This window comes from Mirounga angustirostris, unplaced genomic scaffold (genome assembly GCF_029215605.1).
Source record: "Mirounga angustirostris isolate CCGP_5_RB_7025 unplaced genomic scaffold, mMirAng1.0.hap1 SCAF_14, whole genome shotgun sequence".
Taxonomy (NCBI): domain Eukaryota; kingdom Metazoa; phylum Chordata; class Mammalia; order Carnivora; family Phocidae; genus Mirounga; species Mirounga angustirostris.
In genome coordinates, this window is record NW_026991722.1 from 22,977,718 (window position 1) to 23,121,136 (window position 143,419).

Consider the following 143,419-nt stretch of genomic DNA (forward strand, 5'->3'; position numbering starts at 1 on the left):
CAGTGGGCACCATGAATAGGTGTTAAGTGCTTAGGTCACAGGAGCACCCAGGGACTCCCCATCTCCCCCAAACAGGTTGAACAACGCTGCCAAGTGATGGTGAAAAGCTCTGCCCACCTTCCCCCAGGACAACCACTAGCTTCCAAGCAGCGGGATTTAATTCAACGGCTCCCACAATGGCTTTGGAAAGTGATTCCTCTAAGAATGGACCATTGTTGGCAGCACATGAGGTGGCCTTGACTTTGCATGCCAGCTCCCATTACGATGTGGAAAAAAAAACATGTATTCAGAACGGCAGAGGGGTCAGTAACATGAAACTGAATGGCCTATGCCAAGAATAATAGCGAGGTCAGAGCTAGCACAGTGAGCTTCCTGCTGGCCAGCGGGGGGGTTGGGGGGGAGCATCTAAAAAAGGTCTCTTCAACACAGTTCAGAGGCAGCAGCCCTGCTAAGGATAGTCCTATCCTTACTTCCTTGGTATTCCCACAGCAGAAGAGAAAGAGCCCTCCAGGAAAGCAAGATGGCACAGCGGTCAAGCAGATGTGCTCCGCAGCCAGATGGCCAGAGTTCAATCCCTGCTCTTGGTGTCTAAACTTGATGGTGAGACTTCACATCTGTCTCAATAGTTAGAAATCCCAAATCCACCCTTTAGTGTAAGGTTGGCTGCCATCTTAAAAGCCTTGTGAACTTTGGCAGAGTATCTGATCTGTCTATAAGTTGGTCATGATGTTGTGAGTTCTATGTGAGATCATGTGCACAGCATACTTAGTAACATGATGTGGTAAGCCCTTAATAGGCGATAGACATCTTTTATCTCTATTATGGTTCTTATCACCTCATCTTCTAATTTTATGACATGTTTCTACTTTGCCCACTAAGTGTTCTTTTTAAATAAAATGTGAGTTCCTCCAGTTTCATTTTATTAATGGCTACATCTCCCAGTACCTAGTACAGTAGAAGGCACTGAACTGGCAAGAAACAGATAATCTGGTGAATTAATGAGTGGTCAAAGTAACTGGGAATGATTAGCCTGAAAAAGAGAAAGCAGGCTGAAAAGAAGGATCTATTTCACAAAGCAAAAAGGAAGGGCTCTTATTTGGAAGATGAGAGCTAGCTAATTCTGGGATGTCCAGAAAGAAAACCAAGATTGGAGATGGAAAGTTACAAGGAAATTAAAGTGGGATCCATATAAGGAAGAATTTTCTTAGAATTGAACAGGTGGGTAGAGGAAGAGGCAGCTGCCCTAGGAGGAGGAATGGGGCTCTGCTTTGAATACCACTCATTAGGGCTGGGAGTCCTGCTTCCTGAGGTTGGGTGGGTGAAATAGATGCCATCCAAAGCTGAGATTTAATGAGTCTATAATAGAGGAGTAACAGCAAGGGGACATCTGTGTTCACTGTTGAGGAGTGTAAAGAAAAAGAACATGTGCTCTACCTTTTCCCTCCTAAATTCCAAACTGATTCCAAAATAACATGCACACACAGAGAGAGAGAGAAGAGAAGAGAAGAGCTCTTTGAGGTTTCCTCTCTATTTCACTGCAAAGATTTAAAAAAAAAAAAAAAGATGTTCCCATGTGGGAAATGAGCAATAAAGTCAGAGATGGGCCAGCATGGGGGAGAAAAGCATGGATGTGCCAAAGCCTTAGAAAGAAATACTCTCCACGGAGACGAGGCCTTAGGAAAGCATCGCCCTCTATAGATCTGCCAAGGCCGGCCTCCCCTGTCTGCCAAGGCAGTGCGACTCCCACCAGCTGGGGCTGCCCCACAAGCCAGAGAAAGCCAGCCACAAAGGAAGGACATTTGCCCAGACAGATAAGGGATAGCCCGAGGAATTCTGGCCGCCCTCATCTGGACACTAGCCTTGCTGGCTCCAGGGTCCGTGCTCGGTGTGGCCAGCTTGCAGGGCTGCGCTCCCAGCCCAGGAGGCACCAACAGGGACTTCAGAGGCCAACCTCCCACGGGAGTTTCCACTGGCTGTTTGCACGGCCCTGTTTTCACATGCCAGCTCTGAACTCTCCGACCTCAGAGCAGGCAGCTTTCTAGGCTGCCCATGGGTGCTAATTATAGCCAGGCCCCTGTCCCAGCACTTCCTTTCTCACGGGCCAAGAGCGGAGCCGGGCTGTGTTGTCACACCTGTGCTGGTTATAGCGGTTTCCTATGACTCGCCGTGCCCTTGGCTGTTAGTTAAAGGGCAAAGCCACAGGTGTGGCTGGGCTGCCTCTGACACAAGTTCTCCCCTCTTCCTCCCTGCCTCCTCTTTCTTCCTTTCTGCTATCGTTCCCGGCCCCCACACTCTTTGACCTCCTCCTCCTTTCCACTCTGCCCTTCTCTAGAAGTTTCTATCTCCCTTCCCTTTGCCTCAGGCCTAGAGGCATCAGAACTCCTGTGATAGTTCGACATTTTGACCTCCGCCTGCAGGATCACATTTTTGTTTCAAGAAAATGCTTATGCACCTGGTCAGTGCACCTCCATACCGTGTGTGTGGTGGTCTGCCCGAAATTCTATGGTCCAGAGATTTCACTTCCCTCAGTCATGTTTACTCTCATGTCCAGCATCTCTCAAAATGGATGTCACTCATGTTCTCCATCCTTCCAGAAGAGCCTCTCAAAATATGACAGGACACCTGTGGGCTGGAGCCCTCACTCTCACCTTCTCAGGCGCTTTGCTGCAGCCTCCTCTCCCTCATGGGTCATCAACCCCTCCCTCTTCTTGATTCCTCCTATCAACCCACAAACATGCTCTAGGGTTCCCCCTTCAAGGAAGCAAAGTGTCCTGTACCTCACATCCGCCTCGACCCATCAGCCCATGACACTGCCACACAGTGTCTCCATTCCCTCTCCTCCCGTTAGCCCAGCCACCTATTACCTTGGTATTTTCACCCCTCCCCTTGGTTGCAACTGCCTTTGCCAAATCACAGATGACCTCCAAGATGCCAGTTTCAGTGTCCCTTCTCTGTCTTCATCTCGCTCAGTGCTCTCAACAGCTGTTGATATGGACGGACATTCCTCTTCCCAGAAACTTGTCCCTTAAATTCTACGAGCCCACATGCTGGGCCACTTCTGTACTCAAGCTCTAAACGAAGGAGCCTCTCACAGCTCATTCCCAAGGCTTCTCTCTGTCCCTTTTAAAAGGATCTCATCTTGCACGGAGCACTGGGTGTTATAAGCAAACAATGAATCATGGAACACTACATCAAAAACTAATGATGTACTGTATGGTGACTAACATAACATAACAAAAAATAAACTAATTAATTAATTAATTAAAGGATCTCATCTGTTCCCGTGGCTTTAAGTACCTTCTATGCCACCTTTTCAATAGATACAGCTCCAATCTCTCTACTGCACCCCACGTCAATATCCAATAGGCACCTGCAAAGTATCCTAGCTAAATCGAGATTGTCAGAATTCCTTTCCAAATCTCTTCGGAAGTGTCTACTGTCTCAGGAAACAGCAGCTCCACTCAGCCAGTTACTTGAGGCATAAACCTAACCCCCCCTTTTCTTCACTCCCCCGCCCAATATCTAACCCATCATCAAGTCTTTTTTGCTCAGCCTCCAAAATACAGTCCAGATCTCCTCACCACCCCCACGGCCTCCCCTCTAGACTAAGACATCTTCCTCTCCATAAAGACAAGTACAATACACATTCTCTGGCAATACACATTCTCTGTGCTTCCTTGTTGCATCTTGCCCACCTTTAAATCATTCTTCACACACAAAAAGGAGGAATCCTTGTAACACATTTGTCTGAGGGTGTTCCTCCTGTTTTACAGCCTTCTGGTGGCTTCCCCATTGTTCCTAGAACAGAACCCAACACATAGTAAGAGCTCAGTCAATAGTTGTGGAATGAATGAATAAATGAATACTCAGCCAGGTTCACATGACCAAAGGAGGAAGAATGGATGACTTTAAGTTGCCAAAGAGAGCTGCTTTTGTTGTTCAGGTTTGATGATTATTTGTTGGATAAATAACACCGACCATTTATTAAATGTATCCAGTACTAAGCTGCAGAGTTGGGTTTATCCTTCTCCCTTATTTATAGGACAACACAGCCAGTGAGAGCCAGAGTTGGGATTGAAGCAGAGAACTGCCAGATTCCATCTCACATTCTCTCCATTCAGTTCAGTCACTCATTCCACAAGTGTTTATGGAGAACCAATTATACCAGGCACTCCGCAAGGCACTGGGGAATGAGAGAGATGGGGTTCTTATCTTCAGGCAGGTTATATTCTGAGGACCATCCTCTCCCCAATAGGAAATTAATAAATGAATGAACAAAAGAACTAAGTCAACATTTTTAAATGGCCTACTATGTGTCAAGTGCCATGGAAGGCATCAGATATGACAGTTATACTAGGGAGTCCCTAGCCTAAGAGGCTCTACTAACCAACCGCTTAACAAGCTCCCCTTGACCTGCCCATTTCTGACTAACCATATGATCTGCTCCACCACATCGTCCATCACACCTTCAAATTATTCCTAATGCCAATATTGTTCAATCATTACGTTGTTCACATACAGTGTCTAGACATCGAAATAGATGTCATCTCTGCCCAAGTTGGCATTAGGTACCTTGGCTCATAAACAGAGCTTGTCTTAAACCCTAAAGTGGTCGGAGCAACCAGAATGTGCTTATATTTCCAGGTGAGGCTTCAAGGGATGACATTTGATCTGGTCCTTCAAGAATGGATTGGATTCAGGGGCGCCTGGGTGGCTCAGTTGGTTAAGCAACTGCTTTCGGCTCGGGTCATGATCCTGGAGTCCCGGGATCGAGTCCCGCATCGGACTCCCCGCTCAGCGGGGAGTCTGCTTCTCCCTCTGATCCTCCCGTCTCATGCTCTCTGTCTCCCATTCTCTCTCTCTGATAAATAAATAAAAAATCTTTAAAAAAAAAAAAAAAGAATGGATTGGATTCAAACACAGGGGTGCGGTAACATTATTCCAGGTGACAGGAAGTGTGAACCATGACCTTTTTTGACAAATGAGGAGGAAAAATGGGGGAAAGGTTATAAGGAGTATATAAGATGTTAGACCAAAAGCACTTTCTGAACTATAAATCTCTGTATCAATCTGATGGATTACTGTCATTGCCTAAACTACACTCTAAAAATCACCCCTCTGCATTAAGGTTTTATTTCTTCAATGACCCACATCCCCCTACCCCCAAATCAATTATATCAGGAAGAAGAGTGTTTAAACTGCTGGTTCCCAACTTCATGTTCCCTGAAGGAGTTACCTGTTTTGTTTTGGGTTTTTTTTTTAATTGAAGAAAAATGCATGTAACATAAAATTGACTGCATGTAACATAAAATTCAGTAGCACTTAGTACATTCACAATGTTCTGCAACTACAACCTTTATCTAGTTCCAAAATATTTGTATCACTTCAAAATAAAACTCCATGCACATTAAGCAGATACTCTCCATTTACCACTCCTCCAGTCCTTGATATCCACCAATCTAGTTGCTGTCTCCACAGATTTACCTACACTGGACATTTCATATAAACGGAATCATACAATATGTGACCTTCTGGATCTGGTTTCTTTCCCTTAGCATATTGTTTTCAAGGTTCATCCATGTTGTAGCATCTATCAGTACTTCACTCCTTTTTATGGCTGAATAACATTTCATTGTATGGCTATACCAAATTTGTTTAACCATGCATCATTCATTGATAAACATTTGGGTTGTTCTACCTTTTAACCATTGTTAATGGTGCCATATAAACATTTATGTACAAGTATCTGTTTGAACCCCTGTTTTCACCTCTTTGGGGTATATTCCTAAGAGTCGGATTGCTGAGCCATAAGGTAACGTTATGTTTAATTTTGGGGGGACCTGAAGGCATCCCTATCCTCTAGTAAGGGGAATATGGGGCACAGGATCAGGTTGCTGTGATGAATGAGGGAAAGCCATAAACCACAGAGCTCTAGAAAGAATGGAAGATGGTGCTGCCCTGAGTGGATTCCCAATGTGTAGAGAAAAGGAGGGAAGTATCCTAAAGGTCCCTCAGGAGAAAGAACCAAAGCAAAGTGTGCATGCAAAGCATATGGGAGAGGTTCAATAAGAACACAGATGTATGGAAGCCTGATGGGTAGGAAAGAGGGAGCAAGATACACCCTAGCTTTCCAAAGAACTTTCCTAGAGCTGTGGTGAGCTTTCAAGTTGGGGACTCTAATCCTCTTAGCTCAGAGCTATTTAAGTTCCTCAGACCCAACAGCTTGGCACCAAATTGTTTCATGTATTTGCAACCTCATACTGTTAACTCTCATATAGCCATTAAATTGGTCATGTAGGTTTGTCTTCCCAACTCCTTCCTGATTTCTTAAAGAGCTGGGACCCTAACTACTTATTTATTTGTTTGTTTTTAAAGATGGAATGCTTCACAAATTTGTGTGTCATCCTTGTGCAGGGGCCATGCTAATCTTCTATCATTCCAATTTTAGTGTATGTGCTGCCAAAACGAGCAGTATTTATTTATTTACTTACTTATTCATTACCTTTCATACTGTTTAATACAGTGCCTCAGCAAATAGGTCCTGAATAAATGCAAGTTGCTTGCTCGCCTGACTTTTAAAATCCTATAATGAGTATCTGTTTAATACAGAAACTACAAACTACTCTAAACTCAGTTTTCTGCCTCTTACCTGTGCAATTTGCTCTTGATATTCCTGCTAAAAGCTGCAAGATCGCTCCTGGTAAGCCTTTGTCAAGCACCTTCATTCTAAACGTGGGCATTCTCTTGTCACTCCTTATCCCCAGGTAGTCAGAGAGAGGATGGAGATGACAGCTGAGATAGTTGGGCCAGCTTCAGTTATCTATTTGACATACATGGGATTTGTGCCTGGAAACCACAACTTCTGCCTTCATCTTCCACTTATGGGGGGTAGGGATGCTGAAAGACACAGATTTAAGTTTGAAGTCTTGTCACATGTCCAAGTAATCATATGCTACCAGCTTTTTATCATCCCATGTAAAGGGCTATATTTATCAACTATTATTGATGTAGTAGACTGATTAAACAGGCCTGCACACTCCAAGGTTAAAAGTTTAAGACAAATGAGACTTAGAGCAGTCATTTCCCCAGAAAGTGGCAGAAGCTGAAAATATGAAAAAAAAAAAAAATCAGGGAGAGTTTAAGCCTACATCAGTGACCCATCTACCATGTTATTATGAGTCCCATTTAGTAGTTATATATGAGGACACTCCTAATCTTTGAATCTAACAACCTGGGGGCCAACCACTTTTTCCCATAATTCTTCACTCTGCATACCCACAGGACAGAAATCTGAACTGAGGTAAAACATAGAAGGTAGTCTTGGATTTGTCCAGGATAGAATTTCATCCATCTCAAACTCACGCCCATGTACCTTTAGAGAGTACTGGAGCTTGGCCATCTGTGCCCCCACAAGAGTGACAATTTTGGGGGAGTAGAATGAAAGACTGTCCTTGTTACAGCTCATGCGTGTGCGCACACCCACGCGTGTGTGTGTGCGTGTGTGCGTGTGTGCGTGCATGTGCGCGTCTGTGCGTGGTGGGGGCAGAGTAGGCCGGGAAGCGCATCTCATTTACTGCTGCTAGGAGTGAACGCTGAAAAACCTCTAATGAAGGGAATTTGACAAAATTTACCAAATCCACACACCCTTTGATCCAGTGATTCCATTTTAGGCACTCATCCTATGTGCATGCTCTCACATGCTTGAAATGATGTATGTACTACAAAGTTTTTCACTGCAATGATGTTTGTGAAAGCAAAAAAAAAAAAAAAAAAAAAAAGGAAATACCCTCAATGTCCTTCAGTCATAGACTGAAGGTTTAGACGCCATCCCCACGAGCACTGCTGGCCATAGTCCAAACTCCTCAGTCCAGCGCCAGAGCCTCTGACACAGTCTCCCAGCCCAACCTCCCAGCCTCGCACCCGACTCTCTCTGCAGGAATCCCACCCTCCATGCAAACCTTGAGCTCCTGGCAGACAGAGACCCTGCCTGAGGCAGTTCCACGAGTACCTGCATGACACAGAGCCCACCACATGGATTGGTCAGTAATTACCTGTGGGTGAATAGATGCCTGAATGATCAGTCCTTTAAATGCCTTAAAATGCTCCAAGTCCTTTCTCTATGTTACTCCCACCCTCTGGAGTACCCTCCCTTCCTCCAGTGAAACCCCACTCATCCCTTAAGTCCTAGTTTAGTGACCCTTCCCTAAGCCAATACACTTCTGTCTCATTCCTATTCCCAGAGCTCTTTATCCAGTTTCCATCACTGGGCTGCTCCTTTATACTCTCATCAGTGCATATATCTGCAACCCCTATCAAAATACAAAATCCTTGAAAGCAAAGAGTACTTCATATTTATATCTCCAAAGCCTGTCATGTTTTTGACATGTGTTAGGTACTCAGTAGATATTTGTTGTTAGGAAATAAACTGTGAGGAAAAGAGGGAAGTTGGAGAATTTCCACTCATCACCTCCTATTAGCTCAGAAATATAAATTAGCATTTCAACTAAATTAATTGCTACCTTCTGACTCCAGAGACCCTGGTCTTTGGGACTAAGATAAAGCAAAACGATTTTAATGGAGAGGACGATGCATGGAGTCACTTCATCATTTCCAAAATCCACTTATTTTTTTGAAATGGACCAGAAATTCAGAGCGTTTTTCTTATCAGCTGAGCTTCCCACAGTTCTTTATTGAAACATGACTTTTGAGCTCCATAGCTACTGAATCCCCCATAAGGAAACTTACCAAGTAAAGAAATCCATACCAAAATAAAAAATCAGCCACATGTAGGGAAAGCCTAAAGTTGGGGCAGCTGCCCCAGGTTGATGTAACCACAGTGACTAAACAATGAACTATTCTGCCCTCTCTTCATCGGTGAGGAAAGTCCTCAAAGAGGCAAACGCTGATGACCAGAAGCCCCACGCTGTGCGGAAACCCAGACACTGGAGCAATTTTCAGCAGCAATCAAGATCCTAGCCAGAGGAGCACCGCATACCTGCTCAGCTGAGGGGCAGACCTGCCTGACCAGCTCGCGGCAGCAATTTAATTGATTTATTTATGAAGAGCCCATATGAATGTACTTCCTAAATCACTGCTCCTACTCCAAGGCTGCAGATTTAATGTTATCGCTGCCCACTCAGCCGGAGAGACAGGGAGACTTCCCCATAACTCACAAAGCTCCCAGTCCCCAGAGATTCATCACACTTTGATTTACAGCACCCTACTCCAGGAGGGAACAAAGGTGCTATGCCAGTGGGCTCATGGCTTATTCACTCATTCTCTTGTTCGTTCGTGCCGCATAGGGTTTATTGAGCATCCACCATTGCCAAGTGCCATGCCCCCATCATAGGACAAACAAAAATGACAAAGGTACAATTCCTGACTTCAAGCAGCTCTTGCAGTCCAGTCAGGAGGGTAAAACATGTATATAATTAACCCAAATAGGTGCTAGCACTATAGACTACAAATGCTTTGCATGGTGTAAAAGGTGGCTAAGGGAGATTGGAGGATGAAGAATTCTCTTCTGGTTGGGTCCCTCTATAAGTGTTGTGAAAGAGACGGCCCTTGGACAAAGCTATACAGAAAACCTGTAGAGCATCCTAGAAGTTTCTGGGGTCAAGAAAGTCACTCAAGTAAGCCTAAGGATATAATGAAAAGGCTACCTGATTGGGATGGGAGGGATCTGGGATCTTGTCCTGTAGTTGCCACTTGGGAATATGTGATCTCAAGCAATGACCTTGGGGCATCACTTTCCTCATCCAGAAAAAGGAGGGCGAGCCAGGTCATCTCTAGAGCCCATCGAGGGCTACACTCTGCATGATCTCTCAAGGCTCCCAGATTCGGAGGTGAGGAGTCAGGAAGAAAGAAAGGCAAGTGGTTAGCTAACTCTTAACTGTGTGCTTCTGTGCAGGGACAGATGTCTCAACTCTACCACTGCAGAAGTAGGAAGGAAGGAGATTTGAGAGAGAGTTGAATTTTGCCTTTTCCACTTGTCCTCAACTGACATGGCTTTGTGAGGACAGTAAAGGAGGCAGGCTGGGTGAACTGCATCCATACTCCAAGAGTCCTAGGAGAGAGGCACTGTCGAGAAAGCACAGCCCGCAAAGGAGATGGCAGAACAGGGCAAAAGGATGATAAGGGGCTAAGTCCCAGAGTAGAGAGAGCACTGAAAGGACTTCCTCTGAGGAAAAAGTCCTCTAGTAATGACCCTCATGCCTATTTAAGAGCAGGATGCCCAAAATGCAAGAAACTGGCAGCCACCTCTCTCCCTCTCTCTCTATGCCTCCCTCTCTCCCCCCCATCCCTTCCCTTCTCTGTCCCCCTCCCTCCCTCCTCCCCCTCCCTCTCCCTCCTCCCCCTCCCTCTCCCTCCTCTCTCTCCCTCTTCCCCCTTCCTCTCCCTCCCTCTTCCTTCCCTCCCTCTTTCTGTCTCCCCCTCCCTCTCTCTCCCCCCTCCCTCCATCTCCCTCCCCCAACAGCAGGATATTATTTCCAAATCTCCATGTAATTCACAGGCAACTTTATGACAATGTGCCAAGGGTCTTGCATCACAAACACTCCACCTGCTCACCTGCCTAAGTTACCTTCCAGACCACGCATCTGTGAGAACCAGGCAATGGGCCATTATTGCCAATCCCATTCCTAGACACCCTGGGAAGGAGGCAGCAACAAGTCCTAATGTGGAGGAGTTCAGCTAGTAACACCAGTCACAGACAGAGTTCACCATTCTGAGAAAGCTCCAGGCCATGGGCAGCAGTGTGCCTAACCACAGGGTCTGAGCTTTATTGGAGGTAGGCAAACATTAATTTGATGAGGAAGATAATTTGTCTGCCAATTTTAGAAGAAACAGCTCAAAGGAAAGTACCTGATTAGGGGAGACAAGGAAAAGGAGGAGAAGAAAGGGGCCAGCAAGCAAATTTGTTTTTCTTGATACCAAATGGTAACACTGTTTACCTAAAGTAGGTCTCTTTTTCTTTTTAAACATATTTATCCATATTCAGGAGTATTTATTGCTTACTTAGCTTCAGATTTAGGTCACAATCCCATTGCTCAGGCCCCATGGGGGGCACCTTTGACCAGCCATTGGATCCAGCCTTCAGTCTCTGAGAGGCTGTCTGTACGGTAGACACTCTTCACTTTTAAAAAAGCCCTTAAATCTCAGCTGACATGTCATTTTACATTCTGTTTCTCTCCCCTCAACATTACATCATACTATTTTTCCGTTATGGTCTTAGTAATCACCTTCTTAATAATGACCAGAAGCATTCATCAAGTAGATGTGCTGTATTTACCACACTGTTCCCTTTGATTAAACATTTAGATGGCTTGCTATTTTTTATTAAATATAACATAACACTGCACTGTGGAGTATCGGACCTAAATAAGGAATAAAAACTACTTGTACCCAGCAGGAGAGAAAATCTCCCAGTGCCTCCCACCCAACCATGTACTCCTCTCTTGGAGTAGAACTAACACCTGCTGAGTGACACAAGAACCCTCCAAAACTTCCATTATCGAGTTTACTAAGCAACAATTATATGAATGGAGATCCCTCTTTTCATTTTCTTATCTGCCAACTTTTCTTTAAAGCACTTTTACAACCAAAAGTCTTCTAAGGGAATGGGATGTGGCTGTGTTTCTTAACGTTTTCATCTCAACTGTAACATAACAACCAATATTCAGAATGCCAACTATTGCTCATTGTATGTATATATTTTTCTTTTTAAAGACAGCCATGAAAAGGTGAGAAAACTTATTAAAACTTAAAATTGGCAATATTGTGATCCTGAACTCTCCCAAGTGGCAAAACAAATGAAACTGCGGGCTGTAGACGGTGAGGGGAGGCAACTAAAGAAGAGCCAAGCAACATAGCAAGATCTCGATAAAAAGGAGCTCGCAGAAAGCAAAGGATTCAAAGATGGCATCACGGTGGTCAAAGAAAGCTCCAGTTTCCTTCTTAACAGATGAACCTGGGAAACAGATTTAACTGCACACAGGCAGATAAATGAGAAAGCTTTTGCAAGGAACTACAGGCAGCCTCCAAAGGCTTGGAGCTTCTCATGCTGAACCTCTCACAGAAGAAAACCCAAACTCCTGAGCAGGGCAAGCATGAAGAGAGTACCACTACTCCGCTTCACCCTGCTTTTAGTCCAGCTCACACCACTCCAGGCTCTCTCCCAGCCCTGCCCCCGACACCTCTGCTTACCTGGTTTCCTCCACCACAAAGGCTCTGCCCCCTCTGCCCTAGCATCTGGCCAGAATCCCGCATCCCCCCTCCCCTTACACCCTGCAAGCCCAATTCTAAAATCGCCCTCAGCTGAACCGTTCCCAAGCCCTCTCAGCTGGAAGCAATCTCTCTGGGCGTTGTACAACGCCGTTGCCCTTTCCCGCCAGCCCCCCACGTTGGCCTCTCTCACCACATTGTGTCTTGTCAGCTCTGTCCTGTTCGGAGCACGAGACCCAGGGCCTGCCTGTGGTAGTCCCTCCGTCGGTGCTGGCTTAATTTTCCTAAATCAAACCCAGGACCCAACAAAATGACTATCTTATTAACTGTGGCCAACATTGCAACACAGAGGCTGAAGAACTTTCATTGGCTAAGAGAAAGGAGAGGTATGGTCAAGGAGGATGGGAGACGAGATGTGGGAGCATGACCTCAGGGCATAGGGACTCAGAGAAAATTACTGTGGAGGAGTCACCACTCCATCAAGGAAAAGGAGATTGGAAGTTAGACAAGCCACTGTTCTCCTTCCCCTGGCGTTCCCTCCGCCTCCTGAGCCAGAGAATGGAAAACTGCCTCCAGCATGTGTGGTAATATGCTCAAATTCTCTGATAAGGAGAATGTGGACCTTTCCCAGATCACAGAGTAAATTCATAGGGGAGAGTATGTAAAGAGTATGTAAAGCCAAATCATGTCAACTGTGTCTCAAGGTGTTCTTAACAGGATGACGTAGATCAGGGGAAAAGATGTGGCTGAAATCATCTCAGAGCCCAGGTATGCAGCCTGATGCCCCCAGCGATGCTCACAAGTGTGTGGCTGGAGGTGTCAGAGGCAAGCAAGCAGTGCCGGGGGTGGGGGGATCCACATAGCCCACCAACACCTGGGCCCTGCACTCTTTAAAGGTACCAAACGGGCCCCATGCTTCCCCCTGACCCCAAACCACTGACCCCATGTTCTCCTCTCTTCTCGAGTATGTTTTGAGAAACACCTGACCTGTGCTCACATTGCTTCCCACAGCTTCCCTGACACACATCCCATTGCACTCATACAAACCTTTTTTCCCTGCTCAAACTTCCCCTCCAACCTCTCCCCAGATCTCAGTAAGACGATGGCCTGACCATCCTACATTCCTAAGATCAAGGCCATCTCGCAGAACTCCCTGAAGTCTCTTCTCCCAAACCCCCCAGTACATGGCTGAGATTCCTGACTCCGTTCTCAGAGGAAGGAACCTCAGGGCAGCTCAGGGTATGCCTTCCTCATCTTTCCCTTCCCCTCATCTCACACCCCAGATCTGATTTCTCCTTTTTTTTCTCCCTCTGTATGCTTTTTGTTTGTTTAATTGTATGATTCATTTATACAGAGAATTTTCACTTGGATTGATCTATTTACAGTCTTTTCCAATCTTCATTTCCACCAACCACAGACAGTTCATGTTAGCGTTCACCATGTACTTGAATTTATCACAAATTACAAATCAGACAGAGCAAGGGGCTTTTGGCCCACTCTACCAGCCTCTTTAAAGACTATGATCTCACTGTTATTTTAACAGAAAAGAACAAACTGTAATTTCACTCTTCCTGCATGTCACCCATGTAGTATTTTGCAGGATTCACCAGCATCTTCTCCATTTTATGAATAAATCCATCGAAGTTGATCTAATAGTATCAAATAGTATCAGTGAAATAGTGCATTTCATTGTTTCTTTTCAAGCTTATTATGTGCCAGTAAATCAATTTCATTTCCCTTCAAGCCTCCTACAACCTATGGTACCACCCAAATTTGGCTTTTACTATCTTCTTTTACATTCTGGCCCAACCAGACTTTTTTGCTTTAAAACAAAACTACTCTTTTTCCCTCATTTTAAAGTTAATACTAATTTGCCTTCCCTCTTGTCCTTCAGACAATGCTAAAGCTTCCCATGAATTTTTCAAGACCATTTCTTTCAATAATCTAGATACAATCATTTCACATATGTTCACCACCCCAAAATGTCACATGTTAAAAACTGCAGTTTTCATTACTGGCTCAAAAACAGTACAGCTCAATTTCACTTGGTAAAACTGAAGTGATTTAATACACACACAGACATTTCTAATCCTGTAAGAAACACTTTAAAGACATGCCAATTTGAAAAGGCAACAAAATTTTAAAAAAAATAAAGCAGATACTAAAATTGACTTTACAATAAAAAATAATAATTGGCAGTTTTAAATGAGTGAAAAATGAGGAATGTACAATGAAAAACAAAGCTAAAGCATTCCAGTTGATAAAATGGAAAACCTATTAAGTTTTATAGTCTATTTTCCAAGGAAGTTATGTTTCAGTGTGATTTTTGAAATACTACAAAGATATATTCTGAGTATAATTTAGGTGCCCATGTTAAAATTTCAAATTTTGCATGCTACATTTATTAAAGAAACACTGGTAATAACCTAGTGTTTGTAAAATTCTAAGTTTTGGCAAATATTGTAAATATCACAATCAGTTGGTATTGTAAAGTCATGATGAAACTGGAATTAGGAGAAAACCCATTTTATATATTTCATTTGATTAAAAATATCAGACTTGCATGTTCTAAGTGAACTGAAAAAGTTATATCTTAAGAAAAAACAGTAATTTAACACAGTCTGTACACATTTAGCTGCCATTTATAAAACAAACAAATGAAAAACACATAGAAAATGTTAAAGCTGGGGGCGCCTGGGTGGCTGACGGTTGAGCTAACCACTCTTGGTTTCAGCTCAGGTCGTGATCTCAGGGTAGTGGGATCGAGCCCCGCATGGGGCTCTGCACTGAGTGGGAGTCTGCTTGAGAGTCTCCCTCTCCCAATGCACACTCGTGTTCTCTCTCTCTTAAAATAAATAAATAAAATTTTTTAAAAAAAGAAGAAGAAAGAAAATGTTAAAGCTCGTATAAACTAACCCAAAAGTACTCCCGTGCTCACATTACAGAGACCCAGGGACTTCTACTCTGTAGCTGAGCCGCTACTCTTTCTTTACCATTTTTTAAAAACCCTCCCGGGGCACCTGGGTGGCTCAGTTGGTTAAGCGACTGCCTTCGGCTCAGGTCATGATCCTGGAGTATCTGGATCGAGTCCTGCATCGGGCTCCCTGCTCGGCGGGGAGTCTGCTTCTCCCTCTGACCCTCCCCCCTCTCATATGCTCTCTCTCTCTCATTCTCTCTCTCATGAATAAATAAAATCTTAAAAAAAAAAACAAAACCCTCCCTCCCACTCCTCTATCCCCCTTTCCTTCACTGCTCCTCATCTTGAAAGAGCCTGCATTCAGACTCCTCTCATTCTTCAGTGCTCTGATATTTTATTCTACCCCACCTCCTCCAATGAATATAAACTACATTCTCAAATGTTATGAATTGCTTAATATTAATTGGCAAAATCCAGTGATTGTAAAAACACTCGACTCCAAAATCTCAGGACAGTGCTGATCACTTGCTCCTCAGAATTCTCTCCTACCTGGGCAGTTAAAGGACCCCTGGCCATTGTCTTGTATTCTGACCCCTCCTCCTCCTTTAAAAATATTCCTGGGGCACCTGGGTGGCCGAGTGGGTTGAGCGTCCAACTCTTGGTTTCAGATCACACAAGTGGTGATCTCAGAGTCATGGGATCAAGCCCCTAGTCAGGCTCTGCACTCAGCAGGGAGTCTGCTTGAGAGTCTCTCTCTCTCTCTCCCTCTTCCTCTTCCCCTCCCCCCACTCTCTCTCTTTCTCTCTCTCTCTAAATAAATAAACAAATCTTAAAAAAAATATTCTTGAATCAACTGCCTTCATCCCTTTCCCTTTCAACACTCTCTTCTCTGTACCCCACAGTTGCATTGTTTCCATCGTCACCCTGATAAAGACATTGCCCAAGATGATGCCTGACTCTCCACTTGAGTTACAGCCCCACAGGTCAGTCTCTTCCTAGGAACTGCTATGGCAACATTTTGTCTCAATTTTCTCAAAACTGAACATAGCATTTTCATCCCAAATTCACTTCTGTTCATGGATTTCACATTTCTTTTTATTTTTTTTCTTGGTGAAACTTTATTTTTATTTTTTTTATTATGCTATGTTAATCACCATACATTACATCATTAGTTTTTGATGTAGTGTTCCATGATTCATTGTTTGTGTATAACACCCAGTGCTCCATTCAGTACATGCCCTCTTTAATACCCATCACCAGGCTAATCCATCCCCAAACCCCCTCCCCTCTAGAACCCTCAGTTTGTTTCTCAGAGTCCATAGTCTCTCATGGTTCATCTCCCCCTCCAATTACCCCCTTCATTTTTCCCTTCCTACTATCTTCTTCTTTTTTTTAACTTATAATGTATTATTTGTTTCAGAGGTACAGGTCTGTGATTCAACAGTCTTACACAATTCACAGCGCTCACCATAGCACACACCCTCCCCAATGTCTATCACCCAGCCACCCCATCCCTCCCACCACCCCACCACTCCAGCAACCCTCAATTTGTTTCCTGAGATTAAGAATTCCTCATTTCAGTGAGATGGTATGATACATGTCTTTCTCTGATTGACTTATTTCACTCAGCATAATACCCTCCAGTTCCATCCATGTTGTTGCAAATGGCAAGATTTCATTCCTTTTGATGGCTGCATAGTATTCCATTGTATATATATACCAAATCTTCTTTATCCATTCATCTGTCAATGGACATCTTGGCTCTTTCCATAGTTTGGCTATTGTGGACATTGCTGCTATAAACATCAGGGTGCACGTACCCCTTTGGATCCCTACATTTGTATCTTTGGGGTAAATACCCAGTAGTGCAGTTGCCGGGTCATATGGTAGCTCTATTTTCAACTTTTTGAGGAACCTACATACTGTTTTCCAGAGTGGCTGCACCAGCTTGCATTCCCACCAACAGTGTAGGAGGGTTCCCCTTTCTCCACATCCCCGCCAACATCTGTAGCTTCCTGACTTGTTAATTTTAGCCATTCTGACTGGTGTGAGGTGGTATCTCATTGAGGTTTTGATTTGGATTTCCCTGATGCCAAGGGATGTTGAGCACTTCTTCATGTGTCTGTTGGCCATCTGGATGTCTTCTTTGGAAAAATGTCTGTTCATGTCTTCTGCCCATTTCTTGATTGGATCATTTGTTCTCTGGGTGTTGAGCTTAAGAAGTTCTTTATAGATTTTGGATACTAGCCCTTTATCTGATATGTCATTTGCAAATATCTTCTCCCATTCTTTCGGTTGTCTTTTGGTTTTGTTGATTGTTTCCTTTGCTGTGCAAAAGCTTTTTATCTTGATGAAGTCCCAGTAGTTCATTTTTGCCCTTGCTTCCCTTGCCTTTGGCAACGTTTCTAGGAAGAAGTTGCTGCGGCTGAGGTCGAAGAGGTTGCTGCCTGTGTTCTCCTTTAGGATTATTTTGATGGACTCCTGTTTCACATTTAGGTCTTTCAACCATTTTGAGTCTATTTTTGTGTGTGGTGTAAGGAAATGGTCCAGTTTCATTCTTCTGCATGTGGCAGTCCAATTTTCCCAGCACCATTTGTTGCACAGACTGTCTTTTTTCCACTGAACATTCTTTCCTGCTTTGACAAAGATTAGTTGACCATAGAGTTGGTGGTCCATTTCTGGACTCTCTATTCTGTTCCATTGATCTATGTGTCTGTTTTTGTGTCAGTACCATACTGTCTTGATGACTACAGCTTTGTAATAGAGCTAGAAGTCTGGAATTGTGATGCCTCTAGCTTTGCTTTTCTTTTTCAACATTCCTCTGGCTATTTGGGGTCTTTTCTGGTTTTGGTGAGAATTTTTGCATCCATGTTCATCAAGGATATTGGTCTGTAATTCTCCTTTTTGATGGGGTCTTTGTCTGGTTTGGGGATCAAGGTAATGCTGGCCTCATAAAATGAGTTTTACTTCCATTTCTATTTTTTGGAACAGTTTCAGAAGAATAGGTATTAATTCTTCTTGAAATGTTTGGTAGAATTCCCCTGGGAAGCCATCTGGTCCTGGGCTTTTGTTTTTTGGGAGATTTTTGATGACTGCTTCAATTTCCTTAGTGGTTATAGGTCTGTTCACGTTTTCTATTTCTTCCTGGTTCAGTTTTGGTAGTTGATACATCTCTAGGAATGCATCCATTTCTTCCAGATTATCTAGTTTGCTGGCATATAGTTGCTCATAATATGTTCTTATAATTGTTTGTATTTCTTTGGTGTTAATTGTGATCTCTCTTCTTTCATTCATGATTTTATTTATTTGGGTCCTTTCTCTTTTCTTTTTGGTAAGTCTGGCCAGGGGTTTATCAGTCTTGTTAATGCTTTCAAAGAACCAGCTCCTAGTTTCATTGATCTGTTCTACTGTTCTTTTGGTTTCTATTTCATTGATTTCTGCTCTGATCTTTATTGTTTCTCTTCTCCTGCTGGGTTTAGGCTTTATTTGCTGTTCTTTCTGCAGCTCGTTTAGGTGTAGGGTTAGGTTGTGTATTTGAGACCTTTCTTGTTTCTTGAGAAAGTCTTGTATTGCTATATACTTTCCTCTGAGGACTGCCTTTGCTGCATCCCAAAGATTTTGAACAGTTGTGTTTTCATTTTCATTGGTTTCCATGAATTTTTTTAATTCTTCTTTAAGTTCTTGGTTGACACATTCATTCTTTAGTAGGATGGTCTTTAGCCTCCATGTATTTGAGTTCTTTCCAACTTTCCTCTTGTGATTGAGTTCTAGTTTCAAAGCATTGTGGTCTGAAAATATGCAGGGAATGATCCCAATCTTTTGGTACCGGTTAAGACGTGATTTGTGACCTAGGATGTGATCTATTCTGGAGAATGTTCCATGGGCACTAGAGAAGAATGTGTGTTCTCTTGCTTTGGGATGGAATGTTCTGAATGTATCTGTGAAGTCACTTGGTCCAGTGTGTCATTTAAAGTCTTTATTTCTTTGTTGATCTTTTGCTTAGATGATCTGTCCATTTCAGTGAGGCGGCTGTTAAAGTCCCCCACTATTATTGTATTGTTGTCGATGTGCTTCTTTGCTTTTGTTATTAACTGCCTTATATAATTGGCTGCTCCCATGTTAGGGGCATAGGTATTTACAATTGTTAGATCTTCTGGTTGGATAGACCCTTTAAGTAGGATATAGTGTCCTTCCTCATCTCTTATTATAGTCTTTGGTTTAAAATCTAATTTGTCTGATATAAGGATTGCCACCCCAGCTTTCTTTTGGTGCCCATTAGCATGGTAAATGGTTTTCCATCCCCTCACTTTCAATCTGGAGGTGTCTTTGGGTCTAAAACGAGTCTCTTGCCAACAGCATATCAATGGGTCTTGTTTTTTTAGCCAATCTGATAGCCTGTGTCTTTTGATTGGGGCATTTAGCCCATTTACATTCAGGGTAACTATTGAAAGATAGGAATTTATTGCCATTGTAGTGCCTGTAAGGTGACTGTTACTGTATATTGTCTCTGTTCCTTTCTGGTCTATGTTACTTTTAGGCTCTCTCTTTGCTTAGAGGACCCCTTTCAGTATTTCTTGAAAGGCTGGTATCGTGTTTGCAGATTCCTTTAGTTTTTGTTTGTCCTGGAAACTTTTTATCTCTCCTTCTATTATCAATGACAGCCTAGCTGGATATAGTATTCTTGGCTGCATATTTTTCTTATTTAGTGCTCTGAATATATCATGCCAGTCCTTTCCATCCTGCCAGGTCTCTGTGGATAGATCTGTTGCCAATCTAATATTTCTACCATTATCGGGTACAGATCTCTTATCCTGAGCTGCTTTCAGGATTTTCTCTTTGTCTCTGAGACACCTAAGTTTTACTATTAGATGTCAGGGTGTTGACCTATTTTTATTGATTTTGAGAGGGGGTTCTGTGCCTCCTGGATTTTGATGCCTGTTTTCTTCCCCAAATTAGGGAAGTTCTCTGCTAAAATTTGCTCCAATATACCTTCTGCCCCTCTCTCTCTTTCTTCTTCTTCTGGGATCCCAATTATTCTATTATTGTTTTGTCTTATGGTATCACTTATCTCTCGAATTCTGCCCTTGTGATCCAGTAGTTGTTTATCTCTCTTTTTCTCAGCTTCTTTATTTTCCATCATTTGGTCTTCTTTCTTTTTTTTTTAATTTTTTTTAAGATTTTATTTACTTATTTGTCAGAGAGAGAGAGCACAAGCAGAGGGAGAAGCAGGCTTCCCGCTGAGCAGGGAGCCCGATGCGGGACTCGATCCCGGGACTCCAGGATCATGATCTGAGCCGAAGGCAGTCACTTAACCAACTGAGCCACCCAGGCGCCCCCATCATTTGGTTTTCTATATCACTAATTCTCTCTTCTCCCTCATTTATCCTAGCAGTTAGAGCCTCCATTTTTTATTGCACCTCATTAATAGCCTTTTTGATTTCAACTTGGTTAGATTTTAGTTCTTTTATTTCTCCAGAAAGGGTTTCTCTAATATCTTCCATGCTTTTTTCAAGCCCAGCTAGTATCTTTAAAATCGTCATTCTCAACTCTACTTCTGACATCTTACTAATGTCCGTATTGATTAGGTCCCTGGCTGTCAGTACTGCCTCTTGTTCTTTTTTTTTTTTTTGAGGTGAGTTTTTCCATCTTGTCATTTTGTCCAGGGGACAATAGATGAATGAGAGAACAAAATGCTAACAGGGTAACAATGACCCCAGAAAAATATACACTAAACAAATCAGAAGAGACCTGAAACTGGGGGAAAAGAAAGGGAAAGAAAAAAAAAAGACTATGATCAAATATGATCAGGCTGGTGCATAGATCAGTGCCACACACTAGATTTTGGGTGTATTTTGGTCTGTTAGTAGAAAGTACCTTCTGAAATTTTTTTTTTTAAAGATTTTATTTATTTATTTGACAGAGAGAGACACAGCGAGAGAGGGAACACAAGCAGGGGGAATGGGAGAGGGAGAAGCAGGCTTCCCGTGGAGCAGGGAGCCCGATGCGGGGCTTGATCCCAGGACTCTGGGATCATGACCTGAGCTGAAGGCAGACACTTAACGACTGAGCCACCCAGGCACCCCTGCCTTCTGAAATTTTAAAGAAAGAAAAACTTATATATGTACAAAAACAAGGGTAGATAGGATAAAGGGATGGAATATGATTATAAAGATGAAAATTATAAAAGATTTTATAAAAGGAATTGATAAGATAAGAAGTTGGTTGAAAAAAGAAAGAAGAGGAATTAAAAAAAAAAGGGAGAGAATGTGATCAGGCAGAAGACTAGAACAAAGCCATACACTAGAGATTTAGGGTATATCTTGGTCTGTTAGAAGAAACTGTATCCCAAAATGTTAAAGAAAGAACAACTTATATCTATATACCAAAAATAAGGTTAACTACTATGAAGGAATAGAATATGACTCTAAAAATGAAAAATAAAAAAGATTTTTTAAAAAAGGGATTGATAAGATGTTGGTTGAAAAAGGGAAAAAGAAAAATTCAAAAAAAAAAGAAAATTAAAAAAATTAACTTTGAAAGACTAAAGAATTGGGGGGGAAAAAGCCATGAATTCTATGTGCTGTATTCCCCTAGTGCTGGCGTTCTGGTGTTCTCCTTGATCGGTAAACTTGGTCTTGACTGGTTGTTCTTGCTGATCTTCTGTGGGAGGGGCCTGTTGCCATGGTTCTTAAATGTCTTTGCCGGAGGCAGAATTACCCCACCCTTGCCGGGGGCGGGCTAAGTCATCTGCTCGGGTTTCCTCTCGGGAGCTTTTGTTCCCTGCAAGCTCTCCGTACAGCTTTGGAGGAAGGGAAGGAAAGTGGCGGCCTCCTAATCTCCACTCTGGAGGAGCCGAGAACTCGGGGCCCCTCTCCTCAGTGAGCCCCCTGAGAAAAGCAGTCAGTCACTCCCGTCTCCCCAGTCTCTGGCTGCATTCCGTGCTCACCCGGCCTGTGACCAAGCATTTCTATCTCTGGCACATGACCCTGTGTGGAGTCTCCAAACCCAGCAGAGTCCTGTGGTGTGCTCCTGCGCCGCCCCTCCCGTGGGAGGAAGGGGAGTCTCCCTGGATCTTCCGCTTATTGGGTCCCTGCGTCCAGAAAGTGGTCACTTTTCTGTTCAGAGAGTTGCTGCTATTCTTTTCTTCGATCTCCTATTGAGTTCGTAGGTGTTCAGAATGGTTTGATCCCTATCTAGCTGAATTCCTGGGACCAGACGAAATTTAGGTCTCCTACTCCTCCGCCATCTTGCTCCTCCTCAGATTTCACGTTTCTGTTGGTGGTTTCCTTCCATCCTCCCAGACTCCAAGGCTGAAATTACAAGATCTTCCTTTCCCCTCTCCTCCTTATAGCTTTTTAATTATCATTGACTTTTCCTTTACAGTATCACTCAAAACAACCTCCAAATTTTCTTTTTCTGCTGTCACTGTCTTAGTCCACACCTTCTTTAACACTGGCTTGTACTGTTACAGTAGCCTTATCAGCTATTCCCCTGCCTCTGGGACCTTCTTTCTTTAAACCAAACCCTGTAGGACACACAGAGGTGTCTTCTTCAATCATAGCTCTGGGACTCTGAAAACTTCATTAAGTCCTGATTAATTGCTTAAATGAATTCCAAACTCCTGACCATGCATTCCAGGCTTTCAGAATCTGGTGCCTCTCCATCTTTTAAAAGAACACCTTCCCTTCTTGTATACTTTAGGACTCAGCCAAAGAAAACACATACTGTATTCTTTGTTCAATGGCCCTTTCTCCCTTCCCCCCAGCTCCCACTCATTCTTCAAATTCCTACTCCTTTCCCTCCATGAAGCCCCCCTGTTCTGGTTCTCCTTTATCTGGGTGTCTGTTTTGATTCTTATTCCTTTTTAACTCATATACTAGACTCTAAGTTCCCTCAAGAAAGAGTCTTGATTAATAAGTCCATGGACTCACTTACTCAGCAAAACTTTAAGGAACACTTACCATGTGGAAGAGCTGAGTTAGGGAACAAAGTTTGGGTAGACAGAAAACTCTGTGCCAGGCAGAAAAGTGTTGATGTGATGGTTCAGGGAGCAGGGAACCAACAAGACAATCTATAAAACACAAGGGGTATTTTACAAAGATCCATGAACAACAATGGTCAAATGCAACAGTAAAGAAGACAAACAGGGAGAGCAGGTATAGTCCCAAGGACTGTTTTGTCAATCTAGGTGCAAGTTGATGAATAAAAGACTGTGAGCTACAATGAAATACCACTTCACACCCATTAGGAAGGCAATTATAAAAAATAAAAAAAAAAAAAAAACAAACACAAAATCCTGAAAATAACAAGTATTTGTGGGCATATAGAGAAATTCACCCTTCCCCCTCACCATGCAATAGCGATGACAGTTACAATTGGTGGTTAACATGAAATGGTGCAGCTGCTGTAGAAAAATAGTTTGGCAGTTCTTCAAAAAGTTAAGCATAGAATTACCATATGATCCAGCAATTCCACTCCTAGGTACATACCACAAGAATGGAAAACAGGGATTCAGACAGATACTTGTATGTCAATGTTTACAGCAGTGTTATTCACAATAGCCAAATGGTGAATACAGTCTAAATGTCAATCAACAGATGAATAGATCTTTTTAATGTAGTAGGTGCATATAATGGAATGTAATTAATCCATTAAAAGAAATAAAATTCTGACACATGCTACAACATGGAGGAAGCTCAAAAGCATATTGCTAAAGTCAAATAAGCCAGACACAAAAAGACAAATATTGTATGATTCCACTTACTTGGGGTACTTAGAATAGGCAAATTCATAGGGACAGAGCTAGAATAGATGTTACCAGAGACTGGAGGGAGGAGGGATGGAGTGTCACTGTGTAATATGTACAGAGTTTCAGTTTGGGATCATGAACAAGTTCTGGAAACGCATAGTGGTGATAGTTGCATAACAATTTTACACCTCACAATGATTAAGATGGTAAGTTTCATGTATATTTTTAGCACAATAAAAAAAATTGTGGCCCTTGTCTGGTTCCTGGGAAATAATCTCTTTCAAGCAGGATATTCCAAACTCATAGAGGTTATTTCCCAGAAGCCAGACAGGGCAAACTTTACCTTAAAATGTACAAGGTTTGGACAACCCGGACCTGCTGAGTTAATCCTTCACTGTACAGGGGGTGAGGGTAGAAGCAGCAAGCAAGTTAGGTATTGTCTAGATCTATTGCAAAAATCCAGGTGAGAGAGAGTAGTGGTTTGGGTCAGGGTGGTCAGGGTGGGAGGGGAGCACATCTTGGGTATATTTCGCTGGTGTAGAGCCAACAGGGTTTATTACAAGACTGGATATGGGCTGTGAGAGAAACAGAAGAGTCGGGGTGAGTTAGAGACATAGGAAGGCTGAGGAGCAGCAAGTTTGGAGCCCCAAAGGGAGGAAAGCGAAGTGTGGTTTGGACGTGTTAAATTAGTCTGATCTCAAATCCCACTGGAGATGGACATTCAGCAGTTGGATTTACAAGTGGGGAGAGGTTGGAGTTGGAGATAAATGTATTGGGAGTCACTCTCCATGGGTTGAATGAAGGGGCCAAGGAATGGGCCCTGGATCATGCCAATATTGAGAAAGAGTGACTAACAGAGATTTAAGGGAGCACCCAGTGAGGGAGCAGGGAAACCAAGATTGAAGGCTCATCTGGAAGTCAACAATGAGATGTTCAAGAAGCAAATGGTCAACTGTGTCAAATGCCTATTGATAGGTCAAAGAGGAAACCTTTGAATTTACCATTAAATTTGGCAATTTAGATGTCACTGGTGACCTTCACAAGAGCAGTTTTAAAGAATAGTAGAGATAAAAATGTGTTTGAAGTTAAAGAAAAAAATAGGAGCAAGGGTTGGGACAGTGACAATTGATGGCTGTTGTCCTTGCCAATTTCCCCTCCCTGCCGTGCCTTGGCACCACTCACTACCCTGTGGTCCTTGCCTGGACTTCTGAAAGCTACAGCCGCTAACTCACACTCTCAGACACTCTGGCCTCTGCAGCAAGGTAGTTCTAAGGAAGCCGCATTTTCCTTTACTACTCTGCCCCTAACTTCCCACATGTAAACTACACTGTATGTGTGTAACAGCCTTCACGGAGCATGGGACTTAACCAGGGAATGATTAAACCTGGAGGTCAAATGTAAGTGTTCCCAGACTCCAATGGGAAAAAGAACTAAAAACTCTTTATAGAGGATCCTCTCAAGCACGCACCCCAATTTCTAATCTTTCTTCCCTGTCTTGAGATTTCCCCTCCTCTCTATTCTTCCAGGAGCAGTCACAGGTTAATCTTATCCTGAGATTCATCCCCCACCCCACCACCAGTAAAACAATTCTTGAGACACAATAATTCTCCTATGATACAATTTCTAGGTTTTTGTTATTCAGTCAAGAATAACACCACGGAGGGCAATGTGGAATCACATTGCTCTAGATTTAAAGCTTCTTATCTGAGCCATTCCAGGTCTCAAAGCAATGGTTCTCAAGGGTTAGAGTACCTAAGACATTCTGGGGCTTTGTGTAAATGTGTATTCCTGAGCCCCACCCTCAGAAATTCTCATTCAGTGATTTTAGGTGAGGCCTAAGAGCTTGTTTTGGGGGGTCTTGTTTTTGTTGTTGTTTTATTTTGGTTTTTGTGCACTCAAGCTTATGATGGTGGTCCTGTGACTTCCCCATTAGGGGTCTGCAGTCTTCAAAAGTTCACTGTGTCATCACTGGTGCTGAGTGCCTTCATTCTGGGTGATGCCCCATTCAAGTTGGTTGGGCCTGCAGGACGCCATGCAAGAGGTAAAGGGGTGAGGACAGGGACGGGTGATCTGCAAAGGCCCCTCTTCCCTCCCCATCCGGAAATTATGTGTTCATCAACACAGAATGGAAACATAACTTGAATCAAATTATCGATTAAGCTTGATCAAGCTACTAGGTCTGGTTTCTTGGCCGAGTCAAACTAAATTCATTTCCCTGTCTCCAGAGCTGACTTTTTTATAGGCCAGTCACCCAGCAAGTCCTATTGACCAAAAGCTGAGTAAAATAAAATACCTGCCCTCCTGGACACAAACATCTGTTAGATGATATGCAAACTTGTTTATTTGCCCCATGTGACACTTGGCCTCTGACTGCTATTGGGATAGAGGTCAAATGACATAATCATGACCTCTCCTTGAAGAGCATTAACCTACAAGTGATCCCTCCTTATTTCACTTCCTATAACCTCACCTTTCTCTTCCCAGGAAAAATTTCCTCCTTGTACCTTTTTCATGGCTCACTGTGACACTGGTGACCACTGAAAGCTAGGGCCAAAATGACTTTCCTGAAAGATGGGGGAAGCCCTTCCATTCTCAGTCATAGGACAAGCTTAACTTCAACCAGAGCAGCTTTTGGCCTCCTTTTAATGTCAGGCTGAAGAAGTATCTTCTGAGGAAAGATTTCTAACTTTTTAATAATTTAGCAACAGAATGCTTTTTCTCTGTCAAATCTCATACAACTCCCCTCCCCAACACACACACACACACAGACACACATACAAAAATCAAATAAAAGTAATTTCTATGGTTGAAGCAGAGTTTAGAGCTCAGAGCCCAGCCAGCTCTGCCTCCATGATCACTTGGCAGTGCTCCAAGTAAGATGGCTTGAAAAGTGCCTATCCACTGGGATAAGTGTGGCTCAGTGAACTTTCAGAGGTTTGCACTCTGGATCTTCCCAGCCTTAGGTCTTGCCTAACCACCACGAATCCACCTGGAGCCCCATGTTCTACCTGAATGAGACAACTTGCACATCTGTGAAGCCCTGTACCTTCTCTCCAACTGCAAACACATGAGATAGGATTCTCCCCCAATGTAGACCCCATCATCCACCACAGGGCCTGCAGCTCACCACAGCTACTCAGACCCACTGCCACATCCAGGACCTCTTTCCTGCTGGGACCAGTACCACCTGCCTCTTGCACCTGCCCCAGGAATCCCACTCTCCAGCTCGTCTGAAACCTGGTTCAGATCCCACCCCTTCTTCCTGACCCATCATATTCTCTTCTCCATCCTCCCTCCCTAGACCTGTATTTTTCTTTCTTTTATCTTTGTCCTTCAGAGCTTTGCCCAAGTAGCTGTTTCATCAGTTAGTAAAAAGAACTGATATTAAAGTTTGTCTGCAAACAGGAAAATAGGTCACTGGAGGTTGGAGGGTGAGGGGGCGTTAAAAAAGTCCAGGAATCTCCACCAAACACGCAGAATTGTTATAAATGCCAAGTCTTCCTTTCTGCAATACACACCCACACAGAAAAAAGAGTAGTAAAAGGGGTCATGGCTTTTTTCTTAGAGTTTGCCTTTTATGTGCACCTGAATAAATAAGAATATTTATAGTCTCATAAAATTTAAGGTGGCAAGACCCAAACCTTTTCTTTAAACAGCAAATAGATAGATGTAATGTTACAAAGTAATAATACATTAATTCTGCATTTCAAGGTTTTTTAAAAAGTACTCAGTGCATGCACAAAATGCTAAAATGTACATTTAAAGTAGAAAAATACTCTGCATGCCTAAGATTTCTTCCTGTCTTCTATTTTCAATTACTTATTCATGATAACTAAGCAAGTCCAAATGAGAAAGAACCTCCATTCATTCAAACCAGTGAAATGTGGAGGGAAAAAAATCTGATTGTGTTTTATATAGGCATGTGCCTATGTAATACATTTTTTAATGATCAAAAAATACCAACAAAATTTGGTGATATATCATTAATGTGAATTGAGAACTTGAATCTGCTCATGGAAGACATCTTGAACTAATACAAAAATACCCAGGATGCTAAAACTTAATATCAATTAATGTAGATCATGATTATCCATTAAAATGATATTTCTGGAGACAGGTGACCCACAACCCTGAACCCTCCCAAGATACCTTAGGTGCAGTGATCATTCCCATATCTAAATACTTGCTGTCAGAATATGTTGAAATGTATAAAAATGTGCCTTAGAGACCACATAGGAAGGCCAGGGATGCAGGTGGACCTCAGAGATAAATAGAGTCAGAAATGTGAATGCTGCCAGGTGTCCCAGATGGTTTATCTTTTTGTGTAGGCTCCATTCTCTCCTACAGCCTTCTTCCACATAGCAGCAGACATGACCACCTAAACACCATCTCCAGAGACCACAGAATCCCAAGTCTCCATTCTCAGTTCTAAAATTCCAGGGAAGGATCAGCAGGGTCAGCTGTCCATCCCCAGACTGACCCCTGGGAGAAAGGGTCTAAATAAGAACCCGTTCTGTTGCTCCCCTAACACCAGGATTGGAAGGAGCATTTCCAGCAAAAGGCAGTGCTGTTCTGGGCATACAAAACCACAGATGTCAAAATAGTCCCTAAGTGTTTATGGTCTATCTGGTGAGGCATTATATAGAAACATACACAGAGCAACAAAATATAGTTGCTATCCAAAGACCATACATGATCGCTTATCAAAAAGATGTCATAGAAATCATGAAAACATTATGACAAGAGAAAGAAACCATTCACAAATGAGTAGATATTGTATGATTCCATTTATGCAAAATGTCCAGAATAGGGAAATGATCCTGGAGTCCCGGGATCGAGTCCCGCATCGGGCTCCCTGCTCGGCAGGGGCCTGCTTCTCCCTCTGATCCTCACCCCTCTCATGTGCTCTCTCTCTCTCATTCTCTCTGTCTCAAATAAATAAATAAAATCTTTAAAAAAAAAAGAGAGAAAAAGAAAAGATCAGATATCACAGAAAGGAAAAAGTTCAACATTAAAATCTTTGTTTTAAAAATTGTGAAACTTCGGGCACCTGGGTGGCTCAGTTGTTTAAGTGTCTGCCTTTGGCAGGAAGTCTGCTTCTCCCTCTGCCCCTCACCCCACTCTTCTCCCACTCTTTCTCTCAAATAAATAAATAAAATCTTTAAAAAAAAATTGTGAAACTTCAAGCAAAGTGGTAATATGCTAATAATGTTAACAAAGAAAATAATTTGAAAACTATGCTGTTAGAAAGAAGGTAACCAAAAGAAGAGTTGAACAATGAGTAAATATTAGGTAGGGTGGTAAGTTTGAATTTTGAAATAAATTTTAAATCTGCTCTTTCATTTTTACATTATTTCTCAAAGTATAATTAGCACATAGAATAGGCTTTCTAACCTTCAATTTCCTACCCACATGCTATTAATTTTCTGGCACACGCTCTGATTACATTTTAGAATGAGTGAAAATGAGAGTTTAATTTAGAGGGAAAAAAAAGAAGAGAAAGGAACTAAGGTAAAAAGTCATATACTCTACAAGAACTTAAATATAGAAAGCATTAGAAACTTCACAAAAACATTTAACACCTAATTCTATGTGTGAAAAAAAATTCCAGAACCCCAGCCATTCCTTGAGGAACACTAGCAGACCCGGAGGTCGTTCACTCTTCCCTGCCTGGTGGAAAGTGAGGCTCTCCCACATGGTGACATTCCTTGGTTTTTATATTTGTTGGTACGGAAAGAAAGTTTTCAGCCATTTTTCCCCCATGATCCTCCCCTCAGCCCAATGACAAAGGCAGAGCAGGTGTTGCTTTTTCCACCGTGTAGATGAATTAATGGAGGTCCAGAGCAAGGGACAGCAGCCACAGAGCAAAGCATATCCAGGAAGCACCCTGCTGTGTCAGACATTAACCCCTCCGTTGATGGATGGTACAAAGAGATGAAAATATCAGAGAAGGGTCTGGCGTGAAGGGGTTGTTGGGGCAATAGCTATTTACCTATTGTATGTCATGATTTTAACAACCAGTACAACCAACATTCTGGATGGTTCCCACTGAGTACTCACTACGTTCCCATGGAATATAGATTAAAAATACCTGATGTCAGCAGTAAATGTTGTGACCCGTGAGGCTATGTACAGCTGAATAATATCAGGATCTAGCTTTCCATGGGCCTATTAAAGAAGTTAGAAATGTTTGCTACAAATTAGCATTTATTATATGGAAAAGGGAAGAGGCCTTAAAAAGTGGCCTTCCTCATCTACCTGAGAGCTTCAAATCAGCCAAGACAAAGACAGTGGAGATTCTCAACAGAGTTCATCATGCTTGTATAGCAAAAGACTAATCAATCTTGAAAACCATACGACTTAGTTACTCCCATGTAGAATAGCAGAGAAGAGCTCAGCTTCTGGAGTCATACTGTCTGGCCTCAAACCATGGCTGGATCTCTTACCAGCCATGCCTCCGTTTCCCTGTCTATACAGAAGGGATCACAGCGTCTATCTCATAGGGTATTTCTGAGAATGAAATGAGCAAATGTACATTAAATGTCTGAGACCCAGTAAGAGTTCAACAAATGTTAGCTATTATTATTAATTGTAAGGACAAATCCACCAGAATTGAGGAATTTTTGGACAGAAAGGGAATTATAATAATAACCCAAATGGCCTAGAGATAAAAATTCTAATTGCTACTCTGTCTAGGATGAAGCTATTTTCGTCTCTAATAGTAATCTCTTTTTCTTCTATATCTCTTGAGGGCCAAGGAGATATTGGTGAATATCTAGTAAACTGGATAATTAGGCATTTTCTCTAACTCATAAAATGAGGTGATGTCCAAATGTTTACCCTCAGGTTCACTGATGTAATGGATACATTCTACATGTTACTAAATAGAGAATAGAATCTATGGAAAAGTTTGGAGGAAGTAGCATTTCTGATCTTAGAAGTTGTAGGGGAGGAACTACGTGATGGATGAGGTAGAATGCTATTATCTCTTGTAAGTTCAGGATGCTTCTTTATGAGGCAAAATTGTTCCAAATAAAAAAATTAAAGAGGCTTTTTATGACTTTTGAAGATAATATGCCCAAGTGGATTATGTTTTAAAACCTATAATGGATTACATGCCTAAAACTAAACTCTAAAACAAAATAGACATTCTAAATTCTAAATGAAAGCATACCTGGTGTTTTACTAGGAGAGGATTCTTGGAGTGCATTTGGCCTTGGCCTTGGGCACAGCCTGGCAAGCCTCAGCTCATGTAGCCAGATGAAAACCACACCCAAAACCTTCTCAAATATTCTTCCTCCTTCATTCCCACTAAAGGAGTCCAATGGAACCAAGAAGAGAAGGATGCAAAAAAAACCCCTGACACTAAAAGACATTTCCATCCCTGATCTATTTTGCAGGGACTTGTTTTGGTCACGAAAGTGTTGTTCCTGCTCAGTCCTGCCCTGGTGACTGGGAAGAGTATCTTTCCAACCTCAGGATAATCAAGGTATTTCCTCCCTGATTGAGGGATATGTAGAGAAGCTGCCCCTGAAGGAATCAAAGTTAACTCTGGAGGCACTATAAGGGCCTTTCTCTCTGTCTCTCTCTAGATATAGATATAGATATAGATATAGATATAGATATAGATATAGATATAGATATAGATATAGATATAGATATAGATAGATATAGATTAGATATAGGTATAGATATAGATATAGATATAGATATAGATATAGATGTAGATATAGATAGATAGATATAGATAGACATATGTATATCACATGTATCATTTAAGGTAATTCTAGCTGCGGTAACAAACAAACCCCAAAATGAGTAATGACTCCAACACAATAAAAGTTTATTTCTCTCAGATGAAGTCCAAATAGGAGATACTGAACAGACACAGCCTCCTTCATCCTATGCTTCTGACTGTCTTTACTACTTGACTTTCAAATTGTCCTGCCTTGTCTGCATCAAACCAAAGAATAAGAAATAACATAGGGAAGTAGACATTCTTATGGGTCAAGTCATTTCTGCTCACATTCCATTGGCAAGAACTTGGTCATTCAGCCAGATCTCACTACATGAGATGCAAGGAAATATGGTCTAGCTGTAGGCACCAGGAAGAAAAGGAAAGTTTGGTGAATAACTCGGTAGTTTCTGTGTATAGATTATAGCACCGTCCCTTCTCATTCATCCCTCCTTGTATACATGGCCTTTTCCATAAAACTTTGCAGGGTCCTCTCAGTGTGTGGTGCCATACTTCCCTTCCTCTTACCTATGGATGTGGTCATAAGACTTGCTTTGGACAGTTGGTTGAGGCAGAAGTGACTGTGTATTCTTTCTGAAACTTGACTTCAAGAGACCTTACAAGTGTGCACTTGCTTGCTTTACCTCTAAGCAGAACACACCTAGGTGAGCATGCTAGTCCCAGGAAAAGGACAAGAGACATGTAAAGAGGAGCCAAGTCATTCTAATCCAATCCAGCCCATGTTAACCACCCCCCTTAGCCCACCCTCAGGTCCATGAGACTAATTATTGTTATCCACTGAGTTTTGAAACTGTTTGTTATGCAGAGGATTTTGGCAATAGCTAACTGGTACATTCTGCAGCATCACCTCTCAACAACTTGATTTTTTAAACTCTGAAATAAAAATATACAACACCGTTTCACTATAGATATCACAATAAACAATATAGATGTTACTAAAAATAGCACTCCTCCCTTCAAGTCCTATTTAAAAAGCATATATTATAGATCAAAATTAAATTAAAACTATTTCCATTTAATTTTAGATTAATTTCAAACCAAATTGGAACACAAATGTCTGCTTTTAAATACCTAAGTGCCTATACTGACAGTTTATGATTTGGTAGGAGGAAACTAATACATTGTGGCAACTTAATCATATTGAATAATATGGTTACACTTAAAATCATTTTTTTTAAAGATTTTATTTTTATTTATTTGACAGAGAGAGGCACAGCGAGAGAGGGAACACAAGCAGGGGGAGTGGGAGAGGGAGAAGCAGGCTTCCCGCAGAGCGGGGAGCCTGATGCGGGGCTCGAAACCAGGACCCTGGGATCATGACCTGAGCCGAAGGCAGACGCTAAACGACTGAGCCACCCAGGCGCCCCACCCATCATTTTTAATATATAATCTTAATATACTTGATAAAGGAAAATTCTATAAGGTTTCATAAGAAGATAAGAACATTGTTCTGAAAGCTCCAAAAATGTACTTTAACTTGGTTCCTATGGATCAAGTTGAAGAGTAGTTTATTCATTCAACAGACAGTGCTTCAATAGAGTTGCTGTGCCTCTTACTTCAAATTCTCTAGAGAGATCAAGAAGACACACTGTGGTTGGTTAATGTCCAGTATGGATAACAAGTGTCCACCTTGGTTGCAATCAGGTATGGGGCTGGGGGAGAGGAGGAGGGAAGAGGGAGACAAAAGGAAGAAAAGATGGAGGTGACACAATTCAAGCATGGTTATGGGACCAAAGGAATGGACGCATTACAGAGGACATATGAAAAGTATTGACACCTCCAAACATGCCTGCTTCAGGAGGCACCACCTACTATGACTGCTGTAGGACTCCGGGCAGAGGCCACAGTATATACAAGAGGCTGAAGCAAAGAGGACATGCCTCTGTTATCTGCCTTTCATCAGTTTCTTTATTATTAGTTCTTTATGTCACCATCTGCTATTCTCTGATACTCAAGACTGAATTTTTCCTCCTCAGAGCTTTCTGATCTCCCTGGATTTATCTCATCCTATTATTTGGCAAACTATATGATAAATGCCTGCCTACAAATCCTTATCCCCCACAAGAGTAAAAATCCCATAGGGACTAGAGACCATATCTACTTTATCCATTGTACTCACAGGATTAGAACACCCGACATGCAGTAGGCATTCAGTAAGCATTGTCAAAGTAATGACAGTTACCTGTTGAGCACTTGTGCTTGAGGAATCATGAATATCTACATAATATCTACATTTTGTATTCACAAATACTTGCAATATGTACATGTTACATTTGCAAACATCTCATTCACTTTCAGTTTTTTTCAGAGAGATGTTATTTTAATTTAGTTCCTGAAAATCTCTGGAGATTCTGAGCCAAAATATTAAAAGATAACTAGATAAGTAAATTTTTAAATGTACATAAGTTCTTGTCAGCCTTGAATTGATTCAAATGACTTTCAGAATATTTCCACTGATACAATGATCATAATTGCCATTTCATTTCCGTACATTATTTATCTGTGCAATTACAAAATAAATAAAACACCCTATAAGAAATTAAGTTGTAATGTGTTGCCCCTGGAGATTTCATGAATTATAATAGTTACATTTCCTTCTGAAGTAACTAAAAGTTTATATCCCTGAGGGATTAATAGTTTACAAGGAAAGTAACATAATCTTTGGGGGAATCTATCTTTTCTTCTGATTATAAAAGTAAAACCCATTTATAGACACTTTGGGGAAAAAACAATTATAAAGAAGTACAGATAAGATTGGATTAAAATACTGAACTAAGAACATCACTCTAATTCAAAATCCCTTGAAATGGAAGAAATATACTACTTTAAAAGAATTAACACATGTAGAGCTAGAAAACCAAAAGGCATAACATCAAGAGGTTATAGAAGAATTCCCACAAAGTAATAAGCATAAAGATCAGATTGGCAAAGAAGTACACATCTAAAAAATGCAGGTCAGGAGAAAGCTACTGCAGAAATTAAAGCAATACCAGAGGCCAAACCAGCTCAGTGTCCACAGATTCCAAGAGAAAAAGAGACATGGGGAGGGGGATTAATTTTAAGACAATGGGGCTGAGCAGTGGGCCAGTCTGTCTAGGAAGGGCTCCTAGCAGCAAGGTCGGAGGTAGAGGGAGAGAAACAGATCTGCAATATCCCTGCATGACCACAAGGAACGCAGCAGGAACAGCATACGCCAGTATTGGTTCTTTTGCTAAATTCACACAAACAGCCCTGTGAACTGGGTCTTCTGACTCTGTCTTGCAGCGAGTGACACTCGTGCCTCCAGGACCTCAGCTATTCCTCTCCCCAGAAGACAGCTTCCCTACACAAGCTGCCTAGACACAGACCACTGCCAGTCAAGTATGAAAGATATTTTTTTCAAAATGTTTTCAACACTTTTCCTTATCAGTCAGAACTCAGTCAGGAAGCAAAAATCATACCACAGTATTTGAACAGTGCCAGTGTATTAGAGATGGGGTGTCAGAAGGCTGGTTCTCCAAGTGTAAACTGCACACTGGCCTCAGCTGGGAGGAAGTGTTGCTGCTGGGGTGAAGAAGCCTGAAGTGCCTCCCATCAGAAGAGGAAGCAAACAGCCAGGAGCAAGTCCTGTCTCTCTCCCCCAGCCTTCCCACCTCCCTCTGACAACCCCTAATGGCGAAGATGATCAGAACCACTGCAAAAGCAGAAAAGTGGTTCGAGGAGTTCTAGCTCCAGCATCACAAAGCCAAACACCAAAGAGTAGATTTGGAGCCAAGAGATTATAGTTTAATCACTGGCAAACCACCACATAGTGTAGGGGAGGAAAAACATTTCCCTTCCCTACCCTGGGACCTTCGAATTCAACCGCTGGAGGACAGATTAACAGGAGAAAAGGCATACAGATTTTTTTCAAGATTTATTTATTTATTTGAGGGGGAGAGGGGTGGAGGGAGAGGGAGAGAGAAACTCAAGCAGACTCCTGCTGAGCCAGGAGCCCGATGCGGGACTTGATCCCACGAAACCGAGATCAGACCTGAGCCGAAACCAAGAGTCGACACTCAACCAAGAGTCGAGGCTCAGCCGACTGCACCACCCAGGTGCCCCCATACAGATTTTATGTGATGCTTTTATCCGTACAGGCACATAGCGTTTCACAGAAAGTAAGTGTAGACTAAAGTGGCAGTTAAACTCAGGAGGAGAGGGAAGGGAGCTTATGTGCCCTTTGAACAGAGGGTGAGAAACTGGAGAAGTGACCAAAGGAGAAGGGTCTTGGACTTCTACAGGCGGTAAATTGTGGGAAAGTAAATATATAGCAGAAACTAATGGAAGACGAGGTTATTTGGGTTAGGTCTGTTTGTGCAGCTCCATCTCAGGTGCCGACTTTCTGTCTCCATTGATAAGGGTTTTTCTCCATCTGGAGCAGGATAGGAGAGAGGGAACACCTTCACAAAGGGAAATTTATGTCCTGCTTTTAGGCAGATGGGGAGGGCAAAGGGCCTTTTCTGAATTTGCTGCTTCTTAATTGCCTTCAGCTAGAAATAATCCTGATGCCAAAAGTGGCATACTTTGGGGTGATATATTCTGATCCCCTTCCACAGCAAGAAAGAAAGGCACCAAATTCACTTTTGATTTTCATCATCTTTTTAAGGAATATCTACATCCATACTATATTGAAGTTCTACTAAAATTTATCAATCCTCAGATTTTATAAAACCAAAAATATGATTACATTATAATAATACTTAATTTTTTCATATCTATCTTCATTTGTGACTCTGCCTTATCTATAATGCTCAGTAAATAGTCTCTGTAGTAGTTTCAAAATTATTTGACACATAAATCTTGTCCCTCAGTCATTGAAATATTTTTGTTTCCTTATTTTAACTTCCTTGTATTTATTGTAATATCATTATACTGCGTATTTCTCATATCATTTTGATTTAGAAAAAACTTTTCTCTAAAAGTTTTTAAACTATTTTTAGGTCTTTTTAATATGAGTAAGTAACTTGATCTTTTGGGGTTTCTTGTAACCTTTTGGAAACATCAGTTCTAAATACTAAAAATTGATGGGAGTACAAATTTAATATTCATTTCTTTTTCTACCAAAGTCCATAATTCATTCTATTTGAGAATTTTCTGCTGCTCTATCTTTTCTAATGGATCTTGCTTCATATCTAAATTAAATCTAATTGCTTTCACAACATTTCCCAATCATGTTATCTGAGAGTGGTTGCAAGATCAAATCTGATATGACTTTCTTCAAGATATGCCATTTTTACACCATTTTACACAGAGATAATCCAGAGATTATCATGCTTAACCTCTGAATTGTTCCTCCTGAATGTGATTGTAATTGGCATGGTCGAAGCCACGTCTCCTAGTAACAAATTCTAACTATACACAATTAAAATTTAGTTAGGCACAAAGAAGGGCTCTGGATATTTCAGACAAAAGTCTGGTTTTTGCAGACTTTTTCTTCACCAAACATGTCAGTGCCATTACCCTAGACTGCCTTCCCCTGTCTTTTAAATTAATGCCAAATGTCTAAAGATTTTTCAATTCTTCAGTTAATTTTTAAAAATGTACTCTTTGCAACAGGTATAAAAATCAATGAAATACTCATTTCAACCTCCTTGTTTTGAGAAGTCTCTGGTTCAACAACATATACAATAAATTTTAGTTGTTCAACACAATTTTTGTCCCTGCCACAATCTGACTGAACTGAACGATATGTTCTTTTTTTAATTTTTATATGGTATTTTGTCCTACTTAATTACCTATTAAATCAATAATGATATATTAAATTCTCCATTCTAAATAGTGAAAATTTGTTTCACGATTTCTTTTCCATCTTACCTGTTTAGCCATTCCAGCATTAAATTACTTCTATTGAACTTAGAAAATCTTTTTTCAGTAAATATTGTACCACAAAATCCCTGTTATGCTTTGTTTTCAAGAACATCATGCTGATATTCTCTATCTCTGTCAATGTTCCGCATTTGCTTGTCTTTGTAGAATACTATCAATTGTTTGCTTTTTATTCAGCCTTTTTGTTCCAGTCTAGTAACTGCCTGTGAGCCTTTTTGTGTGTAAGTGACATTTCATGATTGTAATTAAATCTTCATTCAGGGAAGAATATGAAGTTGTAGGGATTTCTTCTGATCTGTTCAAGTTATGACTTTAATTAGAATAATTTTCTAACTCATTTTCTTTTACTTTTTTGACCAATAATTAAATTCTCATTAAGAATTTGTGGTGCCTGTATGCAAATCTTATGTGGGTCACGTTCAATGGAAATCTGTTCTCTTTTATGTTTTCGATGTATAAAAACTTAAGCACTCTATTCCTTTGAAAACTTCCTCTTTTTTTCAGCTCTTTTCTTTTTCTGAGTTACAGTTTTACATTGTCAATTTCAACTTCTGTACAATGTCAGCTTGTACTCATTCTCAATGATCTGGGAACTTCTGCCTCTCAAATTCCTCCTGTACCATGAAATAGTGTTTGTCTCTGACACACAGCCCAATCCTTCATGGTTGCCTTTTCTTCTCTAGTGTACTTCCTTAAATATTTTTTTGCAATTTTATTGTGGTAAATTGTACGTAACATCAAATTTACCATCTTCAACATTTAAAGGGCCACAATTCAGTGGTGTTAAGTACGTACATAGGGCTGTGCAGCCATCAACACTATCCATTTCTAGAACTTTCTCATCATCACAACCTGAAACCCTGTACTCATCAAACAAGTGCCCATTCCTCTTTCCCCTTTCAGCCCCTGGCAACCACCCTGCTATCCATGTCTCAATAAATCTGATTATTCTAGATGCCTAATACAAGGGGAATCATACAATAGTTGTCCTTTTGTGACTGGCTTGCTTCACTTAACACCAATGCTTTCAAGGTTCATCCATGTCATAGCCTGTGTCAGAATCTCCTTCTTTTTTAAGGTTGAATAATATTATGTCATACCACATTTTGTTTATCCAGTCATCTCCTGATGGACTTTGGGGTTGTTTCCACCTTTTACTGCATCCCTGTTTTCAATATGGGGGGTATATGCCTAGGAGTGGAATTTCTGGCTTATATGGTAATTCTATGTTTAACTTTTTTAAGAACTCCTGGTTGCTTTTTATACCTACATTTCCCCTACTGCTTTTTATAGTGGGTTGTTTGTAAAAAGGTGAAGTTCTTTACTTCACACAGAATGTTTTTCTGAGTACTATGTGTGGGGCAGAGCTATGTTTTATGTGAATGGATATTCAGTTGTCCCATACCCATTTACTGTACAGTTTGTTTTTCCCCCATTGCTTTGAGACTCTGGCTTTATCAAACACTAAATTTTCATATAAGCATGGGTCTCTTAGGGCACCTGGGTGGTTCAGTCGGTTAAGCGTCTGCCTTCAGCTCAGGTCATGATCCCAGCATCCTGGAATGGAGTCCTGCGTCAGGCTCCCTGCTCAGCGGAGAGTTTGCTTCTCCCTTTCCCTCTACCCCTGCCCCCCTGCTCATGCTCTCTCTCTCTCTCTCTCAAATAAATAGGTAACATCTTTAAAAAAAACCAAAATGGGTCTCTTTTTAAATTCCTACTCTTTCCACTGAGCCAATGTTCACAACTACACAGGAGCCCACATTGTTCTTTTTTCAAATTATTTTTAGTTTCCTCAGACATTTTTTCTCTCAATGAACTTTAGACTCAGGTTCCTAAAGTTTAATTAAAATTTTCTAGGGAATTTAATTGGAATTTTATTATTATTAAATGAATAGAAGAAACTACATTTTTATAATATTAAACTCTTCCGTACAGCAACTTAGTATTTCCCTCCATTTATTCAGGTCATCCTTTCCATCCTTCATTAAAGATTTTCTACATTCTTTTTATTTCAAATTGTGTCGCTATTGTAAACGCAACATAAGAATTTCTATCTTTAAAATCCTTTAGGAGAAGATCTATTTAGAAATAACAATATGAGGCTTTAATAATTTCCTGTATTTTTAGATATTTAAGGGTTTTTTGACTTTTTGTTATTCTAATCTAAGAAAAAATATTATTATATATAATTCTTTGACTACTTTTCAGATTTTTTCTTAGAATCTTCAGAACAGACTCTGTATATTTGTGGATCAGAGAGAAGAAACACTTTTAAGGTTCTTGAGGGCATATTCTTGATACACCACTGTATCTTGATACACTTCCTGTTGCACTAAAAATAAAATTTAAACTCTCCACTCTTGTCTACATAGTCCTCCCTGACTGGGGTTTGCCTCCCTCTCCAACATAATCTCCTGCCACTTTCTTCCTGGTCTCCCACAGGCCAACTCTAATGGTCTTCTTTCTGTTTCTAGAACACGCCAACATTTGCCAAAACTAACACAATAAAAGTTTATCTCATATTCACACAAACCCTCTACCTTCCAGCTGCAGCATCTAGAACAGATGGTCTCTAAGATGGCTGCAGGAAGGCACCCTGGTTCTTGATTACCGTGGCCCAGTGATCAATGTCATATCTGCTCATAGTGCACTGACCAAAACCAGTCATAGGACCCAGCCTAACTGCAAAAGAGCTCGAAAATGTCAAGGAGGATTTGGTGAGCACTGTCTCTGTCGCAATGGCCACAATTTGCCTTTATTTCTCTGGACATTGAATATCCTTTCATATATTTAATAACTATTAATACCATGTTTCATGAGTTGCTTGGGCATGTCCTTTCTCCAGTTATCTACAGGAATTCCTGCTGTTTTTTTATTTGCTCTTTGGAGATATTTATATATTAAGGCTATTTTAGAATTTCTTAATGATTCTACTTATCACCTGTTCCAATTTCCTTATGTGTTTGGTTTGCATCTTAATGTTATGCATGTTACTAGCACAGAAAAGTTTTTCTTTTAAAATAATAATCTAGGAGGCGCCTGGGTGGCTCAGTCGTTAAGTGTCTGCCTTCGGCTCAGGTCATGATCCCAGGATCCTGGGATTGAGCCCTGCATCAGGCTCCCGGCTCCGCGGGAAGCCTGCTTCTATCTCTCCCACTCCTCCTGCTTGTGTTCCCTCTCTCTCTGTGTCTCTCTCTGTCAAATACATAAATAAAATCTTTTAAAAAATAAATTAATTAAATAAAATAAAATAACAATCTATTTTCTATTCATTAGATTGGGCTAATAATCAAGTCTATAATTTTCCTTTTTAAATGTTTCTGTTGCATTTAAACTTTAAAAGTCCTTTCCTACTTAAATACCACACATTCATCTATATCTTCTTATTTATGGTTTGACTTTTTACATTTAACTTCTTGATAAAAAACACAAAATGATGTATTGCTAGCACATAGAAAAAACAATGAGGAAGTCCCCAAGACTGAAATCATATAACAGATCAGAACATCGGTATGCATCATTATCCATTACCTTAGACAAATTGGCTACCAAAACTGAAGCTTTATTTATTGTACAGAGGGGTGATGGAAGCTAGAAAAAGGAGTAGCAGAGAGATGCAGTCCAAGGAGGAAATAGACATATCAGGCTATCACCAGCTACTAGAACATCCAGCGTCCTTTCCAGTTCTGATTCCAAGTTCTTAATGTTCACTCCTTATTATGAGTTTTCTTCCCATGCTGCTTGCCTACAGGAGAGAATACATGGACTAAAGAACACAAATATCCAGGCTGCCTGTGTTACAAAAGAATGAATTGCACACCACTCTTGTTTGTTTAGAAAAAGTCAGTACCCGGGAGTCTAGTTCCTTTACCTATGTTTAGAGTTTAATTTCAGAGCCTAAGAAGCCAGCTCAGAGCCTTAAACACAGTGATGACACCAAATGCAGCTCCCTACTTGGACTTGCCTAGAAATCACCATCTTTCCCAGGTAGAACTACTCTATAGCTCGATGCATGATTGCTTTGAAGACCAATGCACTTCATGAATTCTTTGCCCTTGCATAAGGACCATACTAACCTTCTCTTAATTATTTCAGTTTTAGTATTTGTGCTATCAAACTGAACCCATAGATTGTATTTAAAGCCTAAATCAAATGGGCCAAATCCAGTCCATTGTCTGTGTTTGCAAATAAGGCTTTATTGAAACACAGCCACGCCCATTCATTTACATATTATCTATGCCTGCTTTTACTCTACAGTGGACTTGAATTGTTGTAACAAATAGACCATGTGGCCTGCAAAACCTAAAATACTTATTATTTGGCCCTTTACAGAATAAGTGTGCTGTCCCCTATCCTAGGGTAGTAGTTAGAGCAAGAAGATAAAAAGAACCTGGATCTTCAGAGCTAATGGAGAACCCCAGCCATCCTGTATGGCTTGTCTTCAACTGGACATTACAGAGAATTATATCTCTATCTTATTTGTGCCCCTGGACTTCTGTGGTATTAAAATTAATTCTTGGGTACCACAACTGACTATCACATAACAAATCAGTTTGGAAATGAATATGTTTCAGTCAGGGTAAGCTAGGTTATGCCAAACTAGTAATAATCCTTGAAATTTTAGGTGCTTAAAAGAAACAGGTTTATTTCTCACTCATGCTATATGTCTGTGAGCGAGCTGCTAGTTCTGCCCTACATCTTTTCACTGCAGAACACAAGCTGAGGAAGCCCCCATCATTAACCATTTTTTGGTCTGGCAGGGGAAAGAAATATGGAAATCATGAACTCTTTCTTAAAGCTTCCACCTAGAAGTGACATCACTTTTGCTCACCTTCTATTGACCAAAGTAAGATACGTACTGTAGCCTACATACTCTTGAGGCCCTGCTCCATATTCCCCAGTCACTTGAGTTCACCTGGAACTACAGGGCAATTCCCAGCAAGCTGACAGCTTCCCAACCCAAATGTCTGTTTCTCTCTTTTTTTTATTCTCAAGGGCTTTCACCAACACCAGAATTTGTTCCACACGTGAGGGTGATCCAGAAATACAAGGATGTTAGTGCCACTGGGGTAACCTTCAACAAATTGGAGGATGAGAGTTGTGATATATGCCCCAGGATCCCTTTCCTTTTATGGCACAATCCTTATGATATCTCTGAGTGCCCTCAACAGGATTGAATATTAGTGGCCCATAGCTTTCCCCCATTCTTGGGTCACTTCCCCACTTCCTCATTTTTGTTCCATAAGATCACTTTACAAATATTCTATGCTACATTTAAGGCTTTGTCTCAAGGTCCACTTTCATGAGAATTTAAATCAAGATATGTGGCCACATTTTTCACAGAAATTAAAAAAAGATCCTAAAATTTATATGAAATCACAAAAGACCCCAAATAGCCAAAGCAAAGCAATCTTTAGAAAGAAATGTGGAGGCATTGCACGTCTTGATTTCAAACTATATTATGAAGCTATAGCAATCAAAACAGTGTGTACTGGCATAAAAACAGACACTTAGACCAATGGAACAGAATAGAGAACCCAGAGAGAAATCCACACTTATATGGTCAACTAATATTTGACAAGGAAGCCAAGAATACTCAATGTGGAAAGAATAATCTCTTCAATAAATGGTGTTAGAAAAACTGGACATCCAAAAACAAAAGAATGGAATTGGACCCCTATTTATGCCATTCACAAAAATTAACTCAAAATGGATTAAAGATTTAAATGCAAGACATAAAACCATAAAACTCAGGCACCTGGGTGGCTCAGTCATTAAGCGTCTGCCTTAGGCTCAGATCATGATCCCAGGGTCCGGGGATCGAGTCCCACATCGGGCTCCCTGCTCTGGGGGAAGCCTGCTTCTCCCTCTCCCCCTCCCCCTGCTTGTATTCCCTCTCTCGCTGTCTCTCTCTCTGTCGAAAAATAAATAAAATCTTTAAAAAAATTTTTTTAAAAACCTCATAAAACTCCTAGAAGGAAAACATAGAGAAAAAGTTCCTTGACATCAGTCTTGGTGATGATTTTTTAGATATGACACCAAAAGCACAAGCAACAAAAGCAAATATCAACAAGTGGGACTATATTAAACTAAAAATCTTCTACATAGCAAAAGGAACAATCAACAAAATGAGAAGATATCTTACAGAATAGGAGAAAACATTTGCAAACTATATATCTGATACGGGGTCAATATCCAAAATACATAAAGAACTCCTACAACTCAATAGCAAAAAAACCAATCTGACTAAAAAATGGGCAGAGGACCTGACCAGACATTTTTCCAAAAAAGGCATACAAATGACCAACAAGTACATGAAAATGTGCTCAACAGCACTAATAGTCAGGAAAATGTACATCAAACCACAATGAGATACTGCCTCCCACCTGTCAGAATGTCTATTATCCAAAAGACAAGATGTAAAGAAAAGGGAACCCTTTGCACTGTTGGTGGGAATGTAAGTTGTGTAGCCACTATGGGAAACAGTATGGAGGTTCCTCAAAAAATTAAAAATAGAACTACCATATCATTCAGCAATCCCACTTCTAGGTATAAATCCAGAAGAAATAAACTATCTTGAAGAAATATATGCACTCCTATGTTCACTGAAGCATTATTTACAGTAGTCATGACATGGAAACAACCTAATTGTCCATCAGTAGGTAAATGGATAAAGAAAATGTGGTATTTATATACAATGAAATATTATTCAGCCATAAAAAAGAAGGTAATCCTGCTATCTGCAACAACATGGATGGACCTTGAGAGTATTATGCTAAGCGAAATAAATCCAACAGAGAAAGACAAGCACTGCATGATCTTATAATGGAATCTAAAAGTCTGAACTCAGCAGCAGCTCATTCTGCCCACAGGTCCTGTCATGTGCTTTAATAAAACCACATTTTTTGCACCAAATAAATAAACAAGCTGAACTCACAGGAATATTAGAATGGTAGTTGCTAGGCCTAAGAGTTTGGGGCAAATCGTGAGATATTGGTCAAAGGGTACAAACTTCCAGTTATAAGATGAATAAGTTCCAAAGATCTAAGGTACAGCACGATGACAAGAGTTAAGAATAGTGTAATATTGTTAATAAAATATATGCTAAGTATATTGTAATATACTTGAAAGTTGCTATGAAAGTACTTTCATGTTCTCACCGTAACAAGAACATCAACAAGATGGTAGTCATGTGAGGTGAAGGTTATGTTAACTAACCTTACTGTGATAAATATTTTGCAATATATGCATGTATCAAATCATCGCATTGTATACCTTCACCTTGCATATTGTATGTCAGTTATATTACACCAAACCTGGAGGATAAAAGATTCATGGCCATGCCTAATTTCAAAAGAATAGGGGAAAGCAAATTCAAGAAGGCTCCTGAATGAGAACAGCTCTACTGACCCCCACAGCATTCTGGGCCTTTCTAAGTTCAGTTCCTGAGAACCAAGTACCACATGTTCCAGTCCCCACTAAACTATGCTTTGTCCCCTTGCACACGCCTTCACTTTTCTGCATCCATGACATTGGTCATATTCTCTGCCTGGATTACTCTTTCCTTCCTGTTTTTAATATCTGTAAACCAGATTACTCCTTAATTTTAGACCCAATTTAAACAATGCCTCCTCCTTTCTCTGAGCCTGCCCACTCTTTCCTACCTCACCAAACAGGAAATAATCCTTCCCTGCTCTAAGCACTTAATAGTCTTTTACACTTCTCACTTCCTACCTTAATTACCGTTATGTTTTACCTGCTTTAATCTAGTATAATCTTCTCAAAGATAAGATTTTTTTCTCAATTCATTTTAATCTTTCCCATTGCCTAACACAGCACTAAAATATAATAAAGGTTGCTGGCCCATAACTGATTGAATAAATGCAATTTTCTTCAATCAGAAACGTATTCACCCCACACCTACTGAGCTCACCAGAACACCTTTCCTTACTAGAAGCTAATGCAGGGGAAAGCTAGTTTCTGTTTGTGTACAAATCTGTGACAATTCAATATAACATCTTCTCTCATAATAAATGACTGATTTCAAGAGAAGTAAACATTTTTATTTTATATTTTCTATCTCCCAGAATGGATGCATATTCTTCTTTCATCCATTTGCGTAAACTTTCTTGAAAACAGAAATGAGTATCTTCACCTGTGTGTACAACTTGTGTCTCCTAATATAAGAGATGTGAATAACAAGAAAATCTTACCTTTTAACACTAACTTCATGTAATGAATTGGAAATGGAACACAGCCTAGAAGGACAATAAGCTCACCTTGAACTCCATTTCAAACTTAGATGTTTAGGGTAAGCTATGTGCTTTAAAAAAAATCACCTCACCTTCTAAAATGCGGGGAAATAAGTATCACAATGTAGAACTGACCTTGGAGCAGATAAATGGGGCTCCCACTCTTAGGGGACTTTCCGGCATTGCACTGATGATGGGATAGCCCCAGGCTTGGAAAAATGTATTCCTTTAACAATTATTGCTTGAATTCCTGCTATGTGCCAGACTCATGTTAGGCCCGGATGGTGAGCACCAAGTACAGTTCCCACCCTCAAAGAACTAACATTCCAGTGTGTGTTGGAACGACAGCTGTCCTGACTCTGGTATTTATCAGCTGCATCATCTTGGGTAAGTCACTAGATCTATTTTAGCCAATATTTTTGTAGTCGTTTATAAAGAGGAGAGATTATCCAGCAGCCTCACCCTCTTGCTGAGGGACTCAAATGTCCAAGTGAGTCCTGACTCAGATATCACTGGGTGTGGGTGTCCAGTAGGAATGAGCACATGGATGGAGATTATGATGGGCCCCCAGGGGGTTACTAGAGTTATTTTCACATTTTCTCCTAAATCAAGGTCAGGTAACTCTTTGCAGGCCATGCCAGGGAAAGAGACAGCTGCCTTCAGAAACTGTCTGCCTGGAAGGAATCATAAACATTTCCAAAGGAGAAAAAAATATGGGAAATATACAGCTGGCCCAAATTAGGACAAGTTGACTTTCACAAGGCCCAGCCCTTACTGGCCATTTGGAGAAACCTGCCACATGGAAGAGAGGGCCACAAGCCTTAACTCTAACTCCCCATCATGTTTCCCCAAATACACCCTCTAAATGAAATAAAATAATTATTTAAAATAATTTAAAATAATTATTTTAAAATAATTGAAATGAATATATTTTCATTTTTGATTAAATTAAATTTCTCCCTAACAAGAGAACTTAAGTACTGAGGACTATGATTCTGTAAGTTTGGATTGAGCCTTGGAAGGCCACAAACTATAATATCTAATATAATGTCTTAGGGGTTTTGATCCCCCCCAAAACAAATTCATTCCTATTGAAAATGTATGCTCTAGGAGAGCATGGAGAATTCTCTAACAGATTGAAAAATCTGTAGGCTTCTCCCCCTCACCCCAGGTCCTGAGCTACCTCATGTCCAGGGGCCCTAATGCATCCCTGAACATGTGAAGTTGAGGGAATGACCCTGTCAGTGTCCTTAGGATGGACATGTCTTGTGAGGATCTGCCTGAAATACTCTCTAATCTTAAACCAGGAAAAGAATAAAGCAGCAGTAAAGTCAGCAGCACAAAGAGCTTTCACAAAGCAATTTAAGTTTAAACGCCAGATTGATTATTTGATATTTATTTTACACCTATTGTATGCAACACACGAGTAAGAAATTCAAGCGGGTGTGTTGATAACAATGCCAGGTTTCCCTTAGCCAGCTGGAGCTAAAATGTCAGGAAGTTCTAGGAGTCTTAAGTTAGAGGTGGGGAGAGGCCTCTATGGTCTTCATAAAAGAAGCCCTTTCTGTCTTCATATGCAGCCCTTCAAAAATGGATCCAGCAATTCATTTCTCTGGAACATTTTTTCCTTTCAGCCCTGAATTGAAGAAAGTCCTCAGGGAAACAAAGGTAGTGAATGCTTATACCAAATTCATCTTCATTCCAGAAAAGTCTAACAGGAAACTAATCAAAAGGTGCAGGAAGTCTCATTAAATTTGGGGGGAGTGCAGGTGGAGCCTGGGCATATACCATTTTGTGTAGCTGGGTTTATAACATTTTGGGTCAGAGGACCAAATGTCCTCACTGCTTACCATGATTTATATTTTTACATAAATTATTTCTGATCTGAAATGCCATTTCTTTGTCTTCCTGACTTAGTCGCTCAGTGAAATTTTATACTTTTGCCAAATATCTGGTACTCCACAGAAATTGAAATCAACAGAGAAATTAATGTGCCAGTTTCTTAGGTAACTAAGGAACTCTGTAGGAGAATTCTGCGGAGAACACTGGGCTTCTTAAGGATATAATTAAAGGTAATTCCAACCCAGATGTGAGGCACAGGAAGCTCAGGACAGACACTCTGTGTCAAAACTCAAATTGTGGGTGGGAAGGAAGGGCGAGGAGGAAACTGCAGGGAAAGCAAGCTATTAAGATGATAAATACGTAATCATACGATGTTACTAAATCCACCTCAACTTTATCAAGTCTTTAACTCATATCATTGGACAAAACAATTTTTAATTCATATGCAATAAAGAAAGAAGTTAGGGGAAACCAGACTGCCAAAATTATTCCACGGGGATCTCAACTTCAACATTTAGGAATGAGGCAGGCAACATTTCATTATCACAGTCAAATGCAGGTCAGATGATAGATAACATCTCCTGGTTGAGGTTTCAGCTGTATTTTTTTAGGAACTGGGCAGAAATATTAACTTGCACTGACTTGAGAGTTATTTAGCACCTTCAGCTAGTACTTATTCAAAATGCCAGAGGGGAAACAATCAGGCAGCTTTTCCAAACGAGCAGAACAGCATAGCGGGATATTGTAGGTATTTGTATATGTGGGAATTCCAGCTCAAAAAATGCAAATGAAGAAATTCACTCACGCATTTATATATGGGGAAGCCATGTAGATTTATTTGCAGATTTTTTTCTGCTCCATTTGTGATATCTAAGGAGAAATAAATGTGATTTGACTGGATTTTAACCACTATTGAACAATCAAGATTTGTATGAACCATTTGGGTGCACTCTGCTTTGCCTCCTGGGGCGCTTTCTAATAATGCCTTAGATTTCCTAAGCAAGAAACCTTGAAATTATTTAATTTCATTGTTGGTATTGTTTCTACAGTTCTATCAACATTATCACTCACAGGGGAAAGAAAGATGGAAACTGTCAGATCGAATTCAGTTTTGTAACACATATGCTTGGAGTCATAAACAACTAGGAAAGAATAATTTATCAGACGCTCCAGCTGTTGTGACACAGTACCAAGTGCAATGAATACGTAAAACAATTTGATTAGTGTAGAACGTCAGTCTGAATAATACTTGAATCAGAAAGTGTTTTTAAACTGAATATTTTCTGGTCTACTTGTTTCAAATCAAGTAGACATTTTGCCAAATCTCTGCTTCCCTCAGTGTTTTATGAACATGCATCCCCAGTTGGGTCTATCCAGGGTGAAGTAAGATAAAAAGACACCTAACATTTGCCAACAATTATAAGTTTCGTTTTGCAAGAAAAGTCCTATAATCTATATAATCCTGGATTTTCCCAAACGACTGGATTTTAAGTCAGTGATTTTGTTAAAGGTGATCTGTATAATGTATGCACCAAAAGTGATTTTAATTTCATACAATGTATAACTTAAAGCATGTTTTATAAATATGAATATGCAAAAGCAGGAGGAATGTCCTTTGTCAGACTGATGCCTTAGTTTTGGGTTTGGAAAATAGTTCATTCTTAAGCATTATGTGGACTGTTCGGAAGTTGCAACCTGGTAAATGTCAGTACCTTAGATTATAGCAGTGGGTCTCAATTAGAACATCTAGCAATATGTATCACAACTAGGTGGGGGTTGAAGGTCCCTTAGGCTACTAGTGGGTAGAGACCAGGATGCCACTAAACATGCTATAATGCACAGGACAGCTCCCCAGGACAAAGAACTGTCCAGCCCAAAATATCAATAGTACCAAAGGCAAGAAACTCTGGATGGGGGGAGGAGGTGGAAATACACACTGGTTAGATTTTCTTGAGGCCTAACTGCTGAGTCTCAAAACAATTATCCATATGATCAGGAGGTAGAGAGAAGAGGTAAGCACTGAGCTGGGAATTATGAAATATTTCTAGTCCTTGCTCTGTCAAGGTAATAAAGACAGACTTCATGATTTAAAATTTAAAAACAACAAATTTAAACAAGTACAGTATTCATAGGAGCCCTGGTTTCCTCATATGTTAAGGAAAGACCTCTAGGCTTTACATTTCCCAGAAGCCTTTTAATTATGCTTTTCCATCACACCAGATATTAATTTCTTATAGAAATTTTCCATTTATAAATTCTTTTATGGCCATCATTTCCTTTGTTGAAATAACAACACAAATATTAATTACGTTGTGATTAATAACATTTGCATACAAAATTGAAGTTGGGTTCTTTGAAGAAAGCTACAATTCTATCAATGCTTAGGATTCTCCAAAAAATAAATAGCCTCTCCACCCATCAATTGATGGAGACTACATCCCATCCTCTTGAATCTAGGTTAGTCTTGTGATTTGTTTTTGTCAACAGAATGAGTGCCATTACTGTGCTAGTTCTGGGTCTATGCCTAAAGAGGCCTGGCACCTACTTTTACACTCTTTGAGCCAGGTGTAATATTATAAGGAAGTCCAGACTAGACTAGTGACATTAGAAGCCATAGAGAAAAAGTCCTGAAGAATGAGAGGCCATTTTGAATGTTTCACCCCAGCCAAGCTCCCGCCTGAATGCAGCTGCATGTGTGACCCAGTCAAGATCACCCAGAGCAGAAGAACCAGCCAGCTAAGCCCTGCCCCAATCCCTGCCCCACAGAATGTGATGAATTATACATCATTCTTTTAAGCCATTATGTTTGGGGATTTTGTGTTTCACAGCAAGGAATAACTGAAACAGAACTTTGCTGGCAACTCAGAGAAATCCTCACTTCAGCTTCACCTACTAGTGATTTAATCTTCTCTTCCAGGGACAAAAAAATAGAGGCATGACTTTCCTCCCAGCATGGGAGGCACCAGAAAAAATTTCTATTGTAACCCAGTTACTAACTTCCCCCTCCAACTTACCGGCTTAGCTTCACTGTGGACCTTAGTATAGTGTTACTAGAGAACTCAGGGTCCCCCATGTTGCTAGACCAGGTCTCTGTTTTCCTAAATCTGTCACAAGATGAGCAGAGTTTTACTTGCTTCTTCTAACATGTACAAAATTCAGTCTATTCACAAAACTCAATCAACTCAGTACAATCAACTCACAAAATGGCTGAACCATGCCTGTGAATCCTTGTTTGTTTCCATGTAAAATAGAGGTAGCTAACTGTTGGAACACTTGAATCTCCAGAATGTTTTTGGCTTGGCTAATACCAGAAAGGATCAAATCTGGAAAATAAGTAATAGGATTCCAAGTACACTGCTATCTCGACTCAAGTGGTTTCATGTAAAAGTATAAAACCCTTAGGGTGGGGCAATGGGTAGGCCTCAAAGATGACTCACAATGCCATCCATGCTTCCACCATGGCCTGCCTTTTGGTTCTCTGCTTCCCTGAGAGGAAAACTTTACTAGCCAGACTGGTGACCAGTTACCCTGAGCACAAAGACAATGGCAGATCCCTTACCCCTGCTAGTCACATAGCTTTGTCCTTTCTTTCTCATTATTTTCCACTAGAAAGTTCTGGTGGGAATACCTAATAATTAGAACACTGGTAAAGAGAACCATTCATCCAATAAAAAACACCTTGTTTAATTAAAAAAAAAAACTCAGTAAAATTAAAAGGCTCTCACCCTACTCCTAGAGTTCAAGGGGCCCCACCTCAAACACATAGAAAATCTAAATATTATGTTTGAATTCGCCCTGGGCTACAACGTCCCACACCCCACTTCCCTATCCTTGCATCCAAATAGCTGTATTTTCTTTTTTTGAACATTTTAAGTACATCAAACAGTATGATTCACCTTATATTTTTATTGTAAAAACACCCCTTCAATGTTGCCAAATACTTTCTAAAAGAGGTATTTCAATTTATGCTGCTACCAGTTTTACCAAATCCTACCAAGGCAGAAAATAATTATTTTAATACTTAAGACTGGTTTCAGAAGTGAGAAATGATTATTTGCTTATTTTAATTAGCCTTTTTATATAGGCATATGTGCTGTATTTACCTCATAAGAATCATATCAGAATCAAATTATCTAGACACTGAACACAGTGAGTAATTAAGACCAGAAGAAATCGAAATCCCGGGCGCCTGGGTGGCTCAGTCGGTTAAGTGACTGCCTTCAGCTCAGGTCATGATCCCAGGGTCCTGGGATCGAGTCCTGCATCAGGCTCCCTGCTCAGCAGGGAGTCTGCTCCTCCCTCTACCCCTCTCCCCTGCTCGTGATCTCTCTCTCTCTCTCTCAAATAAAGAAATAAAATCTTGGGGCACCTGGGTGGCTTAGTTGGTTAAGCGACTGCCTTTGGCTCAGGTCATGATCCTGGAGTCCTGGGATCAAGTCCCACATCGGGCTCCCTGCTCGGCAGGGAGTCTGCTTCTCCCTCTGACCCTCCTCCCTCTCCTGCTCTCTGTCTCTCATTCTCTCTCTCTCAAATAAATAAATAAAATCTTAAAAAAAAAAAAAAAAGAAATCGAAATCCCTAAAATTTCCATACCTTTCCACTTAATAATTCCTAAACCTTATACAACTGAAAATTTATCCACATGAAATTATTAAAAGGAAAAAGTTATGAGGGCAAAGAAGGCTGATAAAGCCAGCATATAATTGCTTAGTAAGTGTAGTCAAAATGTGAACAAGTCACTCTTCACTAAGTTCTTTGACATACGGCAGGAATTTTAAATTGACTCTTTTAGCTAGTGGGCAACTGTAATAATACCAGGCAGAGATCAGGGAGCTGTGTGAGTATTTTTGGAATCCCAAATCATGAGAGCAGATGAGATTACACAAAAGATTGCACAGATGGAACAAGCCCAGGATTAAGCCAGCACTGGCAATAGCAGCGTGGACTGTCTTTTAAAAGATGCTCAAAGACCAGAGAGAGGCCTACACACAGGGCCAGGAGAGCACAGGGCCCTCTGAGCCCCAGTGGAAGGGGTCTGAGAAAAGTTTGGAGGCCGGGAAGATTGTCCAGCCTTAGCAATCAGTGAAGTTAAGAGACTTGGAGAGGAAGAGGAAACTTTGGGACTTTGGGTATGTAGGTGGTGGCACTGACAGGGAGAAGTGGAAGGCGACACAGTTATTGGAAGGCAGGGTTAGAGAATGCAGAACAACACATTACCCCATCCTCGAATAATTCACAATGACTTGGAAACCAATCAAGGCCGTGCCAGTGTCCAAGATTCACGGCATCAAGTGTTATAACAGACAAAGGGACAGGAGCTCAGTGGGCACGTTAGCGTTCAAAGAAGTTGGAAAGGGAGTTGGGTACAAACGCGTGGCAGAGGGGACAGTGACTTAAGCCTCTAGACCAGATGCCAGGGCCCGGGGGCTGGTCCTGCCCTCCTGGTGCCAGCCCTGGCAAGATGGGCGACCTCACCCTGCTGGAGAGAGTAGGGAGGGAACCATCTCTAAGATCACTCCTGGCTCCAAAGAGCTGTGTCCTCGAACAGGAGAGTTATGTGTGAGCTGGGAGGGGGGCAGGGGTGCCCCGGCAAACAAATACATAAAAGCTTGTATCCTGTTCTTTTTAAAAAGAGATACTAAAGGGGCACCTGGGAGGCTCAGTCAGTTAAGCATCTGCCTTCTGCCCAGGTCATGATCCCAGGGTCCAGGGACTGAGCCCCACGTCGGGCTCCCTGCTCATCGGGGAGTCTGCTTCTCCCTCTCCCTCGTTCCCTCTCTCAAATAAATAAATAAATAATTTTTTAAATTAATAAATAGAAATAGATACCAAAGAATAAGTCAAACTACCACTTAAGTTGCCCCTGTGTCAGCCACTATGGAAGTATTCCTTTCTTTCCCATCCGCACAACTAGGGTCCCACCGACGAGGATGATGCGGTTGAAGAGAGCTGTGAACTAACGTTATGCTCTACATCAGAGATTGCAAACTAGGGCCCACTGGCCACATCCATCTATCAAGTCTTATGGAACACAGCCACTCCTATTCATTACATATTGTCTGTGGCTGCTGTCCTACTACAAAGGCAAAGGTGAATATTTGCAACAGAAAGAGCAGGGTCTGAAAAATCAGAAATATTCACTATGTGGCCATTTTCAGGAACAGTCTGTCAAGCCCAGCTGTAAAGTCACGGTTCCCCACTACACACTGGGATCCTATGGAGAATTTTTAAAAATACTGGTTGGCTGAGTCTCTCCTCCCCCAGAGATTTTATTCAATTGATCTGAGGAATAACCTGGGCATCAGGGTTTTTAAAAGGTGTCCCCACCCCCATGATTCTAATGTGCAGCCAGAGTTGAAAAATCATTGCTGTGGGTTCCCTGAGGCTGAACCTATTAGATCTTCAGAAGGCAACATACCCATATCACATCTTAGTTCCCTGTGGAAATGAGTTAAAAGCTATTATTAGTATTTATCTCTCTGTTTCCACCAAGAAATGATATCACAGTGATATCACTTAAAGAGATATCACTTAAAGAGCATTTCTCTCTCTTTCGAGCAACAAAATCCAAGCATTGACTATTCTGTTTCTCAATGGCTCTGATAAAAGGACCCATTCAATAAAATCTTCCTAAAATTCTGTGTCAAGGGGAAAAAGTGACTCCAGATAAATTTGTAAACTTCCTTTTACTAAACAGCTAGAGCTGTAAACACCAAAGTCCTTCATGTTTTATCTTCACTGCCAGGAAGTGAATATGGTCCTTAATAGAAGGAACTAGAATCAGTCCAGGTGCCTGGAACATCTGTGTCTTTCATCCTTTTATTGTTTTTCTGTTTTAGTCTTGCTTTCTATTGTTCCATTTGTTTTATCATTGATCAATTACTCAGATCCTTTTTTAAAAGAAGACAAAAAGCAGTAAATATAAATATATATACATTTACTTCATAAAAATGTGGTCGTTTTAAAATACGTCTGCAAATGTTTTTACACTCTTGCCATGGACAAGTGGGATCTATGTTCTTTCTCCTTGAACTTGAGCCAACTTTAATGGCTGGCCTACTAATATGTTAGTGAAGCCATGTGGCCTCCAGGGCTCAGTTACAAAAGATGATGCCATTTCTACTTCATTTGCAGGAACTATGTTGGAATTCATAGCCACCGTGTAAAGAAGTCCTACAACCCTGAGGCCAGCATGCTAATTAGAAACCCAAACGAGCCCATGCAGAGAGACTACATGGAGAGAGAGATGTCTGGCCAGCCCCCATGTATTCTAATTTCCTGCTTTTCCAACTCAAGCTGCGTCTGGCAACAACCACCTGAAATACTCGTGTTAGAAGCACCTAACCATTCACTTTCCAAATTCCTGACCCACAGAGACCATAAAAGATAATAAAATAACTGCTGTTGTTTTAAGTCACTATACTTTGGCATGGCATTATTAGGCTGCAATAGGTAACAGTAAATATATTCACATTCACAGTAATATTTGTAACCCCCTCTACTAAAGGAGCCCTCTCAGTTCCCCTTGTAACCTGATCTGTTGCCACAAACTATCAGATGGTGAGAAAGCTTATCCACTTGGGAAAGGATCAACACTGGATACTAAAATCATTAGTGAAAGGTTAATAGAAAACTGGACGGTATCACCCATAGATTATTTGCTAATGACAAAAGGGAGTATCTTCCTTTACGATGGACAAGTCTGGCTTCCACCATCGGTAACAGATTAACCAATGTGGCATCACAATGGTGGGACAGACGGCCAGACATCTCCATACCTCCTGATGGGATATAATATGAAGTGCACAGTCATCTAAGACAGTACCTAAGAGGTACTGTCACCAAAATGTTAAACTTGAATCTAACCTAGCCTTTAGAGTTAACTCGCTTTGTACAGGAATTACAGGGAAGAGAAAAACTAGATAAACAACACTATGAGGGAACCATCAGACAAATTTACAATGTGGGACATTCTACAAAATATCTAACCTAATTTTTTCACCTTAAAAAAAGGCGGAGGGAGTGTTCTAGATTGAAAGACTTAAAGGACATAACAATCCAATGCAGTGTCATCTTTGTTTGTATCCCGGCTCAAAAACATCTATAAATGACACTGTGAGGACAACTGGGAATATTTCAATACAGGCAGGTTATTAGTGATATTAAGCAAATAGTGTCAATTTGGTTATATGAGAATGGCATTGTGGGTGTGTAGGAAAACATCCTCTTTTAGAGATGCACACCAAACTATTTAGGGGTGATATGTTATAATATACATAATTTATTTTAAAATGGTTCAGTGACCAAAAAAAAGAGGTGGATGAAGCAAATATGAAGAAATGTTAATAATTATTAAATCTGCATGGTAGATTGATGTCTATTCTATTCTTTCAACTTGTCTGTATGCTTGAAATTTTTCATGATAGAAAGTTTTAAAGGCTTCAAATCTTGTTGAGAGCAATGTTTTTTAAAGTTCATCCAGCTACTCTAACTTACATGACTCCTGCTACTGTTCAAATATATATTCTCTGGACAGAAAAACAGCTGAGATCCACTCACCTCAGGCTAATTTGGTTGAAAGGAAGGACACGCCCCTCTCCCTCAAGCTTGGCGGAGAAAGGTAAGAAAAGAAAGCAAGCTTGCTTTTAGGCTCAAATGATCTCATGAGGACCCAGGACAGGAATGGAGGAGACCCAGGACTGCGGGAAGGGACCAGCTCAAGAGAGCTCAGATAAGAGAGTATTTGCAGAAACAGTGTAGCTCCAGCGACAGATCCCACCAGCCCTCTGCCAGAAGCATCATTCTCCTTTCTCTGGCTCATTCTCTTTTTCTCCCCAGCCTGTGCATTTCTGTTCCTCTCTGCCATCACAGCCTCCCCGGATCTGGCTCTCCTTGCAGGCTCTTGCAGCTGCAACATCCACATCCAACTGGCAATTATCCTCTGTGTTTCTTAGTTCTGATTCACCAGAGCAGGAACCAGCCTGGCCCTCCTCATCACTGTACACACTTTGATCAGTCCAATCAGCCATGGCCAGAGAAAATGGATCAAGTGATTTAAAAAAAAAAATTATTTTTAATGGCTCCTGAGGCATCAAGGGTGTTAGATGGGTAAAGAGTACAGAGTTGTGGACAGGGCAGACAATGATAGCATCTCTTAAACATCCTCTTTTCTGTCCAACAGAGATTATTCTGAGCTGCAGGAAAATTTTCACAAGGATCTAAAGAAGATATTCATGGGTTTCCACACCTCTCCACAGGATCACTGTGTCCCATGAGATCCTTGCCTAGCTCATTAACATAAAGCAAAGATGTCTCAGAACACAGGCTTTACCTGTCACTTTGCTCTGAATTGAACACATACCTGAAAATAGATGAAGCAAGGAGATCAATCCTCTGCCTGGATTTAAATTACCCAAATTAATCATAGACTTTCATTGAGATCTAGTATTACCCCTATTTACTGGCTTTCTTTGGCCAGTAAATATGTATTGAGTGAATGTCTATGGTCACACTTTGCTAAATGAACATAGGGATATACACACAAGAAGGCAGAGCCTCGATACGTAAGCATGTAACAGTGTCATTGGGTGAGATGATCTATACACTCCAGAAAACATCAATAACAAAGTAATTTCACAACATGAGAGCTGTCATAGGTCAATATATGTTAAGTGTGAAGTGAGTGCCATGAGTGCAAAGTGAGGTCACATAAACTGGAAAATTCAGAGAAAAAGCTTTCTGGAAGTAGTTTGGCCCTGAAAGACACACTTCAAGGTGGGGAGAACAACAAGTAAGATTCAAGAAATGTGTCAGGCAAGTCTGGAAAACAGATAGTAGATAACCGTGATTAGAGAAGAGGATTTTATTGAAGGCAAGCGGGACGTGATTTGGAAGAGGTAGAGACCAAGTTGCACAGGAAGGACCCTCAATGCCAGGATAATGAGCTCCATCTTATGAGTAAGGACTTGGAGTCAGGAAGGGATAGGATGAGATCAGTGTTTTAGGAAGTGCTGGTGTCAGGGGTGGGTTGAGAGGCCAGAGATCTTTGCAATTTACAAAGCTTCCTCACATATGAGTCATCTAATTCTCTCCTGGCAAATGGTTTCTTAGGAGGCTCTTAGAGACTGGTGCAGGGCAACATTCAGAAGTCTACACAGACTGGAGTTACAACAATTTTAAAAAGTAAATGGTCAGACAGATCAATGAAGCAGAATGGAACATCTGGAAACAGACCCAAATATTTATATTTGTATTTGTATATGAATTTAATATTTTATCAAGTGGCATTGTAAATCAGTGAAGAAAAGAGAACAATTTAATAAATAGTTTTAAGACAATTGGCTAATGACTTAGGAAAAAGAACTAGGTGAGATTCTTGCCTTACAACTTAACATCACAAAATTTTTTTTAATGGATGAAGCTGTAGATCTCAAATTCTGGCATATATTTAATCACCTGAAGGGGTCTGGTATAAGGGAGATTCCCAGACATTCTGACTCACTGGTTCTTAGGTGAAACTGGTTAAAGACACTTGCGTAAAGACTTAAATATAAAAGATGAAACTATTTTAAAAATCACTTAAAAATAGATTAATACTTACATAAGATTTAGGAGGGATGCATGACACCAAAAAAAAAAATTGACTCCAAAAAATTAAATACCTTTATATCATATTTACATCAATAAAGAGACCTCCTCTCCTGAAAAGATGGAATAGATGTACTTGTCCTACTCCTCCCATTGAATACAGCTGAAAACTCTCAGCATTATATATAAAACAAGCATAAGAAGACTGTGAATGATGGAGAGCAGGAAGCAGACTGGCTCGGGACCTTGGGATCTGAAGTGGGCTCCCTGAGTTTCCTTTTTGCCTCATGTAACCCAGACAGGGTGGTGGTGGAGAAGGCAACACCGCTGAATCACCGATGAGTGCAGACAAAAAAGCCGCAACAAAAGCCTGCTCTCTCTAAGCAAAGGACCAGGAAGGGGGCAACCTAGCAAGGCAAAAACTTGTAGACAACAGCTTCTCTACCCTTGTCAAACACCACAGAAAAAGCTGCAGCCCTTACCTCTGTCAGTAAAGGCTGAATGGAGAGCCTAGACCTGCCCCCCACCCGCTGGATGCTAGGTCCTCTCTCCTTCCCTGTTGTGTGGTGTAGAGCAAGCCTAATGGGGAGTCAGCCCAGCTATAATGACGTCATGGGTTGTCCCTGCACAACGTCAGTGGAGGACACACAGGAAGCAGTAACAAGGCCCCTCTGCCCCTCCCAGCTAGGACATAACCAGTAGGCCTACCAGGAACCCTGAACTCCCACCCCCGCCAGCAGTAAGAAAGAGCCTCTTCCTCCAGGTGTCAGCACAGGCCGGTGGGGAACCAGGCCTTTTAACCATACCTGGCAGTAAGGAGGCCATGCTCCTTTCCCCTGCCAGAGCAGTGTCCAAAACAAAAAACAAAAACAAAAGCAAAAGCAAAACACCTGCTACTGCAATAGATTTAAATAAGATCCAGAGTCTCATAACATAAAATCCAAAATAACCAGGGTTCAATGGAAAATCATTCATCATAACAAGAACTGGGAAGATCTCCACTTGAATGAGAAAAGAAAGTTGAGAGATACTGTTTTCAGCAAGATGGAAGGAGTTCCCAGCCCTCACCCCACCTCACCCCCGGAAACACCGATCTAACAACCATCCAAAGACAAAAATACCTTTACAAGAGCTCCCAAGTCCAATTGAGAGGTTCCAGCACACAGCATAGCACAAAATCCAAGAACACTGCAATGAAAAACGTTAAAAAGAAGAGTCTGACTTTACCCAGGTCATCCCTCCCCCGCGCCAGCACTCTTCAGCACCAAGAGAGACCCCTTTGGCCACGATTTCTCCCATGGCTCAAGAAGAGAGTGAGGTGAGCATCCGACCTCTCCAGCCTTTCAGGGCTGCCCGCAAGGCCCACCGCTGTCCCCTGTCACCCAGGACACTCAGGAAATCAGCACAGCTGCTGGTCTGGGGGCAGCTAAGCAAAAAGAAGAGGGGAGGGGGCGTACAGCAACCAGTGCACAGGTTTCAACAACCACTGGCACCCTCCAGAACATGCATTCTTCTCAAACATGCAAAGGACACCTGCCAGGATGGGTCCCATGCTGGATCACAAAACAAGGCCTAACAAATTTGAAGATCAAAACCAGGCCAAGTAGCTTTTCTAACCACAGTGGATGGAAGAAGAAATCAATAACATAACGAAAATGGAAAAATTCACAAATATATGGAAATTAAACAGCACACTCTTAAACGAACATCAGGTCAAAGAAAATCTCAAAAGGGGATTTTAAAAATACCTCAAGAAAAACTAAGCTGATCACCCTGGATTACCTAGTGCATCCCACCTCCAGCGACAAGCGTCCTGATAAGAAGCAGGAGAGAATGCGTGAACAGAGGAACAGAAGGCCCTGTGAAGGCAGAGGCTGAGATTGGAGGGATGTGGCCACAAGCTGAGGAGTGCCTGGAATCACCAGAAAGTGGATGAAGCAAGGAGAAAGTCTACCCTAGAGACTTCAAAGGGAGCATAGCCCTGCCGACAACTTAATTTCAGATCTCTGACCTGCAGAATGGTGAGGGAATTAATTTCTGTTGTCTTAAGGCACCAAGTGTGTCGTAATTTATTGCAGTAGCCCTAGCAAACTGATTCAGATGCCAGCACCACGCTGATACAGCTCGTGGAATCGTCAGACAAGGATTCTGAAGCAACCCTCGTATAAATGCTTCAATAAGCAATTACCAATATGCTTGACACAAAGGAAAAAAATGGAAGTGTCCACAAAGAAGCAGAAGATACAAAGAAGAGCCAAATGGAAATTTCAGAAGTGAAAAATACAATAACCAAAATTAAAAAAAAAAAATACAAAGGATGAGCTTAGCAGCAGAATGGAGATGACAAAAGAATGAGTGAACTCAAAAATAAATGATAGAAATCACACAACAGAGAAAAAAAATAGATTGAAAAAAGAACGAACGGGGTGCCGGGATGCCTTGAGCGTCTGCTGTCGGCTCAGATTATGATCCTGGAATCCTGGGACCGAGGCCCGCATCAGGCTCCCTGCTCAGCCAAAAGTCTACTTCTCCCTCTCCCTCTGCTGCTCCCCCTGCTCATGCACTCTCTCTCTCTCTCTCTCTCTCTCTCTCTCTCTCTCTCTCAAGTAAATGGATAAAATCTTAAAAAAGAAAAAAGGATTGAACAGAAAGAGTTCCAGGGACCTATGGTACTCTTATAAAAGATCTAAACTTGTGTCATTGGAGTAACAGAAAGAGACAAAGAGGGTGGAACTAACGAAAACAATGAATTGTGGATCACTGCATCAAAAACTGGTGATGTGTTGTATGGTGACTAACATAACATAAAAAGATAAGATTAAAAAAAATTATTTTTAAACAAACGGGAAGAAAATATTTCCTACGTAGGATAGCCAAGGAGTCACTATCCCTGTGCAAGGTCTATTTTAGGGTCCCTCTCCAATCACATTCCCTTCTAGGGGATCTTCCTGCCCACAGGTTCTCTTCCTCAGCCAATTCTGATGGGAAACTGATGGTCACCTGGTCCTAGAGTAGTTTATTCACAGGTTACCAGTGGTGGTGACAAAAAAGAAGTAGGTGACAATGATCTGCTGAGCCAATCAGTTTCTCTTTAAATTGGTGGTATAAATCACAGCTTTTCAAAGTATAAGCATCATGTGGAGTTGGGGTTAAGATGAACATACTGATTGAATTATGATAAAACTTGCACACTAACTGACAAGAAACTGTTAACAACATACTAGTAAGTATTAAAAAGGAGGTATAAAAAACAGAATGTACAGTATAATCCCATTTGGGGGAAAAATACATATATATCAAAAACATGAAGAGTGAAGCAGAGTTAAGTGAAAGGAAGAAATCACCAGAGATGCTCTATCCTAATTTTTGTTTTTTGCTAACTTCTACCTTTTAATATTCCAACAACAAACATGTATAATTTTTAGAGTAAAAATAAGAACTTGAAAAACTAGAATAATTTCAGTTTTGCTTTATTTGGGTTTGATTTTCATTACATAACCTATAAATTCTAGTCTAGTGTTATCTGAGAAATTAGCAAAATTTTAACTCTTAAACTGGAGGAATATACTAGTCAGAAATACCCTCCCCCACACACTGACCTGATTAGGGTAGTGCACAATTTTTCCTAAGCTATATGTTGCTCATTAAATTATTACTACAAGAGAAAATTATAAACAGTGGACAAATTAAAAGAGAACATGCCTGGAAGAATATTTGCTGGTAAAAAAAAAAAAAAAAAATGAAGTTGGGGAGCCCGAGTGGCTCAGTTGGTTGAACATCCAACTCTTGGTTTTGGCTCAGGTCATGATCTCAGGATCTTGAGATGAAGCCCTCCCTTGGGCTCTGCACTCAGTGGGGAGTCTGCTTGGGATTCTCTCTCCCTCAGCCCCTCCCCCCACTCATGCTCTAAATAAGTAAATAAATAAATAAATAAATCTATTTTAAAAAGTTAAGTTTAGGGGCGCCTGGGTGGCTCAGTTGGTTAAGCAACTGCCTTCGGCTCAGGTCATGATCCTGGGGTCCCAGGATCGAGTCCCACGTCGGGCTCCCTGCTCGGCAGGGAGTCTGCTTCTCCCTCTGACCCTCCTTCCTCTCATGCTCTCTGTCTCTCATTCTCTCTGTCTCTCAAATAAATAAATAAAATCTTTAAAAAAATAAAAATAAAAATAAAAAAATAAAAAGTTAAGTTTATTTCATTTATTTTCTCTGGATTATGAGACTAAATAATAACAGCAAAGTTGAGTCATGTGCCCATGTGCATGCACATACTTGCACAACACACACACAGAGGCCCAAGTGAACTATCCTGTGTAACATGGATGGATCCCCAGAATAGGGGTCCCCTCAGACAACACCTATGTAGATTAAATGAAAGCAACTGAATCTGTTAAAAGTCAAGCTGTAGCTTCTACAGGAGTTTTGTGGAGGCTTTCTAGGAATTCTTAAGACTAGAAAATCTCTTACTTGGCTAGAACAAAGCTGTCATGGATGCTAAGGTCACTGTCATCGTGGAAAGTGCTATGCCTGGTAATTCATACTCAAACCCCACTTGCCCGTCAGTTGTAGGTGTTGGCCCAAGTTACCCAGATAAATACATGAGCCTTTCCAATTGTGTGGAACGTGGCACACACTTTCTGTTGTAGAGAACAAGGAAATAGACACAGCTGAGGGCATGGCCAGTGTTCAGCATGTAACTAGAGATTCCTGCATGTTAGATCCCTTATTCCCCACCTTAACCCTTTGAGTTCTCCACTATTTCCTTTCTATAAAAGATGACCAAGGCTCAGAGTAAAAGATGCTTGGGGAAGGGGCGCCTGGGTGGCTCAGTTGGTTAAGCGACTGCCTTCGGCTCAGGTCATGATCCTGGAGTCCCGGGATCAAGTCCTGCATCGGGCTCCCTGCTCGGCAGGGAGTCTGCTTCTCCCTCTGACCCTCCCCCTCTCATGCTCTCTTTCTCTCTCTCATTCTCTCTCTCAAATAATAAATAAATAAAATCTTTGAAAAAAAAAAAGATGCTTGGGGAATAGAATATAATTTAATTCAGTTGCACATAAGAAGAGCTTTCCGGGGGCACCTGGGTGGCTCAGTCAATCTGCCTTTGGCTCAGGTCATGATCCCGGGGTCCTGGGATGGAGTCCCTTGTCGGGCTCCCTGCTCAGTGGGGAGTCTGCTTCTCCCTCTCCCTCTGCCCCTCCCCACACTTGTGCTCTCTCTCTCTCAAATAAATAATAAAATCTTACCAAAAAAAAAAAAAAGAGCTCTCAGATGAGCAAAGAAATTTAAAGAAGCCTTCAATATATGCAGCTTCCAGACTCCCCTGGGATGGTTTCCTGGATTGATGCTACCTGTCCCCCACCTTAAGCACCAGGTATGGTTCAGCAATCTCTCTCCCCCTCATTAAAACCTGCTCCCAAGAAAAACTGCCACATTTGGCTCTTTAAATTTTAGCAGGAATTTAAACCACCCCTCTATTTTCTAGGAGAATCTACATTTTAATCCTTAATTCCTTTTGGTTCCCAAGCAAAAAGAAAGGTAGGAAGGTACCTTGAAGAAAACAGCCTTTTCAGTGCTTCTGAAATCCTGCCAGTAGAGGATCACCAATGGACGTGGTGGGGTAAATGAGACTTTAGAAAACCCCACTCTCAGGATAGGCTACATAATTTGCAGGGCTTGGTACAAAATAAAAATGCCAAGTTCCTATTCAGAAATTAAGAATTTCGAGATTGCAACAGCAAAGTGTAAAACCAAGCAAAGGTCACAGTCTGTAAAGCTGGCCCTGCCCACACTGCACTTTTTACCACCATGGCCTGGGCCTCCTGCTTACGCCCAGAGCTGCATCATGGCTCTCCCTTCCTTGGAGCTACAGGCCCACATCCTCCTCTGCCTTCCTTCCCTCTGCCTTGGCCACCCACCCACTCGAATCTCCATCTTCTCTGGCAATCCTGGCTGCACACAAGAAAGTACCTTCTCTTTCCTGCCCCCAAGGACAAGTGCATAAGCCCTTTTCATGTTAGGGATTTCACTCTTAATTTCCATGCTGCCACAGACAAGGGGCAACAAAGATAACAGAGGGGATATAGAGTTTACCAAAGTTCTCATCATCAGGATCTCCAGGCTCCAGGTCCAGATTCCCTTCTCAGATGTGTCAACTGAGAAGCCTCCAGTGTGTATTCCTAGAGGTGGAGCTCACAAAACAGCCCCACCCTGAGGGAAGGCCATCTAGAAAGCAGTTGAAGGGGTTCAGAGCAAGCATCCCCAAAACATGCCACTTTGCATTGTGGATTATTTTGAGCTAAAGACAATCAAGGCCCAAAAGACTCAGGAAGAGCTTTTTACCTCCCTCTTAACTGCCTGCAAGAATTTAGATAGAGGGCCTGGCCCAGGAAGAGAGCTATCACCAGAGATCAAAGAGTGTGGTCTAAGTGTGGTAAGCTGGGGGGCTCTCAGCAGGGCTTACTTGTTCAAATTCTTCTCTGTGTCTCCTTGTCTCTGCATGGCATAGTGAACATTTGTTTACCAAACATTTGCTCTTCCCATCTTCCTGTGAATTGTCTTCCTTCCCTTCATAGCCCCAGACCCCTTTCCCGTTCTTAGCTCAGGATGGCATATAAGCATCAGTTGCTTATCTCTGAGCCTCTGATGTCTTTGTAGTGCTCCCATATGTACAAAATTAAATTTGTTTTTCTCTTATTAATTTCTTAGGTCAATATAATTAATAGACCAGTCAAAGGAACTTGGAAGGGTAGAGTAAAAATGTTTCCTCCCCTACACAGTGCTGCATAGTAATTATGGCACAGGATCCAAAGCAAGGGAAACATGGCTATGAATGCAAGTTCCACCAATTAGAATCTGACTTTGGGCAAGTTACTTACCTACTTAGCTTCCCCAAGCCTCAGTCTTCTAATATTTGATGTGGGGATAATGGCACACAATGAACTGGGAGGTGCAGACCAAAGCCTAAGACTCACTTTGAGGTGGATGCAGCTAAAACCATAGACCCTGGCAGAATCAACCTCTCTTAAAACCTCCCCATCCAGGAGTCTCCAGAATGTCCACAGTTTCTGATGAATAAAACGAAGGATGAAGAGCAACAAAACATGATCTTAGGATAACCATCTAAGGGTTGCCATTTGAAGCCCCAACCCAGCCTCCTGTGTCAGGCATCTGGTCTAGAGCCAGAACAAGGGGGCTCAAAGAGGGTAGTTAATACGAATTTCAGAATTGAGGGTTAAATGCTATAGTTCAGCAGGCCCCCCATGGCACCAGCTCCTACAATATCTGAGTAAAAGCCAGTAATGTGTTTCTCGTGGTGAGAAAGCTACTGAGAGCCCTTCTTGTTAGGACCTGGAGAGCAGGGAGTGCCAACAGGTGCTGCAGTAGCAACAGCAAAGAGGGTCACTTGGCTTTAGAACCTCCCCATAATATTTGTCTACCTGTGTTCCCCAACATTGCCTGACAGCCCAGAGCAGAGCAGGAGATAAAGACTGGCCTGCAGACAGCTCATCTGGAAAGAGATCCCAGGGAGCAGTCATGAGGGACAGGGAGAATGAAACAGGGGAGGACGGCATCGAGTTGCCAGGGTTACAGGTAACTGGTGCTCCATCTCACTAAGTCCTTCTGGGGAGGCTTGTGAAATAGGTCTCAGAAAGTCTGCCTGGTTGACGAAAGGGGGAAGAATCTATCTATTGACTCTCGTCCCCATTGGTCAGGGGTGGCCACATGAGCATTAACTCCTGAACTTCTGGATTGAGCTTCATATCCCAAGTCCAGAATCCTCAAGGTAGGAAGTAAGAGGTAGGAGGATTAGGCCAAAAAGGGACTCCCTCTCAGTGCACATACACAAAGCTGATTGAAGTCTGCTTAGAACTAGTCACTACCAAAGGGGCTGATGCAAGAAGTGGGTCCCAGAGGATTTGCAGTGTCCAAAACAATACCCATCCAGGAGGGTTTCCATGGGGATGAAAGGGAAAGTAGAAATAGAAACTCGCTTAGCTCTGAACCTAGCACATAGCAAGTTCACAAAGAATATTGGCTATTATTGCTATAAGTGGTATTATTACTCAGATCCTTTCCTTCTCAAATCTGAAGATATGACCTGCAGAAAAGCAAGTGCCTCTTTCCCTCTGCTAGACAGTTTAGATCTTGGAGCACCTCCAGATTTGATGACATCCAAGACCATGGACTTCTAGCTGCTCTGAAATGACCCCCCAGGACATGTCCTTGCAGAGTGATCATTCTTACTGTTCTTCCCCCATGGAAAGCCCTATTTGAAAATAACCAAAAGAGGACAAAACACATGTGCAGTTGAGGAGCTGGCTCAGAAGTGTTTGGACTTTTTTTTACCATTTCTTTCCTCTCTCAAGAAGGCAGCTATTCAAACAATGAGGTCATAATTACACAAAGATTTCTCAGGTCTAAATGCAAAGTAAAATAAATAACCCTCTGACTTGGGACCCAAAAGGTATCCAGGAGAAAAAATAGAAAGCTGACCAGCCCAATAAGACCAAGAAAAGCTTCCAAGATACAGCTAGAAAACCACAGGAGGCATAGTGATCATTCCCAACACTGTTACTCTGATGTGAAGAACTCATGTAAGGCATTTGATTTGAATTCAAAGTCAATAAAGACTTCAAGCACAAAGAAAGAGCCCCAATCCTAACCAGATAATTTATCCTCAAGACCCTTGGGATGCTCAGACTTTGCACTGTTCATTCTCTTTCCCCAGAGCAACTGCCTTACTTTTTCCCTGTGGCATGTAAAACAGCAATTAATAGGAGCATATGGGGAATGGAGTGTTCTAGTTAATTGAATTTTCTAGTTAAAGAAAGCCTAGTTCCTAACAACCCATTCTGTCCCATAAGTTTCCAAAACATCTGAGTCCACTTTCCTACATTACAAAGCGGATTCTAGAGGACAGAATGGAATCTGTTTTAGGATCTGGTCTTATCTAGATTTTAGGCCTTCTCCAAACAATTAAGAGAAGTAGTATGGTGAACAGGAGGTGAGACTGTTGAGAGTCAAACTTATATTCAAATCCCCAGCCCGTCACTTACTAGCTAAGTGATATGACCCAACTTATTAACCTCTCTGAGCCTCCCTTTTTTTATTACTTGTGAAATAGGGGTAATGATATCTACACCATAGAGGTTCCGTGTGTCTGATACATGTGAGACACTCAGTAAATGACAGCATCGTGATTTTCCTTCAGCTCACTGTTTAGAGCTACAGAGAAGATAAAGAAGGTGTAGGAGATATTGTTGAGTCTGTTTTGATGCCAGGAGGCTTCCTAGGAGTTTCTTTACAAAAAAAAAAACAAAAAACAAACAAACAAAAAACACCAAACAAACAAAAAATATTATTTGATATCTGCCTATCATTCTCTTACTTGCTTCTTTCTCAAAAACAAAAACAAAAACAAAACAGAGAACAGAGAAAACTTCGCTGGTCTCATGAATTCATGAATTCAAATGTCTTAAGTGTCTCTCAGCTTACCCTCTGTTTACTACACCTTATCTCTAGAGGAACAGAATAGCTCCTATAGTTGTAGAACCAGAAGGCATCTTCCAGTCCATTGTGGCTTATAAGACACCACAAGGCCCTAGCTGCTCAAATATACCCTCCCTAAAACCTGTCACATTACTTAAATCTCTTCTGTCAAGGTTATCCCTTTGGGTCAAGGCTCTATAGAAGGTTCCATTGGTTGCCAAAGAGAGAAATTTCTTCTTTCAAGAGATTTGCTCAAGAATTAGTTTACCAGATTAACTCGTATTCAGGAGAAGCCTTCAGGTGTTGCTTTAGCCTACACTCTGTCTAAGGTACCCTCGTTTATACCCATGGCTTGGATCACCAACCTCAACTCCAGCCCAAGTAATTCCTCCAATGTCACACCCAGACATTCAGTGGCTTTAACATCTCCAGTCAGATATCTTAAAAGCACTTCATAATAATCAGGCCCACACTACTTCCACACCCATCCTTCTCCAAGGTTCCCCATCTCAGTGACTGGCACCACTGATCATCCAATTAATTAAGCCGAGACATAAGACACATCCTTTATTAATACCACACCTTCATTTCCCCAAAGCACTAAGTCCTGTTGATTTTACCTTTTAAGGATCTCTTGAATCCATCCACCACTCTGAATCTCCATGGTTACTCCTAAATCCAACCCAACATCAATGTCCTGCCTAGACATTCACCATCCAAATGATATCCGCTGATGTCTGCTCTCCACACTGGAGCCATATCTCATTCTTATAACAAATTAGATTAATCCATATCTCTCCTCAATTCAGATCATTCTATGGCTTCCCGCTGTTGCAAGGATAGTCCCAAATCCTCAACATGGCATGTTGGGCCCTACAGATGGGGACTCCACCTGCCTCCCCAGCCACATATCTCACCACTCTTCCCCTCCTTTCCCTCAGCCACTCTTGCCATCTTCCAGTTTCACACACACACCATGCCCCCTCCCACTTAAAGGCCTTTAAAATAGCTGTTCTCATTGTTTGAGATGATTTTTCAATCCCATTCCTCTTCGTCTAATTAATTCCCGATCAAGCCCCAAATGTAAGCTCAAACAGCACCTCTTTAAAAAAATCTCCCATGATCCCCAAAGATGACCAGTGATTTGGTGAGGGAGGTAGAATACACAGACGTCGGAGGATATATTAGAATTGACTGGAGAATTTTTCAAAATATACATATTTTGAAAGATTTATTTATTTATTTGAGAGAGAGTGAGGAGAGGATCGGAGGGAGAGAATTTTCAAGCGCAGAGTCTGCTGAGCACAGAGCCCCACGCAGGCCTCAATCCCATGACCTGTGAGATCACAACCTGAGCTGAAACCAAGAGCTAGACACTCAATAAACTGAGCCACCCGGGCACTCCAAAATATATTTTCAAAATATATGTGCCTCTGACTCTGCCCTAATCTCTCATTCATATTCTCTCTCCCTCCCCCCAACAAACATACACAAACACACACGCACACGCACACGCAGATGCACGCACTACCACTATCACTAGATTCTTGTTTGACGTTCTCATATGCCCTAGTTAAGATACCATTAATTGGTATTATTATTAGCCACTATTATGAACAGGAGTATGTTATGAGCCTCAGAAGCATGGAAGTGGAAAAAAAATTGAGGATGGTCTGCAAGATGCCTTCCCACTGCCAATCCGTAATTCTCTGGGGTGCAAAGTATTATGCTCGGACCCAGTCAGCGCTCCCCTGGAAGTGCAGGGCATTAACACGGTAGGGCTGGAGCTGGCCGGTAAATGACAAGATACCAGTTACATGTGAATTTCAGATAAACAACAAATAGTTTTTTAATATTGGTATGTCCCAACTAAAAGTTTTTTGTTATTCATCTAAAATTCAGAGTTAGCTGGTATTCTATATTTTTATTTGCTCCATCTGACAACCCTACATGGGGTAAATCTTTGATAAATGGGACATAAGTGGTGGTTAAATTCTTCTCCCTTCCCAAGGACTGTTCTGAGATATGGTAGCTAATGCAGCATGACATATCCCAGAAGATCAAGCAATCACAACCCCGGACGGCAAGCAGTGGCCAGCATCAGTCATAACACGTCAGCTCCCCTCCCTGCCTGACTCACTGCCCTTCTCCCTTGCTCTTGCTTCCCTGGGAGCAAACTCCCTAGACTTCCATGTAAGCTTGGGTCTTAGGTTCTGCTTCCTAGGAAACCCTGCCCACAAGAGATGATGGAAAAATAAACTGTGGTTTATTCATGTGATGGAATTCCCTATGAGTTAATACATATGAACTAGATTTATATATATCAACATGCATAGATTTCAAAATTGATGTTAAGCAAAAATAGCTTATACTTATACTGTTTATGGAATACATAAAATATAGTAAAGTATAAAATTATGGATGAGAACAAAAACAAACTTGAGGATGTTGGTTATCTCTGGTGAGGGAAAGAGGGAGAAGGGACAAGGATGGGGATGGATGTAAAAAGATTTTAAATGTAACATTTCATTTCTTAAAGAAAAAATCAATTGGAAGCAAATACTGCAAACTGTGAATACCTGTGTAGTGTAAATGGTGGGTATACAGTATTTTTCTGTATTTTTGTATTCTTGTATTTTTCTGTATGGTCTGCATTTTGTAATCTTTAAAAACCTAATTACATTTAAAATCAGCTGCTTCTAGCTTAGCAAAGGACAAAGCAAGTAGAAATTGATTTCACCTACACTACAGAAGACAAAAGGAAAGGTGAGACACCCAAATTTAATTGCCCAGAGAGAATGTGGAGTCTCTCTCTTTTCATCTCTCACCTAGCATCCACAGAACACCTCTCAAGCATAGCCACTTTGGAAGAGATGATTATATGTAAAACAGCCGAGTACCAAAAAGTTGAAAATCTGGGGGGTCATACTTACAAAAGAATTGTATCCTAAATATTTATTTATAAGTCTGTTGGTTAGAATTGAAGCCTCAAGGAAGATTTCCCCATAGAGGAAAAAAACATTGTTATCAACTGTGGTTAAATTCTTAAGTTAGCCCTCAAAAGGCCTATTTGTTCTATAATATAAAATTATTGAATTCCAGGGTTGGAAGGGAGCTTAACATAATTGAAATTCTGCACATTTGCAATGAAAAATAGTAGAAAACAACAAGTTTCGAAACTGGTAATGAAACAGCACAGAAAAACAATAGAGTTGAATAAGAAATAGCTTTTTTCATTATCTTGAGTGCTGAAGTTTGAGGACAAGAAGAGCTCATTAAAGGCAGGTTGGAAAGCAAGGGAAGCTTGCAGAAACTGAGGGGGAAGTCGTGGGCATTCCAAGGACTTTTAAGGTTGATTGCATTGGCTTTGTTGTCATTTATACTTTCTACAGTCACTTTAAACAAAGAGCTCTTACTTCCCTTGATGCTCAAGTTATCACTGATGATCTTATACACACTTTTCTACCATAATTAGGGATCTATGATTCAATGAATTGAGACCAGAAAAGACGGTGTGTGAATATCTGCTTGTGCCTGCGTGTGTGTGTGTGTGTGTGTGTGTGTTAAAGAGATTGCCTTAGGGGGTCTTAGCTAAATTCTGAGTGGAGCAGGGAAGGAAAAAGAACCAGCTGAAATGTACCATGGTTTTGGCACAATCCTCCTAAGGGAGGAGAAAAATAAGAAACAAATATAGATCATCCATGCCCTGCACTGGCCACCAAGTATGTGACTGGCCAGAGACAGTATAGCTATGGTTTGAATAAAAACCAAGTACAAAATAAACACACATTCCTCAAAAACTGAAAACAGAACTACCACATGATCCAGCAATTCCTCCTCTGGGTGTATATACTCAAAAGAATTGATGGGACGCCTGGGTCAGTTGGTTAAGCGTCTCTACCTTCTGCTCGGGTCATGATCCTCGGGTTCTGGGATCAAGCCCCACGTTGGACTCCCTGCTTAGTGGGGAGCCTGCTTCCCCTTTCCCTCTGCCCTGCTTCTGCTCTCTCTCTCTCAAATAAATAAATACAATCTTAAAAAAAAAAAAAAAAGAACTGAAAACAGGATCTCGAAAAGGTATTTATAGCAGCATTACTTACAACAGCCAGAAGGTAGAAGCAACACAAGTATCCATTAGTGGATACACAAAATGTGGCCGACACATACAATGTAGTATTATTTGGCTTTGAAAAGTAAGGAAATTTTAATCCATGCTACCATCTGGGTGAACCTTAAGGACATCATGCTAAGTGAAATAAGCCAATCACCAAAAGACAAATACTGTATGATCTCACTTATATGTGGGACCTATCCTAGTCAAACTCATAGAGACCGAAAATAGAATGGTGGTTGCTAGAGGCTGGGGGAGAGAAGAATGGGGAGTTACTGCTCACCGGGTATAGAGGTTCTGTTTTACAAGATGAAAAGCATTCTGGAGATGGATGGAGGTAGTTGCTTCCCAACAGGGTGAAGGACCTTAACACTACTGAAGTATACACTTAAAAATGGCTAAGATGAGGGCGCCTGGGTGGCTCAGTTGGTTAAGCGACTGCCTTCGGCTCAGGTCATGATCCTGGAGTCCCTGGATCGAGTCCCGCATTGGGCTCCCTGCTCAGCAGGGAGTCTGCTTCTCCCTCTGACCCTCCCCCCTCTCCTGCTCTGTCTCTCATTTTCTCTCAAATAAATAAATAAAATCTTTTAAAAAAATGGCTAAGATGGTAAATTTTATGTTATGTGTATTTTATAACAATTAAACATAAAAAAATAAATAAATAATAAAAACAAAATAAATACGCCACAGTGTTGGGGAGATGCGGGTGGGGCAAACGGAGTGGTCTCAAGGAAGATGAAAAAGGGACTGAGAGCTATAATAACGTCAGGTGAAATCATCTGCAGGACAATCACCACTTCCACTAACCTAGTACCTGCTGCTTTCTCTTCTTCACATTTATTACCACTGCAATCATGTACCTGCACGGCAATGTTTTAACGTCTCTCCTCTCAATCCCAAGGTCAATGAAGGTAGGAGCCACATCTGCTGTGCCCACCACTATCCCAGGCCTTCATTACTGACTGACACTTCATGAGACTTAGTAATACTTAATGGAATGAATGCATTTGTAGCCACAGAAATAACCATCCCCTAAAAGTCTGATTGCAGTAAAAGAAAGCAATTTCAAAAGATAGAATATAACGGAACAATAAATGCTACGAATGATAAGACTCGTGAGTATCAAAGTAAGCAATGGCGTTGTGTCTTGCGAAGTTTGCATGGAGAAGGAGGAAGCTGGCTTGAGTCCTAACCCTGGCCCTGCTCCACTTTGTGTGTGACCCCCAGCTGGACTGTGGACATTTCACTGCTATTCCATGCTGAATATGGCCCACTTGCCAATAATTAAATACAGACAATTCTACTTGCAAGGGCCTCTGATTTTATTTGCAAAGTTTCTCTTTTGTCCTGTGGGTCTGTGATTAAATAGGAGAAAATTAACATGATTAATAAGATCTTAAAGTTCTGATTCTGCAAATACCAATTTCTCTGAGCTGCACCTACTTCCTCTTTAAAATTGGCATGGCCCAGGGGCGACTGGGTGGCTCAGTTGGTTAAGTGACTACCTTCGGCTCAGGTCATGATCCCAGGGTCCTGGGACCGAGCCCCACATCAGGCTACCTGCTCGACAGGGGGTCTGTTTCCCCCTCTCCCACTGCTTGTGCTCCCCTGCTCTCTCTCTGCCAAATAAATAAATAAAATCTTTAATAAATAAATAAATAAAATTTAAAAAAATAAAATTGGCATGGCCCTAACATTAAACTTTTTGGCACCTGGGCCTGATAAACTTCTAATAAAGTAAACTGAAGCTCTTTATAAATAAAAAATATATATATGATGAGTATAGCACCTTGAATTTATACAACAGCTCCAAAAAGTGTGCTTCATTTATCTACCAAAAGAGAGAGGGGGAAATAAAAACTCTCTTTGGGTAGCAAATGGATAAATACGAGTAGTAGTATTATCCTTGGCTACAAAATGAATACAAGAGGCAAAGAAAGGTCAGACAACTTGCCCAAAGTCACTCTGGAACCCAGGCTTCCAGGCTCCTGGCCCAATGCATTTTCCCTCAGGGCAATAAATTACAAGAGTTAGGTTAGGTTTCTAGATTCTCCAGATGTTGCCATCCCCTCAACGTCCTTGTGCTGCCACCCAATGCTTTCACATTTTTTATGGAGTTAGATGAAAGTCTCCCTCCTCCTGACAGCTTTATTACCCCAAGAAACCATTATCTCCCTCTAACTCGGAAAGTTATATGCAATTGTTGGTGCAGTAACCAAACAGGAGTCAAAGACATTTCTATGATTGATGCATCCTTCAGTAGAAAACAGCTGAAAATATTACTGCTTTGATATTCCCTTTTTTTTTTTTCAGGCCTAAAGGTTAATCAATTGACAGTGTTACACAGAGAGTCTTTTTAAAAGTCAAACAACAAAGAGTCTGTGTAAGCTGGAGAGCACTTCTGAGGCTAGGAAGAGTTGTTAATCCCCAGAAGAGAATTTTGAACAAAGCGGGGAAAGGTAAGCATTGTTAAATTCACAGGATGGTTTGGTGGCCCTTCATGCAAATGCAGGGGTCAGAACGGAAAGAGCACCAAGCAGGACTAAAATTGCTTAAGTACGATTGCCAATCCAAAGGGAAGAAAAAGAAAACATATGAAAAATATAGGAAAAGGAAAGATATTTAGAAAATGAAGAAAGAGGAAAGAGAGAAGAGAAATATAAAAAGAAAGAGTAAAAGAAAAGAATGAAGCATATATTAGTAATAAACAATAGTTATAATATTTAAAACTTATAAAAGGCTTTCATATATATCTATCCATGTATTGCTCAAAACTCCTGCACAGTAGATAACATAAGCCCAGTTTGAAGAATGAGGCTCAAACGCCAAAGATCAGAAAGTTAGGAAACAGAAGACAAACTCAAATACAGCACCTAAGGAAGCTTGTCCTAGGTCATATAAGGGGGAATTAAGCCTGGACTCTGGTTGTGGCCCCAGGGACTATGTGGGAACCCTCAGCCACATACCATAGTAGAAAGAACCCCAAGAGCCTTCACTCCAGACCCTGCATAAGTTCCATCTCCTCCAAGACAAAAAGGTTAAGAGGAGCATAGCAGGGAGGCCTACTTCCTCAAAAATGAAAAAGAATAGAATAGAATTTTAAGTGTTCTGCTTTCAGAAAGAACAGCACATGCAAAGATATTGCAGCACAAAATAATGTCCAATATCAGAAAGCGTGAAAAGTGATCAGCCTGAGTGAAACATAAGGCAAAAGATGTCAAATATAAGATGATTCTGGCTCAGTGATTGAGTGATGGGTCCAGGAAGGCCTTATAAACCACACTGAGGAGCATAAAGTTTATCCTATTGGCAATGGGGAGACTTCAAAGGTTTAAAGACAAGAGGAAGCATTGCAAATGACATCATCAAATTTGTTTTGAAAAAATAACCCTGACTGCAATGTGGCAGAAGAGAACAGTATCTATGAAATAAGAATGGGGTAAAATTCAAGCATGGAAATATGACCTTAAAGATAGAGGCACCTGGGTGGCTCGGTCAGTTAAGTGTCCAACCCTTGGTCTCAGCTCAGGTCTTGATCTCAGTGTCATGAGTTTGGGCCCCACATTGGGCTTCACACTGGGTATGAAGCCTACTTTTTTAAAAAAATGAGAAAAGAGGGGGGCGCCTGGGTGGCTCAGTCATTAAGCGTCTGCCTTCAGCTCAGGTCATGATCCCGGGGTCCTGGGATGGAGCCCCTCGTCAGGCTCCCTGCTCCACGGAAAGTCTGCTTCTCCCTCTCCCACTCCCCCTGCTTGTGTTTCCTCTCTCACTGTGTCTCTCCCTGTCAAATAAATAAAATCTTTTTAGAAAAATGAGAAAAGAGGGGCACCTGCGTGGCTCAGTTGGTTAAGCATCCAACTCTTGACCTCGGCTCAGGTCATAATCTCAGGATTGTGAGATCGAGCCCAATGTCCAGCTCCATGCCAGGCATGGAGTCTTTTTAAGATTCTCTCTCTCCTTCTCCCTCTCCCTCTGCCCCTCCAACCCTCCTCTTCAAAAAAAAAGGGGGGGGGGGGACATGTTCTAGAGATATTTTATTTTATTTTGGGGGGATATTTTATAAGTACAGTCAATAGGTGGAGCCCAGAGAGGGAAGAAGTTAAAGATGATTCTGGGAATTCTGGCTTCTATAAGTGGATAAAGTATATATAATAGCATCTATCAAGGCTGAGAAGATAAAAATGTTTATTCAGGGCATATTGAATTTGATGTGTCTTTGGACATAGGTATATGTGTCAACCAAGCTGATAGAAAGTTGGTTCTGAAGCCCAAAAGAAAGTTAGTACTAAGATAGATTTGGGGATTGTCAATATTTAGATGATGGTAGAAGTCATGGCAGGAGAAGTAAATGTCAATACCCAGCCTGTATTGATCTCTTTGAAAATTCAGCCTTCAAAAGAACCTTAAGTTGGGACACCTGAGTGGCTCAGTCGGTTAAGCATCTGTCTTCAGCTCAGGTCATGATCCCAGGGTCCTGGAATCAAATCCTGCATCGGGCTCCTTGCTCAGCAGGGAGCCTGCTTCTCCCTCTCCCTCTGCCTGCCATTCCCCCCTGCTGGTGCTCGCTCTCTCTCTCTCTCTCTCTCTCCCTGTCTCTCTGACAAATAAATAAATAAAATCTTTTTTTTTTTTTAAGGACCTTAAATCATGTAACAAAGAAAGTGAAATGCCCACTATATAATTGGCTTTCATAGCCATACCATATCAATGGTATAGCAACCGTACCAGGGGTTTCCAACCAACTGGCTGCTAGACTCACCAATATCTATTTTCAACCCCTGCTCACTCTCCACTCTCTCTTCTGCATGTTTACAGAGAGGCATATCACTTGACATGCTTCTCAGGCTCTGGATCCGCCTGCTTTGTTTCCCAAATGCCAGCTAACACTTTCTTCCAGCTGTAGGATCTCCAAGGAATGATAATCCAGTGAATGCCCCAGTTATCACATGGCCCTAGGAATCTGCATGCATATACTCTTCTGGGCCAGCATCAACCTGCCTTGGACACCCTGAAACTAAAGAAGAAAAATCTCAACAGCCAAAAGTGGTAACAACCCGAAAGTCCACCCACAAATGCATGGATAACAAAATGTGTTATATCCATGCAATGGAGTATCACCCAGCCTTAACAAGAAAGGAAATCCTAAGACATGCTCCAAAATGGGGACATTTCAAATGCTAGGTTTGAGGACATTAAGTGAAATAAACCACTTATGAAAGACAAATACTATATGAAATCACTTATATGAGGTACCTAGAGTAGTCAAATTGATAGAAACAACAAATAGAATGGCGGTTGTCAGGAGCTGAAAGAAGGTGAATAGGTAGTATTCAGTGGGGACAGAGTTTCTATTTAGCAAGATGAGAAAGTTCTAGAGATGGATGGTGGTGGTGGTTATACAATAATGTGAAGGTACTTAATGCCACTGAATTGTACACTTAAGAGTGGTTAAAATGGTAAATTTTATTCTATATATATTTTATCACAATAAAAAATGAGGCAAGCAAAAAAAAAAGATATCCAACCTAAGAATAGTTGATTGTTTTATATTCACAACACAGAATACAACATAGCAGTGAAAAAGGACTAATGCTATATACAAAGACATAAATGCATCTCACATACACAATGCGAATCACAAAGAGCCAGATACAAAAGGGTACGTTTTATACCATTTCATCTACGAGAAGTTCAAGAACAGGCAAAACTGATGTGTGGTGACAGAAGTCAGAACCGGGGTGCCCTAGAGGAGGTGTGTTTAGTGGAAGGGGTCAAGACAGGACCTTCTGCGTGTTGAAATGTCCCATATCAGGGTGCCTGGGTGGCTCAGTTGGTTAAGCAACTGCCTTCGGCTCAGGTCATGATCCTGGAGTCCCGGGATCGAGTCCCACATCGGGCTCCCTGCTCAGCGGGAGGCCTGCTTCTCCCTCTCCCGCTCCCCCTGCTTGTGTTCCCTCTCTCGCTGTGTCTCTCTCTGTCAAATAAATAAATAAAATCTTAAAAAAAAAAAAAAAAAAAGAATTATTGAGCACTTAGTGCCAAACACATTGCAAAGTTCTAGGTCAGTATCTCAAAGTAGGTCAACTGCATGGGAATTGTGTAAGTTGTTTGTTTAAAGTGAAGATTCTTGAGCCCCGCCCCAGATCTACCACCGACTCAGACACTCAGGGGGCTGGGCCCAGGAATCTCTTTTCAGGAATCTCTTTTCAACATCACCCCAAGTGACTCTACAAAGATGAATAATATATACTTGTTCCGCACTAACCTCTCTGCCCTCAAGGGGGTCAGGGGATGGAAACGAGCCAAACAGATCACCTCCAGATAATGTGGCAACGACGATGATGAAGGTATACAGAGACTGCTAAGGGAGCTCGGAAGGAATATATGAGGCTGGAAGGAAGAAGAGGTCAAATCGGATGAGCTCATACCTGTACTGAATCAAAAAGGCAGGGGAGCAATTAGCAGAACAAATTGGGGGGAAGAAGGCAGAAAGGTGACTAGTTTGCAAAGTGCGGTTTCCAGAAAGTAGAATCCGCATCCCTGAGGGACTTGTTAGAAATGCAAATTCTCAAAACCCCATCCCAGACTGACTGAATCTGAATTTCTGGGGGTGGACCCAGCAGTCTGTGCTTTCAAGCCCTCAGGGGATGCTGAGCCCACTGAAGTTGGATTAACCAGAACTGGCTGTCAGGCGGCTTCCGAGCCAGGCTGCTGGATCCAAATCCGGGCTCTGCAGCTTCCTTGCTGGGTGACCTGAAGCGAATTGCCTAATCTCTTTGGGCCTCAGTTTCTTCACCTCTATAATAATAGTACTTAACTCATAATCATTACCCATACAGGGCCTGGCATGCACTAGGTGTTTATCTTTCGTAGCAGTGGTGGTGTGGGCAAAAGGACCTCGGGGCGGTGGCAGGGCTGTTTCACAGGAAGCTGGGATCTGAGCCTCAGGCACGAAGCAGGGTGTGACAAGAGGTCAGCAGAGGACAGATGATGACATTTTGTGTTCAAAAAAGAAAAAGACACTGGGAACTTTCGCATCCAAAAAGATGGACTCCATGTGCTTTTTCCTATTCCTCCCACTAAGTACAGTGAAAACCCCTGGATATAATACATCAGGCTCTGAAAAGTGGAGAGGAAAAGGCAGACCAGGGAGGGACCTCGGGCCCCAAGGAATGACCCAGTGATGAGTTCACTGGATTTTTTGTTGTTGTTGTTTCTTTCAGCCTCACATACCCCAGACTTGAAGCTGATGTACCTGGCAACCCAGAAATGCCATGGGATGCAGATAATGAGAGCCTTGGCAAACGCATGCTCCTTAGCCAAAGGGACAGGAAAGGGGCAGCCTAGAAAGACAGCTTTTAGGTCACAACTACTCTGCGAGAGCCAAACACCACAGAAAACACCGTGGCCCAGGGCCACCTATGCCAGCAAAGGCTGAGTAAGGAGGCCAGATTCCACCTCAGTCAGGCTATAATGAGACACCTCAAATCCGACCCAGGGAGCTGTCGGAGAGACTGGGACCACATTGCCCATCAGGGTGTGGTGTCAGTGGAGACCACGTGGGGGCCAGGAGGAGCACCCACCTTCTTCTGCCAGGGGCACCTCACCCCTTCTGCAGGATGTCAGTATTGGATGGTGGATACTGTACTCTAATTTTGCAAGAGTTACAGTTGGGGAAAATTTGGTAAACGTTACAGGGGCTCTCATGTTGTTTTTTAAAACTGCATGTACATCTACAATGATCTCAAGATTGAATAATTTTCTAAAAATTCAAAAGAAAACTGAACCAAATCTTACAGCCACGGAGAGCTATGGATTTTAGGCTAAAAGTGACGGATGAGATTTGTACCATAATCAACCATTTCTGAGTGCGGTTTCACAAAGGGCTCAGATCATGACAGCTTCCAAATATCACTGAAATTAACCTGAGGGGAGCTTTTGGCACAGACGTCCAAAACTGCCTGCTCCGGAGAAAGAATCTTCCATTCAGCATCATCAGAGCTCATGGCTAGTCTCCCAAAGAGGAGCCAAAGGACAGTTTGAAGTTTCTGGGTTGCTGGGGTGATGACCCTAAAGCCTGTGGGAAGTCTTCAGGGAAACGCCCAGGGGGGTGAAGGAGGACATTACTTACAGAAAAGCAAGATCGTGCTTTGAGAAGCTCTTGTTTCTGACAAATATGCTTGTGAACCAACTCTATTAGCTCCAGTAGGATCTGGCAGTCTGAAAGGGTGAACACAAATCAGTACAACTGGTGACCAGAGGAGGTTGTGGGACACTTTTGCACCAAGAGAGATTTTTGAAAATGAAAACCGTAAGACGCTTCCTGGGCAATTAATGTGTTTCCACTTGCACAGCTCTGGTTCCATCATTTCAAGCCTTGCACCCCAGTGGGATGGAGGGACCCTGGCCAGCAACAGGGGCCAGCATGGGGAGGGAGAGGAAGAGAGCAGGTTGGTGATCAGTAAACCCTTGTGGAACCCTGCAATGAAAACAAATGACTTGATGAGTATTGAAGGGAAGATTAGTCAGAGAGCACCAGAGCTCAAAGAAGAAGGTGCTCAAGACAGGCCAGAGAAGTCAAGGTGGGCTTCTAGGAGGAGGTGGGGTTTGTGCAGAGTCCTGAGAGAGACCAACACATGGGGCCTTAGGGAGGGAGGAAGTGACACGGGGTGGAACAGGAATTCACTATTAGGCAAGGTGTTTAAAACAGTCCCATTGTGAAATTGGGGCTCTTCAGCTCAGCTAGCAAAAACATGAAGCTAATAATGATAGAGTTGCAAAATGAATCTCTGAGGTGATTGACTTTGTGCAAAAAATAATAAAATTAGTAAATCAATTTAACAAAAAAATGGGGAAAAGATCTCCATTGGTATATTTTCTTTTTAAAAAATATTTTAGCTATTTATTTTAGAGAGAGAGAGAGAGAGCACAAGCAGGAGGGGCAGAAGGAAAGGGAAAGAGAGAGAATCTCAAGCAGACTCCGTGCTGGGTGTGGAGCCTGATGCAGGGCTTGATCCCAGGACCCTGGGATCATGACCTAAGCCGAAGGCAGACACCTAACCGACTGTGCCACCCAGGTGCCCCTCCATTTGTCTGTTTTCAAATCCACTTAGTGGTAGTGAAGTATTACAGGTAAGTGCATAGAAAGAATGAATCCACCAAACAGATCTGCTCACAAGGCCAGCATGGTGCTACCCGCTGCTGTTCAAGCTCAGCTACGTGCCCTCTAATCATTTCATTTCCTTCTACTCTTTTCTGGGCAACCTCCTTCAAAACCAATGCTTATGTGCCCTGCCTGGACCTCATTTGGCCTTCAAATGGCACCTGAGGCACCAAAATCTTAAAACGAAACACAAACAGATACACCCAGATGATGGCCTAAGCATATGCCATTTTAAAACTTATTATTGAAATTAAAACATTTTGGGGTCCCCTGGCTAGCTCAGGCAGAAAAGTGTGTGACTCTTGATCTCAGGACCATGGGTTTGAGCCCCACATTGAGTGTAGAGATTACTCTAAAAAATAAAATAGAAAGAAAGAAGAAACATTTTTGTGAAATCTGAGGATACCTCCCCAAAGATAAATCTGGAGGTCTCCAGAGGTCCAGGGACCCCAGTTCAAGGAAGGGAGCAGAGTCTGGGAGGTAGAGGGAGATGCAGAAAGCTGCTAAGGTGATGGAAGGCCTGGGGCAACGACAGTTAGAGCTGGATGGGAAGATGGGGAAAGGACTTGGGAAGTTGAGGAGAAGGGAAGAATGAAACTCTGAGCAGCAGGCTCTGGAGTCCATGAATCAGCATCATCTGATGCCCCTCCTCTAGTTATCCTGCCCCACCTGTCTTCAGTTGCTGTAACAGACAGAACTGCCACTTGTGAAGTCTTCTCTAGCACTGTTTCTCTGGATGCAATTCTCAACACCCTACCTTTTTTGAAGCTTGGCTCCTTCTCTTTGATGAGGTCTTTAGCCAAAATATTAGTTTCCAGAAAGGTCTTCACTAACCCCCCAATCTTAATAAGGTTCCTCACATGATTCTTCTATACAACTCGTTCTTTGCCTTTGAGGTTTGTATTAGTTTCCTATTGCTGCTGCAACAAAATAGCAGAGACTTAGTGATTAAACAATACAAACATATCCTCCTGCAGTTCTGACGGTCAGGAGCCCTACAGTCAAGGTGTCAGCAAAGCTGCATTCCTTGTGGAGGCTTCAGAGGAGGATCTGTGTCCTTCCTGGTTCCAGGTCTTAGAGGGGGCCTGCATTCCTTGGCTCACAGCCCCTTTCAGCTTCAAAGCCAGCAGCACAGCGTCCTCTAATCTATCTCTGTGCCCACCTTCACATGACCTTCTCTGACTCCGACCCTCCTGCCTCCCTCTTATAAAGACCCTCATGATGACATTGGGCCTTCCCAGATAATCCAGGAAAATCTCCCCATATCTAGAGCCTTCTCTAACCACATTTGCAAAGTCCCTTTTGTCATGTAAGGTAACATATTCACAGGTTCTGGGGATTAGGATGTGGACATCTCTGGGGCCATTATTTATTCTATAACAAGGCTCTTACTACAACTCAATTTGCTTACTTTTTTTTATTGTCTATCTCACACATCAGACTGTAGGGTCCATGAGTGAAAGAACTATGACTGTATTATGGTGCTGAGGGCATAGCAAATGGTCATTAAATATTTAATAAATGAGAAATGAGTAAAGGAATGGCAGGATATATGAAGATGGAGGACATGGCTGAGATATCTTCTAAGGAAGTTGGACATGGCTATTCTGTCTATTCCAGATTTCACTAAAAATGGTAGAAAGCAAACCAACCTTGCTCAAGACACCTTCCTTTCACTGCTCTAGAGTATATATATCAACCCTAGGGAAGGTCTTTGACTGAGGTTCAAGTGTCCACCCCATTATGGAGCAATCCCCGTAGCCATGAAAATAAGGTGATGTGATTGTCAGAATCATCATAGCCACCAGGCTAGAATTGATGAGGGGTATTTTGGAAAAAGGTAACAGGGCTGCTGCTGCCAGACAAGGGGGAAAGGAATGTTGGACAGACAGAACAAATTCTGCCCAACAGCATCTGAGCACTTATTACCAATAAAAGCTATCACTAAATCATCTTGCATCTTTTAACCCTCTTTCTTTCTGTATGTATGTATCTTCATCTCTAATGGTTTGTCCTTTAGCCAGTTTTCTATGTCCTTCATCTTTCCACTTTTTCCCTTTTTCCTCCAAAAGACATGGCTGATATATAAAACCAAACTGTTTATGTAAATATGTTATGCCTACAAAATAAAGCTTTGTATCCCCAGCTCTTATTTTTAAAGCAAATGAGTTGGAACATTCTACACTCAAGAGTGCAGTAAAGAGAGTTCCTGGTTAGAAGCTTGAAGTCTTGTGATCTGGCACTAATTCTCTAACTAGCTGTGTGACATAAAGTCAGTTCCCCAGGCTTGACTTTAAATCTCTTTCTGTGAGGGCACCTCAGTGGCTCAGTTGGTTAAGCATCTGCCTTTGGCTCAGATTATGATCCCAGGGTCTTGGGATCAAGTCCCATGCTGAGCGGGGAGTCTGCTTAGCCCTCGTCCTCTGCCCCTCCCCCTACTCATGCCCGTGCTCTCTCTCTCAAATAAATAAATAAAATCTTTGAAAAAAAATTTTTAATTAAATTTTAAAAAATCTCTTTCTGTGAAATGAAGAAATGGGTCTAAATGATCTCTAAGATTGTGAACATCTCTAAAATTGTATTACACAAAGGTAAAGAGTAACTAAAATGCAAGGAAGAATGTTCATAACCAGGAAGGTGGGTTGCATATAATCTTGGAGTGGTGTTTTGTTTTGTTTTTAGGAATCATTGCCCTTCAATAATAACAGCAATAATACTAATAAGCTTACATTTATTGAATGATTACCATGTCCTAGACACTGTTCTAAGTAGTTTACATGTCACAGCTCACTTAATCCCCAGCTGGGGATAACTAAAGCACAATTGACAGAAAGATGCTCTGCCCCTGAATTATAGATTGCTGGCAATAGTCTCCCCATGACAGTGGATCCTCAAATCAGGAAAAAGAAAGCTATTTATTGACCTGCCCCAGATGCTGTATTTTGCACCCAACTTGCTTACGCCTCACAACTTACAAGATAAACATTCATGTATTTCTCCCTTTGGCTGACAATCAGTAACTGTTTAAAAAGAGATATTCCAGTTCGAGATAGTGATAGATTAGGATCCTGAACTCACCTCCTCCCATGAACACACTGAATCTACAGCTGCATATGAAACAACTTCCTCTGGAAAAAAATACCTAAAAATTGGCTGAGCAACTCCTATGCAACAGAAGAATGAGAGAAGGTCCATATCCAAGCAGACAGGAGAGACCGTCTTCCCATAAACTTCTCCCCCAGTGCAGTGACCCACAGTCAGGAGGGAACACAAAACCCAGAACTTCTCCTTGAGGAGTGAAGGATTTGAACCCCACATTGTGCACACCCAATTTTTAAGACTTGCACCTGGGAGATGAGCCCCCAAAACAGCTAGCTTTGAAATGCAATAGCGCTCATGTCCACAAGATCCATAAGACTATAACAATCTGAGTAAAAGCTCTTAAATGGCTCATGTACTCAGACTCACCCACCCCAAGGCCCAGTGTGGAAGTGGCCAAACGAGGGGCACTCAGACTTTGTGTGAAAGAGGCTCATTTGCTTGACTTGGAGCATCAGCCTGAGGGGCAGGCATCTGATAAAAGGAGATGTGATAGATTAAAGATGGTTGCCAATTAATTTGCTGTTCCTCCCATTAAGAAGTGGGAACTATTTCCCTTTCTCTTGAAACTGGGCTGACCCCATGACTTACTCTAAACAATCAACAGTGATTAAACTTACACGGGGCCAGTTCCTGGCTAAGGCCTTGTCCTGATGGCTTCTCCCTCTGCATTCGGGGAAACCAGCAGCCGTGCTATAAGGAAGTCCAAGCTATCCTGCTGGAGATAAGGATCACATGGAGAGGCCTGGGGATGAGACAAGAGAGAGAGAGGGAGAGAAACTGAGCTTTGTAGAGTAATTTTCCAGCTGACAATCAGCACCCAGACCCCAGACATGTAAGAGAGGCTTTCTCCCCACACCTCTTTTTTTTTTTTAACCTTTTGACCCTCTTCACCCACTTCTCCAGACCCCAACCCCTCACTTCTGGCAACCACAAACCTCTCTGTATCCCATTTACGATTGCATCAAAAACAATAAAATAACTAGGAATAAATTTAGCCAAGGAAGGGTAAAACCTGTATATAGAAATCTATAAGACATTAATAAAAGAAATTGGAGAAGACACAAATAAATGGAAAGATTTTTCTATGCTCATGGGTTGGAAGAATCAATATCATTAAAATGTTCATACTACCCAAAGCAATCTAGGGATTCAGTGAAATCCCTATCAAAATTCCAATGGTGTTTTTCAAAAAAAGAACAAATAATTCTAAAATTTGTATGGGAATCACAAAAAACTCTAAATAGCCAAAGCAATCTTGAAAAAGAAAAACAAAGCTGGAAGTGTCACGCTTCCTGATTCCAAAGTATATTTCAAAGCCATAGTAATTAAAACTATATGGTATGGAAATCAAGCCAAATCTTGATTTCGGCTCAAGTCATAATCTCAGTGTCACAGGATCCAACCTCACATCAGGCTCTGTGCTTAGCAGGGAGTCTGTGTGGGGATTCTCTCTCTCCTCTCCCTCCGCCCCTCTCCTCACTCACACACGTGTGCTCTCCCTCCCTAAAATAAACAAAAATAGGGCGCCTGGGTGGCTCAGTTGGTTAAGCGACTGCCTTCGGCTCAGGTCATGATCCCAGGGCCCTGGGATCGAGTCCCACATCGGGCTCCCTGCTCCACAGGAAGCCTGCTTCTCCCTCTCCCACTCCCCCTGCTTGTGTTCCCTCTCTGGCTGTGTCTCTCTCTGTCAAGTAAATAAAATAAAAAAAAAAAAAATCTTAAAAAAAAACCATTTAAAAAAATAAAAAATAAATAAATAAAAATAAATTAAAAATGAAATTAATTAATAAATAAAATAAATAAATAAATCTTAAAAAAAAACAACTGTATGGTATTGGCATAAAAACAGATACCTAGATCAATGGAATAGAATATAGAACCCAGAAATGAACCCATGAATATACAGCCAATTAACTTATGACAAAGGAACCAAGAATATACAATGGGGCAAGGACAGTCTCTTCAATAAATGGTGTTGGGAAAACTGGAGAGCCATGTGAAAAAGAATCAAACTTGACCACTATCTTACATGATACCAAAAATCAACTTGCAGTGGATCCAAGATTAGAACATAAGACCTGAAACCATAAAACTCCTAGAAGAGAACATAGGCAGTAATTTCCTTGGTATAGATCTTGGGGATGATTTTTTAAATCTGACACCAAAAGCAAAAGCAACAAAAACCAAAATAAATAAGTGGGACTACATCATACTAAAAAGCCTCTGCATAGGGACGCACGGGTGGCTCAGTTGGTTAAGCATCAGCATTCAGCTCAGGTCATGATCCCAGGGCCCTGGAACCTAGTCATGAGTCGGTCTCCTTGCTCGGCAGGGAGCCTGCTTCTCCCTCTGCCTGCCACTCCCCCTGCTAGTGCTCGCTATCTCTCTGACAAATAAATAAAATCTTAAAGAAAAAAAAAAAAAAAAGCTTCTGCAGAGCAAAGGAACCCATCAACAAAATGAAGAGGCAACCTACCAAATGGGAGAGGCCTTCTCAAATCTTCCAGCCAGCTAATCCACTACCTGGATGCGGCCATATGAGACACCTCCAAGGAGACCAGCAGAAGGACTTCCAGTCAACCCTAAACTCATGAGGAATAATAAATCACTGTCGCTTTAAGGCACTAAGTTTTGGGGTAGGTCGTTACACAGAAGTATTTATGTGAAACAGGAACAACGAACTCTTTCTCATTTCTTCTCAGTTACACAGGTGCTTTGACCAGTGAGAGCAATAAGTGTCAGTTACTTAATGTAAGTTAGAGGATAGAATCTACCTCTTATAATACATAAGGATAGCTGTTCTCCCACTGAGTGTAAGAGTTTAGCCTAGAGTCAAATGGCACCGATGTTAGGTCTTGCCTGGGTATGCAAACCACGCAGACAGCAGCAAGGGATGAATGGATAGATGTGGCCATCTCAACCATCAACGCGAACGGACACATAATTGCTTTGGCTGTTACAGTCAGGATCCATCACAAAGAGAAGAAACAGATGCTTGGCCTTGCTGTAGTCTCAGCAACCAATCGTCTGCAGTAGAAACAGATGCTTGGCCTTGCTGTAGTCTCAGTAACCAATCGTCTGCAGTAGAAACAGATGCTTGGCCTTGCTGTAGTCTCAGCAACCAATCGTCTGCAGTAGAAACAGATGCTTGGCCTTGCTGTAGTCTCAGCAACCAATCGTCTGCAGTAGAAACAGATGCTTGGCCTTGCTGTAGTCTCAGCAACCAATCGTCTGCAGTAGAAACAGATGCTTGGCCTTGCTGTAGTCTCAGCAACCAATCGTCTGCAGTAGAAACAGATGCTTGGCCTTGCTGTAGTCTCAGCAACCAATCGTCTGCAGTAGAAACAGATGCTTGGCCTTGCTGTAGTCTCAGCAACCAATCGTCTGCAGTCTTATGTTCCATACCGGCATCCGTGGGCCCACATGACTGTGGGTGACGGGCAGTGACACCTTGGTCCCCCACACACAGCAAAAGCTACATGATTTAAGGTCCACCTTGGTACTTCTGCCTTGTGGAATTGTTCTCAATACCTCAAACCCCTGGATTTAGGTCTTTTACCTGTTCTGATCTGCATTCGGTGTGTGTTTTCCTGATTTCTAGGTTTTTGCAGCCCACTCTAGTCCCATCTATCTGACGTCTCAGGTTTAACAAGAATATCAGGTTCCGGTTCAGACCTGCCTAGGGGATGATTCTTTGTTCAGGCCTACACTACCGATGTCTCTGCACTGGTCAGTTATCCAATAAACATGCTCTGAGCACCTCCTAAATGCACCAAAGATAAAAGAAGCATTAGACCTGACTCCTATCCAGACACCAAGAGCTTCCAAACTGAAAATGTCCTGTATTCCATTTCTCCCAAAAGAGTACAGAGTTCCACTTAATACTTCGGTAAAATAGAAAGTGATATCCCATACACAGACATCCAATTTGCAGCGAATCAGAAAACCGTAAAACACACCTGACACTAAAATTATTCTGCACTGAAGTCAATCATTTTTTGAGAATTCATGAGATTCTTCAGGATCTTACAGAGCCTCTAGAATATCATTATGAATATCAGTTATCCTTCTGCTTGCAAAGCAGAGAAATGCCAATTAGCAGAGATTTCCTATTGACAGAAAGCCAGCTAAGCCAGCTCTCACACATTAGTAAAACAGAGAAAATAAGCAGAAATTAGAAAGTAGGAGAGAAAGCATACATTTTTTTACCGGGGCAAACTTTGAACTTTTCAGTGCCCAACCTTGGAACAAGGCAGAGATAAAGAGTGGTTGGTGTTTCCAGTAAGTATTGTGTCCTTACCAGACCCTTCTTTCAGATTCAGACTGGGGTCAAGCTGGGGGAGGGCTCCCTTACTTTCTTCTTTGGGAACAAAGACTTCTGGTTGTTTGGAAAAGATAAAATCTTTCTCACATCCTAAAAGGAGCTGGGGAAGGTAATTATTGAAAGGAGATTTACACTTCAATGTTAGAAATAAAGAAGCCACTCCAAAGAGGGGTTTATAGGTTACAATGCAACCAGAACCATCCCAGGGAGTTGTTAATGGCACCCAGCTGGGTTCTGGAAATATGTTTCAGAGAAATGTCCAAAAACCAGAGTGAAGAATTAGTCTTCCCACAGAATTATTTAAGGTCTGTAATTTCTTGAGAAAGGAATTACTGGCTCAAGACTTTGCAAGGCCGCAGTAATTAAACTAACAAATTATAAGTACATTTATCTGGATAAAAGATATTCATCACCCAGAGGGTGTGACTGCCACATCCCACATGCTCAGTGTCCATAATTCTTCCCATCGGGCACCTATTTGCTCTGCACTGTGGGAAAAGTTTGCTTCTTTAGAAAGGAAGGATTTCACCTGCAACGCCCCTCACTCAGGTCCTGTGAATGACAAACGCTGAATGACAGCCACATAGAAGACTTCAGGTTGCAGGGGACAAGGGAAGGAGGGAGGGAGCGCCTATCCATTTTAATGCCTGCAGCAGGAGGAAATTAAATCTCTGCTATGCAAAGCTCTGTGGCTAGCATAAGATATGAGAAGAAATATCTAAGTGTGGTTATAAATGAGAAAGGTCAAAGACGTATTTTTCTCCTTCACCTTTATGCAATTTATCGGGAAACTGGCATATCATTACTCAAAAAGAAACGAGACCATTGCAGTTGCTTTTACTCTGCTAGCTGAGTCAAACTTTGCATTTCAGAGCAGTTCCTCATGGCAGGGGTGAGGGTACTTATGCTGCCAAGCTTACCCAGGGGTGGGAATAAAAATGATTAAGTCTGGTCGCCCTGTCTACATTCCTGGTTAATGATTTGCATGCTATTTAATGATGTCCACAGCGTCACCAGCACACTCCACAGGCTCACTTGCTAGTCCATCACTCCGATCACTAAAAAAATATTAAGTAAGAGCTTCTACTTAATGTATCCTTCGGGTTGACCCAGAGTATTGAAAAGCTTCTTCTTAGGTGCAAACTCTGTCATTGGTTCCCTGACTCATGGCAGGATATTCTGGGGCTTGATCTTTTTGGAAATAAGAATGGGGAACAGAACCCAATGCCCAGAATTGTAATGAACAGCATTTCCTCACTCGCTCCTGGGTTAGCTGTTCATCCTAACTCTGGGCTTCGACTAAGATGTCTAGTTCCTCCACCTTAGCAATCCTGTTCTGTGATTGTCACCATTCCCCACCACTGCTATGCATGGGTGCCCATGCTCACAAGCACATAAACACCTTCAGTAGATTGGTTGGTATGGGCTGAATTGTGTCCTCCCAAAATGCATGTGCTAACGTCCTAATCCCTGGTACCTCAGAATGTGATTGTATTTGTAAGTAGAGTCTTTAGAAAGGCAAAAGGAGGTCACCAGGGTAGGCCAGAATCCAATATGAGTGGGCACAGACAGGCGCAGAAACAGCCACATGAATATACTGGTAGAAGGCAGCCATCTGCAAGCCAAGAGGAGAGGCCTTAGGAGAAACCAACCCTGTCAACCCCTTGCTCTTGGACTTCCAGCTTCCAGAACTGGGAGAAAATAAATGTCTGCTGTTTAAGCCACCTGGTCTGTGGTACTTTGTTATGGAAGCCCAAGCAAAGTAATACAGTTGGTTCAGCCTTCAACATGCCTGGATGAGCTTACTGTCCACGTAAAATAAACTGAGAATATGATTCCTGTCTCCTAGCTCTGAAGGGCAGGCGGACTAAATCAAAGTGGACTGGAGAGGACCAGTATTGGGGCACCATTCCGACATGTTGAAGGAACCTGAATCATAAGCTTCTGCTGCACCTTCTCCTCCGGTACCTGCTGGGCCATTGGAGGGGTTACTGGGAGAGTCAGTGGTGTTGAGAGATGTGACCTGATTGGATCTCTTACATGAACACCTGAAACCACATACAAGAGCAAAAGGACCAAAAATAGAATTCCAGGTGATTTTGTTAATTGGTTGTTTTAAAAACTTACAGTGTCATCAATATACACAATGACATGGTTATAAAATCATTCTAATGAAAGCTTGGGCTAAATCAATCAATGTATAGTGTATAGAACTAGGGAGGTGAAGCACAGTCATATGCCTCAAAAATATTTTGCTCAGCTCAGTTCCAGGGGACTCATTTTAGCCAGATCATGAAAAACTAGAGAAGAGCAAAGGGTTTCCATGTTATATGGAAGCAGTTTTTGGAAATGGGTGTTTAGTCTCAAAGTGGGATGTTTCAGAAGGGTACGAGACAGCTGCCTTTACCACTTGAAAAGGCCATCTTGTGGTTGTGGGATTAGACTATTGGTATGATACCCCAGGAGAAAAACCAAGACCAAAAGGAAGATATCACTTAGAGGGACTTCAAAAAGTTTTAACAGTAATGTCCAGTAATCCTGGCATTGAATTAGTTTTAAGTATGAGCAGATTTCCCTGAAATTAAAAGGTAACTTTGAAGTTAAAAAGCAAACATTCAATAAAGAAATATTTATCAAGCATCTACCACATGTAGAATTCTGGCTGACATATATGGACGACTTCTGAGGTTTTTGTCTGCCCACCATTCCCATTTTGTAGGGAGAATTGCTCCCCTACATTCCCACTGGTCATACTGAGGTTGTCCGATACCAGTGCCCTACCTCAAGACGACATACAGTCACAAAGTAGGGCATGAGACCCTGGTTCGATCCATCATAGCACTTCACACCTACAGCAAAAGCAAATGGTCAGGAATGAATAATCCAAGCAGGTCCAATCAGGCCCTTCCCTAAATTTGTTTATAGATGTGAATAGACATCCATGTGTATGTGCACATGTGTGCATGCATATACACGTACCTCTTCCTGAAAGGTTTGCCAAGTTGGGAAGATGTGAAACTGTAGCTTTAAGGAGCCATTCTCCTCAGTCTGACAATATACTTTAAATTCCTAAATCCCACCAATGATTCACACACACACACACACACACACACACACAAACACACACACCTTTTCTTTCTTCTTTTGCTTTTATGCTATATCGAACTGGATTACCCTAACTTTTAGCAGGAAGAATTCTGACTTTAAAAAGTTGGTATTTGTTGAGGGTGCCTGGGTGGCTCAGTTGGTTAAGCGACTGCCTTCGGCTCAGGTCATGATCCTGGAGTCCCAGGATCGAGTCCCGCATCGGGCTCCCCGCTCGGCGGGGAGTCTGCTTCTCCCTCTGGCCCTCCCCCTCTCATGTGCTCTCTCTCTCTCGCTCTCAAATAAATAAATAAAATCTTTTAAAAAATAAAAAATAAAAAATAAAAATAAATAAAATAAATAAATAAAAATTTGGTATTTGTTGAATGAATAGGCTGCTTTGGAGGAAACTGAGTATAAGACATTGTCCCTACATTGAAGATTTTATAAAATGACTCAAGGGGTGCATGAGTGGCCTAGTTGGTTAAGCATCTGACTCTTGATTTCAGCTCAGGTCATGATCTCAGGGTCGTGGGATCAAGCCTCGTGCCGGGCTCCACGATGGGCAAGGAGCCTGTGTGGGATTCTTTTTTTCTCCCTCTGCCCCTCCCCAGCTCCACTCTCTAAATAGATAAATAAACAAAAATCTTTAAAATACATTCATTCATTAAATAAAATGACTCCATAAATCCTTCTATTTTTTTTCAGTAACATTGGATGACAAAACAGCTTTATTTATAATTTCTGAATCAAGAGCTAATGTTATAGAAATTTTTTTAAAGTACAAACGGAGACTGTAAACATTTTTTCTTCCTCTTCCTAAGTAAAAGCATCATATGTTCACTGTGTGAGAGAAATAATGACTCTTTCAAAACCATTTGGGTTAGTTCTGAGGAATTAAGCCAGGTAATCTCCAAGGATTTTAAAGTTGAAAAACCTTCCTTTTATTTTATTTTTTTTATTTAAATTCAATTAGCCAACATAGAGTACATCATTGGTTTCAGATGTAGCGTTCAATAATTTATCAGTTGCGTATAACACCCAGTGCTCATCAGATCACCACCTGCCCTTAATGGCCGTCACCCAATTACCCCTTCCCCCCCACCCTCAATAAATCCTTTTAAATTGAATAGACACGTGGATAAACAGAGGAACAGTTGGAGTAGAAGAGAGTAGGTGTAATAAGGTGTGATGAGAGCCCAGAGAAAAGAGAAACTCCATAAGCTGTCGCTGTTAGGGATGGCTACAAGAATAGGCAGAATTGGAAGGTCCTTAAGGATACAGAGGAGCTGAAGAGGCCCGGGGTGCAGCTGGGGAAAGGAGAAGGATATTCACCTCAGGCAGGGGGAACAGGTAGGAGCGAAGGTCCAAGAAAGGATGCAGAACATTTACAGCTCGGAGAATAAACCAGGCTCCTCTGGATTTGGGGATTCATACAGAAGATAAATGGAAGACAATATTGGAAAGGTAAACTGAAGCTGACACTGGAATTCATCAAACACTAGATTAAAGTGTTTCAAGCCACTGTGAGTTTGTAAACAGGGAGTAGTGTGATGAAAGCAGAGCAGGAAGATGATAAACGTGTGCCATGGGAAACTGGAAGCGCAGTTGGGAAGAGAAGCAGCGCCCAATCCAGGGAAAAGATCCTGAGGCCTCTGAGGCTGGTAAGGAAGGCCCGAGCCAGAGGCCTCAGTGCAGGACTAAAGACAACTTAACTGGGATCTCTGTCCTCACGAGGCCTTTTGAAGACACATGGCTTTTAGTGAAACACAAAAGCCCCGAGGGACATAGAAGGTGAATGTTGTGTTAGCTCCTTCTGCCCAAGAACAGGCTGATTTTGCTCATTCCGTGGCTGGAGCTTCGTACCACCAGCAGGGCACAGCTCCCCATCATCTGACCGAGACTCCAAAATACAGTCACATTTTTAACCAGGAAAGGTCTATAAAGCATATGAGCCCCATGATTATGGATTTCATGTTCCTTTTCTGAGCAAAAATCCAGTGGGGTTGTTTTCCTTGGGACTGTGGGGGAAAGGAATTACCATCTGAGAACGACTTGTGAATAACCACTATCAGCCAAAACCCAGGGAAAATACTATTTGGATACCACTCCAGGGCTTGGGAGCTGATTGAGAAAGAAGTGCTTCTGTATTCAACCATTCAACAAGAAAATATTTGCTGAAGGTTTCTAGTGAGTTACACTAAAGTACTATGAAACACTTACATAGAGCTTCCAAAACCTATTCATACATTTCACCTGTTGTACCCTTTCAATAATGCATTCAGGGAGACTGAGCTGGCGTTATTTCAGTGCTTAGGTGAAGAAAACATAGGCTCTGAGAAGTAACAGGACTTTCCTAAAACTCAGTTGGCACTGTTGAACCCAGGCCTACAATCTGAGTGTTTTGACTCCCAGTCCAGAGAACTTAACTTTGCAACATGGCATGTAGGCAGGGAGGTCAGGGCTCACTCCCGGCACCCACTGCAGTCCTGGGATGCATCCTCTATACACGGAGAATGGAAAAGTAATGGTGGATTAAACAAAGCCAAGTTCTAGCTCTGCCACAGACTAGCTGTGTGACCTGAGCAAGTCAGTTCCTCTCTCTGGATGCCAGTTCCTCACCAGGAAGGGTTGACAAGTAGAGTGTATAATAGCCCAAGAGCAAGAGAACTGGGAACAGAGCCCAGGAAGCTCCCACTGCAAGTCTACTGGAGGAGCAGGGGTTGGGGGGATTAGGGCTCCCTGGAGAACCACAGCCATGTTCACCCTCAAACCACCAGGGAGCCCCATGCAAAATAACTTATCCTGAAGAGAGAGTAGGGGTACTGAGGGAGGGGTTAGAGGGAAGTGCTGATTTAGAGTGTCACATGGTGTCCAGCTCTGTGCTAGTCTCCAAGCCAAGCTCAGGTTCCACCAACTCATGCCTGAGTCCAAGGAGAAGATATTAAATAATTACAACAACAAGGAAGAAGAGGAGGAGAAAGAGGAGGGAAGGAGGTAGCTTGAGTAAAAACCGGAACTATTTACTCAAATCTCTGTCAGGGAGTTTGGTATGTGACAAGCCACTCACCTACATTTTCTCACTGTAAAACGGATGTCTACATTAGCTCCTGGGATTGCTGTAGGATTAAATACAGGGATTCATGGGCGCCAGGGTGGCTCAGTTGGTTAAATGGCTGCCTTCAGCTCAGGTCATGATCCTGGAGTCCCAGGATCAAGTCCCTCATCGGGCTCCCTGCTCAGCGGGGAGTCTGCTTCTCCCTCTGACCCTCTTCCCTCTCATGCTCTCTCTCTCTTTCTCTCTCTCATTCTCTCTCTCAAATAAATAAAACCTTTTTAAAAAAATAAAAAATAAGTACCGGGATTCATAAAGCACTTGGCACAATGTCTGGTGCATGATTCTTTTGCTATTATTAATATGGTGCCTGGTGACAAAGCGCAGCACAAGCAGTCACTATTTGGGGTCTCTGGCGGGTAGTTCTTGGTTTGGCCTCGCCAGTATCCCTTTTTCTAATTACAGAACCTCTCTCTCTTATGGGAAACCCATTCTGGTGGTTGGACAGGACCAGCACAACCACCTTTAGCCCCAGGGAAGGCGTATCACCAAATGTGGTCAGTCACAGCTTCCCATTCCCCTGGCCACAGTGATGGGTTCTGGAATGGCAGGGGACTACAGAAAAGCCAATCTAATCCCCTCCAAGAGACCTGATGTGTAGACTCCAGGAGAAGGAGAGAGAAGGTCTTTCTTCCTCTGGGGTTGGAGCAGCTCCAAGAGAAAAGGTTTGTGAGAAAGAAGCCAGGGAAAGTTGAAGGAGAGCCAAATCCTGATGATCCTCAATGTCCAGCTGCATGGGAATCTGGCTCCACCCTTTGAACTTTCCAGTCAGATGAGCCAATGAAGTCCCCACTGGACTTAAAGCAGTTAAGTTTGGTTTCTGTCACTTATAACCAAGAGTCCTAACTAATTCAGATTGTTGCTAGGTAGATTGGAGCTCAGAACAGACCTGGCCGCCTGAGCGCCAAGACGGATCCTCTTCTTTCTGGACAGAGAAGAACCGAGGAGAACTCAGTATCCCAGCTGCATTTTGGTGAGTGTGTAGCACATATCACCATAGCAAACAAAAGCAGAGGAGGAGGATACCTGCAGAGGCTAGAGTCATTTGAAAGGACTATCTGCTAGGAGCCAAATTAAAAGCATATTGAGTTTTTAAATTATATTTTTCCTATAAAATGTATCTTACTTTATCCTTTCATAGTTTCTTTCCATATTAGAAAAGGCCATTTGCTCCAGCCTGGGGCTGGGATTTGGTATTAATTCCATAGGAAAGAATGAAAGTATCTTTCATCCCTCCACCCCCAATGCCCCACGTAAACACTGGCATCATGGTTCCAAAAACTGAAGCTTTCTTACTACACTTGAGAAAGAGGAAATACGTTTTGAGTTGCTGATGATTTGGGGCGCTGTCTCCTGAGCCATTATGCTGCTCTATACTTTATCAAGAATCAAATGATAGAAAAGAAGGGAGGAGGGCTTTTGCATATTGGAAGAATAAAGAAGATTTGGGCTGGAACCAGATAGAGTAGGGAGGGGCCAAATAGAAGAGGCTCTGGGGCAAAGCTCAGAAACCTGCATCCAGGGGCTCACCAACTGCCCAGGTCTAGTCTGAGATGCAGCCGCACTGCCTGTGCCTGGAGTCTTCAGAGGCTACGTAACCCAAATGCTGTGAAGACACTTCCCACACCGCCTCAACCCAAGGAAACCATTCAGTACTTCTCAGAGAGGAGGACGTTATGGAAAGGAGTTCCAATGTCTATACTTTCAGGACACACCAGGTACCCTAGGGTGTCCAGAGCAGGGAGACTAGATTGGACAAATAATTATCACACGATTATTAGCAAAGCATGGACACCCAGAGGGCAATCAGGAAGCTACAGGCAATCTGCGCATTTATTTCAAGTTCTCATTACCTAAAGCTGTAGAATCCAAAATTCTGTAACTGAAAACCCATTCAGCAAAAATTTTGAACATGGATTCTCTGTATATATAGGTGACCCTTGAACAACATGAGTTTAAACTGCACGGTTGACTTATATGTGGATTCTTTTTAATAAATACAATACAGTATGAATGTATTTTCTCTCCCTTATGACTTTCTTAATAAGATTTTCTTTCCTAAGCTTACTTTATTGTAAGAATACAGTACATAATACACACAACCTACAAAATATGTGTTCATTGACTATTTATGTTGTTGGTAAGGCTTCTAGTCAACAGTAGGGTATTAGTAGTTACGTTTTAGGAGAGTCAAAGTTATACATGGATTTTCGATCGTATAGGGGTTCAGCACCACTAACCCCATGTTTTTCAAGGGCCAACTGTATTCACTTATTTATGAATTATGTACATGAGCAATAGTTCTAATGTTTATTAGAACCCTGCTGTTTGGAATGAGTGGAATGAGTGGAACACAGCTTAAAAAACTCAGAAGATGGACTATAAAGTGGTAATTCCCAGGGCTATAATGTTTATTATAAAACACACTACCAAAAAAGGGTGTTTTAAAACACACAATAAAGAAGTAAATAATTTTTCTGGGGCGCCTGGGTGGCTCAGTTGGTTAAGCGACTGCCTTCGGCTCAGGTCATGATCCTGGAGTCCCTGGATCAAGTCCCACATTGGGCTCCCTGCTCGGCAGGGAGTCTGCTTCTCCCTCTGACCCTCCCCCCTCTCATGTGCTCTCTCTCATTCTCTCTCTCAAATAAATAAATAAAATCTTAAAAAAAAAAGAAGTAAATAATATTTCTATTAAATATCTTATTGAGTATATTATTGGCCAATATATAGTTAGGGTAAGGTCTGACATTAGCGACAGTGATATAAATTTATATTTTAAATGATCCTCTCTTTATTTCAATTTTTTGGGCCAACCTCTTATTGGATGATTATATTATCACTATTTTTACCTCAAGTTGTGTTTCACAAAAAAACTTGCTTCTACTTAGAAGTAGAACTGTTGGGTCCACCATCTGCCCATAGTTTGCTTGATGTCTGGATTATCAGTACCACCTTAAACCCCCAGTTCCATTTCAGAATTCAAAGCCACTCATCTATTTTGTGCAGGTTAAATGAGACATAATTTTTTTTAAAAAATCTGTAAGTCCATTTAATCAAGCAAGTGTACAGAAAAATACACTAGAAACAAGCAAAGGAGTGCAGTCCCCCTCATCAGCACCTCCACCTGATAGAACCTCCACTCACGTTTCAGGATTCCTCAGGTCCTGTAAAGCACATGGCCATACACCATATGGACCAAGTGAAATGAAAGTCCAGTGTCACTGCATAGAGAAGTACCAGTAACTGTTTTATTTGCTTTTTATGTTATAAATAAATAAAAGAGAGATTCTACTATCTTTTCAACAGCCTATCAGATGATTTGCCACAGCCCCAACCATCTCACAGACCCCAATATAAAGATGACTACCCAAGATAGGTAGGACCTATCCAAGGTGGGTAGGTCCTACCCAAGATATGTAGGACCATAGGTGGTGTCCTATGGTAGTGGCTGGGTCCCCTTCCAGCACTACTCCCCTTTCTCACCCACTCTGCCGCTAGAGAAACCCAGCTCCTATCACTAAATCCTTCCATTCCCTGCCAGATAAAGTCCATATTCCTCAGCATGGCACAGAAACTTCTGCTCCAGATTGCTCTACCTTTCCAGCTTTATCCCTTTCTATCTCCCATGTAAATTCTATGGCCCACACCAGCCGGCACTTCTCTAACAGACCAGATTCTTTTAAGTTTTGCAGTTGCTCTTTTCTCTGCCATGAATGTCTCCCTTTAACTTTGCCTTCCTGTAAATCTCCAACTCATCCTTCCAACTCCAAGTCATATGTTTCCCACTCTGTAAACCATGGAGTGAACCATCAACTCAAGGTCCAAGGACAATCTTGTCTCTTTTCTTTTCCAGTTAATTATTTAAGCACACGCTTTTCTCTTGGGACTTCCTTCATCCCTTAATTTTTTTTTTTTTCTTAATTTGGACATAGACACACACAAAGGGAAAACAAATGTGAAGCCACAAGGAGAAGACAGCCATCTACAAACCAAGGAAAGAAGCCTCAGAAGAAACCAACACTGTCAACACCTTGATCTTGGATTGCCAGCCTCCAGAATCATGAGAAAAAAATTTTGGTTGATTAAGCCACTCAGTCTGTGCTACCTTGTTACTGCAGCCCTAGCAAACGAATATAGATCCATTTTCCCTATTAAGAAGTGAAATCCTGGGGGAAAGATGGCAGAGGAGTAGGGGACCCTATTTCAACTGGTCCCCGGAATTGAGCTGGATATCTACCAGACCACTCTGAGCACCCACGAAACCAGCCTGAGATGTAAGAAGATCTGGATCTCTACAAACAGAATATCGCAGGCGGTTGGTTTTGAGGTATGAAGCAGGGAGCCGTGATCCTGCGGGCAGATATCGGAGGATAAACGGCAGCGAGAGGGAGCCTGGCCGTAGGGATCCTACACCGCCGGTGAGTGACAGCCTCGCGCGCTGCTGACGGGGCACAGACTCGCAGACTGGTAGCGTCAGGAAAGGACTTTAGGGCAGCCCCTGGGGTGGAAAACCAGACTGGCGGGGTTGTGTGCACGTGAACTGCAGCCCCCCCGGACAGAAACCGGAGCGACAGTCGTGCAGGCGAACTGCAGCCTCCGAGATGGAAACCCGGTGCGCCGGGGTCGTGCCGGTGAACTGCGACCCCCAGGGTGGAAACTCCAAGCAGCGGAGTCGCGCACACGTGAACTGCAGTCCCCGGGACAGAACCCCAAGCGGTGGAGTCATGCGCAGGCGAATTGGGAGCGGCTGGCGGTTTTAGAAGCACAAAGGGCAGAGATGTGCCCCGACCTGGAGGCAGGACTGGGAGCGCTCTGGAGGGGGGCACAACCCAGGCCGCTGCAGTTTATAGCAGCAGGGACAGAAACGGAGACGGTGTGGCCTGGAGAGCTCACTGAAGAACAGACTGCGGTCTCTCTGCTCTGAGGCAGAGGGTTGGAAACGGTCTCTTCTGCTCTGACTCGCAGAAGAGACGCCAGGGAAAGGCGCCAGAGAACAAAAGCCCCAAAGACTGATTCCCACTGAGCCCATCCCCCGCCACAGGGGCGCAGGGCAACTCCGCCCAAACAGGGTTGCCTGAGTAACAGCGTGGCATGCCCCTCCTGCAGAAGACAGGCTGGGAAAACAAGAGGCCAGCAACCCTAAGGTCCCAAGAAAACAGGTGCATCTTGCTTGAGTTCTGGTCAATAATTTCAACTCTATACATTCCCTCAAATACCCATCAACAGAATGACTAGGAGGAGGAGCCCCCAAAACAGAAAAGACTCAGATATTATGACTTATGCTGCAGACTTACAAATGGAGGCAGACATAACCAAGATGTCAGAGATGGAATTCAGGCTAGCAATTGTGAAGACAATGGCTAGAATGGAGAAATCAATTAATGGCAACATAGAGTCTCTAAGGGCAGAAATAAAAGGTGAATTGGCAGAACTTAAAAATGCTATCAATGAGATCCAATCCAATCTAGATAATCTAACAGCTAGGGTAACTGAGACAGAAGAGAGAATAAGTGATCTGGAAGACAGTATAATAGATAAAAAGGGAAAAGAGGAGGCCAGGGAAAAACAACTCAGAATCCATGAAAATAGAATCAGAGAAATAAGTGACACCATGAGGCGTTCCAATGTCAGAATAATTGGAATCCCAGAGGGAGTGGAGAGAGAGAGAGGGCTAGAAGATGTATTTGAGCAAATCGTACCTGAGAACTTCCCTAATCTGGGGAATGAAACAAACATTCAAGTCCTAGAGGCAGAGAGGACCCCTCCTAAGATCAAGGAAAACAGGCCAACACCCCAGCATGTAATAGTAAAACTTGCAAATCTTAGAACCAAGGAAACCATCTTAAGGGCAGTGAGGGGGAAGAGAGTCCTTACGTACAGAGGGAGGAACATCAGAATAACGTCAGACCTATCCACAGAGACCTGGCAAGCCAGAAAGGCGTGGCAAGACATATTCAGAGTACTAAATGAGAAGAACAGGCAGCCAAGAATACTTTATCCGGCAAGGCTTTCATTTAGAATGGATGGAGAGATGCAGAGCTTCCACGACCGGCAGAAGTTGAAAGAATATGTGACCACTAAGCCGGCCCTGCAAGAAATATTAAAGGGGGTTCTGGGTGCCTGGGTGGCTCAGTTGGTTAAGCGACTGCCTTTGGCTCAGGTCATGATCCTGGAGTCCCAGGATCGAGTCCCGCATCGGGCTCCCTGCTCGGCAGGGAGTCTGCTTCTCCCTCTGACCCTCCTCCCTCTCATGCTCTCTGTCCCTCATTCTCTCTCTCGCAAATAAATAAATAAATAAATCTTTAAAAAAAAAGAAATATTAAAGGGGGTTCTATAAAAGGAGAAAGATCCCAAGAGTGATCTACAACAGAAATTTACAGGGACAATCTATAAAAACAACGTCTTCACAGGCAACATGATGACAATTAATTCATATCTTTCAATAATCACTCTCAACGTGAATGGCCTAAATGCTCCCATAAAATGGCACAGGGTTACAGATTGGATAAAAAGACAGGACCCATCCATATGCTGTCTACAAGAGACTCATTTTGAACCTAAAGATACATCCAGACTGAAAGTGAAGGGATGGAGATCCACCTTCCATGCCAGCGGACCTCAAAAGAAAGCTGGGGTAGCAATTCTTATATCAGACAAATTAGATTTTAAACTAAAGTCTGTAATAAGAGACACAGAAGGACACTATATCATTCTTAAAGGGCCTATCCAAAAAGAAGATCTAACAATTGTAAATATCTATGCCCCCAACATGGGAGCAGCCATATACATAAGCCAACTGTTAACCAAAATAAAGAGTCATATTGATAACAATACGTTAATTGTAGGAGACCTCAATACTCCACTCTCAGCAATGGACAGATCATCTAAGCAGAAAATCAACAAGGAAACAAGAGCTTTGAATGATACATTGGACCAGATGGACCTCATAGATATTTACAGAACATTCCACCCTAAAACAACAGAATACTCATTCTTCTCAAACGCACATGGAACTTTCTCCAGAATAGACCATATACTGGGTCACAAAGCAAGTCTCAACCGATACCAAAAGATTGAGATTATTCCCTGCATATTCTCAGACCACAATGCTCTAAAACTGGAACTCAATCACAAGAAAAAAATTGGCAGAAATTCAAACACTTGGAAGCTAAAAACCACTCTGCTCGAGAATGTTTGGGTCAACCAAGAAATCAAAGAAGAACTTAAACAATTCATGGAAATCAATGAGAACGAAAACACATCGGTCCAAAACCTATGGGATACTGCAAAGGTGGTCCTAAGGGGGAAATACATAGCCATCCAAACCTCACTCAAAAAAATAGAAAAATCCCGAATTCACCAACTAACTCTACACCTTAAAGAACTAGGGAAAAAGCAACAAACGATGCCTAAGCGTCGCATTAGAAGAGAAATAATTAAAATTAGAGCAGAAATCAATGAATTAGAAACCAGAAACACAGTAGATCAGATCAATGAAACTAGAAGTTGGTTCTATGAAAGAATTAATAAGATCGATTAACCACTGGCCAGACTTATCCAGAAGAAGAGAGAAAGGACCCAAATTAATAAAATTATGAATGAAAGGGGAGAGATCACGACTAACACCAAGGAAATAGAAACAATTATTAGAAATTATTATCAACAACTATATGCCAATAAACTGAGCAATCTGGATGAAATGGAGGCCTTCCTGGAAACCGATAAGCTGCCAAGACTGAAACAGGAAGAAATGGACAATCTGAATAGGCCAATAACCAGTAACGAGATTGAAGCAGTGATCAAAAACCTCCCAAAAAACAAGAGTCCAGGGCCTGATGGATTCCCTGGGGAATTCTACCAAACATTCAAAGAAGAAATAATACCTATTCTACTGAAGCTGTTTCAAAAAATAGAAACAGAAGGAAAACTTCCAAACTCATTCTATGAGGCCAGCATTACCTTAATCCCCAAACCAGGCAAAGACCCCATCAAAAAGGAGAATTTCAGACTGATATCCCTGATGAATATGGATTCCAAAATCCTCAACAAAATCCTAGCTAATAGGATCCAACAATACATTAAAAGGATCATCCACCACGACCAAGTGGGATTTATCCCCAGGATGCAAGGGTGGTTCAACATTCGCAAATCAATCAATGTGATAGAACACATTAATAAGAGGAGGGAGAAGAACCATATGGTCCTCTCAATTGATGCAGAAAAAGCATTTGACAAAATACAACATCCTTTCCTGATTAAAACTCTCCAGAGTATAGGGATAGAGGGAACATTCCTCAAGCTCATAAAATCCATCTATGAAAAACCCACAGCGAATATCATCCTCAATGGGGAAAAGCTGAGAGCCTTTCCCTTAAGATCAGGAACACGTCGAGGGTGCCCACTCTCACCACTGTTGTTCAACATAGTACTAGAAGTCCTAGCAACAGCAATCAGACAACAAAAAGAAATAAAAGGTATTCAAATTGGCAAAGAAGAAGTCAAATCTCTCTTTTCACAGACAACATGATACTTTATGTGGAAAACCCAAAAGACTCCACCCCCAAATTACTAGAACTCATCCAGCAATTCAGTAATGTGGCAGGATACAAAATCAATGCACAGAAATCAGTTGCTTTCTTATACACTAACAACGCAACTGTAGAAAGAGAAATTAAAGAAACGATTCCATTTACAGTAGCACCAAAAACCATAAGATACCTCGGAATAAACCTAACCAAAGAGGTAAAGGATCTATACTCTAGGAACTACAAAACACTCATGAAAAAAATTGAAGAAGACACAAAAGAATGGAAAAATATTCCATGCTCATGGATTGGAAGAATAAACATTGTTAAAATGTCTATGCTACCCAGAGCAATCTATACCTTCAATGCCATCCTGATCAAAATTCCAATGACATTTTTCAAAGTGCTGGAACAAACAATCCTCAAATTTGTATGGAATCAGAAAAGACCCCGAATTGCCAAGGAGATGTTGAAAAAGAAAAACAAAGCTAGGGGCATCACGTTGCCCGATTTCAAGCTATATTACAAATCAGTGATCACCAAGACAGCATGGTACTGGCATGAAAACAGACATACAGACCAATGGAACAGAATAGAGAACCCAGATATGGACCCTCAACTCTATGGTCAAATAATCTTTGACAAAGCAGGAGAAAACATGCAATGGAAAAAAGACAGTCTCTTCAATAAATGGTGCTGGGAAAATTGGACAGCCACATGCAGAAGAATGAAACTTGACCATTCTCTAACACCTCACAAAGATAAACTCAAAGTGGATGAAAGACCTCAACGTGAGACAGGAATCCATCAAAATCCTAGAGGAGAACATAGGCAGTAACCTCTTTGACATTGGGCACAGCAACTTCTTTCAAGATACATCTCCAAAAGTTAGTGAAACAAAAGCAAAAATGAACTTTTGGGACTTCATCAAGATAAAAAGCTTCTGCACAGCAAAGGAAACAGTCAACAAAACAAAGAGGCAACCCACAAAATGGGAGAAGATATTTGCAAATGACACTACAGATAAAGGGCTGGTATCCAAAATCTATAAAGAACTTCTCAAACTCAACACCCAAAAAACAAATAATCAAGTCAAAAAGTGGGCAGAAGAGATGAACAGACACCTCTCTGAAGAAGACATACAAATGGCTAACAGACACATGAAAAAATGTTCATCATCATTAGCCATCAGGGAAATCCAAATCAAAACCACACTGAGATACCACCTTACACCAGTTAGAATGGCCAAAATGGACAGGGAAAGAAACAACAAATGTTGGAGAGGTTGTGGAGAAAGGGGAACCCTCTTACACTGTTGGTGGGAATGCAAGTTGGTACAGCCACTTTGGAAAACAGTGTGGAGGTTCCTCAAAAATTTAAAAATAGAGCTACCCTATGACCCAGCAATTGCACTACTGGGTATTTACCCCAAAGACACAGATGTAGTGAAAAGAAGGGCCATATGCACCCCAATGTTCATAGCAGCAATGTCCGCAATAGCCAAACTGTGGAAAGAGCCAAGATGCCCTTCAACAGATGAATGGATAAAGAAGATGTGGTCCATATATACAATGGAATATTACTCAGCCATCAGAAAAGATGAATACCCAACTTTTACATCAACATGGATGGGACTGGAGGAGATTATGCTAAGCGAAATAAGTCAAGCAGAGAAAGTCAATTATCATATGGTTTCACTTATTTGTGGAACATAAGGAATAACACAGAGGACATTAGGAGAAGGAAGGGAAAAATGGAGGGGGGGAATTGGAGGGAGAGATGAACCATGAGAGACTATGGACCTGAGAAACAAACAGGGTTCTAGAGGGGAGGGGGGAGGGAGGATTGGTTAGCCCGGTGATGGGTACTAAGGAGGGCACGTACTGCATGGAGCACTGGGTGTTATACGAAAACAATGGATCGTGGATCACTACATCAAAAACTAATGATGTATTGTATGGTGACTAACATAATATAATAAAATTAAAAACTACAAAAAAAAAAAAGAAGAAGAAGAAGAAGTGAAGTCCTTGCTTGCTGGTTCTCATTCCTCTCTGTAATTTCTAGGGCCTTGCCCAGTCCTTGGTCATTCTAAGTGCTCCAAGAGTGTGTATCGCCGAAAGGAGGAAAGGATAGGAGGGAGCAGGGAAGGAGAGCTGACAGAGGCCTGAGCCCTGGGAATTACCACTTTATAGTCCATCTTCTGAGTTTTTTAAGCTGTGTTCCACTCATTCCAAGAAGAATCACTTGGCAACTTATGTTTTTTTTCCTTTTTTCTTACCATGCTTACGTAAATCATGGGTGAGTCGGAACATGTGGAAGGCTTACTGTGGGCAGGACTGTTGTAAGAAGGGCAAGGGGACAGTTACAGCAGGGTCTAGCAGTACTACCCAAGAGAAACACGACCCACACTGCATACACAATTTTTCATTCTCTAGTAGTCATATTAAAACATTTTTAAAGAAATAAATTTAATTCATTTTGGTATTATATTTTATTTAACTCAAAATATCTAAAATATTACCAGTTCAACATGTAACATCAATGAGATATTTTACATTCTTTTTTTTTGTACTAAGTCTTCAAAATGTGGTGTGTATTTTACAGTCACAGCAAATTCTGTACCGTAACTCTAACTAGCCACATTGCAAGTGCTAACCACTCACACATGGCTAGTGGCCACTGCACTGGACAGCACAGGAGAGTCAGCAGTTAATGACTCAGACTTTGGAATCATGTGGACGTGGGTTTGCTTCCTGATCCATCACTGACTAACTTAACCTCTTTGTGCTTCAGAGTCTGCATCTCTACAGCGGGAGCTGCTACCTCCTACGGCTAAGGTGAGGGTCTAATGAAGGAACCCAAGTAAAGCCCTCAGCAGTGTTTGACACAGCAGCAGGGTCACCATGTGCCAGGCTCTATGCAATTTATTTATATGATTAATACTCCACGAACTGCCATGATGATTATTCTCAATGATTAGTGCTGAGCGGACAAAAGCTGAAGCAATTTCTCCATCGGCCATCAGATGAATCTCTCTCTAGCTCTGTTTTTCAACTTATAAAATGGGAATAATGAGTGCATCTACGACCAAAAATAAAAATGACCTTCCTATTTAAGCAACATGATACCTCAATATATTCATGTTAGTTTGGGCATCTTCAGCTTACAACACTGGACCACAGCCAAAAAAAGACAAAAGTTAGGAACTTTTTTCTTTGCATGTACTTTCTCATTAGCTCATTCCAGTACACCTCTAGGCAGAGAAATTGCTCTAGTCATTCAAATCCCTGAGGTGATCTGAGTCCTATGGTGCTCATGTGTTTTCTTTGAGAGAGAGAGAGAGCTTCTCCAAAATCTATTCAGCCACTATTTCTAAATTCTGAGTGCATAAAAAGAGATACACCTTTTTTTGTGAGGTCTCATAACTCACCCTCAAATAGCACAGGTGATAAATGCAAGCAGGAGGCTCCCTGTTAAAATATGTGTAATAGACATATTACTGTGTCTACTGTATATTTTCATTTTGGCATGCAGGAGCTCTCCTTCACCTTACGATAATAAATTATATAACCTTGACCATAAAATAACTTTAAATAACGGGACACTAAATCATTGTAATGATATTTTGTGCTCTGTAACTACTTTCGATTTTAGATCTCAAAGCACTTTACAAAGTAAATAGCTCTAGCATTATATGAGATCAGTTTTTCCTGTCTTTACTGAGATACACTTGACAAATAAAAATTATATATATTTAAGATTTACCTGACACATTGATATATGTATCTATTGTGAAATGATTACCACAGTCTAGCTAGTTAATATATTTATCATCCTACATAGCTTGGGGGTTTGGGGAGGGGTTGGTTTGTTTTTGCAGTGAGAACACATAAGTTCTCTCTTTGCAGATTTCACCTATACAATATTATTAACTATAGTCACCATGCTGTACATTATGTCTCCAAAACTTACTCATCCTACATAACTAAAACTTTGTATCCTTTAACAAATATCTCCCTATTCCCCCTAACTCCCAGCTCCTGGCAATCACCATTCTACTCTCTGCTTTTACAAGTGTGACCATTTTAGATTCCACATATAAGTGAACTTACAGTATTTGTCTTTTTGTGTCTGGCTTATTAACTTAGCATAATACACTCTTTATCCATGTTATCACAAATGCCAAAATCTTCTTTTTAAGGCTGAATAATGTGTGTGTGTGTGTGTGTATTATCTATTCAGTTGTTAATAGATATTTAGGTTCTTTCCATATCTTGGCTATTGTGCCTTAAAGCTAAAATGAGTTTCTTGTAGATATTGTTGTGTCTTGTTTGTGTTATCCATTCAGTCACTCTATATCTTTCACTTGAAGAATTTAATCCATTTACATTTAAAGTAATTCTTGATAGGTAAGGTCTTACCCTTCCCATTTTGTTAATTGCTTTCTGACTGTTTTGTAATTCCTTTGTTCCTTTCTCCCTGTCTTGCTGTTTCCTTTGTGATTTGATGATTTTTTTAAATAGTGATATATTCTGATTCCTTTCTCTTTATATTTTGGATATCTTCTAAAGGTCTTTTCCTTCTGATTACCATGAGACTTACATAAAACATCTTATAACACTCTATTTTAAGCTGATAACTTCATTGCCTACAAGAATTCTACACTTTTCTTACTCCTGCTCCATTTTCTGCTAATAATGCCACAATTTACATCTTTTTATACTCTGTATCCATTAACAATTATTGTAGCTATACATAGTTTTTTTAAGTAAGCTCTACACATAACATGGGGCTTGAACTCATGACCCTGAGATCGAGTCACATGCTGTACTGACTGAGCCAGCCATGTATCCCTATAACTATAGGGATCCCTATAACTTTTAATATTTCTGCTTTTTTAACTTTTATACTACAATTAAAACTGATTTATGTACCACCATTACAATATTAGATTATTCTGAAATTGACTATACACTTACCTTTCCCAGTAAGTTTTACACTTTCATATATTTTTATGTTACTAATTAGTGGTTTTTTATTTCCACTTAAACTCCTTATAGCATTTATAATGAGGCAGGTCTAGTGGTGATGAACTCTCCCAACTTTTGTTTGTCTGTGAGAGTCCATCTCTCCATTCCTAAAGGATAGCCACACAGGGAAAGCCCCACCTTTTGAAGAGGTTGCCATCATGGTCTCCAGTGCCCTACCCTGCAGAATACCCCAGCAACCTTCACCACTGAGAATCTCAGCAGCTCTTACAGCTGCCACAGATCCTCCACAGCTTTTACCATGGAGGATACCACCGTGTTTGCCAACACGGACACTAGCAGCCTGCTCCAAAGAGGACGCTACTAGTTTTTACCACTCAGGAAACCCACCACAGCCACTATGAGCCCCTATAGCTTTCACCACTGAGAGTGCCACAGTTTCCCATCTTTATGAACTACAGCTGCCTGAGTCACCACCCATCCCATCCCCCATGAGAGCCACGCCAGCCCACACCTCTCAATGTGCTGGCCCTGGGATCCAGTGCAGCCACTGTGTGGGTGTCCACCAACCAGCCCTGACTCATGCTGCCACAGAAATGCTCACTTCCAGCCTCCACAATCATGTGCACACCTACCCGTGGCCATCCTTAGCCTCCATTGCTGGGCCCCACCACAACACACCACATACCTCCAGCCCCAGCACTGCCACCACCTGCACTGCCCCTACCTATCCAGGCACACTCACCGCTGGATCCAGAGGCACTGCTGAAGACAGCCTCACAGCCCCCACAAACCCACCATAGCTTTTGTTACCAAGAACCACACAGGGACTTCTTCAAATGGACTCCAAAGCACACTAAACAGCAACATGAAAGCATATGAATGTATAAATCATACACATAAAGATAAATATATAGTCAAATACAGAATAAGATAACATTCTAATACACAAATTACCCATAACCCTAAAAATTTAAAACAAAAGTATTAAGAATAACTATAGCCACAAAAATTCAATAATGGACTAATAATATAAAAAGAAGTAAACTCTGACTTCAATAATACAAAGTGTGTGGGGGGTAAAACTAGAATTTTTGTATGCAGTTGAACTTAAGTTGTTACCAAACTAAAATAGACAGTCATAAATACAAGAAGATGTATATGAGCTTCATGATAACCACAAGGGGAAAACTTTTAGTAGGTACACAAAAGATAAAAAGAAAGTCATCAAGCCAAATCACTACCAAAAACAAACAAAATAGCAAATAATAAAAGAAGACATCAAGAGAAGAGAGGAACAAATGAACTGCAAAATAGACAAAACAACTAACAAAATGGCAATAGGAAGTCTTTACCTATTAATAAGTACTTTAAATGTAAACAGATTGAACTCTCCAATCAAAAGCATAGCTTAAAAGGCATGGAATGGCTAAACAGATTTAAAAAACAAACAAACCAGATCCAGTAATATGCAGTCTACAAGAAACACACTTTAGACATAATGACATGAATGAGCTGAAAAGGAAGCTATAGCAAAAGATACTCCATGCAAATTTTAACCAAAAGATCAGGGGTGTTTATACTTATAACAGATAAAATAGACTTTAAGTAAAAAACTTTAACTAGAGACAAGGGTCATTATATAATGGAAAGAGGGTTAATTCAAGAAGAAGATATAACAATTATAAGTATATATGCATCTAACCTCAGAGCAGCTAAATATATAAAACAAACATTGACAGATAGGAAAAGAGAATTGACAGTAGTGATATAATAGTAGGAGACTTCAATACTCCCCTGCCCATAATGGACAGAAAATCCAGGCAGAAAATCAATAAGGACACAGCTGACTTCAACAACAATATAGACCAAATGGACCTAACAGACATATACAGAACTTTCTACCAAACAGTAACAGAATACACATTCTTCTCAAGCACGTGCAGAACATTCTCCAGGATAAATCATATGTTAGGCCACAAAACAAGTATTAATAAATTTAAGAAGACTGAATTCATACCAAGTGTCTTCCCAGACCACAGTGAAAAGAAACCAGAGCTCAAGAGCAGAAAATAGGAAAATTCACAAACACATGGAAACTAAACAACATACTGTTGAACAACCATTGGGTAAAAGAAGAAATCAAAAGGGAATTTTTAAAACACCTGAGACAAAAACAAAAATACAACTTACCAAAACTTATGGGGTGCAGCAAAAGCAGTACTGAGGGAATTTTATAGCAATAAATGTCTACATTGAAAAAGAAAGGAGATCTCAAATAAACAACCTAACTTATAAGTCAAGGAGTTAGAAAAAGAATAACAAACTAAACTCAAAATTAGCAGAAGAGAAATAATAAAGATTAGAGAAGAAATAGAAAATAGAAAAAAATTTAAAAATCAACAAAACTAAGATAAACAAAATCAGCAAAACCTTAGCTAGAAAGAAAAACAAAAGGGAGAAGACTCAAAATTAAAAAATGAAAGAGAAGACATTATGATGGATAACACAGATATAAAAAAGATCATAAGTAACTTTTATGAATAATTATATGCTAACAAATTGGATAGCCTAAAGAAAAAATGAATAAATTTCTAGAAATATACAACCTACCAAGAATAACTCAAGAAATAGAACAGACCAATAACAAACAAGGAGATTAAGTCAGTAATCAAACACCTTTCAACAAAGGAAAGTCCAGGGACAGATGGCTTCACATGTGAATTCTACCAACATTCAAAAAAGAACTAATACCAACCTTTCCTAAACTCTTCCAAAACATAGAAGAGCGAATATTTCCAAACTCTTTTTACAAAGCCAGCATCATCCTGATTCCAAACCCCCAGTTTGTTTCCTGAGATTAAGAATTCCTCATATCAGTGAGATCGTGTGATACATGTCTTTCTCTTATTGACTTATTTCACTCAGAATACCCTCCAGTTCCATCCATGTCTTTGCAAATGGCAAGATTTCATTCCTTTGATGGCTGCATAATATTCCATTGTATATATATACCAAATCTTCTTTATCCATTCATCTGTCGATGGACAGCTTGGCTCTTTCCATAGTTTGGCTATTGTGGACATTGCTGCTATAAACATCGGGGTGCCCGTACCCCTTCAGATCACTACATTTGTATCTTTGGGGTAAAGGCCCAGTAGTGCAATTGCACTAGAGAGTAGCTCTATTTTCAACTTTCTGAGGAACCTCCATACTGTTTTCCAGAGTGGCTGCACCAGTTTGCATTCCCACCAACAGTGTAGGAGGGTTCCCCTCTCTCTGCATCCCCGCCAACATCTGTCATTTCCTGACTTGCTAATTTTAGCCATTCTGACTGGTGTGAGGTGGTATCTCATTGAGGTTTTGATTTGGATTTCCCTGATGCTGAGCGATGTTGAGCACTTTTTCATGTGTCTGTTGGCCATTTGGATGTCTTCTTTGGGAAAATATCTGTTCATGTCTTCTGCCCATTTCTTGATTGGATCATTTGTTCTTTGAGTGTTGAATTTGATAAGTTCTTTATAGATTTTGGATACTAGCCCTTTATCAGGTATGTCATTTGCAAATATCTTCTCCCATTCTTTTGGTTGTCTTTTGGTTTTGTTGACTGTTTCTTTTGCTGTGCAAAAGCTTTTTATCTTGATGAAGTCCCAGTAGTTCATTTTTGCCCTTGCTTCCCTTGCTTTTGGCGATGTTTCTAGGAAGAAGTTGCTGCGGCTGAGGTCGAAGAGGTTGCTGCCTGTGTTCTCCTTTAGGATTTTGATGGACTCCTGTCTCACATTTAGGTCTTTCAGCCATTTTGAGTCTATTTTTGTGTGTGGTGTAAGGAAACGGTCCAGTTTCATTCTTCTGCATGTGGCTGTCCAATTTTCGCAACACAATTTGTTGCACAGACTGTCTTTTTCCCATTGGACATTCTTTCCTGCTTTGTCAAATATTAGTTGACCATAGAGTTGAGTGTCCATTTCTGGACTCTCTATTCTATTCCATTGATCTATGTGTCGGTTTTTGTGTCAGTACCATACTGTCTTGATGATTATAGCTTTGTAATAGAGCTTGAAGTCTGGAATTGTGATGCCACCGGCTTTGCTTTTCTTTTTCAACATTCCTCTGGCTATTCGGGGTCTTTTCTGGTTCCATACAAATTTTAGGATTATTTGTTCCATTTCTTTGAAAAAAGTGGATGGTATTTTGATAGGGATTGCATTAAATGTGTAGATTGCTCTAGGTAGCATTGACATCTCCACCATATTTGTTCTTCCAATCCATGAGCATGGAATGTTTTTCCATTTCTTTGTGTCTTCCTCAATTTCTTTCATGAGTATTTTATAGTTTTCTGAGTACAGATTCTTTGCCTCTTTGGTTAGATTTATTCCTAGGTATCGTATGGTTTTGGGTGCAAATGTAAATGGGATCGACTCCTTAATTTCTCTTTCTTCTGTCTTGTTGTTAGTGTATAGGAATGCCACTGATTTCTGTGTATTGTTGTTGGTGTGTGGGAATGCCACTGATTTCTGTGCATTGATTTTATATCCTGCCACTTTACTGAATTCCTGTATGAGTTCTAGCAGTTTTGGGGTGGAGTCTTTTGGGTTTTCCACATAAAGTATCATATCATCTGCAAAGAGTGAGAGTTTGACTTCTTCTTTGCCAATTCAGATGCCTTTGATTTCTTTTTGTTGTCTGATTGCTGTGGTTAGGACTTCTAGTACTATGTTGAATAGCAGTGGTGATAGTGGACATCCCTACCGTGTTCCTGACCTTAGGGGGAAAGCTCTCAGTTTTTCCCCATTGAGAATGATATTCGCTGTGGGTTTTTCATAGATGGTTTTTATGATATTGAGGTATGTACCCTCTATCCCTATACTCTGAAGAGTTTTGATCAAGAAAGGATGCTGTACTTTGTCAAATGCTTTTTCTGCATCTATTGAGAGGATCATATGGTTCTTGTTCTTTCTTTGATTAATGTATTGTATCACATTGATTTGTGGATGCTGAACCACCTTGCAGCCCAGGGATAAATCCCATTTGGTCGTGGTGAATAATCCTTTTAATGGACTGTTGGATCCTATTGGCTAGTATTTTCGTGAGAATTTTTGCATCCATGTTCATCAAGGATATTGGTCTGTAATTCTCCTTTTTGATGGGGTCTTTGTCTGGTTTGGGGATCAAGGTAATGCTGGCCTCATAAAATGAGTTTGGAAGTTTTCCATTTCTATTTTTTGGAACAGTTTCAGAAGAATAGGTATTAATTCTTCTTGAAATGTTTGGTAGAATTCCCCTGGGAAGCCATCCGGCCCTGGGCTTTTGTTTTTTGGGAGATTTTTGATGACTGCTTCAATTTCCTTAGTGGTTATAGGTCTGTTCAGGTTTTCTATTTCTTCCTGGTTCAGTTTTGGTAGTTGATACATCTCTAGGAATGCATCCATTTCTTCCAGATTATCTAATTTGCTGGCATAGAGTTGCTCACAATATGTTCTTATAATTGTTTGTATTTCTTTGGTGTTGGTTGTGATCACTCTTCTTTCATTCATGATTTTGTTGATTTGGATCATTTCTCTTTTCTTTTTGATAAGTCTGGCCAGGGGTTTATCAATCTTGTTAATTCTTTCAAAGAACCAGCTCCTAGTTTCATTGATCTGTTCTACTGTTCTTTTGGTTTCTATTTCATTGATTTCTGCTCTGATCTTTATGATTTCTCTTCTCCTGCTGGGTTGAGGCTTTATTTGCTGTTCTTTCTCCAGCTCCTTTAGGTGTAGGGTTAGGTTGTGTATTTTAGACCTTTCTTGTTTCTTGAGAAAGGCTTGCTATATACTTTCCTCTTAGGACTGCCTTTGCTGCATCCCAAAGACTTTGAACAGTTGTGTTTTCATTTTCATTTGTTTCCGTGAATTTTTTAAATTCTTCTTTAAGTTCCTGGTTGACACATTCATTCTTTAGTAGGATGCTCTTTAGCCTCCATGTATTTGAGTTCTTTCCAACTTTCCTCTTGTGATTGAGTTCTAGTTTCAAAGCATTGTGGTCTGAAAATATGCAGGGAATGATCCCAGTCTTTTGGTACTGGTTGAGACCTGATTTATGACCTAGGATGTGATCTATTCTGGAGAATGTTCCATGAGCACTAGAGAAGAATGTATATTCTGTTGCTTTGGGATGGAATGTTCTGAATATATCTGTGAAGTCCATTTGGTCCAGTGTGTCATTTAAAGTCTTTATTTCTTTGTTGATCTTTTGCTTAGATGATCTGTCCATTTCACTGAGGGGGGTGTTAAAGTCCCCTACTATTATTGTATTGTTGTCAAGTGTTTTTTTGCTTTTGTTATTAATTGGCTTATATAATTGGCTGCTCCCATGTTAGAAGCATAGATATTTACAATTGTTAGATCTTCTGGTTGGATAGACCCTTTAAGTAGGATATAGTGTCCTTCCTCATCTCTTATTATAGTCTTTGGTTTAAAATCTAATTTGTCTGATATAAGGATTGCCACCCCAGCTTTCTTTTGGTGTCCATTAGCATGGTAAATGGTTTTCCACCCCTCACTTTCAATGTGGGGGTGTCTTTGGGTCTAAAATGAGTCTCTTGCCGACAGCATATCGATGGGTCTTGTTTTTTTAGCCAATCTGATACCCTGTGTCTTTTGATTGGGGCATTTAACCCATTTACATTCAGGGTAACTATTGAAAGATATGAATTTATTGCCATTGTAGTGCCTGTAAGGTCTGTTACTGTATATTGTCTCTGTTCCTTTCTGGTCTCTGTTACTTTGAGGCTCTCTCTTTGCTTAGAGGACCCCTTTCAATATTTCTTGTAGGGCTGGTTTGGTGTTTGCAAATTCTTTTAGTTTTTGTCTGTCCTGGAAACTTTTTATCTCTCCTTCTATTATCAATGACAGCCTAACTTGATAGAGTATTCTTGGCTGCATATTTTTCTCATTTAGTGCTCTGAATATATCATGCCAGTCCTTTCTGGCCTGCCAAGTCTCTGTGGATAGGCCTGTTGCCAATCTAATGTTTCTACCATTGTAGGTTACAGATCTCTTATCCCGAGCTGCTTTCAGGATTTTCTCTTTGTCTCTGAGACTCCTAAGTTTTACTATTAGATGTCAGGGTGTTGACCGATTTTTATTGATTTTGAGGGGAGTTCTCTGTGCCTCCTGGATTTTGATGCCTGTTTCCTTCCCCAAATTAGGGAAGTTCTCCACTATAATTTGCTCCAAGATACCTTCTGCCCCTCTCTCTCTTTCTTCTTCTTCTTGGATCCCAATTATTGTAATATTGTTTTGTCTTATGGTATCACTTACCTCTCTCTCAAATTCTGCCCTCGTGATCCAGTAGTTGTTTATCTCTCTTTTTCTCAGCTTCTTTATTTTCCATCATTTGGTCTTCTATATCACTAATTCTCTCTTCTGCCTCATTTATCCTAGCAGTTAGAGCCTCCATTTTTTATTGCACTTCATTAATAGCTTTTTTTATTTCGACTTGGTTAGATTTTAGTTCTTTTATTTCTCCAGAAAGGGTTTCTCTAATATCTTCCATGCTTTTTTCAAGACCAGCTAGTATCTTTAAAATTGTCATTCTGAACTCTAGTTCCGACATCTTACTAAAGCCTGTATTTATTAGGTCCCTGGCAGTTGGTACTGCCTCTTGTTCTTTTTTTTGAGGTGATTTTTTCCATCTTGTCATTTTGTCCAGAGGACAACAGATGAATGAGAGAACAAAATGCTAACAGAGTAACAATGACCCCAGAAAAATATACACTAAACAAATCAGAAGAGACCTGAAACCAGGGGAAAAGAAAGGGAAAGAAAGAAAAAAGAAAAGAAAAAGAGAAAGAAAAAAAACAGAATGGCTGGTGCATAGATCAGTGCTACACATTAGATTTGGGGCATATTTTGGTCTGTTAGAAGAAGGTGCCTCCCAAAATTTTAAAGAAAGAAAAACTTATATATGTACAAAAATAAGGGTAAATACAATGAAGAGATGGAATATGACTGTAAAGATGAAAAGTATAAAAGATTTTATAAGAGGAGTTGATAAGAAGTTGGTTGAAAACAGAAAGAAGAGGATTAAAAAAGGGGGGGGAGAGAATGTGATCAGGCAGGAGACTAGAACAAAGCCATATACTAGATATTTAGGGTATATTTTGGTCTGTTAGAAGAAACTGTATCCCGGGGCACCTGGGTGGCTCAGTTGGTTAAGCAACTGCCTTCAGCTCAGGTCATGATCCTGGAGTCCCTGGATCGAGTCCCACATCGGGCTCCCTGCTTGGCAGGTAGTCTGCTTCTCCCTCTGACCCTCCCCCCTCTCATGTGTTCTCTCTCATTCTCTCTCTCTCAAATAAATAAATAAAATCTTTTTTAAAAAAAAGAAGAAACTGTATCCCAAAATTCTAAAGAGAGAACAACTTATATATATATACCAAAAATAAGGTTAACTACTATGAAGTGATAGAGTATGACTCTAAAAATGAAAAATAAAAAAGATTTTTTTAAAAAAGGGATTGATAAGATGTTGGTTGAAAAAGGGAAAAAGAAAAATTCAAAAAAAGGAAAAAAAGGAAAAGAAAATTAAAACAATTAACTTTGAAAAACTAAAGAATCATGGTAAAAAAGCCATGAATTCTATGTGCAATATTCCCCTAGCATTGGAGTTCTGCTGTTCTCATTGATGGGTAAACTTGGTCTTGGCTGGCTGTTCCTACTGATCTTCTGGGGGAGGGGCCTGTTACCGTGGTTCCCAAATGTCTTTGCCGGAGGCGGAATTGCCCCGCCCTTGCCAGGTCCGGGCTAAGTAATCTGCTTGGGTTTGCTCTCCGGAGCTTTTGTTCCCTGCGAGCTTTCCGTACAGCTTTGGAGGACGAGAGTGAAAATGGCAGCCTCCCAATCTCCGCCCCGGAGGAGCTGAGAACTCGGGGCCCCGCTCCTCAGTGCGCCCCCAGAGAAAAGCAGCCAATCACCCCCGTCTCCCCAGTCTCCGGCCGCACTCTGTGCTCACCCGGCCTGTGACCGAGCGTTTCTATCTCTGGCACACACCTCGTGTGGAGTCTCCAAACCCAGCAGATCCCCGCAGTGCACTCCCGCGCGGCTCCTCCTGGGGGAGGAAGGTGAGTCTCCCCGGATCTGCCGCTTGTGGGGTCCCTGCTGGAGGAGCAGGGGCCTGACTGTGCCGCGGATCACAGTTTATGGCCACCCCGAGCTAAGAGCCCGCGCCTGGGCTCCGCCTCTGCAGCCGGCTTCCCCGCTCCGATACCTGGGAGCTCTGCCGCCCTCAGGCACCCCCGGTCTTTCTGCGACCCCGAGGGTCCTGAGACCACACTGTCCCGGAGGGTTCCACCCCCCGCTTAGCCACCAGAGTGACGTCCCTCGGCGGAGCAGACTTTTAAAAGTTCCGATTTTGTGCTCCGTGGTTCTATCACTTGCCAGAAGCGGCCGACGGAGGCCCCCTCCCCCGCCGTCTATCCTCCCAAATATCACCTCAGATTCACTTCTCCGCACGTCCTACCTGCCAGAAAGTGGTCGCTTTTCTGTCCAGAGAGTTGGTGCTATTCTTTTCTTCTCTCTCCTGTTGAGTTCGTAGGTGTTCAGAATGGCTTGATCCCTATCCAGCCGAATTCCTGGGACCAGATGAAATCCAGGTCTCCTACTCCTCCGCCATCTTGCTCCTCCTCAGGAACAGGGTTTCTTTTTATCATGATGAAAATGTTCTAAAATTGATTGTGAGTATACTAAAAACCACTGATTAAAATGGTGAGTTGTATGGTGTGTCAATTATATCTCAATAAAGAATGTTATTTACAAAAAAAAAATATGATGTTAAATGCAATGAGCTTTATCTCAAAAGAGAATAGGGAGATAAAAACTAGTGAAATCTGAATAAAATCTGTAGACCGGTTAGTAGTAGTATAATGATATTGGTTTCTTAGCTTTAACAAATGTACCATGGCAATGTAAGTTGGTAACAATAGGAGAAACTGGGAAAGGGGTATGTAAGAATTCTCTGTAATATCTTCAAACTTGCTGTAAACCTAAATTTATTCCAAAATAAAAAGATTTTTTTAAATGTTAAACGAAGCAAAATACACAGAGGAAAAATACAATTTCACTGTAATAACATTCAAATTGCATTTACAAACATGAGAAACTACCATATATTGTTTGGGGACACAAGTTCAAAATAGGATATGAAAGTATTTGGGCATGATAAACACCAAAATCAGGATAGTGCTTACCTCTGAGCAGGAGGAGAGTGGAACAGAAAGTGGAAGACATCATAACACTTTCTTTTTTAATTAAAAAAATAAATCTGAAGCAAACAGGACAAAATATTAAGTTAAACCTGATGGTGTGGATTCAGGCATTTGTCATATTATTCTTTCTATGCCTTGATATGTTTGAAATATTCTCTTTTACGCAACTAATGAATCGTTAATTAAAACTCTATACTTAATAATAAAAAAATAAAAAAATAAAAGATAAATCCAAATTCCAAAAAAAAAAGAAATCTTCTCTTTTAGACAGTATGAATCAGGCAACATTTGAGAACATCTCATGCCTCAGGTAGTAGTGTTTATGGAGAGGAAAGGTAAGACAAATGATTGTATGTGATGAGGATTTGTGTAGGTAAGATAGCAGCACATCACTGCCAAGAATGGCTATTGACTCACAAGAAAAACACACAAATTTGCCATAATAGACCACTCGACTTTACAGTTAAGACTCTCACTGCCTAAAATCGCACATGCTCTGACCTTGGGCATGTCATCTAACCTCCCCTATCTCGGGTTCCTCTGTGGTCAAATGGAAATAATAATAATGTCTTTGACACTGTGTTGGGAGGATCTAATGACAGGATCCATGCAAATTAGTGGCTCTGTCACCCAGTGGACATTTGGCAATGTCTGGAGATGTTATTTTATTGCTACACATTGGGGGTGGGTGGGATGCTACCAGCAACCAGTGTGTAGAGGCCAGGCATGCTGAGGAACATCCTAAAATGCACAGGACAGCCTCCCAGAACAAAGAAGTATCCAGTCCCAAACATCAATCATGCCAAGGTGGAGAAACCCCAATGTAGAACATTTAACACAGTGCCTGGTGCATGGACTATATTCTATGTCGTTAGCTGCCATATGACCACCATCATTACTGCCCGAATATAATACCAGAAGAGACCCACACACAATGGTACCTGGATGTACCTTCTTTGGCCTTTTTAATAGGTGTTTAAATTGGCCCCGACACAGTCTGTACTACCGCTAGGATGACTAACTTTGACAAGCATGCCTTTAGAATATAAGAGGTGTCATCTTTCTCCTTTGCTTACAGCTCTGCTCTTCCCTTCCTCTCCACTGTCATTTTTTATTTCCACTTTGTAATTGCATTAATTAACCCTGGAAAGGGTTCTGGACGCCCATTGATAGAAAGGACGTTTGCTTTCAAAGATAAAGCTGTATCATTATCAAGCCTCCTCCATATAGCACAAGAAAACAGCCTTCGGAAAGAGCCGCTCTGGGAAAACAGCGGCAAATTATCCATTGTTAACCTTGGGCTGTCTTTAGAAAGAAAACATTTTAAAAGGAAAGAAAAGCAAAGACAAAGGGAAGAGTAGTCAGACAAGTTTTGTACCCACTACCAGGACCCAACATTTTAGCTGCTAAGCTAGTATATAGTAGGTCAATCAACAACATTGAACTGGTATGAGTGGGTACCAAAATCAATTTGCCCCACTACCTATAAAGAGAAGCCCTTATCTATAAAACAAACAAATCTTACAAGCAAAGTTGCCACCTCCAAAAAAAAAAAAAAAAGGCATTTTGGGCCATAAATGAAAGCAAAGACCTTTCTAATCTTAAGAGACTATTTCCATCTCTTGTTCTGTGCCTTCTCTCACAAACCACAACAGGGAGCATCCTGCAGGGCTTGTACCTATGAATTTTGATTAGATAATTTCCTACTGAGGTGGAGAAGTATTAATACACACTGGGTTTTAAAGACAAGCTAGGAGATCATGAGATCACCTGAGCATCAGCAACGCTATGAATTCTGTAACAAAATGGTTTTTCTATAGTAAGCAATCCACATCTTTCTTCCTTTTTTTGTTTCTAGAGCTGAGTGTAGCAGACGGTCCCTAAAAGGAGGTCAACTCTACCCCTAATCACCAGGAGAAAGAATTTCGCAAAAGTTTTCATATGTTTTTCACATGAGAGATATCTGACATACCTAGAAAAAGGAGTTCAGAAATTCAATTCATGAATGGAAAAACATAAAAAGGGGGTAGGGGAGGTATCTGAGTGAAGATGAGGCCAATCCCAAGGTGGAAATTCATCTATTTAATTGCAAGGTCTACATGTGTGCCTTTCCATCAGAGTTGAAGGGATCCTGGTGACCACAGAATGTTCCTTGGGATTCGTAGTCAAGATGGTCACCCAACAAAGCTAGTAAACTGATGTGGGGTTCTCTCCATTTCTGGGATGGCAGTAGAATGGAGTCCACACAACATGATCATTTGATGCCTGTATTCCTCCTTTTCCCCCTGATATTCTCAGCCCTCCTCTCATCTGATTCATCCTTCCTGACTCACAGGAAGCTTTCTGTAACCATCTTATCTGAAACCATCGAGCTCTGCCTCTCCCCAACATCCAGTACATTATTCTAAGTGATTATATTGGAACTTGATTATATTTGACTTAGCAGTTGCTTATCCACTGACCAATTTTGTTCTCTGATTCTTTCTTGTCAGTAAAACTTGTCTTCCCACACATTTCCAGGTCAAGGATTATCTCTATTTTTTTTTTCTTTTTATTCCCTAGAGCACATTGCTTCTTCCTAAAATGCTTAATAAACATTTGACAAATTGGATTCAATTAAATAAATCAGAAGTCACATGGCCTGGATGTATCCCCCATGATTCACTCATATTTGGCATATGTGTGGGCATGAGGGTATATAGATGTGTTTTGGGGGGGCGATAAAGGAGGAGATACAGGTTTTCAACTGGTGCCACAAACTCAGAAACTATCAGATTTCCATGCCAAAAATCTCTGCCATTAGGCCTCCTCCTCTGGAAATGAAGACATAATGACTGGTTATCAATGGGAGTCAAAAGAGAGTGTCGGTACCCAGAAGAGGGAGGAATTAAAGCAAGTTGCCTCCTCTTCTTCATCTCTTTCTTGAGCTCTTACTAGCTAAGTGCTTTTTTATTTTATTTTTTTTTTTTGCTGTGATAGACACAATAATAGACCCAAAAGATGTCTGCATCCTAATCCTCAGAAACTGTGAATATGTTATGTTACACAGTAAAGGGGAATTAAGGTTGCAGATGGAATTAAGGTTGCTTTTCAGATGACCTTAAGATAAGGAGATTATCTTGGAGTATCTGAGTGAGCCCAACATAATCACAGGGGTCCTTTAAAATAGACAAGGAGAAAAGAAGAGAAGTCAGAATCAGAGAGAGATTTGAAAATGCTATGCTGCTGGCTCTGAAGATGTGGAGGAAGGGGCCATAAGCCATGAAATGGGGGCTGGCTGGTAGAAGCTGAAAAAGGCAAAGAAACATTGTCCCCTAAAGCCTCCAAAAGGAACACAGTTCATGTGCCCTGCTTCCACCTTGATTTTAGCCCAGTGAAACCCATTTTGGGCTTCTGATTTTTACAACTAAAAGATAATAATTTCGTGTTGTTTTAGGCCACTAAATTTGTAGTAATTTGTGAAAGCAGCAGTAAGAAATTAGTACATTTGCTGGCCCATGAAACTCACCATGTCCCCATCTGAATTCAAGAAGGAGGTTGGATATATGCAAGGCCCCCTGGCCATCTGCATCAGAATCACCAGGGGAATTTGACTATAAAGATTATCCAAGGCCCACTTCAGACCTACTTAATCAGAACCACTGGAAGGTAGAAACCTGGAATGCCCCTCATGAGTCTTACGCACACTAAAGTCAGAAAACACCAGTGGTGGGAGTGCCTGAGAGACAGGAGACCTCCCCTAACTAGCCATGGGCCCCAGTCCCCTCACCTCCTGAGATCTCTGATTTTTCTTCACAGCTTGAATATGCTCGTCCACACTGTCTCTCCTGTCTCTTCTTAATACTCCTATTGTGCAAAGTTGCAATCGAATCCTTTCTTTTACACAAAGATGTTTTGGTGTTTGTTCATGGGGCCTCTTCCTAGCTATATTGTAAACTATAATTCCAAACCTAGCAAAACGTAGACCACAAACACATGAAAAGATGTTCAACATCACTAATCACTAGGGAAATGCAAATCAAATCCACAATGAGATACCACATCAAGTCCATTAGGACAACTATTATTTGGAAAGAAAGAGGGGTGGGGAGAAGAAGAGGAAGAGGAAGGGGAAGAGGAAGGAAGGAAGGAAGGAAGGAAGGAAGGAAGGAAAAAAAGAGAAAGGGGGAGGGAGGGAGGAAGGAAGAAAGAAAGTATGAGTGGTCAAATTCATAGAGACAGAAAGTAAAATGGCGGTCACCAGGGGCTGCAGAGAGAAGGGACTAGGGAGTCAGTGCTGGCTGGGGACCCGGTTTCAGTTTCACAGGAGGAAAAGAGTTCTGCGGATGGATGGTGGCAAGGGAGGCAAAACAGCGTGAATGCACTTAATGCCACTGAACTGTACACTTAAAATGGTTAAAATGGCAAATGTTATGCTTATATAGATTTTACCACAATTAAAAAAATGTTTTAATGTAGTCCCCCAAGAAAGAGCTAAATAAATATTAGTTGCCTGGAGGTGGAAGGAAAAGAAATATTAGGGGTGAGTTTTTCCTTCCCCCAAAATAACACAAAATGTGGTAGAACCCACATCACACACCGTCATCATTATCACCTACAGACGGGGACAAAGATCCCTCCATGCTCCCTGTTGCTCCCTTCAGTCCTGTGTTTGTGGGTTATCTTCAGTCGTAGGAAACAAATGCTTACTCCGTGTGTGTGTGTGTGTGTGTGTGTGTGTGTGTGGCGGGGGGCAGCGGAGAGACACAGCTTGAACCACGCCAGGCCTGCGTCCTTTGAAAGCACTACACAGGATGGAAATGACACTGGATGGAACTACCCCCCACCTCCCATCCCCCACCCCCACTCCCCACACCACCCCCACCTCCTCAAGCCCAGACACTGCATTTATCAGTGAGCATGCCGGTGTAGTCACACCCCTGTTTTCTAATTAACCTCTTAGCTCCTCCAAGTTAAGAGGTGAATTTATTTAGACTCAAAGTAGACAATGATGTGCCTGCTTAATTAGACATTTTATCTATTATCTTCATTAAGTTTATCTTTGTTGGAGAGAGCTATTAATTTAATCGCTCCCAATCACGACCAAGCCGACTTCAATCACTGTACATACTTCAGCCCACAGAAGAAGAGGGAAAAATCCATAAATCTACAATGACCAATCCTGAATGAGGTCAGTTAGCAAAGAACAGATAGGATTAGACTAAATTAGGCAATAGATTAATGAAGTCCAGTTGAGCTGATGCTGGCCATGCAGTAATACTGAGACCTAACTGGGCTCTGTGAGTATTTGCTCCGTGGCTTTGTCTCTTGGCCTTGGAAGTCTATGCCATGTTGCTTTATCTCCATGTGGTTTCTGAGCACTGGAGACAATGCAGCAGAGCCTTCTTAGACATTGGTCTCCACAGCTGGAAGGGCCCCAAGAGAACATCTTGAAGATGGGAAAGCAAGACCCAGAGACAGTGAGCAACTTGCCACAAGGCTAGGCACGCAGAGTGACAGAGCTCAGGCCAAAATTCAGGCCCCCGACCTTCATACCAAAGCTATTTCTACTTTACCACCAACACATCACACACTTCATCTATCATCTTCAGAAGCATCCAATATTACACGATCTGACGCAAATCAGTTAGGAACAGGCAGATGGTTCAATCATTCATCAACCATCTCCTGTGAGTTTATTCACACCCCTCAGTCCCCCATCAGGGACTCACAGACCATCTCTGCAGAAAGGCAGACACAGCTCTTTGGTTCCAGGGTCACCTTGGGAGCCATACCTCAAAGATGCAAGAACTTTCTCCTAAGAAAGTAGAGGTGACAAGAATTTATTTTCCCACTTAGATCAGGGTAAAGAAGGCAGCTCAAAGTTTACCCTGCTTGGTGGTTAGATACTAACATGTGAGATAGGGAGCACCCACCAGAACCCTCACGCCCCATCATCACAGAGCTGAAGAAACAGGGTAGGGGCCACAGGCTTCCCCATAACTCATGAGGCATCTCCGTGGGCAGCAGGGCAGGAAACTGATGGGAAGCCAGGAGTGTCAGATGAACATATCCCTGCACTTTCCACCCATCAGCACCAAGTAATTGTTTTTCTATGCTTCATTTCAAAAGAGTCAATTTCTTAAGATAGTGAATCATTTGAGAAACCCACTATCCCAAGAATAGAGAAGAGGAGCTTGTGTGTGTGTGTGTGTGTGTGTGTGTGTGTAAGAGAGAGCAAGCAAGAGGGATCAAGGTGGCAGTTAAGATTCTAAAAAGAACATGCTTAGAGTTAACTCACTGGCCTGAACCAAATGCTGGTAATCAAAGGGAATGCCATTAATGGGTGCTAAGCTCACAGAGTTAATCAGAAATGTAGAACTTAAGGTCTGTATAATAGCCTTCACTCACCACACATTTCATGCTGCATTTTCAATTACCCTTTAGGCAATTAACTGTGCAGCTTAAATGAAATGTGTGGAATTCAGGAGAGATTAAACCTAATACAGTCTGCTAGCAAAGCTTCAGCATTCAGAAGTGTAATGAGGTGATAATGGGGAAGAAACTGCCCTAACCCTTGCTAAACCAGGCTGCACCAAATCTATCATGCATTGTCAAAAACATGCAGCAATCACACAGCCACCCCATAGAATGGATGAAAGTTTGGGATGCTTAATCTGGAAGTAGCTTTTTCTTGTCCCTTCCTCTGCACCCCCTCCAGATCTCCCAGACCCTCCCAGGAATGACAGGAAAACGTAACTCTCCACAAACCTTAATATTTGGTTTTCTGGCTGTTTGGGTTAAGCTACTCCTGAGATTGTTTTTTCCTCTCCCAAAGTATTCAACTTTTTTTGACCTTTCTAAATTAGCAAACACATGTTCTTCGTGAGGCAATTAATTTTTGAAAAGTGGACCATTGTGAATTATCTTTAAGGACAATGGGCTTCTTGAGATAGTATAGAGTGCAGATGTCAGACATATGGATTCTCTTTCAGCTTGGCCTATCAAACAAGCTGTATGATCTTGCAAAAGTCACTTAATTGTATTTCCACCCTACGTTCATTCATGCAACCAATATTTACTATACACCTGCCATGGTAAAGAAGGCTCTGCTGGGTATCATCTGCAGGGAGGCATGGAGATGTATAGAACAAGGCCTTGGTCCCCACGGAGATCAAAGTCTCCATGTGGATCTCAGTACCTGCTAAGTGCCCAAAGTTGAGCGTAAATAAAGTGCAACAGGAATTCTGAGAGAAATCCCTTTGGCAGGAACAGATCCCAAAAGGCTTAGTGGAGCTAGCCACATTCAGGCTGGACTTTGAAAGACAAGGGAGATTCAATAGACAGAAAAGAGGGTGAAAAATCAAGGACAAAACCTGGAGTGGGACTGTATAATACAAATGTGTTCAGAAAGGAGACGTCCAGTATAGCCAAGCCGGCAGAACAAAAGTAGAGCAAAACCAACACATGAAAAGTTTTTCAAGGCTAGGCTGAGGAGTTGAGAACGCAGCCTCCATCTGGCCTCAGGTTTCGGGTGGAATAAAAAGCAAAGGAGATAATAGAGCTGGAGACTAGTTTGCAAGCCAATGGACTAGGTTAGATGCAAGCTAATAAGACATGCGTGAGCATGAGGGTTTTGGAAGCAGAAACAAATGGATTGAAGCAAGAAATATAACAAAAGAAATTTCCTCTCAATTCCGGAGCTCACCTTGAGGATAAGGAGGATATTAAAGATGCCTGAGGTTTCTAGGAAGGTAGTGAGGATAATAATGGTAAGAATATTAAGAGTTAAAGCTGGTTGGACCGGAACATTTTTTCATTATTAAGTACTTGAGATTCAGGTGTTGACTAAATCTCCAAGGGGGGGTGCCAACAAGAATTTTAATGAAGGACAGTAGTTTGAGAGAAATCAGAGCCCCCAACTCATTGTAAGTTGAAGGTTTAGATAAGTAAATTCCCAATACTGGATGCACATCCTGTATTATCTCCTGGAACTTTCTGAAAGAACAGACGTCCCGGTCATATCTCAGACCAACTAAGGCAGAATCCCTGAGAGGTGGGGTCTTGGTGGGCAAGTACCAGAGGGATGGAGCTCACATGGCAACTTCCAGCCTTTTGATGGTTCCAATTTCTCACCCTTTTTCTGAACAAGGCTGTGGGGGGAAGGAAGCTCAATAACTTTTATTCAAATCAACAAAGATTTACCTCAAGAATCCTCAACAGAGAGAAACACTTTACTAAGTATTCCCAAGTGAAGGCTGGTTTCTGTGTTCTGTAGCCCCCACTGGCAGCATCTTTGTGTCCCCCCACCCACTACCACCACCACTACCAAGAGAGAGCTACAGAAGAGCTAAGAAAGAAAGAAACCTAAGGAAGTCAGTGAGTTGGAAGGAAGGACATGGAAGGGTCCGGGATTGGGGAAGGTTGACCAGAAGTCTGGAATCCCGAGGCCTTGCAAATGATCCTATGCATATTCTTTATTCTTTATGGCTTGGAAATCTCTTTCCATCCATTTTCTCATTTGAGCCTACAACCATCTTCTGAACTAGACAAACTGGTATTATTAACACTTTTTACAAATGCAGAAACAGAGGTCTGGAGATGGAAATAGCCCTTGGCCCAAGAATCCCAACTAGCAAAGCCAGGTTGGAAAGGACACAGTCCTCAGGCCAGAATTCTTCCCACAACATTCTGCTGCCCCTACAGAATGGGGAATCTAGGGAATCTAATGGTGATGTGGGTGAAGAATCAAAGGCAAAGACTTCTTAATTAAACATCCGCTTGGTCAGTTTATAAGCCTTGTCCTCCACCAAACTTCAAACTAGAACTCAAAGTATGAAGCAAGACTGGCTGGTTTTAAACTTTTTCCCTACATCTCTTCTATTCTTTCCTCTATCCAGTGGCAGAAGTGCCTAGGAGGAGTGAACTCGGTACAGAGCAGGAAGATGGAGAAGCAAGTAATATGTGTCCTCCAGAAGCTGGGTAATCACAACTATTCACCAGGATTAATGGAGCGAAGCCTAATGCAGTGCTGACTGGAGGTAGTGCTGATATGTCCAGCCAAACGATTCCTTCTGGCATGTGACAGGTACTCAAATATTTCCTGAACAAGAATTGGGGATTCTACTCTGGAGACCTCACATCACCTTTGCTACCTTACAATAAATATTATTCCAGGGGCGCCTGGGTGGCTCAGTTGGTTAAGCGACTGCCTTCGGCTCAGGTCATGATCCTGGAGTCCTGGGATCAAGTCCCGCATCGGGCTCCCTGCTCAGCAGGGAGTCTGCTTCTCCCTCATCCTCCCCCATCTCATGCTCTCTCTCTCTGTCTCATTCTCTCTCTCAAATAAATAAATAAAATCTTTAAAAATAAATAAATAAATAAATAAATAAATATTATTCCATTTATATCCATTAACATGCCGAATATAACCTGATATATACTCCCACAACCAGAGAGAATCATATGATTAAAACCACTCTCTCAGGAATCAGTGGGTTTCAAGGAACAGAAATTCACTCAAGCTAAAAAAACTGTTGTAGGATACAGAGAAATTCCTGCACTGGAAACAGACCTCAGTTCCCTCTTAGGACCTATATTCTCTCTCTGAGCTCTTTCTCTTCTCCATTTGTCTTTGAGGGATTCCTCTGCAATACATCCACAAGCCTAACTCTACTAGACCTTTCAGGACTACTTTGCTTTCTGTCTCCTATGTCAAATTCTCAAAAGAGAGAATTGGGTGCTGGGCAGCTAGTGGATTGGCTGGACTTTGGTCAAGTATTCACCACAGATCCCATTAAGGGAGGGAAGGGTACATGGTGGAAACATGGCCCCCAGGGTCCCCTACCCTCCTGCAACGAAGCTATTGGTGAGGGGGAAGTAGTTTCCAGAAAAGGAGGCTGTGGGTAGAATAAGTATCCCAAACATATCTATTACAGTCATTATCCTATATAATTGTGCTAAGAAGTTTTTTTTTTAGCTACATTACCTAAAATAAGATGACATTTATGGGTCGCTGTACCTTCATGAATCTTCACACTGCCTCTCTAGCAGGAGTCTTATGCTTTATTTCCCAATACAAATTAGGAGATGGGTCACTTTTTAAAACTATTACGTGTTTCAAGTGCACTGGACCTGGAATGTTGATTGCAGTAGATGGCTCTAAATTTTCAAAATTTTTCTTTGAAATTAAGTCTGTTTTTACTCACAATATTGATTAACATAAATGATATATAATTTAGAGATTTGTTTTTCTGTCCAAAAACAGCTGTTTTTCTTAGCAACACAATAGTACGAAGCGCGATGTCTGGAGAAGGACCCCTAAACCTTGTCTATTCCAGTACCTTCCAAGTGCCAGGTACCATGCTAACTAGGAATGACATCACTTCGTCCTCCCAAGCACCCCTCCAAGGAAGGTGTCATGATCTCCCCTAAGCAAGCAAGATGAATTTTAAAAGAGCAGCTTAGTGTAGTGATTCGGTGTGGGCCCACAATCCCTGGGACTGTGTTACTTTGGGCAAGTAATTAACATCTCTGCACCTCAGTTTCCTAATCTGTAACAGGGCAGTAACATTAGTCCCTATCTCATATGGTTGCTATAAGAATTGAACAAGCCAACAAATGAAAAGCACTTAGGAGAAAGCCTGGCATATAGAAAATGTTCAAAAGTGCTACCAGTTATTGTCACTATTAGAATATAGTTTAGAACAATACACATGAAATAATAGCGAGTATCTTAAGACCACACATATTTAAGTGCTAAGGTGAGTGCCACATTCAAAGGAGCGGGAAATGGGTGGCAGGTGGCCAGGCTAGAAAGTTGAGACTTGAACAAACCAGGTCTTAAAGGATGGAGGAGATGTGGGTAGGTGGGGAGGGTGCGCAGCTTGCCCTGAAATCACAGAGATGCAACACCGGGACAGAGGCAAGGCAGGGCTGACCAGAACCAGCTGCCGCCTGACGATTCCTGTGTTTGCCCAGGGAGGAGAGCGACGCGGTAAATGGGTGGGTAGGATGGGGCCAGATGGAGAGTCAAAACAAGATGTGGAGCTCCCTAGGAGCCACTCTAAGCTCACCAAGAAAGGAGAAGCTGGTTGAAGATGTTCGGGAGAGAAGCAGAGTACAGGATTAATCAGGACAAAAGGAAAGGGCCCTCCTGCCTCGGGTATGGCTTCACGGGCCATGTGGACAAGACCACGCCAACCCAGAGGCAGTGCCTCACTTCCTGACTTAGACAAGTCGGCTCTCCTCTCCAGGCCTCAGTTTTCTCATCTGTAAAATGTGGAGATAGGGACAGAGCCTGGGCTGGACAGCAAGCTCTGGGAAGGTAGCAGAAGTGGCACATGACCATCTTCCTCTTCCTTCACCACCTTTCCCCCAGCCTCAGAAAACCCCTTGGCACCAGCACAAAGCACAGCTCAAGTTTGCAAAATCATCTCAAGTCCTCAGTCCGAAGACTCTAGAGAGAAAATGACCTTTCTCTCCTCCATCTCTGCCATCATTTCTGCAAATTCCAGGTATTTGTCAGAAGTCCTGGCACCTCCACTTAGCAACCTGAGTACTGTGTGTGTGTCCTCAAGTTTCTGGGCCTCAACATTGTCAACCATAAAGTAAGATAATAATACCTGAGCTGCTACTCGCAAGAGGGCTGTGAGGATCCCGTGAAACTCAAGCACTGTGAAAACAAGTAAGTACCACACGCCCTGGTGACAACGTGTGGGACCCAGTGTGGGGCCAGGGGCAATGAAGTTGCAGTCAGGCGTCCCAGGGTTCGGGCTTCTCCACCCAGGACAAGCTGTGTGACCTTGAACAAAACACTATCACACCTCAGTGTTCTCACCCGTGAAATGGAGAAAAGACCCAGATCATAAGCTAGTTGGCAGTTCAAGGGGGGAACCACACTTAAGCTCGTTTCAAATTAAATGTAGAGTCTGAATGTAAAACCTCAATAGTACTAATTCTTCAAAAATTCAAGTTGGAAAAAAATATCTGAATGAAGATTCAGAAAGAATCTTGGAACGCAATTGGAACTTATTAATTCTTCAAAAATTCGAATAGGAAAAGTATATCTGATTTAGAAGTCAGAATTGCAGAAGGCGGGGGAGAGGGAATCTCGATTTCCTGGGCTCAGTGCATGTCAGTAGCTGCTTGGCCAGCTCATGAGCTGTGTAATAAAGAAGCCCCTTAGACAGTTCAGGAAGAGAGAAAAGTCTGATGAGAATAGGGAGCATGGGAGTTGTATGCAGCCTGGCAACTGGAAGGACCCGTGGCCTGAAGGCAGCTCCGTAAGCCTACAGGTGAAGAAGACTAATATGCCGTGTTCAGGAGGGTAGCTCAGCCATCAGAGGGCCGGGTGTATGTGCATACCACATGGCTTCCTGAGCTAATCCCTGCAAAAGCACTTAGCACAGTGCCTGGATCACAGAAACCACGCAATACACCTTTGCTATGGATATTGGTTTGGTTCAATAAACATACTGAGTACTGCTGGATAAAAAGATGGATAAATCCAGTCCTGGCCTCTGAGAAAACACGCACATAAAAAGTGTTGAGGAATCCACCTGAGCACACACTTGCAACCTTCTCGAGTTTGGGCCAGTGGTTATAAGGAGAGCTGCCGGGCCATGATCAATGGAACGCTTGTCTTCTATAAATGTACTTGTAGGTTTCATTGCTGGAAAGCCCTTTCTACCACAGAAATGCCGCATAGGCTATATGCAACTTCTGGTACGTGCTTTTTTAGATACCTACTAAGTATTAAATACAAATATTAAATCCAAATACTTAATAAAAAACGTTCTTCCGGGAGAATTTTGCAGCATGGACTAGAGTGGCTAAAGTATCTTAAATAAGAATGTAATGAAGGTTACACAAAGGAGGACATCTCTTCCCAGTAAATCTCCCTGAAGCAAGAGGAAACATTTTTTTTTCCATTGCTCCCAGGATTTTCAAACTGTAGTCAGAATCGTGAGTCACATGTCTCCAAAACTTTTCCTTGCCAATTCGACGTTCACGAATACCAGTGAAAATGTGTACATGCTGGGGGAGGGGCCTTTTCCTGGAAGACTTCTTTGGTGATCTACTTTCACAGATGTTAAATGGTGACACTAACCTCGGGCTGATTCCAGAGCTTTTAAATACTTCTTAACTATGAACTCCCTCATCTCAGCTAAGCAACTTGCTAGTTCACACAGCTGGGTACTTAACACCTCCGTGTCCCCATGCACCAGCCTGTGAGATGGGGACAATTAATGACACGATCTCATAGGATAATCTGAGGATTAAACATATAAAGTGTTTAGAACAGCACCTTGATAATAAATGCTTCGTGTTAGCTATGATCCTTATTACTATCATTACCGTTGTCAATTCTTCCATTTCTTTTTATACGTGTACGTGCTGCCCACTTCGCATACTTCAAATAGGCCAATGGGTTCTGTTTCCTAAGTAAACAGACCATCTTCGCTTTGCTTCTGCAGAAAATGTCTTTCTTTGATGTCTTACCAATCTATTCATAAGGGTCCTAAGGAGAAATCATATCTTTTTTGCCAAAGTGCTTAGTAAAAAGGCACATGAAATTTTCTCCCTCATGAAGCAGCTGAGTTTTTTTTTTTTTTTAAAGATTTTATTTATTTATTTGACAGAGAGAGACACAGTGAGAGAGGGAACACAAGCAGGGGGAGTGGGAGAGGGAGAAGCAGGCTTCCCGTGGAGCAGGGAGCCCAATGCGGGGCTCGATCCCAGGACCCTGGGATCATGACCTGAGCTGAAGGCAGACGCTTAACGACTGAGCCACCCAGGCGCCCCGCTCACTGAGTTTTTATCACCAGTGGTTGCATTGAAAATCAGAGGGAGTTTTATTGTGATAAGAAATGTGAGAAAATCAGAAGGCCATGTACACGAGGACAGAGCAGCTAAGGGAGATCAGCGACTGAAAGGCCCCAGTGGGTCCTGCGGGAAAGGGGCTTTCACGGGGTTCTCGCTACTCAAAATGCAGTCTGTGGGCCAGCAGCCTCAGCGTCACCTGGGAGCTGGTTAGAAACGCAGAACTTCAGGCCCCCTGAAACCTATGAATCAGAATCTGCATCGTAACAAGATCCCCCAAGGGATCATACACACAGTAAAGTTTGAGAAGCACCTATTTAGGCAACTTTTTAAAAACACCAATGCCCAGGGGCGCGTGGGTGGCTCAGTCGGTTAAGCGTCTGCCTTTGGCTCAGGTCATGATCCCGGAGTCCTGGGATCGAGCCCCACGTTGGGCTCCCTGCTCAGCAGGAAGTCTGCTTCTCCCTCTTCCTCTGTCTCTCCCCACTGCTTGCGCACCCTCACTTTCGCTTATTCTCTCTCTGTCAAATAAAATCTTTTAAAATATTAAAATAAAAACACCAAGGCCCAGACTTCATTCCCCACATCAATAAAATCAGATTCTCTGAGAGTGAAGCCTGGGTTTTGGTATTTTTTAAAAGTCCCCAAGTGAGGGCGCCTGGGTGGCTGGGGAGGGGGCATGTCAGGAAAATGAAGGTTCGGACTCGGTAGGGCTGGGGTGGGGATGAGATCCTGCATCTCTGCTAATGATGCTTTGGACACCCTTTAAGTCTTAAAGAACTCCTTAAACAGCAGACTGGGGCCCTGCGGATCAGGCAGTAGCAGCAGCGGGCGTCCCCTTGAATCTTCCCCCCAACCCAGTGATAAGTTATCTTCGTTTTTCTGGCTCATTTTCCTTAAGACATTAAAGCTCAGACCTGTGAGCAGAAAATAAGCTGAAGAGATAGTGTCCCAAGGCTGGGCTGTGAAAGGCACGGAGGTGGGAAATCAGACCGCTGTGCCTACGGGGGAGAAGAAATTGAGGGATTCACCGGGCTGCAGCGGGGACAGAAGGAATTAACCTGCAGCAGAGGAGGGGTCTGCCTGAGGCCGGTCGCCAGGTTCAAGGGGGAGGGTGTGGGCAGGTCTGTTCATACCGTGACCCCCCACCCCAGCCTTCAACAGTGGATTTTCTTGTGTGTCTGCTCCCTGCATTCACCCCTGTGTGCTGAAAATAGGATGAGTCCTGCCTTTATTTCTACCATTTCTGAGATCTCTAATCCTGTAACTTGTTTAAAATGCTTTCATGAACTGACTTCAGTCTGGCTTGTTGTGGCTAGAGACAGGGTCTGATAAGAAAGGCTCCCAACTGCCCTCAGATAGGACATGGACATTCTGGCAAGTGCAAAGCATTTTGAGCCTAATGCCCCACCTACCCACCCCCCACCCCACTCCGACCCCCGACCCCCGGCAGATCTCCAGGCGAATTTGCACTTGCTTTTTGTCTAGGTGGGCTCCCAGCCACACTCCTCTCTATCAGGGTTTGCAGCATAGCGGTAAGTTCTCCTGCTTGCACTTGTGGAAAAGCAAATCGTTTCTATTTCAAACCCTCCTGTTGAGCTTTCAAGGTTTTCCGTAACCTGAGTCACCTCACCACCTGCTCCAACCCAGGCTCATACTCATGGCTATCACTAGGCTATTTTATTTTGTTTCTTCTTGCTTGGAATTCCCTCCCTCTACCCATCCGCTCTTCAAGGTGCAGCTCAAGGCCTGCCCCATCCAGGAAACTCCCCTGGCTCTCCTCTCTAGAGTAATCACCCCCTCCTCCTTCCCACACTAAGCCAGCAACAGAGAACTTCATACTGCACTGTCCTTGGAGGATTTCCTATCTGTCTGTGTTTTTACTCCAATAAGACTATGGATTCCTTGAAGTTGGGGACCAAGTCTTATTTCTTTTCTGTACAGAACCTGGTACAATGGCCAGTAAGTCCTCTCTCATTTATTCTATTATTCTTCACTGGAAGGTTTTTAGGTGGCAGATTTAGGTGGCAGTGGATTTTTAAGTGGCATACAGGATTTGTAGTTGGTAAGGACCAAGAGACCAATAGGCAAAAATTTAAGAATTAGGCTCTAAATGCAAACTGATGTATGAATTTTATATCTTCTAACCGTATCTCTCTCCTTCTTCCTTACTCTAAAATGATAGAATTAGGGACACCTGGGTGGCTCAGTTGGTTAAACGTCTACCTGCAGCTCAGGTCATGATCCCAGGGTCCTGGGATCGAGCCCCACATTGGGCTCCCTGTTCAGCAGGGAGTCTGCTTCTCCCTCTCCCACTCTCCCTGCTTGTGTTCCTTTTCTTGCTATCTCTGTCTCTGTCAAATAAATAAATAAAATCTTTTTAAAAAATAAATAAAAATAAAATGACAGAATTAGGAGCAGCGACAGACCCGAACTGGTCGGCCACCCCTCGTTACCTTTCTGACCTCTCTCATCTATCATTCTCCCCCTCACCCTCTGTACCCCAGACAAATGACCTGTCTGGTGTTCCCTGAACATGCCAAGTGTGCTTCCACTACCTCAGGGCCTTTGAATGTGCTCCTCCATCAGCCTGGAAGTCCCTTCCCCCAACAGGCACTGGGCTTATTCACTTGACTCCTTCAGGACTTTTCTCAGCCGGGACCTTCCTAATGAGGCCTTCTTGACCACTGTTTAAAATTACAACCCACCCACTTATTCTTCCTCTAACACTACCTATCTCCTTTCCCGGCTTGATTTCTTTTTTCCATAATGCATATCACCATCTCACATACTATAAATTGTATTTTTTTAATATTTTATTTATTTGTTTGACAGAGACAGACACAGTGAGAGAGGGAACACAAGCAGGGGGAGTGGGAGAGGGAGAAGCAGGCTTCCCGCGGAGCAGGGAGCTCGACGCGGGGCTCAATCCCAGGACCCTGGGATCATGACCCGAGCCGAAGGCAGACGCCTAACGACTGAGCCACCCAGGCGCCCCTAAATTGTATTTCTTTATTTTGTTTGTTATCAGTCCCTCCATAGAATGTAAGCTCCATGAGAGCAGGAATTTCTGTAGGTTGAATTTATTGATGCATTTTCACTGCCTGGAACAGTGCCTATTACATTGTAGGCACCCAAAAGTATTTATCAAATGAATAAAAAGCAGAACTTTCCAAACTATATTATGTGAGCCATTAGGTGGTACAGGAGACGGCTTTAGATGGCACATGGACCAATTTGTTTATAGTCACATATTAAACAATATGTGCTTTAAAAATTGAACATCAAAAAGGATTTCCTGGGGCGCCTGGGTGGCTCTGTTGGTTAAGCGACTGCCTTCGGCTCAGGTCATGATCCTGGAGTCCCTGGTCGAGTCCCGCATCGGGCTCCCTGCTCGGCGGGGAGTCTGCTTCTCCCTCTGACCCTCCCCCCTCTCATGTGCTTGCTCTCTCTCATTCTCTCTCTCTCAAATAAATAAATAAAATACAATAAAATAAAAGGATTCCCTGGATATCCTGCTTAGTATGAAGTTAAGTTTTTGAAAAGTAATAGATTTTGAACTGTAATGGTAAATCGCAAATTATTTAAGCAATTAAAACATGAAGTCACTGAGACGCCTGAGTAGTTCAGTTGGTTAAGCGTCTGCCTTCGGCTCAGGTCATGATCACAGGGTTCTGGGATCGAGCCCTACATCGGGCTCCCTGCTCAGTGGCAAGCCTGTTTCTCCCTCCCCCTGTGCCTAGAGCTCCCCCTTTCTTGTGCTCTCTCTCTGTGTCAAATAAATAAACTCTTTAAAAAAAAATGAAGTCACTAGTAAAGGAAAGTATTAGGTAAATAGAAATTAAGTTCTACCCAGATGTTATAAAATCATGATGGGGTCTGCAAAAAACAGAAGTTTGACCCTCACTGGATTGATGGTAGGTCATCTGATTATGTTGCTGCTGTGAGTTTTTCAAAACTCCTCATCTCTATGTTAACAGGAATGCTATTTTATGGTCAGTATATCTGAGACACGCCAGTGTGGCATTTCCATCTGCTGAATATACATTGGGACCCCAGTGGCTCAGAATTTATTGCAATGTAGTTCTCTGTGCAAACCTAAATATGGGTTAGTGATGAAAATAATAAAGGACAATAATAATTACATTTATTGAGCATTTACTGCTAAGCATTTTAGATCCATTATTCCATTTACTCTTCACAACCTTATGAAGTAGATACCATTATCATCGCACTTTACAAAAGGGAAAAGTGAGAACTAGAAAGTTCTATGAATTTCCTCAAGATATCAAAGCTAGCAAGTGAGCAGGAATTCAAAACCATGCGGTCTGACTTCAAAGCCTAGTCTTTTCACCACAATGTTTTTACTTTTCAAGTGGTAATATTTATCATCTTTATTTACTAATTTTTGAACAATACAGTAAAAGTGTCAAACTTCATTCTCTATATTTTTAGGAAACCTGTTGGCTCCACGTTATGAACGAAGATGAAAATCTATCTCCTCTGAAGATCCTCCTCCCCTCTATTACTCAATTTTGGTTGTCATCTTCTTTTCTTTTTTAATTTTATGTCTTTATATGTATTTATATCCTGTTGCTTGATTTAGCATATTCAAACAATATCTTTGGTTTACCTGCTATGAAAAATGAGAAAATTCATGTGCATTTACACTATTGCCCACCTTCTCAGCCTCTGTACCACCTGATGTTTTTATTTTTGTGCATTGTTTTTCCTTATAACATTTACATTGTGTTCTGAAATAACTGCCACTGTTGTCTTAGTTTTATTGCTGCCTTTAGATAGCTCCAAACCCCACTGCCAGTCCTTTTGCTGTAGCTTCTCCATTCACCTTTGAGACAACTACATTTTATCCTTCAGTAGTTTTTTAGGGTCTTGTAAGAACTATATTCAGGACTGCCACCTACATCTGGGCAGGTTGTGCACTGCACATTTCCAGGGAACATAATTCATATTATTATAGCCTACGTAATGAGTGGCCATGTGTGGCAGCCATGAAGTTCTATCACATTTGAAAATATTTCTGTTTTATTTACTTTTGCACAATTTAGTTTGATACAATTTTTTGTATTTATTTACAAATTACACTTTTATTTTATTTACTTTTTTAAATTTACCTTTGCACAATTTAGTTGGATACAATTTTTTTCTTTTTCCCTGAGGACTTTACAACTATTGGTCTAATCGTTGCTCCAGAGTTTTCTTACATTGACTAATACCTTGGAGAAGTGTAATATGCGAACCTGGCCTGTGTGCCAAACTTGGTCCTATGGATTCTTAAGTTACAGGATTAAGGTTTTGCTAGTCTGGTAAGTAGGAAATAATACCTTATTGCAGTGTTATTTTGTATTATTATTATTCTTTTTATTATTTGCTATATGCATATGTATTAGTAATTATATATTCTTATATATTATATTTTATATATTTGCTTATGATTAAAAGCAAAGGTGACCATCTTTTCATGTGTTAGGGCCCTTTTAATCTATTTTTCTGTGAGCTGGCAACACATGTCCTTTGTCCATTTTTCTACTGGTTTTTAGGTCTTTCTCTTGATGGTTTCTAGAAGTTCTTTATATACCAGAGTGATCAGCCCTTTGCAGCTCAAGACCTGTCTCCTCCAGGAAACTTCACTTGAATTATATACTAAGGTGAACTAACAGTTCCAGAGGGTCGCAAACACAAAAGGGGCTTGACTCGGAGGACATAAAACAAGATAAATATGGCAAAGGAAGGAAAGGGTTAGCCGTGTGCTTTGCAGTTTTTATTTAGAAACTATGAAGTCCTTAGCTTCTGAGGGCAGAATTAACTTTATGTGTCCTGGACCTCATGCTCTAAGTCTGCCAGTTCCACAGCCCCCTGAAGAGGAAGCAACAAAAGCAATAATTTGCTTTTGGTGCCATGTCACCCCCCCAAAACTGGGACGCCCAACTCAACAACAACCACAAAAAAAAAAAAAAAAAAAAAACAGCCCTCTAAAGTCTGGCAAGCTTTATCCAATAGAAATGATTTATACTGGGTGGTAACTAACCGATCCAATGAGATTCTCTTTTCATTGCTAGTCATGACATCCACAAAGAGGGAGACAGAGCAGATATAAAGAAGCACAAAGAATAGGAACAGAAGCAAATAAAAGAGAGAGACTATGGTGTCGATGTTAGAACAGCTCAATGGCCAGACTAGGCAATCAGTGGCCCAATGGCCAAGAGAACCATGCTGTAGCTTGCCCTGTGTTCCTAGTCTGTGGAGTCAGGCAAGGTGGCAGGTATTTGCCAAAACACATCAAGTGGCAACTTTGAGATTTATGTATTTGACTATATATAAATTTCACCTCAAAAGGGAAAAAAAACCCATAAACAAAGATTGAGTTCTAATATTATGTAGCTAGAGTGTTTAGGGGTGACGGGTTCTGATGCCTGTTCTTTCATGTAAAACGCATCAAAAAAGAAAGTGTGTGATCGATGGAAAAAGAAAGCATTCATGTGCATGGATACATGATATAGTAAGTGTACTAACATGTTAATGATGGAATCTGAGCGGCAGGGATATGGCTGTTCACTATAAAATTCCTTAAACTTTTCTTTTAAAAATTCGTGTAATAAAATCTTATGGGCAAAAGCTGTGGGGAGCAGCCAACTCATGGAAAGGAAAGGAAACAGTCAATTATGTCTAAATGAATCACAGAGGAGGAAAACAAGACAACAGGGAGAGAAAGCCTGAAGAAATGAAGACCCTGGGTTCAGGGTGGTTGGGTCTCAGTCCTAGAACAAAACAGAGCCATGAGGAGACAACCACCAAAGGAAACTGTGTAGGTCTTAATAAAATTGCATCTATATGAAAAGAAACAATCTAGAAATACATAAAAGTATAACATGGAAAACATTACAGTCACAGTTGGTATGGCCCTGAGAAAAAAGAAACTGGATGCGATGTTAGTACAAGAGATGAAGCTTAATACCTACAGAGACTTTAACTGAACATAAAGGGAGTAGGCTTAGGAGTCTTCCTGCAACTCAGTAATAGGGAAAAGGAATCACGTAGAAGGAGAATTTTGTTTAATATACAAATTGAGGATGTTTGAAAGAAAATCTCAGTTGCCAGATGTATAGGTATAATGCTGTATGTGAATGGGAGCCTGGGAATAATAAAATGTGTTAACTGTCTCCCAAAAGTAATCTTTCCTCCATACAAGAATACTTCAGTGGTGCCTTTAAAGAGGTGGACACGTGAGTAGTCATCAAAAATCAATCTATAATAAGTAAGGTCTCTGGACAGAGCTTGGGAAGGCTGAATTGAAAAATTGACAACTGGGCTACCCAACTATCAAAAATCGAACACATTTCTTCTCTCTTGTTTGCTAATGATAGATATTCAGTAAGTATTTGGGCAGAAAGGGGACCTATAAAGCTGTAAACATAATTTTGTAATAATGACTTTGGAGACCTTCTAAGCTTTTGTGTCCTGATCTGTAAAATGGAAATAGTTCTCACAGTGTCTGACATATTATTAACCTTCAATAAGTATTTCTACTCATTTGTGAGACCACCCAAATAAAGAATATACATACCAGAAAGAGAAGTGAATTGGTAGAACTTTCTGAATTGTGACAGAGAAAGAAAGAGCAGAGATTATGAATTACAAGGTGTAAAAAGACATTTTTTCAATATTCCATAGCAATAGCTGGAATTAATTTTTCAATATATAATAAATTTGTCTGAATTTAGAATGAGCTAGATTCTATTAGATCAAGAGAGAATTTTTTAAATGATAAAAGGAAGGAAGGAAGGAGGGCTCCAAACGTCCCTTAGGATTTCAAAGACTATGGTACATGCTAAAATGGACACAACTGATGGGGGAATAAAGCCACATGTTTGCTTGCTAGTTATAAAGTGACATATGCTCATTGTTAAATAGTCAAATAATACCAAAATGTATAAGGCAGCAAGTCAAAGTATCCACCTTCAATTAGGTAGGTTGGAGTTGAAAAATAAAAGTAAATATTTCTCCTCTAATTCCCTGGGCAGCTTTTAATCCATGAATTGAATTTACCAATTCCATCAGCTTTCTGGGGGTGGGGCCCTAGCATCCGCAGCTAAATCTCCCCAGGTGATTCCAATGTGCAGCCAAGGAGGAGAAGCAGGGTCTTAGAGCAGTGGATCTTCAAGGGTAGGGCTCAAATCATCAGCATCAGCAACACCTAGAAATTTATTAGAAATGCAAATTCTTGGCCTCCCTACCCCAGACCCACTACTAAAGGTGTTCTGAGACCACTTTCCAATGTGGGGGCAAAGGGTACTCCCCGCACCAACAAGGAGCAATTCTCAGGACAGCAGCAGATCACAGTTGGTGCATAAAAGTCTGCTCATTATGGATATCGTCATCTCAATAACTTTGCAAAACAAAAACAAAACTTGGCTATGATAATCCTGGAAAAAGAAACAGCAGTTAGAGAGTCATATGTAACACCCAATACAACATGGTTTAATAGAATGAAGAGATTTTTTTTTTAAGAATATTAATGGGGATTCAATGTAAAGTTGGCAGAGGCTGTCTTAACAAAATAACTTACTTTAGAAGTGCTGAAGCAAAGGTGCGTGTTCAAACACTGAAGATAAAAAATAAAGTCAACTCAATTCTGACACCATCTACCCAGAGATAGTGTCAGATTACATGGTTTATGGGCTCTGTCCTACAAGACTCCCCACTACCACCCCTTCAGAAGCCAGTTGCAAGCCCGTGTTATTACCAGTTCTTCTGACCGACTGGCTACAGACTTTCCAGTGACCCCCTCTTTGGACTTCAGACACCAGTCTCAAGTCCATGTTGTTAGCTGTGCTTCTGACCAACTGGTTATAAAGAGGTTCCCATGACCCCCTCATTAGGTTCAATTAATGTGCTAGAGCAGCTCATAGAACTAAAAAAAACTTTACTTGCTAGATCACCAGTTTATATCAAAGGCTCTAACTCAGGAACAGCCAGATGGAAGAGATGCCAGGACAATGGATGGGGAAAGGTGCAGAGCTTCCATGTTCTCTCCAAGGTACCTCACTCTCCCAGAATCTCCACATGCTCACCAACCCCAAAGTTCTCCAAACCTTCTCCTTTTTGGGTTTCATTATATAGGTATGACTGATTAAATCATTGGCCATTGGCAACTGATGCAACCGGCAGCCCCTCTCTCCTTCCTGGAGGTTGGGGATGGGACTGACTGTTCCAACACTCCAATCACAGGGTAGATTTCTCAGGCAACCAGTCCCCAGCCTCAGCTGACTTAGAAGTGCCTTCAAACGTCACCTCATTAATATAGAAAAAGATACCTTTGCTGCTCTCAACTATTAAGAAATTCCCAGGCTTTTAGGAGCTCTGTGCCAGAAACAGGGACAAGGACCAAATATGTATTTCTTATTATAAATCACAATATCACACACTAAATGAAAACCCTGGGAATTTGTGCTTTAACAAACACTTCAGGCAATTCAATGCAGCTCAAGGTCAAGAACCACAGTCTTAGCACACAAGAAGAGAAGAGATGATGGTAAAATATGTATTGAACACAGTCCCAAAGATTTGCGTGATGTCATACTTCCAGAATGTAACTTGTAGGAGAAATAAGCACAATTTGTGACATGATTAGAATACGATTTTGTTTTATCTTTCACTTTCCCTCTCAAATGTAGGAGTAAATTTCACCTGTCCCTAAGGTGAAAACATGGCCAGGTCTTATGACTTTTTCTGCTCACTCTGAGGCAACATCTCACAATTTAGAAATTATAAGACATCTTCCAAAATGAGACTCCTCCTCACCTTCCCAAAGCCCTGGGAGGTGGCATGATGTCCCTCACAGTCTGGCACACAGGGAGAGAAGAAGGAAAGGGGTAAGGAGGGGCAAAGATGTTCCTTGTGACTGATCAGTTTTGCTCTCATGGCTGGGAAGATAGACATTAAGAGCCACACCTTCCCCCACATGGCTTTCTTGGGCTCGCTGGAGGTTACTCTGCTGGACTTCTCTGCCCAAGCTCCCACACATGGACCTTGCATTCTGCTCCACAGGGTACTGCTCCCTCTCACTCATGGCCCTCTGCAGTCCACTCCACAAAAACTCTGTCAGGGCCTCCTGTGCTGTCCCCTTACCTTCTCTAGGGGCAGGACAAGATGTTAAATGGCTCCAGCCCATTTCTCACTCCCATGAGGACAACCAACCTCTGATACCCAGGAAATCTTCATATCCTCCCTCAGCCCCCCAAGTCCCTGGGAGTGTAAGCAATATACCTACCCTGCTGGCTCTACACTTCTGTAACTTTCTCAGGCATGAATTAGGTACCCCCAGGTCAGCTCTTGCCCCACCTGCACCTGCAGGGACACAGATCAAGCTCCCTAAATGGCTCCCTTGAAGTCACCTGCCCCCACTGGACAGGTGGTGGGGATTTACATCATGGCAATCATTCATTCAAGAAAATTCTCTCATGCATTCTCTGTCCTCTCCTCTCTCAAATTTTTATTATCTCCAAACAGGTGAGTAGTCCAAGAGAACCTGAATCAATTTGGGGCCATTTTCTTTGTAAATGGTCCCTATGGTGATTTGGTTTTGGAATATAATGTATCATGACTTGGTGTCTGTATAGAAACTTCTATTTCAGTATTCTGTTACATAACAAGGTTCTCATGTGAGGTGTGTAACATAATCATTATCATCCAAGGTCATACATCTAAAAGAAACAAGGCAGAGACATGGACTCTGGTCTTCCAGCTCCAAACTGCTCTTTCAACCCTCCCATGAGATAGACAGCACTTGCTGATAGAGAAATAGGAAACAGACACAGAATATGTGATCATTTATTAAAGCTGAAGTCCAGCATGAACTGACAGCCCCAAGGGTACAGAATCAGAAAGAGAGTGCCTCACAAACACATTCAAGAACCAGAAAATGTAAATAAAATGGTAACTTAGATAAACTCCTTTTGACTGCAAATCATAAAGACCAACTTAGAGCACTTGAAATAAATGTCTATGTTTACTATCTTGATTGTGGTAATGGTTTTATAGATTTATACAAATGGCAAAACTTACGTCAATCATAAAATGGTAAAAACCCAAACAGAACAAACATTAAAATATTTCAGAGTGGGACAGCAAATACACAATATGAGGGGTGAAGACATTCTGGGGTAACAGAAACATAAAAACATCAGGGAGAATTAGAAGTACAAAACACATTTTATAAAACAGGATCATGAAGCAAGGAAAAGGAGAAAGGAAAACATTTGGGGTTTAGTGTCCCT

The 143,419-nt window shown here is 41.6% G+C and overlaps 1 long non-coding RNA gene and 1 other non-coding gene across 2 annotated transcripts; both read right to left on the reverse strand.

Moving 5' to 3' along the window:
- Positions 1–6,369: 6,369 nt before the first annotated feature.
- LOC123853296 (U6 spliceosomal RNA) lies at positions 6,370–6,472 on the reverse strand. Its single transcript, XR_006793080.1, has one exon. It is a non-coding gene; the product is annotated as a U6 spliceosomal RNA (small nuclear RNA).
- A 177-nt stretch (positions 6,473–6,649) lies between these two features.
- Positions 6,650–117,791, reverse strand: LOC123852586 (uncharacterized). The gene is made up of 4 exons (XR_008507016.2): positions 117,575–117,791; positions 84,652–84,776; positions 23,101–23,210; positions 6,650–6,897 (listed from the first exon to the last, which is right to left on the reverse strand). It is a non-coding gene; the product is annotated as an uncharacterized LOC123852586 (long non-coding RNA).
- Between the last annotated feature and the right edge of the window lie 25,628 nt (positions 117,792–143,419).